We start from the raw sequence: 144,179 nt of genomic DNA on the forward strand, positions 1-144,179 counted from the left end.
TTTTTTTTCTTTTTTTTTCGTAGTTTTTACCGAAGCACCCCCACCAACTAGGTGGTATATATATATATATATATATATATATATATATATATATATATATATATATATATATATATATATATATATATATATATATATCTTATATATATAAAAATAAGTTGTCTGTCTGTGGATCTGTGGATCAGGTGACGTCATGTTTCTGTGTCGGCTGACGTCATGAAATTAGTTGTCGTCATTTTTGCTTTGACGGTGACGTCATTCAAGATATTTAAGACATATGTTCACGTAGAAATCTATTAATGTTTAAGTTTACAATGACTGATGAACTTACCATGGCAAAAGCCGATGAAGATGCTCAAAGAGTCTATGCCAAAAAACGTGCTGCTGATAGAGAAAGTCAGAAAAGAAAGCGTGCCGAGGAATCAAAAGAACAGCAAGGAAACAGGCTTGAGGCTAAAGAACGCAAAACCGCGCAGTTAGATGAAGATCCACCTGGACAGCGAGAGTCAAAACATATCAAAACTGAAATTTTTCATGATTGGGTTTGGGATTTTGACTTGGATAAGGTCATCAATGCCTACCGGATTTTAGTTAAAAAAACAAAGGTTCGGCGATATGTATTTCATAGTGAAGCTGAAAAATAAAGAAGAAAAAGAAAACTGAAAAAAGAAAAAATGTAAAAAACTAAAAAATACTAAAAAGAAAAAACACTCAAAGAGAAATTACAGACCGGGACACAAATGACGACCGGGACAGAGGGAATATAAATAACGACCGGGACACTCAAAGAGAAATTACAGACTGGGATACCGGGACACAAATGACGACCGGGACACAGGGAATATAAATGACGACCAGGACACAGGTCCTGGAAACAAACTCGAAACAAACGGAAATAAAAAATATGCTTTAAATTGAAGTAAGGAGTGAGATTAAACTCGAAACAAACAGAAATTATCGTGTTTGGTCTGGAAAACCAGTGCCTCCTAAAATTTTTTAAATGGTAGACTAAAAATTCTCTTTCGTGTGTCCCCTATTTAGTACAGGAGAGCCCTCTCAGCCCTCCATTCATTTTGTTAATGTTGGAATATTAATCATAAGCAATGTAATAGAAATCCCAGTTAGGTTTTTCAAAATCCCTCGAGAATGAAAGGGTTTATTTGCTTACATTCAGTTTAAGTAAAAAAAAGTTTTTAGTTTGATTATCAGTAACTGCCTTCATCTTTTGTTCTCTAGATTACTTTTAGTTAATTACTAGAGAAACTTTGTAATGCATGCTGCTTACCTTAGATGTATAATTTGCTACCGAAATATTTCTTCAAGTGATCGGCTATGTACTCAATATTCACTCATATACTAAGAAGAAAAATTCTTTGTTTCAGTATCTACAAGGCTTAGAACGAATAATAGATTTGGTATCGTTCTTTTTCTTTAGTACAAAAAAAACTCAAGTCTCAGTTAAAAATTTAAAAGATTAGAAAAAGGATAGAAAATCTGTTTATGTAAGGTAAATTTGACCTCAAAATGTCATATTTTCCAAAAGTTTATGAATACTTTATTAAGAAAAAAAGACTGGGATAAAACAACATACAGTTATTTTTCTTGAAAAATTGTTTAGGACAGCTGAAATACCCTGATTGCAGAGCAACCCTGGCTTAAATTGACATGCTTTCCTTATTGTACCGAGAAACTGAAAATACCAACGTATTTTACCCCAGGACACACCTTATGTTTATTTATACTGAAAAATGGAATTTGTTAAGGTTTTTCTTTTGCTTGTTTCAAAATTATAAAGTTGCCAGATCAGTAAATTAATTTTGTCAGTGCTACCACGCTGAACCGTGACAACAAACAAGCAGAACTAAGTAGCTTGATTTAATAGCGCCTTTTTGTTCTTAAAAATTTGAACATTAACAATACGCTGATTGGCAAAACAACTATACCGTCAAAGAAAGCATCACCTTCTTAAGCTGCTTGGGGATATATGTATTTGGCTTTTTTTTCTGACGACTTTGCTCCCATGTTTTGGTTTTTATGTCACTTGTTATTAACCAAGTGACATATAGCAATCGCAAATTCTGTCGGTCTGTCGGTCTGTCTGTCCTGGTTTTGCAACTTTAGGCATTTCCAGGTAAGCTAGGACATTGTCATTAGGGGGGGGGATTTCTTGGAAAGCGCTTAAAGCGGAGAGATCAGGATGAAACTTGGTGGAAAGAATAAGCCCAAGTCCAAGATAGGTGACTGACATAACTGGACCGGATCTGTTCTCTTTGGTAGAGTCGAGGGGGGATAATTCGGAAAAAATAGAAAAAAATGAGGTACTTATAAGTTGCGAACAGGTGATCAGATCTTAATGAAGTTTGATATCTAGAAGGGTCTTATGCTTTAGAACTCTCATTTTAAATCTTGACCAGATCCGGTGACATTGACGATGTCACCGGACGTGCTAGGACGATAAAAATTGGTAGGCGTGTCAGAGAGCTGCACAAATTGACTTGATAAGGTCGTTTTCCCTGATTCGATTATCTGAGGGCTGAAGACAGAGGAAAAGTTAGAAAAACTGAAGTATTTTCAAACCTTTGAGGTTTGAAAAATTGAGGTTTTACCTCAAAAATTTGAGGTAAAAATTTGAGTTGGGTGATTGGATCTTAATGAATTTCGATATTTAGAAGGACTTCGGGACTCTGGGCTCATATTCTAAATCCTGACCGGCATTAACCCTCTGATTTTCTTTTTAAAGCAATCTGTTGATTCTTAGAATTTTGCTAGAGCTCATACCATATGAGCTCTAGGCTCTTGGCTCTTTCGACCTCGTTACAAGTGCCATAAGAGCTCTTAGCTCTTGTTAAATTTGGCAGCCGCTATTATAAAAAACTTGGTAAAGAAGTTTAGTTCAAAGGAAAACTGATTTACCAATTTTCCCTAGCTTTTATAGATGTATAGAGTTTTGTAATTTTTCCCGTAACCGATTTAAACGATACATTTCATTTTCACTGTCCTTGGTAATTTGAGAAAACCCCTGTGTTGAGTAATTTAGAACTGGATTTGCCATAAGTTATAAAGAAATAAGTTTCTAAGATATTAAGTATGAAAAATATTTTGGTATTATAACTTCTAGTTAAATAAATATAGTTGAAATAAATTAAAATAAATTCATAATTTACTTAAAATAAATAAACTTAAAAGTGATAAAGTACTGAGGTATTAAAGATATTGAGATTCTAATAAATCTATCAGACTATTCTCTTGCTTTTTGTCTACTATATTTTTACTTCATTTTAGTTACAAATAGAAATATCTTTTGATCCGAAGAATAATTTACCATATATCTTCAACCACAACAAACTCAGTATTTATAAAACTGAACAGACTCTGTCAACCAGCACATGTACATCGAATGGGGCCTAGTCATGGTCTAGAAAACCAGTGCCTCCTAAAATTTTTAAAATGGTAGACTAAAAATTCTCTTTTGTGCGTTCCCCTCCTAAGGACAGGGTCCTATGTTTACTTACATGTTCTGTGCAATTCTTTTCTGTGACATGACGGCTTTAAATACCCACGAGGTGGCACACAATGTTTCTCACATAGACATTCTTCAAGAGCCGTCCTGGCTGAGTGGTTGGCGCTGGCGTGGGAATTCTTTGTCCAAGGGGCACGTAATCAAATCCGTTTGTGACCAGTTATTTAGTTTGGGAGGGGGGTCAGTGGCGTGACTCTGTAAGCTCAGCCAGAGTCGACCCAGCTCTAAATGGGTACCTGGAGAAATCTGGGGAAGGTGAGCAGGAAGGGTGTGTGAAAGCACAGAATGGCTGGCTCCTAACCCCCCATTGCATTTCCTGGCTGAAGGGCCATGAAAAGGGGATCAGCACCGCCAGTTTGGACCTCAAGGGTCTAATGTTAGTGCTTAAGGGTCTACTTACTTACTTTTACTTTTATTTACTTTAATTCTTCAAGAGATTTACCGCAACATAATTAAAATTTTTCACGTCACGTAAATCAAATGCTTTCTACCACTATTAACATTTAAATAGCGACAAGAATCAAAATTTCCAAGAAGATCTTCCTCGACATTTTGTTCTTAGGGTGGAAAAGGCCCAATGCGGTAATTAAGTGGCGTAGTGCTCAAAGTCTGTATAAAACAGAACCCTCTTTTATAAATACATAAATAAGAATAGAAAGTAGGACCGTCATTTAAGATAATCGAGTTGATTTTAGTCATCGTCCTGGGCCAAAGACACTTCCGAGCTTTTTGATTGGTCAAAGGTCGGGAAAACTAGTTGTTTTTCCTAGTGGAATCGAGACTTAAAAATTACCTCAAATGTTGAATTTACAGAATAATATTACTAATTACCAACAGGTAGAGTCACTAGGCAGGTCCTTAATTTGATATGAGGCAGGGGGAGCAACTGCCCCTGAAATCTCAGTTTGTCCTCTAGCTGAAATTTAGCCTCTTCAGAAATCTCGTCAAAACTACGATAAACCTTCATAATTAAAGTGTCCACAGAAACTTGTCAGTCCTGGGTCTAGCACGATGCTATAGCATACATCTAATGGTATAGTGTATTTGCGTAATAGGGAATGTTTTCTCCATGATGCAGGTGTCTGTTACATTATAGTTTCTTTGATTCTTCAAAAAACCATAAGGGGCACGTCAAATCATGATTCCTTTTAAGGTTACGTAATAGGTTTTGTGTAGATATACAATTGTTCAATAATAGAGAGTTTCTTTGTCTTCGGTTGGCACATAATAAGGACAGTTTATTTTTAATTGTTATGTAATAGGGAATATTTTTTCAAGACGCAGATGCTTGTTGAAGAACAGAGAGTGTTTTTTCTTAAAAACCCGAAAAGGGCCAGGGAAAAATCTTCAGGGCACGCTAGTGGGGGACCTTCAAGACACAGGACCCTACCGAGCAATCCGACAGGCCCCTAGCGACCAATTCAAATGGAGCCCTAGTGAGCAATTCCAACGGGGCCCTTGTTACCAATTTCACTGGAATCCCTAACCTAGCTACCAAGGCCCCAGCATTCAATTCCAACTATTCATCCCAGATTTTAATATCACCGAAACCCCTAGTAACCCTTACCCCCAGGGCCCCTAACAACCTTTTTTGTCGGAAGCTCCACCTACCCTAACCCAGCAAAATTTTCTACTGGGAGAACCTAGCAGTAAATTCCACTGATGGGGAACCCTAGGGAGCAATTCCAACGGGGACTCTTAGAAATCAATTCTAACGGGGCACCTAGCAAGTAATTCCATTGGAAATCCTAGCAAGTAATTCCAACAGGGCCCTTATAAAACCAATTCTAACGGTCCCTAGCAAGCAAGTCCAACGGAGCTCTAATATCCAGTTCCAACGGGAGGCCCCTAGCAACCAAATTCATCGAAAAGATGTCTTTCAAGACCTTTCAAAATTTCTTTGGATGTTATCTAATAAGGGAATGTTTACTGGTGTTAAGGATGACGCAATCAAGCCTGACATGCTAGACTTCAGGGGCCCTTGGGGGATCCTCGCTTGTACCTGAGGAGGGAGCAGACGTGGGCTGTTACGTAATGACAATGCAAACGCGGGTGGTTTTAAAATACTTTAAGAAATTGTCTTCTTCTTTCCTTGCGTTTTCTTTAAGAGAACCTTTATAACCTAAAGATTTTTTGTCCGCATTAAGATTTGAAAAGGATTGCCCCTCAATGGAATGGAGTGATAGAATAGTGGACTATGAAAGTCTTTCTAATATTATTATTCGAAGCAAACTTTTTACATGATAACCAATTGCTTGCAATGGGAAATTACCTGCCTGCCTTCTAGAACGGTTAAATGGTTCATATGTTTTCAGCCCTATCCACATGTGAGCACACAAGCATCCCAAAACTATTAGTTTTTATGGGATTTTTTATTACGATGTACCTGCATGGTACAGCGTTATTCATTTTTTAAAGTGACTTAGACAGGATAATTTAATTATTGAACCAGTGAGATGCTATATAGAATTGGTTTTAGATATTTCGTTGCGTAAATGACTACATATTGAAAATTCATCCTGGAACAAGAAATCTAAAGAATGAAGGCTTGCTATTGTACATACAACTTTTATTTATAAAACCAAATTTACAAGCATTTTTAAAACGAAGAAAAGAGCAATTGAAGCACAAGAAACAGAAAACTAAGGGTAAAAAAGACTATAAAGGATAAACTATAAGAAAAAGAACCATGAACTAAGAAACGGTGAGGACCCTAGTCACCATTTTCAGGAGAAAGTCGCTATCAGATATAAATTTAAACCATATTAAGAGTTATTTCTGAGAGTGTTTTATGAAAATGCCAAGTTTCTACTACTCCATTGGATTTACCTACCAGAAAAAAGAGACACATTTTTTTCTTCGGTTGTTTCTGAGAGGTTTTAATAGAAATGCAACGCTTCATTAAGCCAAGACTATGCATATTCCTATCACCGTTACAATATGTGGCAAACGCACCCTAGCAAGAAGCTCCAGGGGGGTGGCTTTTAAAGATAAATTTGAATTATATTAAGAATTGTTTTTGAGAGACCTTATTGAAAATGCCTTGTTTTTTTTACTGCGTGCTAGATTTCGATCTCCCTCCGCCAAAAGATTCTTTTAATACCTTCCATCTTAACTATAAGCGGTAGAACATATGATTCCAAAACATTCACACAACTATGGCCATATGTGGCTGGCCTGTGGCACCCCTGTAATACATTTTATCATTCTTAAGACATTTCATTGCTTGGTAATCCCCCTGGTCATTCACAATACCTTGGAAATATATGGCTCCCCTGTGACATCCTTATGATACATATTATCATTCTTAACACATTTTCCAAACATTTTCTTGATAAAATGAGGCTTAAAGTCCACTGATTCGTGTTTTTGCATGCACCTCGTCAATTTGATACCCGAACGCCAATTCATGCCACCATGGCAATATGTGGCTAACTCCTTGGCATCCCTGTAATACATATTATCTTTCAAAAGATATTTCTCATGTATTTTCTTGTTAAAAATCATGCTTAAGGTCAATTGATTTGTGTTTTTGCAAGCTATCCCTGAAAATGATGGTCCCTGCGACGATTCATGCCACAATGCCACACTATGACTGGCTGTATGACACCCATTATTATTCTTAAGACAGTTTTTAGATATTTACTTGATAAAATTATGATTAAAGCTCATTAATTCTTGTTTATAAAAGACCATCTTTTTGATAAACCATGTCATTTCATGCCACTGTGCCACACTTTTACTAGCCTTCTGGCCCTTCTAATCATTCATTAGACATTTGTCATATTTTTCTTTTTACAAATCATGCTTAAAGTCTATTGCTTCTTTCTTTTGCAAACCACCCTCGACTTGATATCTCCTGCGGCAATTCACTTAAATGACAATATGGCTGACCCTTATTATCACCATGATGCATATTATTTTCATATGATATTTCCAGGTATTTTAGTGTTAAAAATCAGTCTTAAAGTCAATTCATTCTTGATTGCAAGCCAACTCTCAGCATGATGCTTCAAAGATTCATACCATCATGCCACACTATGACTGGCTCTATGGCACCCCTTGTCCTTCCTAAAATATTTTTCAGATGTTTACTTGATAGAATTGTGCTTGAAGTCCATTGACTTGCGTTTCTAAAAGCCTCCCTTGTAATAAACAATGTCAATTCACGCCACCACTCCGAACAATTACTAGCTTCTTGCTTCCCTCATTATTCCTAACACCTTTTCTAGATATTTTCTTCTTAAAAAGCATGCTTAAAGTCCAGTAATTCGTATTTTTTTCAAGCTATCTAGTCCAGGACTTTTAGCTCAAAAAAGGGTCGAACCCGGACAAAATTGCAATATAAACGAAAATGGTACCAAAATGATCAGAAAAAATTCTGTACAACATACTAAAAGTCCCCATAAATCCGAGTGGGGCGAGTACCCGAAAAACAGGGGAAAAGGGGGAATTGCGGGGGAAAATGGGAAAAATGCCGAACATGCCCAGAAAATAGTTTAAAGTGAGTTTTCTGGGGTTTTCACATACGCTGATTACGAAATTGACATCTAAAATTCAGTATAGAAAAAGAGTACTACGGAAAACGGGGGAACAGGGGAAAGAGGGGAGAAAAGAGAAGAATACAGGGTAGGGGTAGAAAGCGGTTTGGAAGATATTTTCTGGGGTATTCCTATCTGGTGATTATGAAATTGAGATATAAAATGATATACAAAAATCGATTAACATAAAACGGGTAAATGGGGGGGGGGAGGGAGGGGAAAAAGGAAAATATACAGGGTAGGGGTAGAAAGCATGTGGAAATGTGTTTTCTAGGGTTTTTCTATCTGCTGATTATAAAATTGACATCTAAAACAAAGTTAGAGAACAAATACAGGAGATCTATAGAGGTTCGGCTACCCCATAGGTTCGGAAAAGGCAAAAAAAAATTCGAGAAAGAAATACGGAAAAATACTGAAATTACATTATTCCGTATTCCTCGCCGTTATCGACAAGCGCGTGGGTTCGTCAACATAATCCTGTTCTAATTCGACATCCAGTAAGAGAAGTAAGGTAGACTAGTCACCGCGGAGTTCCAGTGCCGACGACAAAACCTATCCTGACGGAATGATATCTAGCGGATCCAATAGTCCCCAGTCTGTTGGCTGCTTCAGCAAGTACCTTGGAAGATTGGTGATACTTATGATTCAATCTGTGACAGCTATGTTAGTTTCGTTACTCGACGCTGTACCTCCCCTACTGTTGTCTTCGATGGATACAGCGCTGGTCCAACCACGAAAGATGCTACGCACAACCGACGGTGTAAGGGAAGCCAGCATCAAGTGATCGATTTCAGTTTAGGGATGAAGCTCCAGAAAAAGAAGGAAGAGTTTTTGAGCAACTCTCAGAACAAACAGCGAATTATAAGCTACATCGGGGAAAAACTCAGAGCCAAAGGATTTGAAGTCGTCCATGCGAAGGACGATGCTGACTATCTAATCGTGAAGACTGCCGTAACGAAAGCAGAAAACTCTGAAACAATAGTTCTTGGCAACGACACTGACCTTCTGATTCTACTCTTGTATCACCTCCCGCCTAATGCAAAAACACTTTACTTCGAATCGTCAACGAACGCAAAAGAAGCGATAACAAGGTTCTGGTGCCTCAACGAAGTGCAAAAAAAATGGGAGAAGTATCCAGGCTGCTTCTGGTAGGGCACGCACTCTTGGGATGTGACACGACCTCACGAGTTTTCGGACTTGGAAAGCAAGCTGTGCTACCTCTTTTGAAGAAGAGCGAAGTGTTCAGAAAAAAATGCAAAGTGTTTCTGGATGAATCATCGTCCAAAGATGAAATTGTGAAAGCGGGTGAATATCTTCTCCTCAGCTTGTATAAAGCACGACCAAACGAAGATCTCACTAAGCTGCGACATCGAATTTTCTTGGAAAAAGTTTCTTCGTCTAATACTACGGCGTTTGTTAAGCCTGAAAGGCTTCCGCCAACCGAAGCTGCAGCTTCATTCCACTCCCAGCGAGTGCGCCTCCAGGTATCCCGTTGGAAAGGGGAACCAGCTGACCTCGACCCGGCTGACTGGGGTTGGGTCCTCAGAGACCATAAATACTCACCTGTGATGACCCATTTGTTGCCCGCACCTCAGACTCTTTTGAGTGTCGTGAGATGCAACTGTAAGACAGGCTGCGAGAACTCGCGATGCAGCTGCAAGAAAAATGGATTAGCGTGTACGTTCGCGTGCGGAGAATGTCAGGGTACCAACTGCTTGAACAGGGACAACGAGATTGTCGAAGACGAGGAGCTCGACTAGTGATATCAATGCTGTGTTTTTCAAGTCAACTACACTGCCTTCGAAAGTACAAATTTTACATATAATAGCCATTTTATATATAACTGCCAAGCGGTTGTTTTCTTTATGTTTAGTAATTCAAATGGTTGTAAGAAATGTCTGTGATTCAAGAAAGCACAAGTTTGATACTTAAGCGAGTTATTTTGTCCATAGGCCTACTTATTAGCCATTAGCAGCTGGCTCAGGAGTCAGGCCTCCCTTCCCCTTTTCCGTTCTTTCCTCCAGTTTTGTTCGGTTTTCATGGTTCTCGTTTTCTTTCCTTCATTTTAGGGGTCAGTTTCGTAATCAGCAGATAGAAAAACCCCAGAAAACACATTTCCACATGCTTTCTACCCCTACCCTGTATATTTCCCTTTTCCCCTCCCCCTCCCCATTTCCCCGTTTTATGTTAATCGATTTTTTTATATCATTTTATTTCTCAATTTCGTAATCACCAGATAGGAATACCCCAGAAAATATCTTTCAAACCGCTTTCTACCCCTACCCTGTATTCTTCTCTTTTCTCCCCTCTTTCCCCTGTTCCCCCGTTTTCCGTATTACTCTTTTTCTATACTGAATTTTAGATGTCAATTTTGTAATCAGCGTATGTGAAAACCCCAGAAAACTCACTTTAAACTATTTTCTGGGCATGTTCGGCATTTTTCCCATTTTCCCCCGCATTTCCCCCTTTTCCCCTGTTTTTCGGGTACTCGCCCCACTCGGATTTATGGGGACTTTTAGTATGTTGTACAGAATTTTTTTCTGATCATTTTGGTACCATTTTCGTTTATATTGCAATTTTGTCCGGGTCAAACCCTAAAAGTCCTGGACTAATCCCTCAACGTCAACGTCACTCTGCTACACTAAGACTGGCCCTCTGGCACCCCTCATCATTCCTAAGACGTTTTTTCAGAAGCTTCTGACTCCAATTTACAATTTCTGCTGGTTTTCCAACCTGGTTCAATTGATTCCCGTTCCCACTATACCTGCTCCAATCTCAAATCTAAATCTTGCTCTGGTTACGTCAGTTCCGGTTCCCCTGCTTCTATCCCCTATACCACAATTCAGACTCCACCAAATCCACTCCAAGTTTTGCGAATCCCAAGATGTCTTATGCAGCTGCCTCCGTGGTAGTCGATGGCTGGTCTTCGAAAATAGCTAGTTTAATATGAGTTTTTGATAACTGTCATCTTTACATTGGATTGCTCAGAGGCCGCAAATCCATCCCTCATAGAAATGCTCTAATAGCAATTCACGTCACTCTGTCACACTATGACTGGGCCTCTGGCACCCCTCATCTTTCCTATGACACTTTTTCAGATATTTTTTAATAAAGTGATATCCAATTCTGCTTCTCCCACTTCCGAGCCCAGGTTACAAGGGTATCACCCCCATATCTGCTGGCTTCGACCCTGGCTCAACGGATTCCCGTTCCTACTATAACTGCTACGATCCCAACTCCAAATCTTGCTCTGGCTGCTTCAGTTCTGGTTTCCCCACTTACACAATTGCACATTACAAATTAAACCCCCGATTACACAGTTCCAATTATTCCAATTCTGCTCCAAGTTTTGCTAATTCCTTGATTTTTTATGCCACTGCCACTGTGGTAATCGATGGCTTATCATCGATAATAGCTAGGTTTTTATACGTTTTCGATCACTATCATTTTTACATTGGAAGGTTAAAAACTCAAATGTAATTTTAAAAGCTGTAGATTAAATATTCAAAGAAAATGTGTGCAAATAATAAAGTTATCGTTGCGTCAAATGTTGACAATGAGAAATATTTGAAGTATGAAAGACATACTAATGGTGATGTTATTGGATATGTACGCGTGCGTTGTCATGACATTAAGGACTTAAATTCTTTTGGAAATACCGAAAAAATTCAACATTACTGATGGTGGATATGCGAGAGTACTATTTCCAGAGATTATAGTGCTAAAAGACAATGCAAGTCTAAGACTCACAGTTGATTACGAGGGGGAATTTCTTGCTAATTGTTCTGGTAAAACATTACCAGTTGATAGGTTCTATTGCAATCTTTCTGGTACTAGCATTCAAAAGAATACAAGAAGAAAGGCATACCTCTGTAGCAGTATAAGAAGCTATATCTTATCCAGGAGCCGAAGCTGCAACCTATGTAAAAATAATGTCGTAACAGACGGTGAAACCGCAATTGAAAACAAAAAGAGCACTAGCAGACATCATCAGCAAGGAGATTAAAGAAGGAATACCAACCCCAACCAAACTTTACTAGTAGCATCATGGAAACCGTGAAAACGACGAATTTCAGGAAAGTTTGTTCTCGTGGTAAAGTTATCGCAGTATTGAATGCTCGTAAAGAGAAATATTTATACTATGAAACAAGAATTCATGGGGATCGTATTGGAAATGTATGCTTGCGTTGTCATGACTGTGAGGGCTTAAGCTCCTTTAGATTAGCCAAGAATTTCTACCATCAAAATGGCGGATATGCGAGAGTAACATTTCCAGATATGACAGTGCTTAAAGAGTATGCAAATCTAAAACTTTTAGTTGAGGACAAAGCCCAACTTCTTGCTACTATTGTTAGCAACACATTACCCGTTGATAGATCCTATAACCATCTTTCTCGCATTACTATTCAAAATAAGACTAGCCAACCAACTACAGCATCAATGTCATAACGATAATCTTATCCAGGTGCCGAAACTGCAACCTAAGTGAAAATAATGTTACTGTAGACGATGAAGCCGCAAGTAAAATGAAAAGGGCATGGACAGGAAATATCACCGAGGAAATTAAAGATAAACTGATGCAACACAAAGCAAAGCAAACGTTACTAGTACTATCATGGGTTTACCAGAAGACACAGTCCAAGAACCCGATAATATCAGTGATGAATTGTATGTTGAGGTTGTGAAAAGTTGGCTATGACCCTAAAATGGAATATGTGACATATCAAGAAAAAACATAATGAAGTATTTTACGAGATGAATTCAAAGCATTCATTTTTTATGATCACATTACTATACCATTATTCTGATGAAAATATTTTTATTACATTACTTTGTTGTGTTCCCATTATTTGTAGGGTGCACTAACAACTCCAACGTTAGGAAAGTTTATTCAAAAGTCAGACACGCAAGGAAAGACAATTTCAGAGACATAGATACTGCCATCCGGCTCATAGGGGCTCTATTTGAGTCTGACAAAGGTTAGAAGTGTTTTTGCCAAAGTCAAAAGAGAGATGAGTTGGATATACAGAAACAAACAAGCACAGTCAAACAAACATAAAAAGACATAAACACACACACACACACACACGCAAACACATACATACACACACAAACACACACAAACAGACACACACACACAAACACACACACAAACGCACACACACACTCACACAAACACATACAGTCCACACACACACACATACAACATAATCACGCACACCTGTACACACGCAAACACACACACAAACAAACACAAACACATGTAAAAAACTCAGACAAACACACACACACTCACACAGACACATACAGTCCACACACACACACACATACAAACATAATCACGCACACTGTAAACACGCAAACACGCACACAAACACACAAACAAACACAAACACATCCAAAAAAACTCACACACACACACACAAACACACACAGATACATTTGGAAAAAATTTAGCCCATCTCTCTCTGATTTCTTAAAAGCCCTGCTAACGTATCTCAGTCTCTATTAGACACCCTATTTACTCTGTAGTAGTACGTATGTCTTGAAATTTTCTTTTCTTGCGTCTTTGACTTTTAAATAAACATTCTAAACGTTTGCGTTGTTAGCACACCCTAAAAATAAGGGGAGCATAACAAAGTAATGCCATAAAACTATTTTTATTGAAATAATAGTATGCGGGATATCATCATAAGAAATGATTGCTTTGAATACATCTCGTAAAATACTTTATTATGCGTTCTCTTGAAACGTCATATATTCAACTTTGGAGTCATACACAGCTTTTAGGAGCCTCAACATACATTTCATCACTGATATTATTAGGTTCATGAACTGTATCTTCTGATAAACCCATGATGGTACTAGTGACGTTTGCCGATGCCTTGTTTTCTTCAATTCATTTTTTGTGATATTTGTGTGCCAATGTTCCTTTTATTTTATTTTTGGCTTCATGTCTATTATGACAATATTTTTACATAGTTTGCAGTTTTGGTGCCTATACACGTGTTACGACGTTTGTGCTGTAGTAAGTTGTCTTCTTCTCGTCTTCTTCTGAGTGGAAATGCCAGAAACATGGTGATAGGATATATTAACGGGTAATGCGTTGCCAGCAACAGAATCAAGAAGCTGGGCTTCGTCATCACTTTCCAGTACACACTTTTCTAAAACCTTTCATCTTCATCTTTTCCAAGATATTAGCGCTTTCATGATGTTTGTGTTTCATGAATTCATCTTTAAAATCCTTGCTGATAATGCCTGATAGTTCTCTTTCTATTTTACTTGCGGTTTTTTGTCTTTTTTTAAGGCTAATACCAGAATTATGACAATAGAATCTACCAAAGGGTAATGTGTTACCAGAACTGTCAGCAAGAATCTGGCCCTTGTCGTCAACTATAATTTTATGCTTGCATTCTCTTTGAGCACTATCATCTCTGGAAATAATACACTCGTATATCCACCTTCAGTACTGTTAAATCGATATTTTCAATCAACTTTTCGATATTTCAAAGGAATTTAACTCCTTACTGTCAAGACGACGCAAGCTTACATTTCCCTAAGATCGCCGTTAGTACTTGTTTCAAAATTCAAATATTTCTCATTGTCAGCATTCAACAAGACGATAAATTTATCCTGTGCGCATAATTTCATGCAATATTTCATCCTCGCCTTATAAAATACGACGTGAGTGTTTATCCTTCGAATGTAAAAATGACAGTGATCAGAAACGTGTAATAAACTAACTATTTTGGATGACAAGCCTTCGACTAGCATAAAGACAGCTACATAAAACATCTTGGAATTTGTGAAACTTGGAGCAGAATTGGTGGAATCTAAATTATGGAATCGGGGACCGAAGTGGGTGAATCGGAGCTGACATAACTAGAGCAAGATTTGGAGTTAGGATCGAAGCTGGTATAGTTAGCAACAGAAATCAGTTGAACCGGGTGTTAAAGTCACCAGAATTGATGACCAGGGGCCAGAAGGGGGGAATCGGTACTGGATATCACTTTATTAACAGAATATCGAAAAAATATCTTAGGAATGATGAGGAGTGCCAGAGAGCCAGTCATAGTTTGGCAGAGTGATGTGAATCACTGTAGAGGGCATCACGTTAAGCGACAGCTTGCAAAAGCGCAAATAACCGGACTTTAAGTATGCTATTTAACGACAAAATATCTGGAAAATGTCTTAAGAACAATGAGGGAAGCCAGAGGGCTAGCAATAGTGTGGGGCAGTGGCTTGAATTGACGTTGCTTATTACAAGGGGGCTTGTAGAAACACGAGTCAATGGACTTTAAGCATAATTTTACCAGGGAAATATCCGAAAAATGTCTTAGGAATGATAAGGGGTTCAAAAAAGCCAGTAATAGTGTGGCATGATGGCATGAATTGCCCTTGGGAGCATCATGTTGAGAGTTGGCTTGCAAACACAAACGAATGGACTTCAAGTATAATTTTTAATGGTAAAATAACTGGAAAATGTCTTATCAAAATAATATTTATCATGGTGATACTACGGGCCCAGTCACATATTGCCATGGTGGTGTGAATTGCCATAGGATATATCACTTTGAGGGGTGGCTTACAAAAACACGAGTCAGTGGATTATAAGCATAATTTTATCAAGAAAGTTTCCGGAAATGTTTTATGAATGATAATATGCATCATGGGATGTTACAGCCCACCCAAATATTGCCATGATGGTTTGAACTGCCGGAAGGTTATACGTTGGTTGGTGTCTTGGAAAAACAAAAATCAATGGACTAAGCATAATTTCATCAAAAAACATCTGAAAAATATGTTAGGAAGGATAAAATGTATCACAGAGGTGCCAAGGGTCAGCCACGTATTGTCGTGGTTGTGTGAACTGCTCGGATTAGTATTTTTTTTCTACCAAAATTTAAGGAGGGAGGTTTTAAAAGAATTTTTTGTAGAGGGGGACTGATATCTTACACAAGGTTAAAGAAACGAGGTACTTTTGTACAGACCGCTCAGAGTAAAAACTTTTTATATAGTTTAGATTTATCTCTAATAACAACCCGAACCCTGAAAATGGCTGCTAGATTCACGCCTATCCTTAATGCATAGTTGTTTTTGCCTACATTTGTCCTTAATAAGGTTTTTTAACGTTTTTTCGTTTTTTTGTTTTAATTGCTTTTTCTATGTTTTAATAAGGCTTTGAAATATACTTATATTAATAATTGTTGTATTAGCAATAAAAAGCCTTCTTTCTTTAGATTTCTTGTTCCATGACCAATTTTCAATACATAATGATTTAAACAACGAATTATCTCAAGCCGATGCTATATAAGATCTCATTGATTCAATAGCTAATTTAACCTTTCTAGGTACTTTAGAAAATTTATAAAGTTGTAACATACAGATGCATCTAATAGAGCAAAATTCAATAGTATTTTTATGCTATTGGCTCTCATGTAGAAAGGGATGGAAACATGCAAGCCATTTAACAGTTCTTGAAGGTGGGCAGGGAATTCCTCCTTTTGTGTAATTGGTCATCATTTAAAAGATATTCCACAAATAATAATATAAGAAGGGCTTTCATTCAACTGTCTAGTGCTCCATTTCATTGAGGGGGCATCCTTTTTTAATCCTAATGCGGAAGAAAAATCTTTTAGATCCCAAAAAACCATTGAAAGAAAATGAAATCTCTCAAAGTATTATATAACAGCCCATGTGTGCATTGTCATTGCGTACCACCAACGCACTCGCTCTCCTCAGTTACAAGTGGGATCCCTCATAGGCCCCTGAAGTCTTGTATGTCAGGTATAATTGTGTCATCCTTAACATAAGTAAAAATTCCCTATTACATAACCTCCAAAGAAACCTTGAAAGATCTTTAAAAAGTCTTGTCGGGGAAATTGGTTGCTAGGGCCGCCTGATAGAATTCCATGCTAGGGCCCCGTTGGAATTGCTTGCTAGGGCTCCCTGGAGATGGTTGCTAGGGACCCTATTGAATTGCTTACTAGGGATCGAGCGCGACATTTCTTGCTAATGTCCTCGTTGGAAGTGACTGCTAGGCTCCCCTGTTGCACTTGGTTACTACAGCCCCCGCTGGGATTAGTTTCTTTGCCCCCCACTTGAATTAGTTGCTATGGGCCCCCCATTGGAATTGCTTGCAAGGGACCCTCCACGGATTTGACTGCAAGGTTATCCCCGTTAAATTAGTTTCAAATAGTTGCAGACGGAAAAGGCTGGTGGGTCAGGTTAGGTTTTGGGCCCTCATATGAAAAAGGCTGCTAGGGGCCTAGGTGGAAAAGGTTGCTACGAGCCCCAGTTATATTTGATGCTACGGCCTTGTTCAGATTTGGACGCTTCCTCCCCCAGTGACATCGGGTGCTAGGGCCCCGGTGGTTAGATTAGGCTTGGGGCCCTGTGAAATTGGTTGCTAGGGCCCCGTTGGAATTGTTCGTTAAGGTCCTGGTTAATTTGATTGCTGATTTAATTGCATGGTTGAATTGCTCGCTAGGGTCTGGCATCTTGAAGTTCCCCTACTAAATGTCGCTGAAGGTTTTTGCTTGACCCTTCAGCGGTTTTTAAGAAAAAAATCTATTATGTAACAAACTCCTGCATCTCGAAGAAAACATTCCCTATTACGTAACAATGAAAGGAAAGCACTCTCTGTTGCGTAGCCACCAAAAGTAAACAATCCCTATTAGGTGATAACCAAAGAAAAAACATTCTCTATTATGTAACATTTGCATAACTAAAAAAAATCTATTATGTAACATTCAAAGAAATAACGTAACATTCAACATTCAAGACGGGCCTCTGAAGGTTTTTTTAAGAATCAAATAATCTATTATGTAACAGGAACCTGCATCTCAAAGAAAACACTCCCTATTACGTAGGTGTTCTATACCATTACATGTGTACTATAGTATTGCACAAGACACAGGTGTGCGCAATAACGTCTTAAGGGGCTAGTAGCTCCAACAGTTCGCATCAGAGTTCCAAAGTTATTTTATTTATGCAATTTATTAGAATAGATTCAAATGAATGATCTGATCATATACAAATTACCCAATTCAAAGGGGAAAACACTGAATACTTTTGTTTCATATTTATAGTCACTCAAAATTTATAAATAACTAAATTATTAAAAATAAATTTTTCTCTTAGGCTAACTTATAATCTATGTTTTCATTTACAAGTTTATTGTTAATAATTTCAATATGTCATTGCATATATTACTTTGCAATAGCCCTTGCTATTTTGATGTTTAATATAGCCTGTGAAAATAGTTAGCCACTTATATAGTCTTTTTTCTAGTTCTTGATTGAATGATAGTTTAAGAACTACCCTCTATTGTATTTTGATTCTCTCTGGGCGACATTTGGTGTTTTGCACATTAAATTGAATAAAGCACTTCTTTGCTACGCATGATCTCTCTTGTCAGTTGAAAAGGCACTAGAAGTTTCAATTTCCTTTTAAATCAAACACCTTGACCAACACTATCACCCTTGGGTAAAAATAATAAACACTCATCTTTGACTTTTTGTTGTAATGCTCTAAATAGTACCTCAGATTTTAAGACTGTTTCATCGAACTTTCTTTGGGCTAAAATTTTCCATGAAAGTGAATTTCATCTTTTTCTGAATACTTTTTTTTTTATTTCGAAAATCTAAAGTCATGCTGTCTGAATTTATTTTAAATTAGATGGCTCTCTTTTTGTTTCATGAAATGTTCACTAAAATATCCTTCTTTTTACCATTTATTATTCTAGCCATGTGTTGATATAGGCCTAAGCTCTTTTAATCTTTAGATTAGATAAATTTTATTCTTTTTTTGTGAAGATACTGCATGTTTACTATGCCATTTTTCCTTGTTTTGTTTTTATTCTAGCCGTTTCATATAAACTCTTACAAGTCATGATTTTTGGGTATAATTAGGGTATACAATCACTTTCTGGAAACTTTCTTTTATATTGTAAAATCTAAGTAGTTGAGCAAGGTGAATCATAATACTGAATATTTCTTGGACGAATAAAACTAGATATAAGAGCATAATCCAAGTAAATTAATGTAATTAATGGTAATTAATGTAATTAATTAAAGTAGTTAATAATTAAGATAATTAATGTAATGGCAAGTAATTAATGGTAGAATTCAGGAACAAAGGAAATACTTAAAATCGAGTACATATCATCAGAAAATTTGCTAGAAGATAGAGACATTTATTTATCTATTAATCCATAATAGTAAGCGCCTGCCTGCTTGTATATTATCATAGAAATTATCAATTAATGTTGGCTGTATATTTTAAACTACTAAAATATAAACTACTTATATTTTAAACTGTACTAAACTTACTTAGGTGTACTGACACAATGCTCGCTGAGATTTGAATCTAGATTTACTGTCTAGTTAAATGAAATAATTCAACTAAAATATTTGCTAACAGAGCTATTAATGATTTAGTAAATTATATTGGTTTGAGAAAACTGTCAAAAAAAGCATTAATAAACTGAATGAATGTTTACTCTTTTCTAGTGATACTTTTTGTATGGGAGGGAAAGGGGTGGGGGATATGATTCGGTTTTGATAATAAATCTTTAATTTTTAACACTTGTGCCCTAGCCGTGTCCTCCGTCTCATTTCATTGTTTTTTTTTATTATTTCTTGAATGAGTTACGTATGTTAATTGATTCAAAAAAAATTTACCACAAAATATGTTTTTCATAGAATGGTTAGGAGCTCCATTAAGCCAAGAATGGCAGAAAAAAGCTCGAATAGTCTTCCAAGCGTAAAACTATCACAAATCACTATCAATAAATAAATAAAACTCAAGATGAACAGAAATTACAATCAATTGTTAAGTCAAACTCAAAACGAGCAAAAATTAACGTGAGTAGGGATATTAGCTCCAATGCCTTCTGACAGCCAGAACATAATTTGTTCTCAGAAGAAAAAAAATGAGTTTTATTGAACTGCATTGATATTTATTCCTTAAGTTTTGATAATTTTTTAATGATAAAAGTAAGAAGAGTTAAAAAACTTAAATGCATTTCGTTTTGAGTAAAGCACAAATTATGTTCTGGCTTCGAGAAGGCTTTGGGGTTATTAGCCCTACTCATGTTAATTTTTGCTCGTTTTGAGTTTCAGCCTATTACATACCATCAACCGTTTCTGAAGCATTTCTGATGTGTCCACTTGACAACAAGTGTGGGCATAGTGTGTTTCAAGTTGATCCATATAGTTTCTATATACCACAAATTTTTCGCCTTAATACCCTTAGTTGTTATAGCAGTAGTAGTAGTAGCAGTAAAATTAATTGTACTAGCCTGAGCTTTAATGGCAGCAGTAGTGATAGAAGTAGTAAAAATAGTAACAGTACGAGTGGCAAGAGTAGAATCTGCAGCATTAGGACACAGAAATTTTCTTTTGGGTAGTTTAACTTCTTTCACAACAAGCCCTGTTAGTTTCAACTTCATACACCAAATGGTTTCTAAGATATTGCTATTACTCCCTTTTGACAACTTTCATATGGAGGGCGTGTTCTGATTCCATGCATCTTTCCCCTTCACAGTTTTTTGAAAATTTCGCCTTTGTACCCTTAGGCACAGTTGTAATAGTAGTCACTGTAGTATTATTGGTATTACTAGTAATAGTATCCAATAGCGGTAGCACTATTAGCAGCAGTATTATATGCCTATTGGCTTCTGGTCAGTATTTCCCCTTATGAATATCTATTTCATAAAGCCCTGAAAGTTTCAACTTAATACAATTAGCCATTGCTGATATTGTCATTTGATAACCCGTATGTTCATATACTTCCTGATAGTTTCATCTCATTGCTCCTAGTCGTACAAGTAGCTGCAATATAAGTAATGGTAGTAGTGGTAGTATTAACGATTGTAGCAGTAACAGTAATATTAGCAGTAGTATGCACCTGTTGCCTTTTGGTGAGATATTTTCCCTTTAAGCATTCTCTAAAAATTCCAACTTAATACCCAAATCACTGCTTGAGATAGGCTATTTTGACAATGTGTATTTACATGCATCTTTTCATTTAATTCAAATTTCCCCATAATACTGTAGATGGAGTAGTGTGGTGGTAGTATTGGTGGTAGTCGTAGTACTATTGACAGCATGCTAATATTGCCTTTTTTGATCATCTCCCTTTATCATTTCCTGAATTTCCCAAATTATTGTAGGCCTACTCAGTTATTCCTAAGTTGTTCCCTTTCGACAATCCGTATACACATAACATATTTTGATTTATTTCAACACTCCCCTAAACATTCTCTGAAAAGCTCACTTGAGTACCGTTTGTCTTCTTGGAAAGCAAAGTTCAAACATGCATACCTTTCTCAATAACATACACTGTGTGTAAAAAAATGAACAATTTGCCTAACTTACATCCCTTGTCCTGGGACTTTAGGGAAGCTAACATCCCCAAAGACTTTGAGGGCTTTAGGGAAGCTAACATCCCCAAAGACATAATTACTGGACCCTTAAACAGGGCTGAACAAAGTAGCTCTCCAAAACTTTCGATCGGATATGTTTTGGGAAATGGTAGCCATTCACACTGGACTCTTAAAAAGAGCACTAAAACTTCTGACTTCCAATCAAATGAGATCCATCCAATCCAAAATTTATGCGACTACTAGTTCCATAGTGATTTCGTTTAAAACACAACTTAGGAGGGGGGGGGGGTTGGCTGGCCGGAACAAAGTTGACTCTAAAAAGGGGAACTAGAACGTCTTATTTCCAATTTAATAAGCCCTCCGGAGTTAAATGGCTATCCCAAAATTTTATCAGAAGCATTTCTGGAAAATACGAGGCGTTGGGGGTATCCACCTTCCGCTTATTTTGAATTTAGGGCACTGGAGCTTCTCATTATCAATCCAATGAGCTCTATCCAAAGATTATACGACCAGCCTTTCTATAAAAACCTTATATGGACCCAGGACATAACTTACAACCCTTGCCCTGACGGCTGTGGGGAGAGGGGGATGTCACCCTCAAATACATATATATTGGGCCTTTTAATTACGAGGAACAAAATAGCTATCTCATAATTTTTATTGGAAGGGTTTGGGGGAAAGGCGGAGGTGGGGTTAGGTGCCCTCCAATCTCTTTTCACTAGGTAAAAGGGAACTAGCCCCTTGAATTTTCGATCGAATGAGCCTTTTTCGAAGTTTCTACGACATCAAATGGTCATCTAAAAATTTCTATTATATACATTTCGAGAAAATACGATATGTAGGGGAGGCGTATCCACCCTCCGATCACTATAAATCTTAAAAAGGGCACTAAAACTTCTCATTGTCAATCCAAAGAGCCTTCTCCAAAGTTTATACGATCACCCTTTCTATATAAACCTTGTATGCCCCCAGGGGACAACTTTCAACCCCTACCCTAAGGGCTGTGGGGTTGTCATCCTCAAAGAAATAGTTTCCGGACCTTTCAATTACTTTGAACAAAATGGCTATCTCAAAATTTTGATTGCGTGTGTTTTAGGAAATTGTGGGAGTGGGAAGAGAGATTAGCTGCCCTTCAATCGCTTTCGACTATTAAAAAGGGCACTGGCCCTTTCAATTTCTAATCAAATGAGCTCTTTTCAAAGTTTCTACGACAAAAAAGACAATCTCAAAATTTCTATCAGATGCATTTTGGGAAAAAAGAGGTGTGTGCGTATCGGAGGGGTGGTGTACACCCTCCAATCACTCTTAATCTTAAAAAGGGCACTAAAAACTTTTGATAACCAATCCAATGAGCCTCCTCCGAAGTTTATCCGATCACCTTTTCTATATATAGCAGTCTATATATAGCAGTCTTTTTCCGTGGAGCCGACGATAAAGCAACTCGAACCTTTCCCGGAAACACAAATTATCGATGTCACTGATATGACTTTCTGTCTGACTAATAACAAGAGAGCTACTGGATCAGAAGACGGCACTTGAAGAAGCCACTGACCAAAGACCTTAAGACCTAACCTTAACCCTAAGAACCTAATTTTAGAGGGTCACTAACTAAAACACCTTTATTAATCATGGGACTTAAGTTTTGGGATTAAACTCAAATTAATATATTTTGAGTGACTAATAGTCATGCAGCTAAGATTAATTTTACTGAAATTTAGTTTACTAGCGAATAGACTTCTAAATGGAGATATTTAAAAATTATATATCCATGGTGTATTACCCGAGCGAAAGTGAACTCTGATTACTTCTGAACTTCTGAGTACCCTTGAAGGTAAACTCACGGGATTAACAATGGATCAATGGTTAGTGGTCCTTTTTTCTAAGTATCTTCTCCTGAGGAGTAACGTCTCGTATATACTGCACAAATAAGATGCTTAACAGGAGCCACTAGCCAACGAGCCATCGTTAATCTTAAGAATGAACTTTTTCAGTTCAAGTTAATATTACTATTCTTATTAATCATGTAAATCTTGAGAGAGCTCAAATTAATATATTTCTGAATCACTAATAGTCAAGCAGCTAAGGTGCAATCTACCTGAATTTGATTTAATGACCAAGAGACTTCCAAATGGTGATATTTTTGAAATTATATATCCGCAGTGTATTACCTGAAAGAAAAACACTAACAACTTTTATTTTTTCTTTTCCATTGGCTTCGTCATTCGAAAGAAAATGGTGAATTATTTTCTTGAAATTACTTGGAACATGAGAGATATCCCCTCACCAGTAATTATCTATTTGCAGCGTTTGCAGATAGGTATGTACTTTATTTATAGGAGGTAGGAGACACTGGTCAAAATTAGGTAAAAAAACGTCTCTATTCGTCTAGCTCAGAGATCAGCAGACTTGTACGAGCAGTCAGTAAGCGTTTGCAGAGGGGTGTGTACTTTATTCATAGGAGGTAGAAGAGACGGGTCAAGATTGGGTAAAAAATGTCCCTATTCCTCTAGCTCAGAGATCAGCAGACTTGTACGAGCAGTCTGTAAGCGTTTGCAGAGAGGTATTTACTTTATTTATAGGAAGTAGGAGAAACTGGCGGGTAAAACGTCTCTAATCGTCTAGCTCAGAAATCAGAAATGAATCCTTTGATCCAGAAATCCATATTATAAAATTTGGTTTCTTGAAGGTGATTCATCAGAATATTTCAGGTTTTGTATACACAAGGGTCCATAGTTTTTTTCTTTATTCTTCCTCTTCTTTTTGTACTTCTATAGTCGCTAATTCTTATGTTATATTGTTTACTGTTGTTAATAATGTCGCCGACGCTGATCCTTATGAATTAATGTGTTGACTGGCATCCATAGTTTTTTATTCCCAATCTGTTTTGGGAGTAAACTTGCAAAAAACTTTAGAGAGAAGGAGGGGGAAGATGATGTGAAGTATTATATTTCTTGAAGGGGCTTGTTGAAGGGGCTGAATCTCTCCACCCATAATTCACCGTATTCGTCTTTTTAATGAAAAGAATAGTATCGTTTACGTTAAACTCAGTAGAATAGCCCTACCATTACAGTTTTGACGAAAATTAAGCTATATATACTGAGAATATGAAAGTCAAGACAAAAGAAAAAAAAAATTAATTGGAAAAAAGACAAACCAAATTAAGTAGTTATGCCTACTATGTTTTTGACTAGATACATTAATAAACTTAGATTGTATTTCGGAATAAAAACAAAATAAAACTAATCATAGTATGAACAAGAAAAATCGTAAAATCTAATATGATTTATTCGAAAATTCATTAAAATATAATATTACCTTCTTATATACACAGCATAATATTCTTACTATTAAGATAAGAAAAAATTCAAGAAGCATTTTCCAATAGCCCTTGGCCCAAGTCTCTAAAAAACGGAGACTTTTCATGTCCTTGTCGCATTCGATATTATACAGTTACTCTTCAACCTGAAATATAACATAATTACGAATTATATTTACTTTTTTATGGCTGAAATCCTAAATAAAAGAAAATATAATTCTTCATCTTTTTTGTTTCCTGCTTGTTTTTCTCCGAATATTTGAAAGATAAACACAATCATGTTCCTTTTAAGATAAATTTTTTTCTAATTTTAAAGAACGACTTTTTAAAGGAATCAGCGACACACTGCTTTCTAGAAATCTAGGTGACAGACATTGTCTCTCTCCAACAAACATTGTCTCAGCATAAATTTCTGTTTTCAGACTATGTCCGAATTTTTGAGGTACCAGTTTTTAATGCTAGAATTCTTAAACAATATTTGGTAATTGGTAATTGATTATAATATATTGTGTGTAGCTTGTCTGTAGCATATAGAATAATAGTAAATAGTATAATAAGTAATTCGTCCCCTGAGAGCGGTTTTGTCGTATCTGCAACTTTTTCGGGAAGTGGAGTTAAGACTGCCATCTAATGTGAAATTTTTTGCTCTATCAGATTCTGTCGACCATTTTATTGTATCTTATATTACATATATATATATATATATATATATATATATATATATATATATATATATATATATATATATATATATATATATATATATATATATATACTACTACTACTACTACTACTAATAACTCACTGCAGCACCAAGCCGCCTGAGGCCAACACAGCTACGCACGCTCCTCCTCCAACCTAATCTATTTAAAGCCTCCCTCTTTACACCCTCCCAGGAAGTTCCCATTTCCTTTAAATCCTTATTTATGACATCCTCCCAACCCAGACAAGGACTACCTGCTTTCCGTGTAGCCCCAGACGGTTGGCCAAAAAGGACAATCTTCGGTAATCTGTCATCCTTCATCCGTAGAACGTGGCCTAGCCATCTCAACCTTTCTTTCATTTTAGCCCCAGAAAGCGGGATTGAACCACACTTTTCGTACAACCTACTGTTTGAAATACGGTCAGTCAGCCGGGTACCCAGAACAATCCGTAGGCAATTTCTCTGGAAAACATCTAGTAAATTTTCATCTGCTTTTCGGAGTGTCCATGCTTCAGAGCCATATTTGACCACTGTCATCACTGTAGCTTCCAATATTCTAATCTTGGTTTGTAGGCTTATCTTTCTATTCTTCCAAACTTTTTTTAACTGTGAAAAAACACCCTGAGCTTTAGCTATTCTACTTTTAACATCTTCACTGCTCCCACCATCTTTACTAATAATACTACCAAGGTAACTGAAGCTCCCAACCTGATCAATCTTTTCGTTACCTAAGGTCACCTGTTCATCTTCACTTATTCCTAACCTTAGTGACTTAGTCTTCTTAACATTAATTTTCAAGCCTATTTTAGCACCCTGAACTCGTAAAACCTCTAAAAATTCATTCATTTTGCTCACACTTTCATCTAATATGCTTAAATCATCAGCATAATCTAAGTCCAGGAATATATATATATATATATATATATATATATATATATATATATATATATATATATATATACATTATATTATATATTGCACATTATTAGAGTATAATTTAATATTATCAAATACCAGATTTGTTATGATTTTTGTTGCCTATCAGTGGTCAGAATAAATCTGGGCTATGATCGTATTTTGGTAGTGCTTCCTTGTAACGCAGCAGCCTGTCGGTAAATTTTTCCAGGTTCGTATTATTGACTTACAAATAAAGTAAACATACCACTCGATGCCTTTTTATGTTCTTAACGAATTTAATAATAACTTCTATTGCACATTCAAATTTAAGCACTTTTTGACCTCACCTAATTAACCCAACCTATCCTAACTATAAATAATTTTGGCGCTGGTTAAACGTAGTATTATTTTGTCAAGAACGACCGAAAACGCATACTTTAATTGAAAATTTGGCGTCAAGGAAGAAGAAAATGGCATAAACGGCAAGATTAAATTTATTTTATCCAACTTAATTGTTGAATCTTGGTGCTTGTAGATTATATAACATTAAGAAAATGGATTCATAATGAAACAGTAAGTTTCTCAAACAGTCTGAAACAGTAAGAAAATCAATGAGGCATACTGTTGCATTTGGTCCGAGTTTGAGGCTGGACGTGGAACAAACCAAATAGCTAGTGACCTATTGTGAACTATTGACCATACTAGAAAAACTTCTTGATGCTTACCCTGATATCTGTCAGTTAATTGCTTGGTCGGACTCCTGCCTGTCCCAGAACGGAAACTCAATTATAAGGTTCGCCATCCAAGATGTTCTAAGAACATTTCCACGCTTAGAAAAAGTGGTTATGAAGTGTTGTGAACCATGTCATTCGACTATACAGGAGGATAATGCTATACATAGCACTATTGAGTGGGGGCTAAAGCACCCTGATTTGTTTTCTCCGATAGATCTGGTGAGGAAGCTACTGAAAGTAAGAAAGACACACCCTTTGAATGTCCTGCAAGTGACCCAGTCAAAGTTCTTTGACTTTCAAAAGCCAGCAAAGCTGCACAAGTGCTCTCTGGTACCGTATTCAAAGGTAAAACAGCTTGAGTTCCGTCAGGATAACGCTAAGAGAGTTTGGTTCAAAACTTCCTTCTCTGGAGACTTGCAAATGGCTACTGTATCACAGGAATGTACTTCGGTTAAAAGTGTCCCAACACTTCGGCTGTCCGTACTGTTGAACGTCTTGTTTTGCCCAAACTTTGTGGCAAAAATATTGATCTACCTGATGCGAAAATCAAAGATGTCAAGTATCTCCTGAAGTTCTTCCCCAACAAAGACCAGAAGTATTTTGAAACCAAGAATGAACAGTACTACAAGGCCAAGGGGGATACTGAACGTTTGGAAGCCTCTCCATCTGCGCGAGACCATGTTCAGAGGAGGATTCCATTGAAACAAAACGGCGGCCAGCAAAGAAACTCAACAAAAAATGAACGTTTTTGAGGGTTTTTTTTTTATATTTACACTTTTTCAAATAGTATTGTTGCATCAGAACTCGTTTGTCGTATCTCCATGATGAAAAGAATAGGCAGTCCACAACATTTTGTCGTATCTAAGTTTACAAAAATTTCGGTAAGGTCGGATTGTCGTATCTGTATATCATTTCAAGTTTTGACATTGAAAACTTCACCTTTTCCATCTCATATTCAGGAGACCCTCCTAGTTATTTTTTCTCTTTTTTTTTGATGTATTTGCGAAGAAAATCGGTTGTACCTTCTAAGTTCCAGCAAAGGTGAAAATTTCAAAGTCGTTTTTCTCGGAATTTTGAAAACCTTAGTTACGACAAAACCGCTCTCAGGGGACGAATTGATGAATAGCATCTCATCCTGTAAAACGGTTACTGAAAGGAATTTTGGGGTCATGCCCAACCGATGCATTTATAAAATTTTGGTGCTCCTATCGTAATATTTAGATTTTGTTATTCAAAATTTTACCTGTATTCACCTGAAGGAAGCTTAAAGGGCCATTAGTGTGGTATATTTTATTGAGTCGTCTTCTAGGCATGCTTTCTATTAATGTAAAATATTGTCCAAATACTACTACAACTAGCAACACATTGCAGTATCAAGTCGCCTGAGGCCAATAAAGCAACACACGCTCCTCCTTCATCCCAAACTATTCAAAGCATTCCTCTTTATACCCTCCCAGGAAGTTCCCATATCCCTTAAATATTTTCTTATAGCATCCTCCCACCCCATTTGGGGACGAATTTTCATTTGATCCTAGACGGTTGGCCGTCAAGGACAATCTTTGGCATTCTGTAATCCTTCATCCGCAGAACGCCCTCCCAGGAAGTTCCCATATCCCTTAAATCTTTTCTTATAATATCCACCCACCCCATTTGGGGACGACATCTTATTTGACCCTAGACGGTTGGCCGTCAAGGACAATCTTTGGCATTCTGTCATCCTTCCTCCGCAGAACTTGCCCTAGGCATCTCAATCTTTCTCTCGTTATAGCCCTTGAAAGTGGGATTGAACCCCACTTTCCGTACGGCCTAGTGTTTGAGATATGGTCATTCAGTCGGGTTTCCAAAATAATCCGTCGGCAATTCTTCATTTTCAAGAAATATGTAGAAAATCTTCCTCTGTTTTTCGGAGCACCTATGTCTGAATACAACACAGCTTATAAACATGTGACGTAATTGCAATACTATCTTTATGGCTATATGTATTTTTATGATGCTATATGTATATGTATGACATATATACATATAGCTATATGTATGACATTATAATAATGTATCTTTATGGCTCTTTAAAGGAATATGAATGTGAAGTACTTTGCATTAAAAATGATTTGCTAAGAATTAAGGCTCTAAAGCATAGTCAGCCCTAGGGTGCACGTGCTACCCATGATCCACAAAAATATTGGCATACCCCAACCTTAAGACTTGCACCTCACGTTGGGAATCACAGTAGTAGAGTGACGGAAGATGTGATATCAAAAAATGATTTGTCATAGAATTAGGTGTGTTCTGTAATATAGACATGGATTTTAGTAGATATGAATGAGTCAGGACATCGTCCACATATTTTTCTGTTTTGGTATTTTTGTTTAGAAATGGACAGGGGAAAATAAAAAAACTTAGCGGGAAATCAAAGCTATTCATTTATTCTAGGATTTCAGCAATAAAGAATTCGTCCCCAAAAAATAGGGACAAAATTTTATCCCAAAGAATGTCTCAACATTCTAGCAAGAAATTTGTATAATATCCTATTGAAAAGAGACACACAGCATATATTAAGTAAAATTTATTTTAAAACTCCCCCAGTTAGGTTATTGGACCAGCAGTGAATAATGGACTTATTTAATAAACCCAATTAAACACAAACAAAACAGTTGAACTACATTGAAAGCATATGAAATTATTAGTAAAATAGAAAAACTTGTAAAAAAAAACACACTTTGTGCTTGTCAAAAAGGCCAGGAAAGTGGTTTTCCCTCAATATTGGTAAAAATATAAGCAGCAAAAAAATGAAGGACTTTATTCTTAATGAAGCTAAAGACATTGGACTGAAAAACGGTCAGCTAGAGGGGTGGTGATGGAAGAAAATAAAAGTGTGAGAGATATATTTTCCCTGGCTGTTTATCTGTTCTTACAGGCAGATAAAATTTTCTTGCCCATTTTTTAATGTGCCCTAAGGTACCTCTGATTGATGTTGGTGGTGTGAAAAAAAATCCTGTATGCTGCATGTGCTAGCTCATTCGTCTGCCTAGGAAAGTCTGGGAATTCATAGAGAAAAATTATATAAAGTAAGTTTACCTCGATTATAATTCAGGCAAATAAAAACACTTTCAGGATTTTTTTTATTCCTTTGAGAGGTTTTAGATTGCCTGCGCAATACAAAACTAAATAAGCTCTGACCTCTTATGACACTGGGCACTAAATTCAGCTGTTTCTTCCAATTATCGTTTTGATTTCCTTTTTGTGACATCGGACTGATAAGATTATGTTTGAAAAATAAAAAAAGAGTTAAAGGTAACATTTTTTGTCAGGGCTAAGTATTCGTTTTAAAGCTAATTCCATTTTCAGCAAGGTACTATTTCAGTCTTATTCTTTTAGCGGGGGGAGGGAAGAGCTCCCCCCCCCCCAGTGGAGCCTATAGTAAAAAGACCATTATTTTGTATCCCTAATTTTTGCCATATTTAAAATATTTTCATATTTTTTGTACTGCTTATAGAGCCTTTAAGTCGCTTATGCAGAAATCAGTTAATCTTATGCTGCCCTCTAATGACAAAGAGCAGCAAATTAATTCAGTATGTCGTCTAGTGATAAAAGCAGCAAATATAGCTTTAGCCCTCGTTATATGCCACTCATATGGCGACCGAAATTCGAAAATTATGGTCATGCTAGAGGTACTACTCCAGTTTCATTCTTTTACCGGGAGGAGGGGAGAACTCTCCTAGGGGAGCCTATAATACACAGCCTATTACTCAGGAGCCTGTTTATTTTACGCTGCCCTCTAACGACAGTGAGCATAAAATGTAATATGCTATCTAAATACGGCTTTAGTCCTCATTATATATCACTCATAAGGTTACCAAAATTCTAAAATTATGATCTTGCTAGAGGTGCTATTTCAGTTTCATTCTTTTAGTTAGTGGAGAAGAGAGAGCTCACCTAGGGGAGACTCTAGTAGAAAGCTTATTACTCAGAAGCTAGTTAATCTTATGCATCCCTCTAACAACAATGAGTAGCCAATTCAATATTTCTCCCTAAATGTGGATTTACTCCTCAGTGTATCCCATTCACACGGTGTTGGCAATGTGTACAAAGTGGTTCATAGCGTTTATAAAGTTTTGCTAAAAAAAACTTTTATCCAGTGCTTTGTGACACTTATCTAGAGTGCACACATTGGCCGGAGGTTTAATTGGGGCTCAAACGCAAAAATAAAATAATAAATAAATAAAGGCATCATCTCAGTTCCTCAAGGGGGAGGTAGGATCCTCCAAAATTTTATTTTTGACAGTAAAATTGCTCTTTGTGTTACATTTTTAATTGCTTTTTATTCGTAAAGGAATCATGGCCCTAGTGGAAATCCCTCAAATACCAGAAAAAAATAGGCTGGCCAAAACACAGATTGGTGAACAAAAAGTTTTATTGATTCATTTACCAATTAGCCAAACTTGGTGTCACGGAAGATTCAAACGAGAGGTTCAATGAATAATTAATAGCATACTACATGCCAATACCATAGGAGCGATCAGACATTCCCCAAAATTCTTGATGTGTCCGTGGTTCTCAAGAGTAATCGTATATCGTTGTAAAATTCAGCTAGGAAATACTTAGGAAATTCAAACAAAGCGCGGATTATATTCATATTTATCATAGTTCCGTAATGTGGATCACATTATTAAATTACAGACAGCCTAGTATTATTTCCAACTTTAAACCCTAAATTTAATACATTTTATCGAAACTGATTTTTCAAATATTTTTATTATTATATTCATTTGAGCGACTGAGCTTATTATTTAGGTCATCTAAATGACAAATTATTATTTTTTAATAATTAAATACCATTTAAATTATTTAAATATTACCATTAATCAAAACCAAGGCGTTTATCGTAAGAAGTGCCATCAAAAATATCATCTGCAAAGGTCTGTAAACCGCAAGGAAAATTTGTAACAATATTTAGAAGAAACAGATAAATTTGTTACATACTGCTTAAGGATGACCAAAAAATGGCTTTCTCTTGCAAAAAAATGCAATTAGATGTTGCTTTAAATTTTTTATACAGACAGGAATCCATCAGGCTTAAGGGCTGTAAGACTTGAGGTTTTCGAAGTTAAATCAACAGATTGAGTGCGTACGCGCATCAGGTTATGCTGTACTAGCCTTCAAATTAAGAATTTTTTCTTAAAGAATAATGCTTATTTTGAATTAATTTTACTATGACTATCCTTAGTTTAAGATTTTTATTAGATAAAATATACATGTTCAATTTTCTTTCCTACGCTGTAGTTTTGTTGAATGATACAAAATTTTTTTTTACTCCTAATATTGTAATTTTTTGTATTTTAATTTTTTCTTTATTTACTCTTTTTAACAGAAATTTTATGCTTTGTAAAGAGATTAGAAGTAAATTATTATTGTTGCTATTATTTCTAATGCTTGATTTAGAAGTCCCCTCGTTGTCAAACACTTTTGGTCCTCAGTTTTATTCATTATGAGCAAGCTTTCGGTTCTGTTGATAGAAGAGCGTTAGCAAAGGTCTTATCCTTATGCGGTATACCAAGGAAATTCTCAGTTCCTAGGGCTAAAATGCAAGAAAGGTTGAGATGGCTAGACCACGTTCAGAGGATGAAGGATGAAAGATTGTCGAAGATTGTCCCTTTTGGCCAACCGCCTGGGGCTACACGGAAAGCAGATCGCCCTCTTCTGGGTTGGGAAGATGTCATAAATAAAGATTTAAAGGAAATCGGAACTTCCTGGGAGGGTGTCAAGAGGGAGGCCTTGAATACATTAGGTTAGAGGTGGAGCTTGTGTCGCTGTGTTGGCCTCAGACGGCTGGGCGCTGCAGTGAGTTATTATTATTATTATTAGTAGTAGTAGATTGCTTGGCAAGACAGACTTAGTTCATTGTGAGTCCATGCTTTAAATATAAAAAACACAAAATTCAAGTGAATAATGTATTTTCCAAGGGGGGGGGGCAGTTTATTGTTGACATATATGTACTCTTAAAACGGTAGAAAACAATGTTCTGTCTTTCCAGTCAATTGTTTTTATAAGTAAAAAATATGCGATGCTTAGATTTAGAATTTTTCAAACAAGTCTTAAATAAAGCTATGAAGCACCAATAACAGAAGAAGAGACTTACTTATCACTCCAAGAAGTGCTTCCAATCATACTTTACAAACCTAAAATATATCAAAATGATAGCAAAATGGCAAACAACAAAACAAAGACAAAATGATATTCAACAAAAGTAGAAGATACAAAACTGAGACAAGGCAAATCAATTTGACACAGGACATAAATTTCCCATTTCTAACACAAAAGCTGCTTATAAAGACTGTTGATTACAAAAAGAAAATAGATAATATTTGCAAAAAAGGTTTCAACTATACAAACCATGCTACTGCTGATGGAAAGCTCCTTAAATTTCCTTTAAAAATCTTTACTTTTTAAGAAAATTGTCCACCAACTATTGAGGGATGGGGTAGTAACATACTAAATTATGAGGATTAGAAAATCCAATCAGTCTTCTCGGAATCGGTATCCTTCTTATGATATAACTGCGTCTAAAGATGTCAATCACAGGCCTAAGCAAGGCACAAATAAAGAGTAGTTCACACTTCACAAGGGGAAGCTGATCACAAAGCACAGCAGTTCCCATCAATCTTCACGTTCAGAAAAATGATATTTAAAAATTTATTTTTGTTGAAAGAATTTTTAAAGCTACGGGTTGTATTTTTTTAAAATCTATTTAGTTATATTGAAATATAACTAAATAAACTGAAATAAAACAGGTATATAACCTTAAATATAACTGAAATAAAACACGTAATATGAAATATTCTCAAGAATGCAAAAAGACGTCATGACAAAAGAGTCATGATCAAATCAGTTGAAAGATTAATTATAGCCCTTAAATAAAAATGTGTGTTTTGAGCAAAATCATGTTTGTGCAAACAAAGAATAAACAATAGCATAATATAATTTAATAACTGAAATGGATTAAGCAGTCCAGGACTCTGCCTTCAAATTGCAACAGGAAATGTGTTGTCAATGGTATATGGACCTGCAATATTCAAGACAGCGATTTGGCACCAGTGGCGTAAATTTTTCAAAGTCTTGGGAGGGGGAAGGGGGAAATTGGAGCCAGTTTTCCAAAATCAAGTAAAACTGCCAGGGAAAATGAAAAATGAGCCATATAGTACCTTAAAGGCCAAGATATACTAAAGAAAACTGATCTGTTTCTCTGGATGCTTGAATTACGCAGGGTTGTCTTAGTTTTGACAAGATTGTTGAAGAAACGAATTTCAGTCGGGGGAGGGAGGGACTGGGGCCTGGAGGGGTTATATGCCCTGTCCCATAGCAAATTACACCCCTGTTTGGCACCTGATCTAATTTTCCCAGGAAATCAGGTAAAAGGACGTTGTATACCACCAACTTATTTAGGGTATATTTTCTCCAGACGTAATCATTCTATAAAGCATTGTGTAATAGTTTCATCCTTCAGTAAAAATATAATCCAGCTCATAGCACTGGACCATCATCTCTTCATATTGCTATTAAATACAATTTTTTTTAACCGACATTAAGGAGCGAAATTAAAAATTAAAACGAATAGAAATTACTCCGTATATGAAAGAGGCTTTTCCTCCTCACACCCCGCTCTTTACACTAAAGTTTGACTCTTTTTCTTAACTCTACTTTTTTAAACAGTAAAAAACTTTAGTGTTAAGAGCGGAGTATTGATGATGTAAAGCTCCTTTCATATGCGGAGTACGTTTCAGTTTCGCTCCTTAATTTCAGTTAAAAAACTTGTTTTTTATGTATTTAATTTTTGAACGTTTTTGAATTAATGCATGTTTTGATTTTGGCTCTGCGCACATAAATAATTAAAACGAAATTTGCATATTATTTTTTTTTGCTAAATGGCTTTCTCATAGTTTTAATCGGAGTAAAGATTTAGAGAAAAAGAAGTGGGGGAGGAGGCCTAGTAACCCTCTAATTTTTGATTACTTAAAAAGGCAACTGGAACTTTTATTTTTTTACGACCGTTTTCATTAGTAAAAAATATACTTAACTTACGAATTAACTTAAGTAACGAACTTCTATATTCGTATGTTTATATTACGTATATGAGGGGGTTCACCCCCTCGTCGATACCTCGCACTTTATACTAAAGCTTGAATTTTTTCCCAATTCCTTAAGAATGACCCCTGATTCACAAAGGCTGTAGAATAAATAACTGAAATTACTAAAAATACTTTAGTGTAAAGATCGAGGTATTACGAGGAGGTGAACCCCTCATATGCATAATAATTTCTGTTTGTTCTAAGTTTTAATGCTGCTCCTTACTTTCGGTTGAAAAAACTTTCATATTTATTTTTTAGATAATGCTGCGAAATTCTGAGCCCATCATTAAAATTTTCTTCCCCCATGACGAATTCCTCCATGGCAAGATCAACCCATGTAATCCCCCTCTTCAACTTATCCCCCCCCAAAAAAAAAGAACAAAGAGATCCCCCTGAAAACGTCTGTACACTTCCCAATAGTCATTACTATATGTAAACACTGATCAAAGTTTTAACTTGCAGCCCCTCCCACGGGTACTGTGAGGGAGTGAGTCGTCCCCAAAGACATGGGCATTTTTATTAGGTTTTTCGACTATGGTGAATAAAATGGCTATCCCAAAATTTTGATCCGGTGATTTTTGGGAAAAAATATGCGTGGGAGGGGGTCTAGGTGCCCTCCAAGTTTCTGATCACTTAGAAAGGGTAATATGAGCCCTCTCGTGACATTACTCCTGGTAAAAAAAAAATAAAATAAAAAAAAACAAATAAAAACGCATCCGTGATCTGTTTTCTGGCAAAAATACAAAATTCCACATTTTTGTAGATGGGACTTGAAACTTCTACATTTAAAGTTTCTGATACGCTGGATGTGATGGTGTGATTTTCGTTAAGATTGTATAGCTTTTAGGGGGTGTTTCCCCCTATTTTCTAAAATAGGGCACATTTTTTCAGGCTCAAAACTTTTGATGGGTAAGACTAATCTTGATGAAATTCATATATTTAAATTTGCCATAAAATGCAGTTTTTTGATGTAACTATTAGTATCAAAATTAAATTTTTTAGAGTTTCGGTTACTATTAAGCCGGATCGCTTCTTGCTACTGCTCGTTGCCATGAACTGTTTAATTTCAGGGCTTGCCTTATGCGTGAGCTAAATTTCAAAGGACCCAAATCAAACAGTTCGTGGTAACGAACTGTTGTAAGGAGCGACCCGGCTCAATAGTAAACGAAACTCTTAAAAACGGTAAAATAAATAAAAAGAATTGAATTTTTATGCTGATTCTAAATATATTTGCCAAATATATGACAAATTTAATCTTTGTCATCAAAAGTTATGAGCCAGAGAAAATTTGCCTTTTTAAAAAAAATAGGGGTAAACACTCCCTAAAATTCAAAGAATCTTAACGATAATCACACCATCGCATTCGGCGTATCAGAGAACCCTATAGCTAAAATTTCAAGCTCCTATCTACAAAAATGTGGAATTTCGTATTTTTTGCCAGAAGACAAATCACGGGTGCGTGTTTATTTTTTATTTTTTCCAGGTCATCGTATCGACTAAGTGGTCCGAGTGGTCCTAAAATATTGCAAGGGGGCTCATTATAACGGAAATGAAAAGTTCTAGTGCCCTTTTTAAGTGACCGAAAAAATTGGAGGGCACCTAGGCCCCCTCCGACGCTGTTTTGAGATAGCCAATTTGTTCCACATAGTCAAAAACCATAATAACTATGTCTTTGGGAATGACTTACTCCCCAACAATCCCTGGGGGAGGGGGTGTAAGTTACAAACTTTGACCAGTGTTTACATATAGTAATGGTTATTGGGAAGTTTACAGACGTATTCAGGGAATTTTTTTAGTTTGGAGTGGGGTTGAGGGGAGGGGACTATGTGGGAGGATCTTTCCTTGGAGGAACATGTCATGGGGAAAAAAAATTCAATGAAAAGGGTGCAAGATTTTCTAGCATTACTATAAAAAATAATGAAAAAATAAACATGAAAACGTTTTTTCAATTGTAGGTGAGGAGTAGCATTGACACTTAAAACGAACAGGGATTATTACGCATATGAGGGGTTCTAAAAATACTTTACCATAAAAAGTGATGTATTTATGAGGAGATATATACTTCGCTCTTTATGCTAAAGTATTTTTAGTAATTCCAACTATTTATTCTACGGCCTATCTGATTCAGGGGTCATTCTTAAAGAATTGGGACAAAATATACGATCTAGTGTAAAGAGCAAGGTATTAACGAGGGTACAAACCCCCTCGTATACATAATAAAAATATAAGAATTTAAAAGTTTGTTAGGTAAGTTAATTCTTAAGTTGCGTATATTTTTACTAATAAAAACGTTCGTTAAAAGTTAAAAGTTCTAGTTGCGTTTTTAAATAACTGAAAAATTGGAGGGCAACTATGCTACCTTTCAACCCCTTATTTCTCAAAATCATTTGATAAAAACTAGGAGAAAGCCATTTAGCCAAAAAAAAAGAATTAATACACAAAGTTCGTTTTAGTAATTTGTGTTGAGAGCCAAAATCAAACATGCATTAATTCAAAAACGTTCAGAAATTAAATAAAAAAAAAACTAGTTTTTTTGACTGAAAGTAAGGAGCGACATTAAAAATAAAAACGAACAGAAATTACTCTGTATGTGAGATGGGTTGTCCCCTCCGCAAACCCTCGCTCTTTACGCTGAAGTTTTATTCTTTGCCACAATTCTACTATTTAAAAAAATTAAAAGCTTCAGTGTAAAGAGCGAGGGATTGGGGAGGAGACAACCCATTTCATATAATAAACAACAAAGAGAGAACAAAACTTCACAAAAAAAAACCTCAAACGAGATGACTGCCAGTCGAGATGAAAAACTAAAACAACGCGGATATTTCACCTGTATCCAAACAAGGCGTCCTCAGCACAAGATAAAAAGAAAACTAAACTAAAAACAAATAAAACCACCACCAATAATAATAAACACAATTGTCGCTAGTTATCCACTATTAGGTCAAAGAAGCTATTTGAGTTACTTCAATGAGAGCTTGACTCTGGCACAACTCTACTTTTAAAACAACAAAAAAAATTAGCGTAAAGAAGTTGGCGTTGCGGAGGGGACAACCCCTTTCATATGCGTAGTAATTTCTGTTCGTTTTAAGTTTTAATGTCGCTCCTTACTTGGAGTTAAAAAAACTTGTTTTTATTTATTTAATTTCTGAATATTTTTGAGTTAATGCATGTTTTGATTTTGGCTCACTGCACATTAATAATTAAAATAAAATTTGTATATTTGCTTTTGCTAAATGGCTTTCTCATAGTTGTGATCGGATGATTTTGGTAAAAAAAGGGGTTGGAGAGGAAGCCTAGTTGCTCTTCAATTTTTTTCTCAACTGGATTTTTTTTGTACGAAAGTTCTTGTCCGTAATAAACATACGTACCTTAATGAATTAACTTACGTAGCGATCTTCTATATTTGCGTATTTTCATTACGCATATGAGGGGGTTTCCCTCCTCTTCAAAACCTCGTTTTAAAGCTTGAATTTTATCCCGAATCTTTATTTATTTTCTCATTGTTTTCTTTTAATATTGCTAGAAAATCCTGCACCCCCTTCATGGGAATTCTCTTCCCTCATGATAAATTCCGGCATGGAAAGATGCTACAACGTAACCCCCTCCCCTCCACACTCCCATCCCAACTTGAAAAAGTCCCCCCTGGAAACATCTGTACACCTCGTAATAACCATTACTATATGTAAACAATGATCAAAGTTTGTAACTTACAGTCCCTCCCCTGGGGAATATGGAGGGATTAATTCATCCCCAATTTATTAGGTTTAAATTAGGTTTAACTTATCAGGTTTAAGTAATTAGGTTTTCGACTAAGTTGAACAGAATGGCTATCTCAAGATTTTTATCCGGTAACCTTGGGAGAATGTGCGTGGGAGGGGGCCTAGTTGTCCTCCAATTTTTTGGTCACTTAAAAAGGGCAAGGGAACTTTTATTTTCCGCTAGAATGAGCCCTCTCACAATATTTTATGTCAACTGTGTCGATACGATCACCCCTGGAAAAAGAAAAACAACAAACAAACAAATAAACACGCATCCGTGATCTGTCTTGTGGCAAAAAATACAAAATTCCACATTTTTGTAGATAAGCGCTTGAAACTTTTACAGTAGGGTTCTCTGATACGCTGAAACTGATGGTGTGATTTTCGTTAAGATGCTATGAGAATTAAGGGGTGTTTTCCCCTATTTTCTAGGAGGAATCATAACGATTTTCGTTGTGATTCTATTACTTTTAGAGGGTGTTTCCCCCTTTTTTTTTAAATAAGATAACTTTTCTCAGGCTCGTGACTTTTGATAGGTAAGACTCAACTTGATGAAACTTATATATTTAAAATCAGCAGTAAAATATGATTATTTTGATGTAACTATTGGTATCAAAATTCCGTTTTTATAATTTCGTTTCTACTGAGCCGGGTCGCTCCTTACTACAGTTCGTTACCAAGAACTGTTTGAACACTGGTCAAATTTTGTAGCTTGCAGCCCCTCTCACAGGGACTGTGGAGGAGTAAGTCGTCCCCAAACACATAGTTATTAGGTATTTCGACTATGTTGAATACATCAGGTATATCAGAATCTTGATCCACTGACGTAGGGAAAAATGAGTGTGGGAGGGGGCCTAGGTGCCCTCTAATATTTATTGTCGCTGAAAAAGGCACTAGAACTTTTTATTTCCATTAGAGTGAGACCTCTCGCGACATTCTAGGACCACTGGGTTGTTACTATTACCCCTAGGAAAAAGCATCCGTGATCTGTCTTGTGGCAAAAATACAAAAGTCCACATTTTTGAAGTTATGAGCTTAAAACTTCTACTGTAGGGTTCTCTGATACGCTGAATCTGATGGTGTGATTTTGTTAAGATTCTATGACTTTTAAGGGCCCTCTGTTCTATAAATCCTAATCCTAATATAAATAAGGTATAATTCTACCACTAATCCTCCACTGCTACTACTGCTACTGCTACTACTACCACCATTACTAGTTAGTTACCGACGCTGCTGTGATCAACTCAGAAATCTGTTTTTTGATGAGTTACTAGTAGTCTGTTAGTTGTTAATTAGTTGATGGGTTGCAGTTGTTAGTATCAGAAAAGTCTTGTCTTCAGCGGAGAAATTCTAAAACTTAAGCACAACAAAAATACGTTTTTCTGGAACAGGTAATGCAATACACCCTCCTAAATAGGTTTTATGTACAACCCAACACAACACATTCAACTGGCTTTTCAAACAGAGGTTTAATTTTCGAAGAAGTAGGGGGAGGAGTTAAATGCCCTCTCTAGACCCAATTCTGCTCGTCTCATCTGGAATTTAGCTTCTGCAAAAAAAATCTCGTCAAAACTAAGATAGGCCAGCATAATTTAAGTATACGAAAAAACAGGTCAGTTTTCTTTAGTTTATCTTTGCCTTTATGGTAATATATGGATCATTTTATAGTTTTCACTGTCATTTTCATTTGATTTTGCCCACCCACCCCCACCCCCAGGATTTTGACGAAATTATGCCATTGCTTTCAATAACTAATTTGTTCATGCATATCTTATCGCTACTTTAAAATTCACACTGAATGACTTGAGCTCATTAAAGACTCAGAAATTATTTAACTTACTATCAATGTCAATAGTTTTATCTTTCACTTTGGATTTGGCTAATGACTCATTTTTGTCATCTTCGGGCCAATGCACTTCTATACAAAGGATGTAGATAAAAACACCAAGAATGGCGCCAACGTGAGGACCAACAATAGGCACCCAGAACCAATAGTCGTTCACCCTAGAATGAAAACCGTAACGTTTGTAGCTTTTTGGGGAAGTATTTAAAGAAATATCATTTATACAACGAAAAGTGTGTGCTTTGTGGGGGGGGGGGTGAAGGTATGAAGTTCATCAGGTGATTTACTCGTTGCAAAAAAAAAAATCTGAAACACAGTTTGGTATTTTGCAGCTTGTTGAAACAAATTGCTAAAAACCGAACATTTGTTACTTTTTGATGCTATTTCCTGCAATCACTGCGATTAGTAAAAAAATGGGCAAAATCCCTCCAGGAGGAAATTGTTGATTTGTGGCCCCATTCTCTAACAAAAAGTTATGAGTAGTTGCATGCATAGGAATATGTTTTTCATTTTATTCATTACAACTGTAACGGTTCAATTGAGATTGTCAACTTGTTTAAAGATATATAGCTGCCAAAGCAAAATCTCCCCCCCTCCTTGAAGAGCTTTAATGGATTATCTACCGTTGAAAAAAAATTATAAAGGCTTTCTGAGTGATCAATTTTTAAATCAAAATTCTGATATTTGAGGGGATATTTAGAAGTTGTGTAAAATCATTTTAATATCCCGTCATTTCTCAAAATTATGAATAAACAAATACATTTTCAAATGGGGATAAATCCAGTTATTTAGACAGTGAAAAAAAACAGGCACAATAGTCCAGATATTTCGATCACATATACAGCGATTCTCATCAGAAGAATGACTGATGAGGATCTCTGTATATGTAATCGAAATATCTGGACTATTGTACCTGTTGTTTCTTCATTGTCTAAATAGATGGATTTACTCCCGTTTGAAAATTTATTTTTCTCGTCATAGAACGGCAGTGTGGTCCAAAAACGAATACCCAATTTAAGGTGTTACGTCGAAAAATTCAAAATATTTAGAAAACATAGTTGAGAACCCGACTCAAAAAATGGCAGAAACTTCTTTACGCAAAAATAACATTCTTATTTCTCACCAGGATAAGGTTTGTTTATAATAGTTGTTTGATAATTCCGAGAAACGGGACTCCCGGGCATTTTGACCATTTTTGTTGAGCCTGGAGTTCCTGAATTAAAACCTCACTGTCTTTGGGATTAATTTTAAAAATATTCTGTATTTTCAAGTGTAAATACCTCAAAGATCTACCAATTTAAAATCTGAACATTTTACCACAATAGAATTTAAACTTGATTTGATTTCTTGACCTTGCTTGGAAGATTTAACCGTATAGATTAAAATTTATAGATGGCATTGTAACAGCATTAAAAGATGCATTGCATATCGGTGGTAGTCAAAGCTTTTCATTTTGAGTAAATACACGCAAGATTAACACATAATATAAATCAACAGAAACAAAGAGAATATTTTTTCCAAATTACATCATCAGAAAAAGAGAGTGGAATCTATTGAATGTGTTTAATGCAAAAAAGCTATTATTTGATACTTCCTACGTCCATTCACACTTGCGGTTTCTTGAACCTGATTTTCATTCCTTTTAATTCCTGTCTAATGGCAGCAAGGCTGTATTTAGGGCTGGGTACCGAGTTTGAACCTTCCCCCTCCAAAATGTTTGTCCTAAAAAGTATCAAAAATAGATATAAAAATTTGATGCATTTTAAATTTTTTTTGCAAAAAAAAACCGAACCCTGAAAAGATTCTGGATATGCCATTGAATACCGACATAACTTTTTTTATTTGTATTATATAAGTGTATAACAGTATAAAATTAAAATACACTAAACTTTATACATAAGTATACATTAAACTGCTGAGTATGGATTAAAATTTTTTGAATCGTCAATTTCTTAATAGTTTAGTGTTGACGTTATAATTAAAGTCGTTTCTTCTATACCCAGGTCGAACCACTTCATTGCCTGGGTCGATCTAAAGTCGAGACAGCAGCTCAATGCCGCTACCCAAGCAATTTAAAAGTTATAAAAGTGGGAAACTGATCCCTAATTTCGATATTGAAGAAAATCAATAGACAACATAGACGCCTTGATACCGGTTCAATACAAACACTACGTATATGAAAAGGGGCTGTTCTTTTTGATTTCTGTTCTTTTTAAGTTTAAATGTCGCACCTTACTTTTAGTTAAAACACTTTTTTTTATTTAATTTCCGAACGTTTTTGAATTAATGCATGTTTTGATTTTGGCTGATTTGGCACATGAATAATTAAAAAGAAATTTGTATAATAATATTTTTGACTAAATAGTTTTCTCATAGTTGTGATCGGACGATTTGGTAAGAAAAGGAGCTGGGGAGGAGGCCTAGTTGCCGTCCAATTTTTCGGTTACTTAAAAAGGCAACTAAAACTTTTAATGTATTACAAATGTTTTTATTAGTACAAAATATGCGTAACATACAAATTAACTTACGTAACGAACTTCTATATTCGTATATATTTATTACAAAAAAGAGGGGTTTTGCCCCCCTCGACAATACCTCACTCTTTACATTTTTTAATGTAAATTTTGCTTAAATTTTGAATCAAGCCTAAATTTTGTCCCAATTCCTTAAGAATGCTTCCTTAATCACAAAGGCTTTAGAATAAATAGTTGAAATTATTAAGAATACTTTAGCGTAATTGCGAGGTATTAGGATGAGGTGAGCTCCTCATATGCGTAATAATTTCTGATCGTTTTAAGTTTTAATACTATTTTTTACTCTCAGTCCAAAAAACCTTTTTCATGTGTAATTTTTCATTGTTTTTTTTTTTTTAAATAATGCTAAAAAATCCTGCACCCCCTTCATGGAGATTTTATTCCCCCAAGAAAATTCCTCCAGGGAAAGATCCTCCCATGTAACCCTCTCCCCTTCCCTCCCTCCCCCTCCCACCGAAAAATCCCGCTGAAAACGTATGTACACTTCAAAATACCCATTACAATATGTAAACACTGGTCAAAGTTTATAACCTGCAGCCCCTCCACGGGGACTGTGGGGGAGTAAGTTGTCCCCAAAGACATGTTGATTATATTTTGACTATGCTGAATAAAATGCCTATCTCAGAATTTTGATCTGGTGACTTTAGTTAAAAAAAATGAGTGTAGGTGAGGGCCTAGGTGCTCTCCAATATTTTGGTCACTTAAAAAGGGTACTGGAACATTTTATTTCCATTGGAATCAGCCCTCTCGTGACAATCTAGGACCACTGGTTTGGTTCAATCTCCCCTGGAAAAAAAACAACAACAAAAAAACAAATAAACACGCAACCGTAATCGTCTTCTACCAAAAAATACAAAATTCAACATTTTTGTAGATAGGAGCTTGAAACTTTTACGGTAGGATTCTCTGATATCCTAAATCAGATGGTGAAATTTTTGTTAAGATTCTATGACTTTTTGGGAGTATTTACCCTATTTTCTAAAATAAGGCAAATTTCCTCAGGCTCGCAACTTTTGACGGGTATGAATAAACTTGATTAAAATCAACGTTAAAATGCGATTCTTTCGATATAACTATTGGTATCAAATTTCTGTTTTGTAGAGTTTTAGTTACTATTGAGCCGGGCCGCTCCTCATGACAGTTCGTTACCACGAACTGTATGATCATATAACTTAGCATAAAAGAACACAAAAAGGTTTTTTTTTTCTTTGGCGGCCAAAAGAAAAACATAAAAGAAATTGATGCTGGATGATCGCATATAAAACAAACACTTAACCAACTAAACTCATAACAAACGAACTAAACAAACAAAAAAGGAAATAAATAATAATAAATAAACACCCAAATTATGACCAATCTCTAATCTTGAAAACGAAAATAAAAATAAGAAAAGAAATGAAAAAGGAAAAAAATTATCTATGAACAAGGCCCAAAAGAAAATTTTTCATTTTTCTCTTCAATAAGCCATGGTGCTCCTCCACCCGAATGCTCTCTGAAAGGGAATCTGAAACCTTAGAGCCTAGATATCTAACAGGGAAACTTGCTCGAATTCCACTTCTGTATTCAGTAGCTAGATTATCAGCATTGCGGGTACTATAACCATGAAGTGATTTATTTTCTCTGTAAAAACCCTGAAATATATCAAGACTAATACAATTCCAAAACTGACACGAGGATGTTCCTGCTTAGTGGTCACGAAGTTGCCCGACTTTAAGCACTTAAAGTTTATTATAAAATGCCCATCTATAGATGGGCATATACATTTAGATATATATGCCCATCTAGTGTTCCAGAGAGTTTCCTGTGTGGCACTACAAGTTCTAGTGTTCCAGCGAGTTTTCTGTGTGGCACTACAAGTTCAATATTAAAATGGGAAAAATCTCCTGCTGATTGTTCTTCATACCCATTGCTGTTTCTTGTAATGTAAATGAATTACTCGAATATATAATTCTTCTCCATCTAATTAATAGGACTAATGAAGGAGAGAACTAGTTTGGTTTTCGGCCTGGAGGAGGTTGTCAGCATTCTCATCGTATTTTAGCATCTCTTCTTCTGGATAATAATTCTAAGAGTAAAGGAATTTATATTTGTGCTTTAGATCTTTCCAAAGTATTTGACAGTGTAATCTATTCCCAGCATTTTTATTTCTTTTATATTTCAGGCGTTAATTTTTCAGTTATTCTGCTTCTGCAGTATAGGTATTCTAACTCTTTCCTTAGTTTGAAATCTTCTCCAACTACTGCTATTAAAGTTGGCGTTTTGTCACCTAAACTTTTTAAAATTTGTATTGTTGGCGTGCTCGGAAAAATATTCTCTACACATTTTTTTTTTTTTGATTTTTTGATTTCTAATTTTTTTTTCTGATTTCTGATTTCTAAATTTTTTTGATTTTTCTGATTTTTCAGATGTTTTTTATCTGCATTATGCTGATGATTTGCTCCTAATTAGTTGGACTATGGAAGATTCTTTCTAAAGATTCTGACTATACGAAGATTCTTTCCAAAATGGCATCTTCGATTTCCAATGTTTTCCAATCTGTCCTTTATACGGCAGGAAATTTCCTCATCCTAAGAAAAATTTATTTAAAAAGAATCCGGAGTAGTTATTTCAGGTACTGTAAGTTTTTCCTTTTTATTCCTCCTTGGACACGTAACCAGGCTCTAATTGGTAAATATAGTGTACCTGATATAACATTGAAGTTGGAAAAGCTACACAGGAAGCTCTCAGGTGCTGCTCTTGATGGACTTTTTCCACATAGACATCTTGTAAAAAATTTTCTATAGTTATTTTTCGTTGGTTGACTTGTTTTTTCTTTTTTATGAAATCAATTTCTTGTTTGTATTTAATGTTTTTCTTTATTTCTCTATTGTTCGTTTTCTTTTATGTATGTGTTCATATGTTTTTTTTGTATTTATTTTATGTAAAAAAATTTCCATAGTCATTATTTTTCATTTTGGTATGTTTTCCATTTTTTGTGTGTAGTTCACTGTTTTTACTCCACATTTTAATACTTTTATAGTGTTTTTGTGGGTAAGAAATAGATTATTATTATTATCATTTTCGTTTACTTTTTCCAAGTATCCACCAATAAGTCGTATGCCTTTGTTTTGAAGAATTTTTACTCGTTTAAAATTTGAGTAAAATTTCCTTGGCCTCAACCCATCCATATAAAATATATGAGTGGATTATAGCATTATATAAAAGTAATACAATTTGTATTAGTAAAACATTCTTAAAAAGTCGTGCTCCAACTCCTTGTACGACTTTCGTTGCAACAACATTACTATGTCATTTCCATGAAAGTTTGTAATCAAACAGCTCGTGGTAAAGAACTGAAGTAAGGTGTGACCCGGCTCAATAGTAAACAAAACTCTAAAAAATTGATTTTTGATACCAATAGTTACATCAAAGGAATCGCATTTTAGTGCTGATTTTAAATATATAAGTTTCATCAAGTTTAGTCTTACCCACTAAAAATTACGATATTATTTTCGAAAACAGGGTAAACATCCCCTAAAAGTCATAGAATATTAACAAAAATTACACCATCAGATTCAGCGTATCAGAGAACCCTACTGTAAAAGTTTCAAGCTTCTATCAACAAAAATGTGGAATTTTGTATTTCTTGCCAGAAGATAAATCATGGATGCGTGTTTATTTGTTTGTTTTTTTTCCCAGGGGTGATCGTATCGACCCAGTTGTCCTAGAATGTCGCAAGAGGATAAATTCTGACGGAAATTGAAACTTGTAGTGCCCTTTTCAAGTGTCGAAAATATTGGAGGGCACCTAGTCCCCCTCCCATGCACGTTTTTCCCAAATTCACTGGATAAAAATTTTTAGATAGCCATTCTGTTCACCTTAGTCGAAAACCTAATAAATATGCCTTTGGGGAAGACTAATCCCCCTTAGTCCCCGGTGTAGGGGCTACAAGTTACAAACTTTGACCATTGTTTACATATAGCAATTGTTAATTATGAAGTGCACAGACGTTTTCAGGGGGACTTTCTTGCGTTGGGATGTGGGTGGGTTGTGGGGAGGAGGTTACATGGGATTATATTTCCATGGAGGAATTTTGCATAAGGGAAGAGAATTTCCATGAAGGGGGTGTAGGATTTTCTAGCATTATTTAAGAAAAATGATGAGAAAATAAATAATTTTTTTCAACTGGAAGTAACGAGCAGCATTAAAACTTAAAACGAACATAAAATACTACTGATATAAGGGGGTTCGTCTCCCCCTTATATTTTTTAAGTTTTTTATTGTTTTAAAACGTAAAGTTGAGAGAAAGAGTCAAACTTTAGCGTAAAGACCCAGGTGTTGAGGAGGGGTCAACCTCTTCTATATACTGAATAGTTTTTGTTCGTTTTAAGTCTTTATGTTACTCCTTACTTGCTGTTTAAAAAACTTGTTTTTTTTTTATTTAATCTAGGTAAAAACCAAGGTATCCCGTTCCGTGCACTTGTTTCACTGGCTCCTTTGCAAAGAAATATTTCCCATTAATGTCCTGGGGTTCACCTACTCTTGAATATAGAATAAAACTAGTTTTCGCAATATTAGCAGAGAGTAAGCTTAAACTAATAAAAATAAACTTTTTAAAGCAAGATTAGCCTTCAAAATCAAACTATGTAAACACCAACTAGAAAATCTTAATACCTTGTCATCAGCAAACGAGGTGAGACAAGAACGTGGCAGGTAAAACCTCATTTCTGTGTCTTTGATGATTTTTGAGTTTTGATAATCTTCGTGACTTTTGGTGTTTTTTTTTCTTTTTCTTTACTCTGCCTTTGTAAAATAGTGGCTAACAAAACAATTATTATCAGTATTCTTTTGTGACTGGCCATGACCTTAAAAATTAAAGTTTCATGCAGATAAGTTTTACTTAAAACGGATAAATAATCAGAAAAGTATTCGAATAAAGGTTAGACAGAGGAGTTCAAAGACAAAAGTGTTTTTTTTATCACTTATTTTATATCTATTATTTTTTCTCACTATTTTTATTAATAGCATCACTTTATGTGATTTTAACATGGGATTTCTGAATCTCAGTTGCAAGAACCCTTGGCAGGTGTGAAATGGTATATTACGAAAACTTTACTAAGTGTTTCCTTCCACGTAACTATATGTTATGCATTTTATTTTGAGCCACAGAGCACCAACGTCTGAAATTTTCTTAACGGTAAAAAAATATAAGAAATGCTAAGTAAAACCTAATCCGCCATAATCATCTGTTTCTACTGAATTTCAGATGCGGTGCAATAAACTGATGGACTACTTAGTAAAATATAATTTTGTCTATTTTGTCTATCTTTTTAAAAGATTCCTCATCATATTAAAAAGAAAGTACATAGTTATTTTTAGCACAGATAATTTTAAATAGACGATAAGAAATCTGACCAATTTGATTTCACAAATAATCTGTAAAGAAATCATTTATTTTCAATTTAAACAAAATTTTTTATGATTGTTTCAGACACATCGTTAATCAGAAAATTTTTAGCCTCGAATTTTATAATTTTTTTAGAGCACTCCTTAAATTATGCATACAAAGTTATTTTACATCATTTTCATGAATTTTAAAATACTTAAAGCTATCCAGAGTCACAATGGCACATATGAATCATATAGATTGCACTTTTTACTATTAGTATTATGTCGGCTAAAATAAAAACCTAACTGCTTGCAGTTACTACCATTGGAGGGGGGATTATATTTACCAGAATTTGTTTGACGCTCCTCATTTTCGGCCGGCATGCAACAAGCCATTAGTTTTAAGTTCGTTACATGGGAAGCTTTTTTTTGCAACTTATTTACTAATCGAACAGTTCATGGTATTGAACTGTAGTAAGGAGCGACGCGGCTCAATAGTAACCGAAGCTGTAAAAACTAAAATTTTTATGCCAATAGTTAGATCAAAGAATTAGATTTTAATGCTGATTTTAAATAGCGCAAGAGGAATCATTCTAACGGAGATTAAAATTTTTAATGCCCTCTTTAAGTGAACAAAAAAATTGGAGGACACCTAGCCCCCTCCCAAGCTCATTTCCCCCCTAAGTCAGTGGATCAAAATTCTGAGATGTCTGTTTTACTCACCATAGTCGAAAAAACTAATAACCATGTCTTTGGGGACGACTTATTGCCCCACAGTCCCCGTGGGAGGGGCTGCAAGTTACATACTTTGACCAGTGTTTACATATAGTAATGATAATTGGGAAATGTACAGATGCTTTCAGGGCGATTTTTTGGTTTGGGAGAGGGAGGAGTTGACGGGGAAGGATCTTCCCATAGCTGACGCTGCAAGTTACATACTGAGGGGCTGACGGGCTGCAAGTTACATACTTTGACCAGTGTTTACATATAGTAATGATAATTGGGAAGTGTCGAAAAAACTAATAACCATGTCTTTGGGAACCACTTATTGCCCCACAGTCCCCGTGGGAGGGGCAGTAAGTTACATAGTTTGACCAGTGTTTACATATAGTAATGATTATTGGGAAGTGTACAGAGACTTTCAGGGCAATTTTTTGGTTTGGGAGAGGGAGGAGTTGAGGAGGGGCTTACGAGGAAGAATCTTTCCATAGAGGAATTTGTCATTGGAGAAGACAATTTCAAAAAAGGGGACGCAGGATTTTCTAGTATTATTTAAACAAAAAAAATGAAAAAATAAATATGAAAAAAATTCCAACTGAAAGTAAGGAGCAGCATTGCAACTTAAAACGAACAGAAATTAATACACATATGAGGGGGCTCACCACCTCATAATAATACCTCTCTCTTTACGCTAAACTAGTTTTAGTAAATTCAACTATTTATTCTACGGCCTTTCTGATTCAGGGATCGTAGAACATTCTTAAGGAATTGGGACAAAATTTAAACTTTAGTGTAAACAGCAAAGTATTGACGAGGGGGTGAACCCACTCATATACGTAATAAAAAAGTACAAATATAGAAGTCCGTTACGTAAGTTAATTCGTAAGTTACGAATATCTTTTACTAATGAAAATGTTCGCAAAAAATTAAAAGTTCTAGTTGTCTTTTTAAGTAACCAAAAACAATGAAAAAACAAACATGAATTTTTTCAACTGAAAGTAAGGAGCAGCATCAAAAATAAAAAAAAACGAAATTATTACGCATATGAGGGTTTCACCTCTTCCTAATACCTCGCTCTTTATGCTAAAGTAATTTTATTAATTTAAAGTTTTTATTCTACGGCCTTTGTGATTCGGTTGTCATTCGAAGTATTGACAAGGGGGTGAACCCCTGAATATATGTAATAAAAACATATGAACATAGAAGATCGTTACGTTTATTAATTTGTAAGCTACGTATATTTTTTACTAATGAAAACGTTCGTAAAAAAATCTAAAGCTCTAGTCGACTTTTTAAGTAATTAAGAATCGGAGGGCAGCTAGGCCTCTTCCCGCGCTCCTTTTTTGCTCAAAATCTTCTGATTAAAAAAGCCACTTATCCAAAAAAATATGAAAAATTTTGTCTTCAATTATTTATGTGCGGAAAGCCAAAATAAAAACATGCATTAATTCAAAAACATTCAAAAATTAAATAAAAAAAACAAGTTTTTTTAACTGAAAGTAAGAAGCGACATTAAAACTTAAAACGAACAGAAATTACTCTGTATATGAAAGGGGCTTTTCACTTCTCAACGCCTCCCTCTTCGTGCTAGTGTTGTAAGGGCAGCTACACCTCCTCCCCCGCTCATGTTTTTCAAAATCTTCCAGTTAAAACTATGAGAAAAATATCGAAAAAATGAAAATAATTAATGTTCACATTTTTTTTCTAATTATTCATGTGCGGTGAGCCAAAATCAAAGCATGCATTAATGCAAAAACGTTCAGAAATAAAATTACAAAAATGTGTTTCTTTAACTGAAAGTAAGAAGCAACATTAAAACTTCAAACGAACGGAAATTAATCTGTGTATGAAAGGGGCTTTTCCCTCCTCAACGCCTCGCTCTTTACGCTAAAGTTTGACTCTTTCGCACAACTCTACTTTTTAAAACAGTAAAAACCGTTAGTGTAAAGAGGATGGCACTGAGGAGGGATCCGCTTCTTTCATATACAGAGTAACTTCTATTCGTTTTAAGTTTTAACTTTGCTCCTTACATTCTGCTAAAAAAAACTTCTTTGTTTTTTTTGAAATTTAATCCTTAACAAAATCAACAATATTTACGTGAATGTGCCAGTGCCCCATCCTGCGATCAGAGTAATAATACGTGGGGACAAATCTCTTGCTGGGTTGATGGCACAGCCGGAATTTACTCCAAAGCAAACGCCAATTGCCAAAAAGGTGAAGCCAACATATAGAGGGATCAGAGGTTTAGAGATCTGCATGTTCTTTTCATCTGTTATAGCACAAATAACAATAAGAAGAACCATGGTTCCAACAATCTGTAAAATAGAGAGAAAATAAATACGAATAGCGAAATCAGTTCAGAAAAATAGTATTAACGTGTTGTTATAAATAATGAAGTGGATGTTTAATATATAGGAACTTAATTCAATAAGAGTTTATTTTTAAGGGGTTAAAAATATAAGTTTAACTTATTGTGTTGCGAAAGCAACACTTTGGTTTATGTCGTGTATTTTCCCCTAGCTTATTCCTAGAAAGTGGTAAAGGTCTAACCTCTACGGTTTTTACGGAAAGTGTGACCCTTAGGGCGGATTGATGAATATGACTTTGAATTTCGGAAAGCTTCGTTGAACTTTTGCCTGGGGCCAAAAATCTGTTGTTTCTACCCATTTCTGTTCGTGATTTCAGCTGAGTTTATCATTTGGTTTTCACACTTAGGACTGCAGTAGAGAAATGGTATCAGATGTGCCTTTTAAACTTTACTTTCATTGCTAAAGAAATTAGAGTTTATCCTTTATTCCTTTCTAAGTGATGACGTTAGAAACTTGACCTACGGCAAAAAAGGTCAACTTTTCGGCGGCAGTCGATAGCTCTTAATGAGCTGATCGAAGTATATGTCATCCATATTTTAGTAGAAAAATTCTTTCATGAGATATATCAGAGATATATCATATATCAGTTTAGAGAGGTTGACAACTTCAGTAGTAAGGTACACACTGAAACCAAAAATAGGCCGATACAGAAATGGTATCAGATGTGTCTCTTAAACTTTAAAAGTTCTCTGATTGCTAGAACAAATTAGAGTTTATCCTTTGCTTCTTTCTAACTGATGCGTTAGAAACTTGGCCTGGGGCAAAAAAGTCAACTTTTGAACTAAGACAGACAGATTTTTTTTTTTTCGACGGCAGTCGATAGCTCTTGATGAGCTGATCCAAGTATATGCCATCCAATTTTGGTTAAAAAAAATTCTTGATGAGATATACCAGTTTAGAAGTTTAAAGGGGTTGGCAACTTCAGCAGTAAGGTACATACTGAAACCAAAAATAGGCCGATACCAATTGTGAGACACATAGGGGAGTTTTAAGCAATAGTTGGCTGTTAGCTCATAATCATTTTTGGCAATGAGAGCTTCACCACTTTTGCTAGTTGGTATACCTATTATTTGTGTCCGGTGTATTTGATGAAAAGACCAATTTGGTTCCAGTGGTAAGACATTTAGAGACCTTGTAAGTAATAATCGTCTGTTAGGCTAAAATCGTCTTCAGCAATGAGGGGTTTGCAACGTTTTCTAGTTGCAATGAGGGTTTGCAACTTTTGCGAGTTGGTGTACCTAGTATTTATTTTATGATCCTTACAGATTAACAATTTCAGCGTTTGATCGGAGCGAGGAAACTAAACCTAAGTGTTGCTCTCGCAACACTTTACTCGGCGAAGCCGAACAAAGGTTGCCGCAACACCTCATGCTGCCCATGCAACGTAGACCTAGTTGTATTTAATATAAAGAATGTTAAAAATATACGCTCTTTTCTTTTCTTTAATGTTCCGAGGCGTCTTCTATAATTCTTTTTCTTGTTTTTAGGTTGCAATAAACCAATTTAAAACTATTTTTTTTGGAAATCAAGGTAAAACATTTACGATAATAAAATAGCACATCATTGTATCCCCCCACCCCAAAAAAATGTCATTTACTGACAACTTGGGCTGCAAAAAATGGTTAGCATCATTTGCCCATATAATGCAATGTGACCTATCTCATTCAAACTTTATACTCTCCATTTCCGCTTAAAATACATTCCTTACAGCAAAAGAATGAATTAACCAAAAGTAATTCAATTGACAAATTTCTAACAATATTGGAAGTGGAAACATCGGGATAAAAAGATAACTACTAGCCCGTTCATATTTGATACTATTTTTAAGCTATGAATGTTTTTTAAAATAGCGTTAAAAGTTTTTCTTTAATAATAACACATAATATTATTATAATATATAATATAACTATATAATCTATGTGATATATATTATAATATATAATATAACTTTAATAATAAAAATAATAAGGCCCAAGGTGCTGATAGTATGATTAATGAGTTTCTTAAATATGGTGGCTAGGAGGTTAGGAATAAGCTACTGAAGATTATGAACATGATTTTTGAAAAAGGGGAAGTACCCAATTATTTTAGGAAAACCTTAACTAAACCACTGTATAAGAAAGGTGACAAGAGTGAGTGTCATAATTATCGAGGCCTTAGTCTGGTCTCTGTAGGTAGCAAATTGCTGAGTAATATGATGTTTTTTGGACCGAGAGATGCTGTAGACAAAGTTTTAAGGGAAGAAGAATGTGGTTTTAGAAAAGGCAGAGGATGTGTCGAACAAGCTTTCACTCTTAGCTTAATAATTTAGATGTCCTCCCGTTGTCAAACACCTTTGGTCCTCAGTTTTATCGATTATGAGCAAGTTTTCAATTCTGTTGAGAGCGTTAACAAAGGTCTTATCGTGATATGGCATACCAGAAAAATACATTAAAGTGATTCGTGCCATGTACGAGAATAATACTGCTGCGGTTAAGGTAGGAAATGAGGTTAGCAACTGGTTTTGTATTAAATAAGAAGTTAAGCAGGGTTGTGTTCTATCCCCCTTTATATGGATTATTTTGATGGACTTCGTCTTATTGAGCACAGGGAAGGCAATTGGAGACCATGGAATCAAATGGGGAGGAAAAACACTCCTGGACTTAGATTATGCTGATGATTTAAGCATATTAGATGAAACTGTGAGCAAAATGAATGAATTTTTAGAGGTTTTGCGAGTTCAGGGTGCTAAAATAGGCTGGAAAATTAATGTTAAGATGACTAAGTCACTAAGGCTAGGAATAAATGAAGATGAACAGATGACATTAGGTAACGAAAAGATTGATCAGGTGGGAAGCTTCAGCTACCATGGTAGCATTATTAGTAAAGACGGTGAGAGCAGTGAAGATGCTAAAAGTAGAATAGCTAAAGCTGAGAGTGTTTTTTTCACATTAAAAAATGTTTAGAAGAATAGAAAGATAAGTCTGCAAACCAAGATTAGAATATTGGAAGCTACAGTGATGACAGTGGTAAAATATGGCTCTGAAGCACGGGCACTCCAAAAAGCAGATGAAAATTTACTAGATGTTTTCCAAAGAAATTGCCTACAAATTGTTCTGGGTACCCGGCTGACTGACCGTATTTCAAACAGTAGGTTGTACAAAAAATGTGGTTCAATCTTTCTTGGGGTATAATGAAAGAAAGGTTGAGATGGCTAGGCCACGTTCTACGGATGAAAGATGACAGATTACCGAAGATTGTCCTTTTTGGCCAACCGTCTGGGACTACTAGGAAAGTAGGTCGTCCTTATCTGGGTTGGGAGGATGTCATAAATAAAGATTTAAAGTAAATAGGAACTTCCTGGGAGGGTGTAAAGAGGAAGGCTTTAAATAGATCAGGTCGGAGGAAGAGTGAGCGTAGCTCTGTTGGCCTCAGGTGGCTTGGCGCTGCAGTGAGTTGTTAGTAGTAGCAGTGGTAGTTTAATGAGAATGAATAGCTCTTTTGAAAGCATTAAAACTACTTTGGCGTAAAGAGTAAGGTATTGACGAGGGGGCGAAGCACCTCACAAACGTAATAATTTTTGTTCGTTTTAAGTTTTAATGTTGCCCCTTACTTTCAGCTGAAATAATTTTTTTTTATTTAATTGTACATGGGTCCTTACTTCCTTACGGGGAACGTTTTTGTATGTCCATGTGAGTATTCAAACAATTTAAATTGTACTTTTTGGCAGTTTTAGCCATTGCTTAAATGAAAAGCGTATGTTTTTACATAAGTCTTCATATTTCATGTGGAATAGTTCTTTGAATCCCCCCTCCCACTAAACATATATACATTCCCACACACATGCTTTGATACACATATGGTAACAATGAATGGCATACGAAACAATGGCAAAATTCTTAAATTTGTCACAACGGGGTTACAGGAACATACCAATAAATTTTAAGAAGCAGAAAAGAGTTCGGAAGACGAAACCTTATAAACATCTCAAACTGACCAAAACTCAAATTTAAGAACCTAGCAGAAACGTCTTTGATCTTAGAAACAATGTGATACTATATTTAGAATTATTTAGCCAAAGTTAGAGAGGAGCAGAATAAAAAAAAATAAAATCTAAATACACCCACACAAAGTTTAGAATTCATGCCCCCCCCCAAAAAAAAATATCGGCAAAATGAAAATTCAGCAAATATTATGTAAGACTAGGCAATAGTATTCAGATGAATACTACAGGGGTGCTTAGTCCTTCAACAATTTTTGCCCGTTTTCTCTTATCAACTGTGCCACAGTTCAATCAAAACTTACTGCGTCAGCAAGGCCTCCTAATGTTGTTGTCCACTTATAAGGGTACGTTGCAAAAATACCCGCCGTATTGCCAATGTTTAAGGTACCGTTGCCAACTTCATCTTCGTAATAATATATTCCCTCTGAAATAATCATTATAAATACAAGTAGTATGTTACTCTGGATTAACTTACAGGAAATATGGTATAAATACATAATTTTAAGCGTTTCAATATTCTTTAGCTTTGCGAAATAAGCATGAAAATAATGTTTTTTCGAAGATCCAGATTCTTTTTTTTTTACTGATTCTTTGTTAGTGGTGCTCATATTGTTTAATCTCTCAAGATTCATGCTGAATCCCTATACTTGCGTATTCTCAACAGGGTTGCAAACTTGCACTCTTTTCTATCTCAGAAAGAATGCGGAAGAGTGAAAATCTCTTTTTCTGGGTGTCAATTTTCATTCGTTTTAAACGTCAGTGGTTTACAACTTTGTCAGAAGCACTTTTAACCCAAGGAACAGAGTTGCCAACTTGCACAATTTTGTGTTAAATGGATTTCTTGAAGTTGTGTCCCTGTGTCCCGGTCGTCATTTATATTCCCTGTGTCCCGGTCGTGATTTGTGTCCGGGTGTCCCAGTCTGTAATTTCTCTTTGAGGCTCCCGGTCGTCATTTATATTCCCTGTGTCCCGGTCGTCATTGTTGTCCCGGTGTCCCGGTATGTAATTTCATCATTTGACAAACATGACGTCAGACGACAAACAACTTCATGACGCAGACAGCTCAATCCTTATAAAGACGTCAGTCGACACACAAACATGACGTCACTCGACACACACACACGCACACACAGACAACTTATTTATATATATATATATATATATATATATATATATATATATATATATATATATATATATATATATATATATATATATATATATATATATATATATATATATATATATAGATAAGGCTATATAAATATCAACGCTCTTTTTGATGTATGATCAGTTGGGGATTAAACCCCTACCAGACGGTTTTCCAAGACCATCTCTCACCAGAGTAACCTATGGATGAAGCTGACTCAGAAATAGCGGCATTATAACTGTAAATGATTCACCAAGGACAGAAGGCCCTACACTTCTACCACCTGATCACCTTACTTAAGATGGCTATCAGATAGTCCCACAACTAAAGAGAAATAAGCGAGAGAGATCAGAAGATTCCCCCCTTCCCCGCTAGCTAGACAACCCCAAACAAGATCTTCAACCCCAAGACAACCATCAAGAAACCTCTCTCCTTACTTACTAGGTGAAATTTCAGCTATCCGGCTTTCAAGGGTAGATAAGGACATTCACTTCTCAATAAAAGATATTGAAAAAATTTGTAAGAGCATCTTTGGCAAATTGAAGTCTAACTTCAAAGTAAATGTCCTCAGATCAGGTGACATAGACATTTATTTGCAGAATAGGCAACATACAAAACAAGCCCTGCAGATTAAAGAAATCCTTAACTTTGTAGTAAAGGCAGAAGAAATAAAACTCAAAGAGAAGCAATCCTGTAAGGTGGTAGTATACAATATCATATCTGATTATTCAACAGAAAAAATCAAAATCAGCTGTTTTGATGAGAGAGGAAATCGGCTTGAAATCCTAGAGGTGACAAGACTAAAACGGAAAGTAGAAAACCAGATGCTTCAAACCAAGTCAGTTGTATTAATCCTTAAGCCACAGACCCCTCCACAAAAAGTTTGTGATTGAAAATCAGAAGCCAATAAAGATATACAATATAACACTAGTAGCAGCAATGATGAAAGAACTCCCCCTTCTTGGCACTACAGCAGCTCTGAAAACGCCAACCTGTTTGCCCCCCATTCCAGCCACAATTTTGTGGCCCCTTTTACCTGGTCCTACAGGGCCAATTCAAAAACAAACCAAAAACATATGCTAACACCTCGAAACCACTAACAGACCCACACCTAAACCTACAACCTTAATGCGAAAAGCATCACAATCCTGCAGGATTGGAAGTTGAGCCACAGAAATCCAAATTCAAACTTTTTATGGCTCAGTAGCATCAACCCCAAATTCAACCTCAGTTACTGAAAAATCCAGTCCAACAACTCTACCAGGAATTTTTACTTGTTACTCATCATCAAAATTACTCTTAGAATGTTAGATTAGGTGTCTTGGTGAGAGACAAAAGAAAGATTAGAAGGAATGATGACAGCAATTGCTTTAATGGAACTTGTCAACAGCAGCAACTTTCAGGAGTCAGTGAAAGCCCTCCTGAAATGGAAGTATTTAAATGTTCTTTGGCCTGACATTTCCACCTCTGCAAATTATATATTTCAAGAGATGACCTCAAAAGCAAGGAACTTGGAATCAAACCCATCCATAAGCAGTAAAAAAAAGTTTCAGTGACTCCACAAGCCAAATGGCTCAGAATAATGACCAATTAAGCAATATCTAGAGTGAATAAAAATTTTTACAACAAAGTACTTCACGAAGATCCAAGCTTTCGGCCCTAAGCACATTGTCACTTCCACACTTCTCAAAGACCTAAGAAAGCATATCCCAAAACTTCCATCTAGAGTTAGGCTGCTCAAAGAAACTATTTTGAATTGGAGAAGTGAGATTGTATCTAATTCTTTACATATACCAGATTCCTCCCCCCCCCTTGGAGAAGGATTGCCCAGATGAAAAAGTAAATGAAAATAAGCTAACTTATAATATTGATCTGCTGTGAGCGAGAGTGAGTACGAAGAGCCGTATTGGTACCAGCCAGCTTCTAGGACTAAAACTGCTGGGGACAGGCAGCTCAAGTACTCGCACTTCCCACTGACCAATCAGAAGGTAGGTTGCTAAAAATCAATTATCTATTTTTGTTAGCTTCTGAACGACAGATTAGTAAACTGAAAACATGTTTTATTTTAAAACAATCAAGTTGTTGATTTATTTATTGTGCTTTTGTATAAGTTTTACTGTTTAGACTTTTTTTTTATAGTATTCTATACATGTACAGCGAAAAAAAGTAGCAAAAAGCGTAGGATCTGGTAGCAAGCAAAAGCTTGATTTAAAAGTTACTTCTTATGATTATTTTATTCTAAGCAGATATGAATTACATGGTTAACTGCATTATTATGGTTAGATACTTTATATGGATAAGGTTATTATAATCTACTAAAACTAAATTCTCGTCCGATAAGTCAAGAATAATAAAAATTTCAAGATGTGAAGACCATAGCAAAACCTTTGCTCAATTTACAAATCGCAAATTTTGTAATTTGTGTAATATTTTATGTTTATGAAGTGTAAATTGACGTTTGGCTTGATGTCACAGAATCCTTTATATATATATATATATATATATATATATATATATATATATATATATATATATATATATATATATATATATATATATATATATATATATATATATATATATATATATATATATATATATATATATATGTGGGCCATACAGTCCCTTCCACGCGCGTAAGTCGTTACGTGCCATATTAGTTACACACCATTGTAGTTGTGTTCCTGTGTCCCACCCGTGAATATAGATAGATATATATATGTTTTTAACTACGTAAAATTTGCGAATATACAACATTCTTTGCTGTCCCATTGTCTCTGCATATAAATAGATTGTCAGGTTTACCGACTCTTGAACATGCAATATATAATTGTCCTTGGGAAAAACAATCCGTATTCAGATCTATACCTCATTATTCTAATGATTGCCCTTGAGCTTTGTTGATGGTGGTTGCTAATTGTACATTCCCTGTGTCACCGTCGTCATTTATATATCCCCCTATGACCCCCGGCGTCCCCGTTGTAGTTGCGTCCCTGTGTCCCGGTCTTTATTTATATTCCCTGTGTCCCGGTCGTCATTTCTGTTCCGGTGTTTTTTTCTTTTTAGTTTTTTGCTTTTTTTTTCCTTTTTTAAGTTTTTTTCTTTTTAGGTCCCGGTGTCCCGGTCTGTAATTTCTCTTTGAGTGTACCGGTAGTCGTTTATATTCCCTGTGTCCCGGTCGTCATTTTTGTCCCGGTGTTTTTACTTTTTAGTTTTTTACCTTTTTTTTCCTTTTTTAAGTTTTTTTCTTTTTAGGTTCTTTCTTTTTTTAGTTTTTTTTTCGCCATATTAGTTACGCGCCATTGCAGTTGTGTCCCTGTTTCCTATCTGTGAATATAGATAGATACATATATATGTTTTTAACTACGTAAAATTTGCGAATATACAACATTCTTCACTGTCCTATTGTCTATGCATATAAATAGATTGTCAGGTTTACCGACTATTGAACATGCAACATATAATTGTCCATGGGAAAAACAATCCGTATTCAGATCTATACTTCATTATTTTAATGATTGCCCTTGAGCTTTGTTGATGGTGATTGCTAATCAAACATTCCCTGTGTCCAGGTCGTAATTTTTATATCCCCCTGTGCCCCCCAGCATCCCCGTTGTAGTTGTGTACCTGTGTTCCGGTCGTCATTTATTATCCCTGTGTCCCGGTCGTTATCTGTGTCCCGGTGTCCCAGTCTTTAATTTCTCTGTGAGTGTCCCGGTCGTCATTTATAATCCCTCTGTCCCAGTGTCGTGGTCGGCATTTGTGTCCCAGTCTGTAATTTCGTCAGTCGACAAACATAACGTCAGTCGACAAACAACTTCATGACGACATACAGCTCAATCCTTATAATGACTTCAGTCGACAAACACGACGTCAGTCGACACACGAACATGACGTTAATCAACAGACACACACAAATAAACAACTTATTTTTGTATATATAGAAGATGTATATATATATCACAATCTACTTGTCAAACTGGGTAAAAGACTTATTCAAAGAAGAGCAGGGGGCGAAAAATACTGACAAAGCACTTATAAGCACTAATCCAACGAAATTTATTTGTTCATCCAAGCTATTTCCCAAAATAATACCTCAACTATTGTCTTATGTCACAAAATATGGATCCTAAAACATTTACATGAATCATGAGATCCATGAATTACATGAATACATGAAACATTTACATTTTAAAACATTATAAACTTGGTAATCAGTATTATCGTCAGTAAATATGAAGTTGAGATCAATGAATCTATAAGATTTAATTGCCAAATATTGCAACACATATACGTCACAGAGGCAGTTTGTGAACAAATAAAAAAAAAGGCAATATGAAAAAGTTTTTGCAACTGAAAGAAAGGAGCAACATTAAAACTTAAAAAGAAGAGAAATTATTACGTATGTGAAAAGAATTGCCTCCTCATCATCATCCCACTCTTAACACTAGAGTTTTTTAGTACGTTAAAAAAAGCCTCTTATTGTTCTAATTTAACTACCTTTGTGTTTCAAGAGTTGTTCTTACGAAAGTGGGACGAAATTCAAACTTTAGCGTAGAGATCAAGGTGTTGAAAAGGGTTTAAGATATGTAATAATTTCTGTTTGTTTAAAATTTTCAGGTTGCTCCTTGCTTTCAGTTGAAAGAAATTTTTTTTTTTTAATTTAATTTTTGATCATTTTCTAAATGATGCCATGAAATATGGCTCCACCTCCAAGGAAAAATTGCTCCTCCCCATGGAAATATCATGTAGAGAATTTAATTTGGGAGAAGATTTACCCCAAACAATTACCCTTAACATCTCCACGCTTAAAGAGTCGGCAAAGTAAAAGCAAAATATACAAAAATATTTCGGATAAAGATTCTGGGAAAGTCCGCCGACGTAAAATTTTTCCTAAAAAGTTCACTCCCTCGCAACCTCCTTCTCTTTAGAAATTTTTCCCCGTGGAAAATCCTCCAAGCAGGAAATTTCTCTGCCTCACCCAAAAAATTTATGCATACTTCTGAATAACAAATACTGAGCGTAAACAAAAGACAAATTTTATAATTTAAATGCCTTTCCTCGTGAGCTCAGGGGGGTTTTGTTATCTCCAAAGGCAAAGTTATTGCGCCCTTTTAGTATTACTAAAAAAATAGCTATCTCAAATTTTTGATAAGATGATTTTGGAAAAAATGGGCTTGGAAGTGAGCAAAATTTTAGATGGTAAATTGTTATTGCGAAATTTAATTCGATTGGCAAATACTCTTTTTTTTTCTAGCTCATAAGCATAAATTTTTAGACTGGTGCAACAGAAGGAGTTTCACCCCTTGTTTTTCGCTATTCCATCTTTTCGCTGTTCCGGAATTTTCCAAAACTTTTTGGAAAATTGCCCTATGGATTGTTTTACTTTCGAGAGTGTTCAAAGTGATTAAGAAAGGAGGTGGCACGGAACTGTAATTCCTTAACTTATAGCCTTTGTATAACTTATAATTGACTGTACAAGCTAAGAAGTAAAAAAGAAAAATCCTAGGGTAAAAAAAAATACGTAATAGAAATAGGAAAATAAATTTTACTGAGTAGTAAACACAAATAAAAGCTGCGGAGATGCTGCGACATTGCTTACATTAAGATCCGTATACAGGGAGGGGGATTATCAGGCTTGAACCCCCCCCCCCCAAACAAAAAATACGGCTCGTAAAAAAGTCAACAAAACACACATGAAATTTTTTCAGCCCCAAAACACAATACTCCCTCCTCCCTCCCCCTGAAAAAAGGCATTAATTGCTTCACCAAGAAGATTCTATTTAAATAGATTACACATTATATTATATCCTATCTTTTTTCACTTATTTATTTTTCCAAAATCACCAAGGCTTGCGAACGCAAAAAAATGAACTTGTGATATGGATCAACGTAAGCATTGTTGCACTTGAAACTCTACTTCAAGTTCCTCTTGTTTTCAAAATAGCATATTTTATATTTCAATTTAAGCTAAGCAATTACTTTATAGATATTATTTGTTTGGAATGTTAAAAAATATATGTCCAAATAACTTTTCATTAATTTCCAAAGGAAATAAAATTTCAGGAAACCTGAATATTAACTCGTAATCTCAGTTCACCGATCTCAACATATTGCTTTATATATTAAATGAAAATCCCACGAAAGTGATTGTTTACCATGATTTTATTCTAGAACCTAATTTAAACATTCAAATCATTTTTATGTGATGCTTAAGCTATGTTTGTGTGCTTTACTTACCACTGTATACGCCTAAAACAACTGCAGCAGCTATGTGATTCTTATGGTGTGATTCTATGTGATTCCAAATGTGATTCTTATGCTTGTGTGCTTTACTTACCACTGTATACGCCTAAAACAACTGCAGCAGCTATAAGTCCTCCCAGGTATTGGCCTGCCATATAATGCAACACTTTTTTCCATGGATGTTTACCAACTATGGCCATGGCAAAAGTAAGAGCTGGGTTCAAATGAGCCCCTAGAAATTAATTGATCAATGATTAAATAATCAATTGGTAATTAATCAAACTATTTTTGAGCAGTCAGTACAGGGCAGAGAAAAATATTAGAAAATACTTATTTTTCACAATAAAATTCGCAAAGGGTTGGGAGCTTGTCTGCTAAATAGTCACCTTCTTCGAATCAGCATTTAAAATACACAATACCAAACATTTTTCAGGGTTCCCAGGCAATGCATTGAACCATGACACCAGAATCCGTTACATTGTAACCACGTGTGTGAATTATTTCAGCTTTGATGGTTTTTGTAGTTTTTCAAGAGGGGGGGGGGGTCAAATCAGACAGAAATAGCATAAGTACACTCAACTTACCATTTTCCTGATATTGTATCAATATTAAGGAGGGGTCCTATTGCTTATGTGTGTAAATAATTATGTGTCTATGCCAAAAGTCATAGTTTTAATCAATTAAAAAAAATTTTTTGGTTTAAAAACTGGACCAAAAAATATGCAGTGATTCAGAATCAAAACAATTTTCGCTCTAGGTCTTTCACAAATTTTTTTAGGTTGAATTTGAGGTTGAGGCAAAAAATGTTGATTCAGTAAATACCAGCCAATGTGATTAGATAAGTCATCTCTGCACTCTTTTTTGCTGATGAATATGAAACTAAATGTTTAAAGTCAAAAGAATTTCTTGAGGCTCAAAGTTTTGAGAGGGAGAGAGGTTGGGGGAGAGGTTCAGCATGCAGGTGTATATTAAACTTGGCCTATGGCAAAAAATATGCAGCCTCACGCCTTGGTAACAACCCAGACAGGGTCCAGGTATTGTCCAGTATGTCTGGAACCTCAGTTTTGTGAAAGTGAGTAAGAATAAGGAGGATGAGCGAAGCGCAAAGTTGGCAATAACAAAAAATATTCCGTCAAAAAGCTTCCCTTAGCTGAGACAAAACACTAGTTCTAAAAAAGAGATCAATATACTCATATATCATGCAACACAGACGTTTGGTTTTCTTCTTCGCTACCATCTTCTTCAAGGTTTGCGGCACAAACTGTTTCACACTTAGAACACTTTGTTCTTTTACAATTGCCACAAGCCCAGGTAAATTTTAAGCCATTTTTTTGCAAGAATATCGCAGCGTCGCACTTGCAATTACAGTGAAACACTGAGAGAAGGGAAGGTGGTGTCGGGGATCCATCTGAATGTAAAGATCTTAATTTTCCTTTCCGCTCAATCCAACCATACTAAAAAGGAGTTGACACTCAACTTTTTTCCAATCATGCTTGCAAACATCACTTGTTGGTATGAGCATTTTTTCCTCTACATACTTCCTTGAACTTTCAACTTTTTCAAACAATTTCCAGTGGCTGTCCTGGTATAGACTTGTCTCATTTCTGCAGCTTTAAGTAAGATAAGCATGGCCCTCTCGTCAGATTTTCTAATGTTGTCTTTTCTAGAAGCTTTAAGGGCTCATTTATAGCTTATTTTTATACTTAATCGCTTTTTTTTAAATTTGGCTTCATAACATATTCCCATACAGTGCACTTTCGGTTGTTCCCCTCATTTTTTCAAGTGAAAAAAGTGCCTTTCTAACGAACTGAACAAAAAAGGTGTTTTCAAACAGTTCGTGGTAACGAACTGTAGTAAGGAGCGACCCGGGTCAATAGTAAACGAAACTGTAAAATTCGGGATTTTGATGCTAAAAGATACATCAAAAGAATTGGATTTTCATGCTGATTTTAAATATATAAGTTTCATCAGATTTAATCTTTTTCATCAAAAGTTACGAGCCAAAGAAAATTTGCCTTATTTTGGAAAATAGGGGAAAACACCCCCTAAAATTTATAACATCTTAATGAAAATCACAGAATCGCATTCAGTGTACAAGAGAACCCTATAGCATACATTTCAAGCTCCTATCAACAAAAATGTGGAATTTCGTATTTTTTGCCAGAATACAGATCACGGATGCCTGTTTATTTGTTTGTTTGTTTTTTCTTTTTCCCAGAGGTCATCGTATCGAACAAGTGGTCCTATAATGTCATAAGAGGGCTCAATCTAATGGAAATGAAAAGTTCTAGTGCCCTTTTTAAGTGACCAAAACATTAGAGGGAACCTAGGCCCCATCCCATGCTCATTTTTTCCCAAAACTTAACGGATCAAAATTTTGAGATAGCCATTTTGTTCCACATAGTCAAAAACCATAATAACTATGATGATGATTTACGATGATTTACTCCCCCACAGTCCCTGGGTGAGGGGCTGCAAGTTGCAAACATTGACCAGTGTTTACATACAGTAATGGCTATTGGGAAGTGTAGAGACGTTTTCAGGGGGATTCTTTTGGTTTTGGGGGTTGGGTTGAGGGAAGGGCGCTATGTGAGAGTATCTTTCCTTGGAGGAATATGTCATGGAGGAAGAGAAACTCCATGAAAAGGGCACAGTATTTTCTAGCATTACTATAAAAAAAAACAATGAAAAAGTAAACATGAAAGAGTTTTTTCAGTTGAAAGTAAGGAGTAGCATTAAAACTTAAAACGAACAGAAATTATTAAGCATATGAGAGGTTCTAAAAATACTTTAGAATGAAGAGCAAGGTATTTAGGAGGATATAAACACATCGCTCTTGATGCCAAATTGTTTTTAGTAACTTCAACTACTTATTCTACGGCCTTTCTGATTCAGGGGTCATTCTTAAAGAATTGCAAAAAAACTTAAGATTTAGTAGAAAGAACGAGGTATTAATGAGGGGACACACCCCTCTATACTTTAGAATATTTTAGAACAAACCCCTATATTTATAAAAATATAAGAATATAAAAGTTTTTTACGTAAGTTAATTCTTAGGTTAAGTATATTTTTTACTAATAAAAACGTTCGTTCAAAATTAAGAGTTCTAATTGCCTTTTTAAGTAACCAAAAAATTTATTTTCGCAAAAAAATTTTACTTTTAATAGTAACCGAAATGATAGTTACCATTCCTGAGTCAGCGTCGGATGGAAATTTTTTTTCAGTAGGCAGTTTTTTTTTCAAAACTCGTTTCTTAACTTTTAACTACTATGGGCTGGGGCTCTCTCTTTACTCCTTTAGTTTTAGATACTGCTTCCACCATGAATCGGACCTCTATGCAAGAGGCTATTAAAAATACCTACGTCCTTGGGACAAAAGGAAGGGAAGTAAAATAAAGTGACAAGATCGGTATTAACGGCATCAAGAGTAGAATTTATCTGCGCAAACAGTTGGTGTTCCAGGATCAGGGTTGGCTCAATGGAGAGGGTAGGGAAAGGGTGATTCGCTCCTTCTTTTTTGATGTCGTGTAAGTCATTAATTTTGGCCTTATTCTGGTCCCGGATGCTCAAATCAGTCAGAGACAGCATAGGTCGTAATAAATGGAGAATCTCACCCCCTCCAACCAGGGTGACTTGACCACCCCTGTCCAGGATGTGGGCGGATCCTAAAATGATGTATATTTTGTATCTGACAGAAGTACAAGCGGCTTGTGCTACTAATTAGCAACACATTATCAACAGAGAAATCCAAACACTATTTTGGCAACGTTTCTAATGTGTTCCAAGTGCAAAATTGACCATTAAACTTTATTGAACAACATTTTAAATGAGGACAAACTAGAATTCTATGGAAAGAACCAATATTTCGCCACCTTTTACAATTGTAGATAGGAAAAACAATCTTCTATACAAACAATGGATTTCCATCTTATCAGATTAGCTTAAAAATCTTTTAACAAATATGTCAACAATAAATATAATTAAAAGAAGCATTTTGAGGACATTATCTAAGCAAAAAAAACAAACAAAAGATAGGAAGTATGAACATAAGCTAAGAGCTCATATGGCACTTGTGACGAGACAAGAAGAGCTAAGAGCCAAGAGCTCATATGGTATGAGCTCTAACAAAATTCTAAGAATCAATAGATTGATTTAAAATGAAAATCAGAGGCTTAATGCTGGTCAGGATTTAAAATTTTTATCTCCCTTTAGCCCTCCAGATGGTCGAATCTGGGAAAACAACTTTATCAAGTCAATTTGTGCAGCTCCCTGAAACTCCTACCAATTTTTATCGTCCTAGCACGCCCAGAAGCACCCAACTTGCCAAATCACTGAACCCCTCCCCCCAGCTCCCCCAAAGAGAGCGAATCCTGTACGGTTACGTCAATCACGTATCAAGGTCATTTGCTTATTCTATCCACCAAGTTTCATCCCGATTCCTCCACTCCAAGTGTTTTCCAAGATTTCCTCCTCCAACTCCCCCCAATGTCAAAAGACCTGGTCGGGATTTGAAATAAAGAGCTCTGAGACATGATTTCCTTCTAAATATCGAATTTCATTAAGATCCTATCACCTATTCGTAAGATAAAAATACCCCAATTTTCACGTTTTTAATAATTCCGGTTTCCCCTCCAGCTCCCCCCAATGTCATTGGATCTGGTCGGAATTTATTCCGACCAGATCAAATTAGAGCTTTAAAGCACAAGATCCTTCTAAATTTCAAATCTCATTAAGATCTGGTCACCTTTTCGTAAGTTACAAATACTCAATTTTCAAAATTACCCCCTCCCCCTCACAACTCCACCAAAGAGAGCAGATCCGGTCTGGTTATGTCAGTCACGTATCTTAGACAAGTTTTTATCCTTCCCGTCCAGTTTCATCCTGATCTCTTCGCTTTATGTATTTTCTAAGATTTCCAACCAAATGACGCTGGATCTGGTTGAGTTTTAAAGTAAGAGCTTTGAGACACGATATCCTTCTAAATATCAAGTTTCATTGAGATCTGATCATCCGTTCGTAAGTTAAAAATACGTCATTTTTCAAATTTTTCAGAATTAACCCCCCCCCCCCCAACTACCCCAAAGAGAGTGGATCTGTTTCGGTTATGTCAATCATGTATCTAGGACTTGTGCTTATTTTTCCCACAAAGTTTCATCCTGATCCCTCCACTCTAAGTGTTTTCTGAGATTTTAGGTTTCCCCCTCCCAACACCCCCCCCCCCCCAATGTCACCAGGTCCGGTCGGGATTAAAATAACAGCTCTGAGGCACGATATACTTCCAAATATCAAATTTCATTGAGATCCGATCACCCGTATTGGGTTAGTCTCCGGGGTTAACCCATGAGGCCTCTAGATGTCTTATGACTCACTTGGTTTTAAGTTGTAAATTTAATTATGTCTCAAGATGGTGCGCAGAGGATGGAAATGGTATCGTACGGCATGGGATTTGTTTTTTATTTATTTCTGTCAAGATTGGTTAAGAGAACTATTTATTTTTAATTTTTGTGCGTATTTAAGTGTTGCTTAAAGGTAGCTCAATTGCATTCGAGCTATACTCTTAGTCTGAGTTACCTAATATTTTGTATGTATTGGTTATATTAAAAGAACCTTGAAAAAAGTTAAAAATACCTCATTTTTTCTTATTTTTCAGAATTAGCCCCCCCTCCCCAACTACCCCAAAGAGAGTGGATCCGTTCTGGTTATGTTAATCATGTATCTAGGACTTGCGCTTATATTTCCCACCAAGTTTCAAGTTTCCCACCAAGTTTCATCCCAATCCCTCCACTCCGGAAGTGTTTTCCAAGATTTTAGGTTTTCCCCTGCCAAATCCCCCCCCAATGTCACCAGATTCGGTCGGGATTAAAATAACAGCTCTGAGACACGATATCCATCCAAATATCAAATTTCATTAAGATCTGATCAACCGTTCGTAAGTTAAAAATATTTCAATTTTTCTATTTTTTTCGAATTAACGGGCTCCTCAATCCCCCCCCCCAGAGGGTCAAATCAGAAAAACGTCTATTTCTAATTTAATCTGGTCAGGTCCCTGATACGCCTGCTAAATTTCATCGTCCTACCTTACTTGGAAGTGCCTAAAGTAGCAAAACCAGGACCGACAGACAGACAGAATTTGCGACTGCTATATGTCATTTGATTAATACCAAGTGCCATAAAAAATACATCTAATGGTGAAAATAGGAATTTGCTAAGAAAAAACTATATAAATACCATCTTATCAAATTAATCGGAAAGTCTTTTAATCTTTTTTCCATAACTGATAAAATCTTTTTATGATATTCCTAAATAAGTCCCCTGTAAATATGAACCAACAACCTTCTATACCAACAATGAAATTTTGTCTTATTTCATTAGCTTCGAAATCTTTTATCATATATGTCGGTAATTTTAACTGGAAGTAGGGAGCGACATTAAAACATAAAACGACCAAAAATTATTCCGTGTATGAAAAGGGGTTGTCCCCTTCCCAACGTCCCACTCTTTACGCTAAGGTTTGACTCTTTGTTACACCTATACTTTTTAAAACAATATAAAAATCTTTGGCGTAAAGAGCGAGGCGTCGAGACGAGACAAGCCTTTTCATATATGGAATAATTTTTGTTCGTTTAAGTTTTAATGTCACTCCTTACTTGCAGTTAAAAAAACTTGTTTTTTTATATTTAATTTTTGAACGTTTTTGAATTAAGGCATGTTTTGATTTTGCCTCACCGCACATGAATAAATACAAATAAATACTTACTACTGTTCATTACCACGAACTGTTTGAAAAGGACAACGAAATAACACAGTTTTGCTCCTGGACCAATCCTTTGCCTATTGCTTGAAACCCAACTTTACCTGAAACCCAAGCTTTTCTAAGATTTGTTTTTTACTTTTTCAAAACTATGAAGTTCACACAACAGCACCTCATTTTTACAGTCGTTGCCACGTTGAACAGCGAAAATAGATAAACGAAACTAATTAGGTAAATTTGACAATGCTTCTCGTCTGTATACTCAAACATTTACAATATTTTGATTCCCAACGACATCTACACCTTCAAAAGTAAGCTAAATCTTCTTAAGTTGTTGGTGTTATATGTTTTAACTTACTCACGCTGAGTTTCACTCATGTTTTTTTTTCTTAATTCGACATCTGCTATAACAAAAACTCCATACCTGCGTATGGAAGTCATCCTTATTAAAAACTGAATTCCTGATTTTTCCTGATTAATTAAAATATATGTGTCCTTGTAAGTTATTACTTTATCAGTTCTGACGATCAAATTTCATTTTCGATATCCTTGGTGCTCTAAGACTTCTTACAAAATTACTTGAAATAATTTGAACTACAAACTCAATTGTAACGAGGCAAATCTTAAAATTATATGTATGACGTAAAAGGCTGCTCGTTCCGTCTTTTCTCTAACTTTAGTCGATAAAAGATCAATATCAATATTATTATTGGATTTATCTTCTATTTGTAAAACTACCCTTATAATTTTACCGCTTTATTCCACGGGATGGACCAACGAGAAATATAAATTACTTAAAAGTAGAACTCTTTGCTTCAAAGATTCTAACTCTAGATAACTGTAGATGGTATTTGACTAGAAATGAATTGCGTTTGGATTCCTAACAAGTGTCTCCAGATGAACATAAAATTTGTTACTATGCATTATAAGGGGGCACAATACAACACAAGTAACGATATCCATAAATTTGAAGATTTCCGAATAAACTTATACTAATATTTAAAAAAAAACTTATACTAATATAGACTTAAATATAGTAATATAATTAAATAAATAAAATTATTTATAATTATTATAAAAAATTATTATAATTATAATAATTATAATATATATTATAATAATATTATAATAATTATATATTATACATTATATATTATATAATATATATTTTATAATTGTATTATATTATATTATATAAAATTATTTTATTACATTATATTATATTATATTATATTATATTATTATTATATTATGTAATTATATTATATAATATATATTATATAATTATATATTATATAGCCATAAAAATTGTTAAGGCATTTAAATGTCATTCGAGTAAGCTATTAGTGACGGTGCATCGTTTCTGTAACTTATTGTTAGGTACATATTTGCTCCAAGAAAACATGGGCCTGTCTCATTCTATTTTCTAAACATGGGCCTATCTAGGGCCTATCAAGGGCCTAAACATGGGCCTTTTTCTAAATCTAAAAATAAGCCTATCCTATCATATTCCCACTAATCTGTGCACTAAAACGGATTTGCTTTAATATTTTTATTAAAACTATTTAAAACAGCAAGTTAACAATTTTGTTAAATTTCAATGACAAATTGTTTCAGCTGTTCACAGTTCACAATATATCTACATAACACTACATAGCAATATGTCTGCATGTCTACACATAAATTGTACTAATTTCATTACAATGACAATTTGGCTGCAAGGGATGACATTTTTCTTAAAACCGTGTTTTGTTTAATTGTGTTATTAACATGAAATATATACCTGTTGAATAAGCAAAAATCATGAAACAGGGCAACAACCCTTTAATTTGAAACTTGGGCAACATTTGGAATGTTTATTTTAGTTTATAAGAACCCTTAATAGTTTGTAATGGCACAGATTTATTAATCAATTTCTTAAAATATGGAAGTTTAAGTATTACTACAAAATATATTACTAGTAAATTAATTACTTTTTATTTTTTTAGCCCTATCTTAGGTTTGACCTTAGAAATCAAATTACTATTTGTAAGGTACAAAAGGGAGCGTAAATAAGTGTTATAATTCACCTGATACTCCACCACAGATAAGTACAGCAAGCATGCCACCTAGGCCCCAGCCCCAATTTGTGGAGAAGAAATCTCCCTTTTCCCCTTTTGACAGGACTGACTGTGCAACACCTGCATCTCCAAACACCTAGAAAAGAAATGAGAATTATTAGCCCTCTAAAAACTTTACAATAGAAGTTCTAGATCAGTTTCTTTCATTATAAAAACCTAATCTATTTCAAGCCTCCCTCTTTACACCCTCCCAGAAAGTGGCCATTTCCTTTAAATATTTATTTATGACATCCTCCCAACCCAGACAAGGACAACTTGCTTTCCTTGTAGCCCCAGACGGTTGGCCAAAAAGGACAATCTTCGGTAATCTGTCATCCTTCATCCATAGAACGTGGCCTAGCCATCTCATCCTTTCTTTCATTATAGCCCTAGAAAGCGGGATTGAACCACATTTTTCGTACTACTGTTTGAAATACGGTCAGTCAGCCGGGAACCCAGAACAATCCGTAGGCTATTTCTCTGGAAAACATCTATTAAATTTTCATCTGCTTTTTGGAGCGCCCATGCTTCAGAACCATATTTGACCACTGTCATCACTGTAGCTAACAATATTCAAATTTTGGTTTGCAGACTTATCTTTCTATTCTTTCAAAAAATTTTCAACTGTGAAAAAACACCCTGAGCCTTAGCTACTCCACTTATAACATCTTCACTGATCCCACCATCTTTACTAATAATACTACCAAGGTAACTGAAGCTCCAAACCTGATCAATCTTTTCGTTACCTAATGTCACCTGTTTATCTTCGCTTATTCCAAACCTTAGTGACTTTGTCTTTTTAACATTAACTTCCAAGCCAATTCTATCACCCTGACCTCGTAAAATCTCTAAAAATTCATTTTTTTTGCTCAGACTTTCACCTAATATGCTTAAATCATCAGCATAATCTAAGTCCAGGAGCTTTTTCCTCCCCATTTTAATTCCGTGGTCTCCAATTACTTTTCCTGTGCTCCTTATAAAGAAGTCCATCCAGATGATCCATATAAAAGGGGATAGAACACAACCCTGCTTAACTCCCGATTTAATACAAAAGCAGTTGCTAATCTCATTTCCTACCTTAACCACAGCAGTATTTTTCTCGTACATAGCACAAATCACTTTAATGTGTTTTTCTGGTATACCATATAACGATAAGACCTTTGTTAACACTCTTCTATCAACAGAATCGAAAGCTTATATTACATTAAAGGTATTTGACAACGAAGGGAATTCTCAATTATTAACCTAATAATACATGAATATACCATGAATACATGGTCGACACATCCTCTACCTTTTCTAAAACCGCATCTTTCCTCCCTTAAAACTTTGTCTACAGCATCTCTCAGTCCAAAAAGTATCATATTACTCAGTAAATTGCTACCTACAGAGACCAGACTAATGCCTCAATAATTACGACACTCACTCTTGTCACCTTTCTTATACAGTGGTTTAATTAAGGTTTTCCTAAAATTATTGGGTACTTCCCCTTTTTCAAAAATCATGTTCATAATCTTTAGTATCTTATTCTTAATCTCAGAGCCACCATATTTAAGAAACTCATTAATCATACTATCAGCACCTGGAGCCTTATCATCTTTTAATCCTTTTAGTACTGTCGCCAATTCTTCCTCACTAAACAGACCTTCTTTGACATCCAAGGTATCACAAACTTTTCATTTTCCTCTAAATCTTTTCCTGCAGCTGTATCTCGGTTTAGCACATTCTCAAAATGTTCCACCCATCTTTCTTTAATTTTTTCCTCATCACTAATTGTGGCCCCATTTCTATCTTTGACTGGGAGTAGTCCGGATTGGCTACTCCCTTTCAATTTATTAACATACCAGTATAATATTTTACTGATATGCCATCTAGCCGCATCTTCCAGATCCTCAGCAATTTTATCCATGGCCTCCACTTCACATCTCCTTAGTTCATATTTTATTGCTTTCTCCACTTTCTTTACATTCCATTTGTTTTCATACGACCTATCACTCTGATAATTCTTATACAAACCCCTTCTACTCTATATTAAACCTAAAGCTTTTGCAATAACATTCCTAGTTTCAGTCTTAGCACTCTTCCCTAAGACACCATCAGCAATTTCACAAATTGTTTTTCTAAAATTATTCCATCCATCTTCCACATTGTCAAATTTTAAACTCTCAAGTTTAGTATTCAACTATTCCTAGAAGTTCTTTCTCAAATTCTTATCCTGGAGTCTTCCCATTGTCTGTGCATATACAAAGCCTTATGTACTAATAATGACGTCATATGCAAACGCTCTTTTTACAAACAAACAAACATGCATACACACAACTCGTTTTTATATAGATAGATATATAGATAGATACAATACAAATTAACTGCGTAAAACTTGCGAATATACAACATTCTTCGCTGTCCAATTGTCGCTGCATATAAATAGATTGTCAGGTTTACCGACCCTCGAACATGCAACGTACAATTGTCCATGGGAAAAACAATCAGTATTAAGATCTATACCACATTTTTCCAATGATTGCCCTTGAGCTTTGTTAATGGTGATTGCAAATGCTAATCGAATTGGGAATTGCAATCTTTTAAATTGAAAAGGCAGATCCGTTGGAATCGTGGGAATGCGAGGAATAAGAACAGCCTCACCCTCAAAAGGCCCTGTCAAGATTGTGGCCTCTATTAGGTTTTCCATTGTTTTTTTACGGCAAGTCGCGTGCCATTGAAAAGCTTTGGTGGGTTTTAAAAGTATTATTGGTACGCCTATTTTTAGTTGTAGCACGTGTGGTGGAAACCCCGAAAGATCCACGGAATTTAAAAATTCAGATGGATAATTAACCGCTTCATTTGGTTCCAATTTGTGTCAACTGACTTGTAAAGGACTGCCTGGTCTCAAATCTTGGTCAAAACAATATTGTTGATTTCGTGGACGTCTATATTTTTGGGTGCCAGAATCGCTCTTTCACTTAGCCATTTATAATTTTTATAATTGTTTAGAATATTCGGAAATACTTTTTCAATCAATTCATTTTTTGACGTCACTAAATTACAGAAATCAGCAGGTAGTTGTATACGTCCTGAAATTGAGTCTACTGGGAGCTTTCCACTTCCAATTGCCAGCAATTGATCTGAAAATGTTTGACCAGAGTCATCGTTTTGCAATCGGACACGCATATTTGTAGTTAATTTTAATGTTTTTACGTGTGCCCATAAATTAGAATTTTTCAGGCAAGTATTCATTTCGTCTGCAGGGGTTGATCTAGGTATTATAGGTAATGTTTGCCTGAAATCTCCCGCAAGCAATATTAATGTGCTGCCAAAGGGTTTCGACTTCCCTCGCAAATCTTTCAAGCATTGATCCAGAGCCTCGAGCGATTTTTTGTGTGCCATTGTGCACTCATCCCAAATAATAAGTTTGCATTGCTACAATACTTTACCCATCCCAGATGATTTGGAAATATTGCACGTGGGAGTTTCTGTAGAATACAAATTCAGAGGCAATTTCAAAGCGGAATGAGCAGTTCTTCCACCAGGCAGCAATGTTGCGGCTATTCCGGACGACGCAATTGCCAACGCTATATCATTTTTTGATCGAATTGATGCCAGAATCAGTTTTATCACAAACGTTTTACCAGTACCTCCTGGCGCATCCAAAAAGAAAATTTCTCCAACGTTGTTATCGACACAATGCATTATCGAATCATAAATGTCTTTTTGTTCCGACGTTAACTTGGAAATGTTATTTTGTACATACGACAATAGATCACTCGTACTGTAACTTTGTTCACGATCCAATTCTACACATGTCGAAACAGCACCGATACGGTTAGGTGAAGGCATTCCCAAATCCTGAAGAGGTTTGTTTGCCATACGTACGCACAAATCTTCTATAATAACTAAAGTGTAGTTATAAATTTCTGATGTAAAATCAAAAGTCATATCTGACGTCTCTAACTGTTTTCGATGGAGTATATCTTCGGATATTTTTGACTTATATTTTTCCCATAATTCTGTAGGAGCTGATGGAGAGCAAGTTGTTAAAATGATGCCAAACAATTTGACTTGGAGTTGACGTTTCGCACGCGTCATTGATGCAGTTATCCCAGTGTTGGTCATTCTCCAATAAATTCAGAGCTTGGCATGCACTACGGTAAGTGTCATGTATAGTACCGTTTACAGTTCTCAAATACTCAAAGGATGTCGGACCAGGTACATTCACCAAAAGCAGGCGTAGAAAGAAGCACTCATGTTGATTGGGGTGAACGGTGTAGAGTCTTCCTATCGTGGTATCTTTGAAGATGGTAGGTTGGCCGTCGACTGACTTACCCTGTTTTCGACGTTCAAATACTTTATTTTTAGTATTCCACGTGTAATACGAAGGCACTTCAGTATAAAGCAGTTTTTTTGCAAAAGAATCATTTTTGCAAAGCGAAAAGAAAGCGGTTAACTTTGTATTCGGTGGATTCAGGGCTCTTTGTTGCACGTTGGTTTCCGAGAAATAAACACGTTGACCATTCTGTAAATGTACCGCTAAGTGAACAACAGCTGGACTACGTTCATGTATCGGAAATGAAAGAATTCACCAAACAGCTTCATTACTGCTTATGTATCTTCCTGCCTGATATTGTACGATTTCGTCGATATCTTTGATTTCGGGCTGCAAGCCAAAAACTGCCATGTCACTGCCTTTGTTGACGTATTTACATATGTGTTTGATTGCCTTTACGGAGTTACAGTATTCAACGTTTATGTGTGCATTAAATGTTTTTGATAATAATGGGGAATATGGAACAACCCACTGGTTATCTACTTCGATGGTGGTACCGTTACGCTTCTTTATTATTGCTGTTTTACCGCCATCTTCAGTGGATCTTCTTCAATATTGTGGGTAACCATCATTGCCAGTAATTGTGGTGGATACTAAAAGTCGAGGATATTGCTTTGTGCACCTTCCTTTGGCCATGCATGGTAAATTTTCGTTCAGTGCACCGCAAGGTCCATGTATCATATTTTTTACAATAATATCATGTAACCCCTTATCGACATTTTCATCAGGTATTTCAGCGGAAATCAATTTCGTTCGAAGTAATTTTTTTATGTAGCCAGATTAGTATATGTGCGTGTGGCAAACCTCGTTTTTGCCATTCCACTGAGTACATCCAGCATCGCACTGACCCAAACACTTCAAGTTTTACTATGTAGTTTATCAGTGATTTCAACTTTTACCGGAAGACATGGGCCGTAATGTCATGTCTATGAACCGCCGATTGTCCTTGAAGTAAAAGCTGCTGTATCTCGTCCCAAGATTGATTACATGTAATTGTAATAAATAAATCTGGACGACCATAGAGTCGAACATACGCAATAGCATCTTGAGCATATTCATGCATATGACGGGGACTGCCAGCATATGACGAAGGTAAAATTTTTAATCTTCCAACGTTTGTGGTATTACCGTCATTTACAACTGCATCTCGCAAATGAATGTATTGTTCAGAGCGGAGCTTGGTCTGATTCAGACCGATATATAGCAAACGTTCTGATTCAATTTTAGCATACATATCAACGACGTATTGGTGAAACAATTGACGGCATTTTAAAATATAGTTCTCTTCATCCTGCCGAATCATTAGTCTATAGGAATAATAATGCATTGCATTGCATTTCTTATTCATTTCTTTGTTAGTGGCTGGATTCATCAATTTAATATTAAAGTGATAGCCGTCGGCTCCATCCCAAAAAATGATAGGATTAGGGCATCGTAGCATCGATGAGTTTCAGCAATTTTTAACAACTGAGCGTATTCGCTTATGAAGAATAATATCTCGAGGTAAAAACTGATCACCGACCATAACGATTGCCACTTCGTCGATAGTTGGAGCATTGTATCTACGCACATGTTGGCCAGGAGGCATTTTGTCAGCGGAAATAACAATTTTATGCGTATCAGTAGGCATCAAATCGATGGCTGTTTTGAACAGACGCACTAAATTATTATTTTCGTGGAAAAGATGTTGCAATTGGGAAACGATTGTCCTTTCAACGTTGGGAGAAATTTTGCAACGTGCATTCAATTCAGAATTTCTATCACTGATGAAGTACAATTGTAAAAATTTATGATTCTTGCTTGAGAATGGTAGAAGGGACCCTGCTCTATGATACATTTGCCCTTTTACTTTGAAAGTAGACATAAATTGATCTGGATTTTCGATTTGGGCTCCAAACGACGTCATTTGGAAACATGAGTTATATTTTCTGATTTGTGATAAAAAACGCTTAGATTCTGACGTAGTTCCAGTAAGGAAAGTCTTCAATGGCTCTGGTGGTGCAGTCAATAGAGGAAGTTTAACTTTTCCTGAGGCGCAACACATTCCTATTGTTTCACCATTGAATTTCAAGGCCTTGCAATAGGGACAAATTTTAGACATAGTCCCGTATTGAACACATCTACTCAAGCTATAATCATCGACTGGGCTGTACCTGAATGCCAGGCGATAACTTTCAGGTTGTTACTTTCACATTTATTATTCTTCTAGTTAAATATAACCACTTCTGATTTCTGAACATTTAACTGCAGGCACTTTTCTGCTTTAGATAATCATCTCTTAAATCCAGGAGCTTCTGTAAATCATGCGCCACATTTGCCACTAGAGCAATGTCATCCTTAAACAACAATACTGAGTAGTTTTTATTACCTAATCTCACTTTTGGAGCCCAATGTTTTGCTAAAAATTCAACAATATCATTAATAAAAAGACCAGAAGGTCAAGGTGACAAGGGGCTTCCCTGCTTTACTCCCTCCTTAACTTTAAAAAGCTTCGAAATACCCGACCCACGTACTCTTACTATTGCACTAGTTTCAAAATACATATTTACAACCAAACGAATGAAACAATAAGGTAGCCCCATATCATGTAGGCTTTTTTAAACCAGAACTGTATTGACATTACAAAACACTCTTTTTAAGTCCAAAAATACAATATACAACTCATTTTATCCTAATCCTTACTTTTCAATTAATCCACTTAGAACAAACACTCTATCCGTAGTACTATAGCCTTTTATAAAACCTCCCTGTTCTTCTTTCATAGCTCCAATACCCTCTAGCCAATCATTTAACTGGCTATCTAAAATTTTATTTAAGATTTTGCTAGGGATAGGAGCTAAGGCTATCAGCCTATAACTCTCATGATCCCTGGCGCTCCCTTCTTTAAATATAGGTACCAATATCGATGTCCTCAATGTAGAAGGCCATACTCCATCACTAATAATTCAATAAAATATGTAAACTAACACAGGTACTATCACATTAAGTGACCTCTTTATCAAAATTACTGGTATTCCATCTGTTCCGGGTCTATACCTTTCTTTCATATTCCTGACAACTTTCCAAACTTCTTCTGATGAAACTTCTCTTAGCAAATCATAATCCTTTTCTCTCATAGGAAACAACACGAAATCACTCCAATTTTCCTTACTTAATTCTATATATCCCGCTTCTATACTTTCTAAATAACTTGACCAAGTTTCGGTAGCTGGGATATCTGATAGGGCCTTTCTTTTATTATCATCATTTTTTACCACAAATCTTTTGTATTACCTAGATTAAAAGCTTGCTCAAGCTTCTTTTGTTCTTCTCTAAGCTTCTGTTCTTCTTTTTTCTTTTATCAATATTTTATATTCTCTTCTTTTTTCTTTAAATCTCAACAATAATTCATGATTTTTCTCAGATGAAAAGTAATTTTTAACTACCTCTGGTAAATCTTCGAAATAATTTTTCATAGCTTTACACTCATTGTCAAACACATTTACAATTATTTTCTTATTTAACCTTTCAGACTTTTGAGGACAATTATAAATAACTGAACCCAATTCACTCAGAGTCGTATCAACATCCATTCATGATTTGTATATAATGTCAAACCTTTCAATTGCTTCGTGCCTTAAAAGTTCATTTCCCAACAACTCCAGCTCCTCGCCAATCCACTCGGTCTTTAAAGGCCTCTTATACTAAACATTTTTTTTTTCAAAATCATCATTGAAAATCAAAATCTTCACTAAATTTGCTTTTCCAATTATTGCCGTTATAAGACTTAGTTTAACGTCCACTGGAAAATAATCTGGCCCTATGATACTTAGAGCCTCAACACACATTGTGTATTTAACAGATGAATGATCGTGATAGATATATGAATGATTCAGCTGCGAAATTGTAGAACTCTGAAAAATAGAAAACGAGACAGGCAGACAGCCAGATTGAATAATAATCAGATAGTGGTGGTTAAGGATCGACATTAAAACTAAAAACGAACAGAAATTACACCGTATATGAAAGGGGATTCTCCTCCTCAATGTCCCGCTCTTTACGCTAAAGTTTCTTACTGCTTTAAAAATATAGTTGAGAGAAAGAGTCAAACTTCAGCGTAAAGAACGAGGCGTTGAGGAGGAGAATCCCCTTTCATATACGAAGTAACTTCTGTTCGTTTTAAGTTTTAATGCTGCTCCTTACTTTCATTTAAAAAAACTTGTTTTTTTATATTTAATGTATGTATAGACTGATGGTGACTCACTTATTAAATCAAGTAGTTTATATTAATTGGCAATCTCAGGAAGTTGATATCTCAAACTTAGTCTTGATCCCTCATTTTTAATAAAACGAAAAAGAAACTTATTCCTTGCTCTTGATAAATGGCTATGTATATTTTCAACCAAGAGTTCCATGTTATTGAAAAAATTATCCCTAAGTTGGATTTTTAATCACCATATGCCTATATTAAGGTGAAAAATGTGTTGTAAATAAAGAATATCAAGAAATAAAAAAGATGTTTTAGTTTCAGATAATTCTTTTTTCTTCCTAGGGTGTGTTAAAAAAAAAGGTCCAGGATTCTTATTGCCTTGTTTTAGGTAATTTCGAGTCTTCGTAAATGTGAAGGGAATGTCGACATCAAAACGGTCGGGCAATATTGAAAATAGCATTCCACTAATGAAAAATATAATTTTCTCATTATTTGTTAAGGAAACAGAAACTTTACTCTATGCAAACAGTCGTGATTCCTGGACATTGTTGCCTCGAGTTTATTAATATGCGCCTTAAAAGACAGAAATGAGTCAATGTAGATACTTAAATATCTAAATACATCCACTCTTTTTATGGAGGAATTTCCAATACTAATAGTTTCAAATGACATACGCTTCACTGTTTTCAAACTTCTCCCAAAAACCACGAATTTTGACTTCTCTAGGTTAGATATTAGTCAATTAGCATGAAACCAAGAATTTACATTAAAAGCAACAGTTTCGAGGGCCATTCCTAGGCCCTCCTTGTTGCCAGCCTTCAAACTAATTGCTCTGTCATCTGCAAACAATATTAGTAATTAATCGTCCGAAGGCATGCATTTTGGAAGGTCTTTATGAATATCAAAAAAAGTAAAAGCCCCAATACAGACCCTTGTGGAAGCTCTATATTTTCTAAAGGAAAAATATGAGATGATTCCTCACCGACTTTGACAGTAAAATTTCTTTCTAATAAATAAGATCTCACTAACTCAAGAGCTATTCCATGAATTCCTACATTTTCCATTTTATCAAAAAGAATTGTATGTTCTGTTGTATCAAAAGCTTTTTTAATGTCAAAAAATATAGTTGCCGCCAAATAACTATCCTCCATAGTATCCGATAAGAAATTCTGTAAAGCAGCTACTGCTTGCTCTGTTGATTGGAGAAGAAAAAAATTATTCTTTACCAGAAATGAAGTAAATGTACTTCAGAATTCAAAAACTTTAGATATAGGTGATAAAATAGCAATAGGCCTGTAATTATCTGTATTATCTTTATCGTCTTTTCTTAACAAAAGTAAAACCTTGGCTACTTTAAGACAAACTGGAAAAAAACCATTTTTCATGCAAGAATTATAAATAAATAAAAGCAGCTGACTAAGTACTTCAGCCAATTCTTGAAACAGAGAAGTCGCCATACCTTCGTATCCTACTGAAAATACATTTTTCAAACTAGTAACAGCTTGTTGAAATTCCAAGAACTGGATACGGTACATAAAAATAGTCTTATCTAACAGATAAGTTTTATAGTTAGAAATTGGCAAGCAAGTCTGATTGGCCGTCCGATTAGCTTGAAACTTTCCGAAATCATTCCCAGGGCCAAAGGAATCACGCATTTTGATAGGAGGGGGAGGATGTTAGAGGACTGAAAAATGGGTTACAAAACTGTTGATCTCTTGTCAATTTAAAACTTAAAGCTGTAAGTGACTGGGCCAAGGGGAAGCTAATGACCCTCAAAAACAAATTAGTTTGTGGGCACAGGCGTCTCAAAACTAGGGCCCACAAAATGACTAAAGCCTTCTTGCCTTGAACTATTTTGAAACTTTTTTTTAAGTCCACTGGCCAAGGGAATATCACTGCAAAAGAGGAATTTGTTCCTAAGAACGGGGCCCAAAAGAGCCAAAGGAGAGCTAAGAAAACTTTTTTCCTGAATGATACTTCGATTAGCTTCCCACTTACCACTAGGATAAGCGTTCCAAGACATTCTGCAGCAAACTCCCTGAAGATAGGACTAGATACTCTTAATTTGTTCTTAATTCCTTTGTCCATTTGGAATATATCTGTGTTTGTACTGTAAGCATTAAAGCTTGATGGATACTTATCTGTGCCGTCGGCTTTGCCGTCGGGGTCTGTCGATCTAGAAAGATACCTTAATATAATTAAAAACATATTATTTAAAAAATAAAACTGCGCATAAAATACTTTAAAGAAGAAAATTAAGAGAAGGATTGCGGTTGAAATAAAGAAAATATCAGGGATATTCCAAATTAACGAAAATTAATAAGCAACATGACATGGGTTTAGCGTTGCTCGGCCAATGGCTGCCATATAATGCAATGGATACGGCAGGACCGTATCCGTTTTTTCAGTGGGGGAGCAGTATTATGAGGAACCTAACAACTTGTTTGCTTTCATATTTTTGTTTCCACATGTTTTGTTTTCACATTCATGGCATTTTTGTTTTCACAAAACTTAGAGCAAATGTAATAAATATCGGCTTCTTAATAATAATACATACTTTCATTGCTAGACCCACCCTCCTAAAATTTAAAGAAGTTGAACTCTATCCAAAATGGAATCCTTGCTTCGCACCGAAAGATGGAAATCAAATTTCTGTGCTCAGATGGATGCACCATTGAGTTGCGTTGCAACACTACAACTTCTTTTTTTGTATCATTGTCCGATGTTATGGTAATGAGATTTAGCCTGTCCCTAACCCCTATCATATAACATCAATCGCTTGGTCATGGATTCCTCCAAAGGCAAAACCTCTATATACCAGCAATGCAAAGTAAACAAACATACCCGACATGACCTTGAAAGTGTCAGGGATGAGTAATGATGCTTGATCAAATCAAGATCTTAAGATATTCGGGAGATATTTTCAAGAAATTTATGGACAAGAAGAAAGGGAAAAGACAAGATAATGGAAGGGTTTAAGATACCTCCAAACCAACCAAGGTCACATGTCAAATGTGATTTATGCAGTAATGAAAGCGATATGACAAAACTAGGATAAATCGCTTTATGGAGTTAACCGTATCAACCAGCAAAATATAAGTAGCAAACTGGATCAGTTCTTTTCGATCCGTATTTATGGGATAGCCATGTCGTGATGGTGAATTGAGCTTGATCGATCAATTTCGATCATCAATTTCCATGATCGATTTCGACTAAAGTAGAACACGAAGCACATATGCAGTTTGAGGGTTGTGCAGTAGAAAGAAAGTAGCATAAAAAGAAGAATATATGACACACTTGTTTGGGTATTCTTTATGAAAAATAACTTTTTGGTCTTTTCATTGAAAAAAAAAATATCCCCAGCTTGTAGAAAATACCCTCCCAGCCTACATTTTTGTAAATTGAATTCACTAAGTACGTACCTGAATGACGTCCCTTTAATTTGACACTTTTACTAGATAGCCTTCATGATTTTTTAGCTTGGGGGTATTGAAACATTTTTTGTCCCCTTCAAGGATGTATCCCCTATAAAAAGAATACACCTTTGAAAAAGTGACCAGTGGTAACCACTCACTAGGGTGATCCCTCAAATTTTATTATGTATTTACAAAAAAAAAAATAATAATAAAGAGTGCTTTTTCGTTTTCAAGGAGTTTTTTTTTGGCTTTTTCGTTCGTTTCTTGGAGTTTTCAAAGAGGAGATGTCTTTTTTTACCAAATCTACTGAGAGGAAGATTTTGCACAACTATTTTGTTTAAATTCAATCTACCAAGTTGTCATTTTGATTAGTGTTATAAATTTATATTTGTTGTCCTTCGGTTTTGTGTCATCGTTGATATCGAAAGTCAATGCAATCTTTGCAATCAAATATTGAGTTTTAGGGAATAGAAACTTCTGCATTCCTCCCTCTAAAACCATCCGAAAAATGTGATTTTTTTCCAAATGAAAAAGGTAAAGCTTGCAAAAACTTGAATATTTAAAAATTAAAAAAAACTAAAAGTCACCGAATATTAAATTCACAAAACTAAATTGTCGCCCTCTGTTACAGATTAAATAAAAAGAAAGTTCTTCAATGAAAGCAAGGAGCAACATTAAAACTTACAACAAGGAGAAATTATTCCGTATATGAAAGGGCCCCTCCTCAACACATCACTCTATACGCTAAAGTTTGCAACTTTGCTTTTCAAAACAATTAAGACTTTAGCGTAAAGAGCGCTGCGTTGAGAAGAGGACAACCCCTTTCATAGACGGAATAATTTCTGTTCGTATTAAGTTTAATGTTGCTCCTTACTTTCTGTTAAAAATAATCGTTTTTAATTTAATTTTTGAACGTTTTTCAGCTAATGCACATCTGAATTTGGCACACCGTACATGAAAAAAAATGTATGTCAATTTCGACAGAGTTATTCGGTATATGAAGTATCACCTTCTCCTCAGTACTTTGCTCTTTACGCTAAAGCTGTTAGCACTTAAAAAAGCTTCATATTCTAATTAAATGCCCCCCGTCTTAAAAAATATGGGACAAAATGACAAACTTTAACGTAAACAGCAAGGTGGTATGGAGAGGGCACCCCTTCACAAATGAAATAATTTCTGCTTGTTTTTAAGTAATGCCGGTAAATCTTGTTCCCCCTTTATGTAATATACCCCCGCCCCCATCACGGTAAGGTCCTCTGTTCTTCAAACGTAAAGTACAACCTTCCCCCGTCAAAATTCCTTCCAGGCAATTCAATCCTCGCTGAGAATCCCCCTCCAAGTAAAATTGCTTGCGGAAGACTCAACCTGAAAATTATCCTAAGCATTCTTTCATCATAGACGGCACAATAGCTCTGCCTAAGTAACCAGCGATTAGCCAGCGATTAAGTAACCATGGGCAAAATGTTTTTTTTTTAGACCAGGGCACTTCGTAACGAAGGAGTTGTCATAGAAACTTCGAAATGGCTTATTCGATTGGAAATTGAAACCACTAATGCCCATTTTAATAAGCAAAAGTGATTGGAGGGCAAGAAATCCTCAACCCGCATCCACCATTTCCCTAAGCGCATTCAATCAAAATTTTGAGATAGCCGTTCTGTCCAACGTAGTTAAAAGATTTTGAAAATATGTCTTTGGGGATGACACCCGCCCACAGCCCTCAGGGAAAGGATTATACGTTATACTATGGAGGCATTTAAGGTTTACATAGAAAATGTGATCGTGTAATTTTGGAGGCGGCTCATTGGATTGCTGATCAGACGTTTTAGTGCCCTTTTTGAGATTTGGAGTTATCGGAGGGTAATTACCCCCTCCGTACACCTCGTATTCTCTCGAGATGCATCCGATATAAATTTTGAGATGGTCATTTGTAGTTATAAAAACTTCAAAAGTACTCATTTGATCGGAAATTGAAAGATCCTGAGCAACGTCCTTGAATTGGGATGGGGGAAGTCATAAGAGAGAATTTAAAGGTTGCAAGAACTCCATAGAAGGGAGTAAGGATTTAAGCCCTGAACAAATTAGGAAGAAGAAGGATTGCTAATCAGAAGTTCTAGTGCCCTTTTTGAGATTCAAAGTTATTGGAGGGTAGATATCTCCTTCAGACACCTCGTATTTTCCCGAGACGCATCTGATAGAAATTTTGAGATGGTCATTTGTTGTCGTAAAAACTTTGAAAAACTGATTCGATTGGAAATTGAAACGACTAGTGCCCTTTCTAGTAGGTAGGTAGGTAGGTTTTATTTTTATCCACAACATAAACATAAATAAAAATGACACCACTAATAAATTATTACAGCAAAAAGAAATTACTAAGGACTTGTGCTGCAAACTCATGTTATGATTTATATCTTACAAATTAATATCTAAACATAACAACTCATAATTATCCACCTAGCCTATCTTATATATAAAAAACAACAACACATACACATGAACACAAAACAGCAAAATAATCGTATTAAATATTATTGACCGGTTTCAGCCCACACCCCACCCCAAAAAACTGTGAAAAAATATAAAAAAACCTCCTGCCACTCAAAATCCATTTGTTAAAAAAATTGTTTTCAATTTATTTTTAAACCCGTATAAAGTGACAGACTCCCTGATGCTAGCCAGCAGATTATTCCAAACAGGACGCCCCAGATTATGAGCCGCATATGATGATCTGAGTATTTTTCTTTAACCATGGCTTAAAAGTTGTGAATTTCTTGTATCATAATTATGGTGCCCCTGATTCTTGGAAAAATAATCATGAAAATACTCAGGTCATATATGTTTCATGCTCTGGAACACAAAAATTGATGCCTGGTAGTTAAGAATCTGACCAACATTTAAAACAATACACCGGGAAAAGCTAGTAATAGTTTTGGATTCAACCTACTCTTTTATGTTCGCAATCAATCGAATACTTTTATTTTGCAAAATCTGGATCCTTTTATAATTAAAAAAAAAATTGCTGGTCCAATGAACGCAACCGTAATTTATATAAGGATGAACAAGGGAAACCAAAATGATTTTTAAAATCTTAAATGGAAATGTTTTATTGGTAAGTCTCAGCATCCCTAGATCCATAGCCATTCTCACACCCATAAAACTGCAATGCTTTTCCAACTAATATTATTGTCTAAATAAAATTCCAAGTACCTAATTTCAAAAACTTGTTTGATGGGTAAACGTCCAAAAAATCTTTATTATTATCATTAAGTAACCTACCTGTTCTACTAAAGATAATGTAATTTGTTTAAGATGCGTTAACTGCTAGGGAACAACCAATTGTAAGACTGCGCAAACGTTCAAGTGCTAAATTAGCCTTGTATAAAACCTGCACCAAACAACTACCAATTACTGTTATCGCAGCGTCATCCGCCAAAGAGGTCAGCACCTCCTCTCCAACATGTGAAGCCAACGAATTAATATAAACAAGATAAAGTAGAGGTCCCAGCAGGGAACCTTGAGGCACTCCACACTTAACACCGACCTCTCTGCTTAATATATCTGATAAAGCAAATTTGATAGTGCGGCCATGCAAGTACGATGAAAACCACTTTACACAAGTACTACCTAACCCCAGCCCGCTTAGTCTACTTAGAAGAGTATTAAAATCAACAGTGTCAAAAGCCTTACAGAAATCTACAAAAACAGTTAAAGGAATCATATTATTTTCAAGCGCATTATCAACAAAACTTATAAGATGGTGCACTGCATGACTAGTAGAATGTTTACTTATGAAACCAAACTATCCATCTTACAATATTTTCTTGGAATCCAAAAAATCATACCATCGCTTATAAATAGATTTTTCATAAATTTTACTAAATAAAGGTAAAATGGAAATCGGTCGCCAGTTACAGGGATCCGAAGGGTCCCCACCTTTCTGTAAAGGTATTATTTTAGAGCGTTTCAGTTCCGACGGGAAATGTCCTTTAACAATTGACAGATTAATTAAATAAACCAGTACCTACAAAAGATACACCGACACAAAATTAAAAGCCTTTAGGTTCAATCAATCTACACCAGAAGAATTTGGTTTAAGGCCACAAACAATTTTTCAACTGCTTCAACAGTACATGGTACAAATCCAAACCGATCCGGCATGATTAAAGTATGTGTGTTAATATTGTCGGCACCACCACCTCTAGACACTTCATTCTGTATATCACTACGAATCTTCGAAAAACAATCAGCCGTCTAATTTGATATTTTCAATTTATCATCAATAATTCTATTATTAGTTTTTAATTCGGTTATACTCGTAATTTTTTTTTACATCCTGTTACTTCACGGACAATTCCTCAAGTATCTTTTATATTACCTTCCTTACTCTTCAAACGGTTTCAATAATACTCATTCTTTGCATTTCTTTTCAATTTATTTACATAATTTCTCAACTCTTTAAACTCATTTAAAATCACTTCAGATGGGTTATCAAGATATTGACAATACAATTTATTTCTTTAGCTTATTTCAAAGCTATTTCTTTAGCTCAAAATTTCATCATTATTCCACGGCTTTCTCGGTTTGGCTTTCTTACGATTAATTTCTTTCAATGGGCAATTTTTCTCAAACACAGGGTAAAGGATTTCTGAAAAAATATTAAAAGCTTTTGAAGTATCATCCTTTTCACTGTAAAGCACCTCAAAATCCCAACTAACTTTATTTTTAAATTTAGCCAGATTAACTTCTTTTATGCCACGTCGAAGAATTTTACTTTTTTCCTTTAATTATACAATCTGATAACTTCTGCAACGAACAAAGAAGCGGTAAGTGTTCCGAACCAGAATGGGCTAATACGTCAAACATGCTATCTTCCACCAAAACTTCACTGACGAAATCATTATCAATCAAAGCTGCAAAATAAACCAACTAATCATATTTCCCTATGTTTTTAGGATTATGAAAAACTACCTCTTTACTGAAAACACAAAAATTAAATATGAAAAAACAAGAATATCGATTTGGTGAGGTGACGATTCAGTCAGTCCATGACAGAAGACACTTTGGATAATCTCGCTTGCAGCTCGGGGAGAAGCAAGCCATTTGAAGAAATTATAGAGCCCAGGTAGGTGAATTCTTGAACATCCTCGATGCCAGTGGTGTTGTCCCGGCTAACTGGAGAGTTAACAGTAGGAGAAGACGAATCTATGGCCATTATTTTAGTTTTGTTCCAGTTTATATGCAGTCCTACCTTGGAAGCCTCTTCTCGTAGGATTCGGAGCGCTTCCAGCAGCTACTCCATGGAGTCTGCCAGAATGGCCAAGTCACCGGCGAAATCAACATCCGTGATGGCACTATCTCCAAATTTGAACCCAAAGATGAGAAGTGAAGTGGTTTTTGTCACAACGTAGTCTACGATTACATTGAAGAGCTCTGGGGCCGCTGTACATTCTTGGCGCACCGCTGTCGTGATTTGAAAGAACGGGCTGTGCCGACCATTTACTTGTACACAGCTCTCCGTCCTATGGTGCAGCGCCTTGCGAAGTCTGCAATATTTCTTGGGTAGGCCAGTCAACTGTAGAATCTGCCAAAAAGCTTTTCGATTGATTGAGTCAAATGCAGCACTGAAGTCAACAAAGGCAATAAATGCTTTCTGTCGGAACTCTGTAGTCTTCTCTACTATTTGTCGAATCGTGAAAATCTGTTCGATGGTTGAATGGTCCGACATAAAACCAGCTTGCTGTGGTCACCAGATTTTTCTAATGATATTCCAACATCGATCCAGCAGGATCATTGTAAACAGTTTGACGGGGACTGACAGTAGGGTTATTCCCTGGTAGTTGAAGCAGTCGCTTCTTGAGTCTTTCCTCTTCCATAAGGAGATGATGACACCCTTCCAACAATCCTCGGGAATTATCTCTGTTTGCCAGATTGTAGAGAACAGGGTGTGGAGAAACAAGAGCATTGCAGGACCTCCATATTTTAACAACTCTGTGCTTAGACCCCAGATGCCAGCAGGTTTATTTTACTTGAGCCTTTTTACTGCATATCCGATTTCTGAGGGGCTTGAAGGCTCGCTGGAGGAGCAGCTGTTTCAGGTCTTTGACTGCAAGGTTGGCTGGGACTATCATTAGGAGGCGGAGACGGGCTAGTATTGTTGAAGAGCCAACAAAAGTGATCCTTCCACCGCTCAAGACAAGAACCTTCGTCAGAAAGAAGTGCCCCATCCCTAGACAGGACGGGATCCAAGGCGAGAGTTTAATTTCTGTGAGGTCTCGGAAATGCTTGAATAGGCTACCCATGTAAAAGGGAATCCGGGTCCGAGGCTATGTTGTCACTTTTTGTAGCGCTTAATTTTCGAGGGTAGGGTCGCTAGCCCAACCGACACTAGGCCTGGAATCTGATTAAAGCTAGGTTAAACCTTGGTACTGAGATTCCCGGGTAGTCCACCTACCGCAAGAAGTTGGGGCCGTCCTGATGTGATTGTGTTTGGTTAGGGGAGAAACCCTATATCCAGAAGCACGTGGTGAGCAGACAGAGTCTGCCTCATTCTGGATGAACTCCATTCACCTCCAGAGAGCAGACATCTATTTTTAAAAACACGTTTAGGCTTGTATTTTTTAATTTCAGGGGGGAGAAACTCCTTTTCCCCTTTTAGGATATTCCACACCCTTCAGACTCCTGGATATGAGCCCGTTCTTGCTCTCCCCCGTTGAAACGCTGAAATACGCCCATGATAGTCAATATATACCGTCTTATATCAAACAGTTCGTGGTAACGAACTGTAGTAAGGAGCGATCCGGCTCAATAGTAACCAAAACTCTAAGAAATTGAATTTTGATATCAATAGCTACATCAAAAGAATCGCATTTTAGTGCTGATTTTAAATATATAACTTTCATCAAGTTTAGTCTTAGCCATCAAAAGTTACGAGCCTGAGAATATTTGCCTTATTTAGGAAAATAGGGGGGGGAACCCCCTAAAAGTCGTAGGATCTTAACGAAAATGACACCATCAGATTCAGCGTATCAGAGAACCCTACTGTAGAAGTTTCAAGCTCCTATCTACAAAAATGTGGAATTTTGCATTTTTTGCCAGAAGACAAATCACGGGTGCGTGTTTATTTGTTTGTTTTTTTTTTTGTTTTTTTTTTTTTTTTCCCAGGGGTCATCGTATCGACTAAGTGGTCCTAGAATGTCGCAAGAGGGCTCATTCTAACGGAAATGAAAAGTTCTAGTGCCCTTTTTAAGTGACCAAAAAAATTGGAGGGCATCTAGGCCCCCTCCCACGCTCATTTTTTTCCCAAAGTCGACGGATCAAAATTTTGAGATAGCCATTTTGTTTAGCATAGTCGAAAATCATAATAACTATGTTTTTGGGGTTGACTTACTCCCCCACAGTCCCTGGGGGAGGGGTTGCAAGTTACAAACTTCAGCCAGTGTTTACATATAATAATGGTTATTGGGAAGTGTACAGACGTTTTCAGGGGGATTTTTTTGGTTTTGGGGATAGGGTTGAGGGAGGGGGCTATGTGGGAGGATCTTTCCTTGGAGAAATATGCCATGGGGGAAAAAATTCAATGAAAAGGGCGCAGGACGAATCTGGTCACGTTAGAAAAAAACGTCAAATTAAGAGCTTAATATACAATGCTGGGTGTTCGGAGCCTCTCTATTATGGAGTATAATTTGAAAATAACACAACTATACGAGCGATAAAACATATATACCACAACCATAACTCAACTAACGAAAGAACTGCTAAGAGATAACACAACTATAAAGCGAAAACAGGTGAAAACTAACGGAAAAATAAACGGACTAAGAGGTGGAAGGGGCCCAGAGAAAAAATATAATCCTTTTTCAATTTTGAGCCTAACTTCCGCAAAGGAGTAATAATGTCAGAAGCCCCGAAATACCGAATTATTTTCTTTTCAAACAGTTCGTGGTAAGGAACTGTAGTAAGGGGCGACCCGGCTCAATAGTAAACGAAACTCTAAAAAACGGATGCTAATTTTGATGCTAAAAGATATATCAAAAGAATCGAATTTTTACGCTGATTCTAAATATATAAGTTTCAGTTAATTTAGTCTCTGTCATCAAAAGTTACGAGCCTGAGAAAATTTGCCCTATTTTGGAAAAAAGGGGGAAACAACCCCTAAAAGTCAAAGAATCTTAACGAAAATCACACTATCGCATTCGGTATATCAGAGAACTCTATAGCAAAAATTTCAAGCTCCTATCTAAAAAATGTGGAATTTTGTATTTTTTGCCAGAAGACAAATCACGGGTGCGTGTTTATTTGTTTGTTTGTTTTTTTTTGTTTTTTTTTCCCAGGGGTCATCTTATCGACCAAGTGGTCCTAGAATGGCGTGAGAGGGCTCATTCTAACGGAAATGAAAAGTTCTAGTGCCCTTTTCAAGTGACCAAAAAAATTGGAGGGCAAATAGGCCCCCTCCCATGCTCATTTTTTTCCAAAAGTCAACAGATTAAAATTTTAAGATAGCCATTTTGTTCAGCATAGTCGAAAACCATAATAACTATGTCTTTGGGAATGACTTACTCCCCAACAATCCCTGAGGGAGGGGCTGCAATTTACAAACTTTGACCAGTGTTTACATATAGTAATGGTTATTGGGAAGTGTACAGACGTTTTCATGGGGATTTTTTGGTTTGGGGGGTGGGGTTGATGGGAGAGGGCTTTGTGGGAGGATCTTTCCTTTGAGGAGTATGTCATGGGGGAAGAAAAATTCAATGAAAAGGGTGCAGGATTTTCTAGCATTACTATAAAACAAAAACAATGAAAAAATAAACATGAAAACGTTTTTTCAAATGAAAGTAAGGAATAGCATTGAAATTTAAAACGAACAGAGATTAGTATGCATATGAGGGGTTCTAAAAATACTTTAGCATAAAGAGCGAGGTATTTAGGAGGAGATAAATACCTCGCTCTTTATGCTAAAATATTTTTAGTGATTTCAACTATTTATTCTACGGCCTTTTTGATTCAGGGGTCATTCTTAAAGAATTGGGACAAAACTTACGATTTAGTGTTAAGAGCGAGGTATTAACGAGGGTACAAACCCCCTCGTACACATAATAAAAATATAAGAATATAAAAGTTTGTTACGTAAGTTAATTCTTAAGTTACGGATATTTTTTACTAATAAAAACGTTCGTTGAATATTAAAAGTTCTAGTAGCCTTTTTAAGTAACTGAAAAATTGGAGGGCAGCTAGGCCTCCTTCCCCACCCCTTATTTCTCAAAATCGTCTGATCAAAACTAAGAGAAAGTCATTTAGCCAAAAAAAATTAATATACTAATTTCATTTCAATAATTTATGTGCGGAGAGCCAAAATCAAACATGCATTAATTCAAAAACGTTCAGAAATTAAATAAAAAAAACTAGTTTTTTAACTGAAAGTAAGGAGCGATATTAAAACTTAAAACGAACAGAAATTACTCCGTATATGAAATGGGTTGTCCCCTCCGCAGTCCCTCGCTCTTTACGCTAAAGTTTGACTCTTTGCCACAATTCTACTTTTTAAAACAATTAAAAACTTTAGCGTAAAGAGCGTGGGACTGCGGAGGGGACAACCCATTTCATATACGGAGTAATTTCTGTTCGTTTTAAGTTTTAATGTCGCTCCTTACTTTCAGTTAAAAAACTAGTTTTTTTTATTTAATTATACAATAATATTGGTATGAAAAGTATCCAATTGTATCCGTATACCGTGTATATTAATGACTCTGCCAGTCTGTCTGCTGGAAACTTAAATTGCCAAATAATGCTGATCTAACTTGTTAAGCCTGGATGCTAGCCTGTATTGGTTCGGTAAATATTTTATCCTTATTTGAAAGGATATACGTGTAATTAGAAGTGAAAGGCTCATATCCTCCTCCACGGACCTAATACAGCTACATATCTAATAATTAATATTCAGTCTTGTATATATATATATATATATATATATATATATATATATATATATATATATATATATATATATATATATATATATGTATATATATATATATATATATATATATATATATATATATATATATATATATATATATATATATATATATATATATATATATATATATATATATATATATATATATATATATATATATATCCCATATTTTCAATTATAATGTGCATGTGATTGTATGATAACTAAAACATTAAAATACAAAACTAATTCTTGCCAAATCCCTCTATGCTGAATAAAATTACGCTAATTATCCCCCACGCCATAGATTAGTCCAGATGAATGCTTATGGTTGAACAGATATCAGTTAAACTGTACAGTGTATTGAGCTAAAGTAAAGAAACAATGTCTTCAACCCTGACCAAAAGTAATAAGTGGAGTGTTATGAACGGATTACGAAGGGGGGGGGGGTCCAAAAAGTGACACAATCATAATTACAAAATAAGGTGCTGTTTACGTCACATTTGGGCCAAGACAGGGCAAAAAGTTTATTCACCATAGATTTTGAGGCTTCCAATCAGTTTAAAACTACCAAAAACCTTTTTATAAGCCCTAATAGTCTCTAAGGCAGGCTTAAGATTTATAAACTATGAGAACAACATAACACGCATACAGGAATTAAAGGTTTTGAGGAAAATCTCTGAAACACTCTGAATACGATATTAGAACAAACAGAAACAAAAAAGATACTTCAAGTGGAAGTAAAGAGTGAGATACCCTCTCAGCCCCTTTGCTGCCTCTTACCTCCCCTCATTTCTTTAATGTTGGAGTTTCGTTCAAAAGCAATGTGGTAGGAATTCCAGTTAGTTTTTCAAAATCCCTCGAGAATGAAAGGGTTTAACTGCTTAAATTCGGTTTAAGCAAAAAACGTTTATCCCTTGTATAACGTTTATTCAACTTGATAACGTTTGATAACGTTGATAACGTCCAAATCCAGATAGTGATATTAAGTCAACTCCTAACAAGGTAAATTCGAACCACAAAGCTGTTTGGAGACCGTACTGAAATTTGTTGCATATTGTGTTGTATAAACGTTGACAATTATCTACTGTTGTATAAACATATATTGTGGAGATTTAGTTTGTCTATCAGCAACTGGCTCATCTTTTTTCCTCCAAAATACTTTCAGCTAATTACTAGAGAAACTTTATAATGTGTGCTGCTTACCTTAGATGTATAATTTGCTACCGAAATATTTTTTCAAGTGATCGTTTACTCAATATTCACTCATATACTAAGAATAAAAATTCTTTGTTTTAGTATCATCATAGCTTAGAACAAATAATAGATTCGGTCTCGTTTTTCTTTTTTTAGTATAAAAAAAAAGTCTTGTGTCAATTAAAGATTTAAAAGATTAGAGAAACGATAAATAAACTAATTTTCTAAAGTAAATTTGCCCTCAAAATGTCATATTTTCCAAAAGTTTATGAATACTTTAGTAAAAAAAAAAAGAGTGGGATAAAACAACATACAGTTACTTTTCTTGAAAAATTGTTTAGGCTTAAACAATTTTAAGCCTGGCTTAAAGTGACATATTTTCCTTATTGTACCGAGAAACTGAAAATAACGACGTCTTTTGCCCCCAAGACACACCATATGTTTATTTATACTAGAAAACTGGAATTTTTTAAGGTATTTATTTTATTTGTTTCGAACTTACAAAGTTTTCAGATCAGTGAATAATTTCGTCATTGTTATCACGCTGAACAGTGACAACAAACAAGCAGAACTAAGTAGCTTAATTTGATAACACCTTTTTGTTCGTAAAAATTTGAACATTAACAATATGTTGATTGGCAAAACAACTACACTGTCAAAGAAAGCATCACCTTCTTAAGCTGCTTGGGGACATGTTTTTTTTGTTTGTTTTTTTCTGCCGACTTTTCACCCACGTTTTGGTTTTTATGGCACTTGGTATTAACCAAGTGACATATAGCAGTCGCCAATTCTGTCGGTCTGTCTGTCGGTCTGTCGGTCTGTCTGTCGGTCTGTCTGTCGGTCTGTCGGTCCCGGTTTTGCTACTTTAGGCACTTCCAGGTAAGCTAGGACGATGAAATTTGGCAAGCGTATCAGGGACCGGACCAGATTAAATTAGAAATAGTCGTTTTCCCGATTTGACCATCTGGGGGGGAGTGGGGGCCCGGTTAATTCGCAAAAAATAGAAAAAATGAAGTATTTTTAACTTATCAGCGGGTATTTGGATCTTAATGAAATTTGATGTTTGGAATGATATTGTGTCTTAGAGCTCTTATTTTTAATCCCGACCGGATCTGATGACATTGGGGGGAGTTGGAGGGGGAAAACCTAAAGTCCCGGTTTTGCTACTTTAGGCACTTCCAGGTAAGCTAGGACGATGAAATTTGGCAAGCGTATCAGGGACCGGACCAGATTAAATTAGAAATAGTCGTTTTCCCGACTTGACCATCTGGGGGGGGGGAGAAGGGGCCGGTTAATTCGGAAAAATAGAAAAAAAGAAGTATTTTTAACTTATGAGCGGGTGATTGGATCTTAATGAAATTTGATGTTTGGAATGATATTGTGTCTCAGAGCTCTTATTTTAAATCCCGACTGGGTCTGATGACATTGGGGGGAGTTGGAGGGGGGAAACCTAAAATCTTGGAGAACACTTAGAGTAGAGGGATCGGGATGAAACTTGATGGGAAAAATAAGCGCAAGTCCCAGATACATGATTGACATAATCGGAACTTATTTGCTCTCTTTGGGGTAGTTGGGAGGGGGGGAATAAGTCTTAAAAATTAGAAAAATGAGGTATTTTCAACTTACGAACGGGTGATCGGATCTCAATGAAATTTGATGTTTAGAAGGATATCGTGTCTTAGAGCTCTTATTTTAAATCCCGACCGGATCTGGTGATGGGGGCGGGGAGTTGGGAGGGGGAAACCTAAAACTTGGAAAACACTTAGAGTGGAGGGATCGGGATGAAACATGGTGGGAAAAATAAACACAAGTCCTAGATAGATGATTGACATAAACGGAACGGATCCGCTCTCTTTTGGGTAGTTGGGGGGGGGGTTAATTCTGAAAAATTAGAAAAAATGAGGTATTTTTAACTTACGAATGGGTGATTGGATCTCCATGAAATTTGATTTTTAGAAGGATATCGTGGCTCAAAGCTCTTATTTTAAATCCTGACCGGATCTGGTGACATTGGGGGAAGTTTGGGGTGGGGAGACCTAAAATGATGGGAAACCCTTAGATTGGAAGGATTGGGATGAAACTTGGTTGGAAAAATAAGCAAAAGTCTTGCATACGTAATTTACATAATTGGAACGGATCCGCTCAATTGCGGGGGGGGGGGGGTAATTCTGAAAAATAAGAAAAATAACGTATTTTTAACTTACGAAGGAGTGATCGGATCTTCATGAAACTTCATATTTAGAAGGACCTCGTAACTCTGATATCTTATTTTAAATCTCAACCGGATCAAACGTAATTGGGGGGGGGGCAGTTGGGGGGACCGGAAATCTTAGAAAATACTTAAAGCGGTGAGATCAGGATGAAACTGGATGGGAAGAATAGAAACCTGTCTAAGATACGTGACTGACATAACTGGACCGGATCTGCTCTCTTTGGTGGAATTGGGAGGGGGAGGTAATTTTGAAAATTGAGGTATTTGTAACTTACGAAAGGGTGACCAGATCTTAATGAAATTTGATATTTAGAAGGATCTTGTGCTATAAAGTTTAACTTTAGGTTCTGACCTTCTCACAAGTGCCAAATGAGCTCTTGGCTCTTGGCTCTTCCGACCTCGTCCAAATGAGCTCTTGGCTCTTCCGACCTCGTACCATATGAGCTCTCGGCTCTTCCGACCTCGTCACAAGTGCCATATGAGCTCTTAGCTCTTGTTAAATTTGGCCGCTGCTATTAAAAAAACTTTGTACAGAGGTTTAGTTCCAACGGAGACTGATTTATCAAATTTTCTTAATTTTTATAGATGTATACGGTTTTGTAATTTTTCACGTAACCGATTTAAAAAGATAAATTTCATTTTCACTGTCCTTGTTAATTTGAGAAAACTCTTGTTTTGAGTAGTTTAGAGCTGGTTTTACCGTAAAATATAAGAGAATAAGTTTCTAAGATATTAAGTATAAACGATATTTTGTTATTATAGCCTCTAATTATATAAATATAGTAGAAATAAATAAAAATAAATTTATAATTTACTTCAAACAAATAAACTTAAAAGTGATAAAGTACTGAGATATTAAAGATATTGAGATTCTAATAAATCTATTAGACTATTCTCTTTCTTTTTTGCTGGTCTAATATATTTTTACTTCATTTTAGTTACAAACAGAAATATCTTTTGATCCGAGGAATACGTTACCATGTATCTTCAACCATTAAAATTTTTCACGTCACATAAATCAAATGCTTTCTACCGCTATTAACATTTAAATAGCGACAAGAATCAAAATTTCCAAGAAGATCTTCCTCGACATTTTGTTCTTAAGGTGGAAAAGGCCCAATGCGGTAATTAAGTGGCGTAGTGCTCAAAGTCTGGATAAAACAGAACCCTCTTTTATAAATACATAAATAACAATAGAAAGCAGGACCGTCATTAAAGATAATCGAGTTGATTTTAGTCATCGTCCTGGGTCAAAGACACTTCCGATCTTTTTGATTGGTCAAAGGTCGGGAAAACTAGTTGTTTTTCCTAGTGGAATCGAGACTTGAAATTAACTCAAATGTTGAATGGACAGAATAATATTACAAAGTACCAATAGGTAGAGTCACTAGGCAGGTCCTTAATTTGATATGAGGCAGGGGGAGCAACTGCCCCCCAAATCTCAGTTTGTCCTCTAGCTGAAGTTTAGCGTCTTCAGAAATCTCGTCAAAACTACGATAAACTTTCATAATTAAAGTGTCCACAGAAACTTGTCAGTTTTCTTTCGTAGACCTTTTCCTTTACCATACTGTATGGTTTATTTTTCACTGTAATTTTCACTTGGCTTAGGAAAATCTGATCCAACTTTGTCTCCCCAAGGATTTTAAAGAAATTTAACAACCGTCACTAAGTCTATAACCACCTACTCAAAATACTAGGGTTAAGAAAAGACAGAGTTAGAATTCTTTTTTTGACAACATAGGATCTCAGTCTTTACATATTCTATCGAGTTTAAAGTGGTCAATAAAAATGATATGTCTCGTGAGTACTGAGGGGTAAATCTGTTTCAAGGCAGGCAGCCACGGGTGTATACTATTGGAGCTACTAGCCCCTCAAGACGTTTGCACACCTGGGTCTAGCACGAGTTTATAGCATACATGTAATGGTATAGTGTATCTACGTAATAGGGAGTGTTTTCTCCAAGATACAGGTGTCTTTTGCATAGTAGTTTCTTTGATTCTTTAAAAACCTTAAGGGGCACGCCAAATCGAGATTTCTTTGGAGGTTACGTAATAGGTTTTGTGTAGATATGCAATGGTTCAATAATAGAGAGTTTTTGTCTTCGGTTGGCACGTAATAAGGACTGTTTACTTTTGATCGTTATGTAATAGTGAATATTTTTTCAAGATGCAGATGCTTGTTACAGAATAAAGAGTGTTTTTTCTTAAAAACCCAAAAAGGGCCAGAGAAAAATCTTCAGGGCACGCTAGTGGGGGACCTTCAAGAAGCAGGACCCTAGCGAGCAATCCGCCAGGCCCCTACCGACCAATTCAAATGGAGCCCTAGTGAGCAATTCCAACGGGGCCCTTGTTACCAATTTCACCGGAATCCGTAACCTAGCTACCAAGGCCCTAGTATCCAATTTAACAGAGGCCCTAACATCAAATTCCAGCTATTCATCCCAGCTTCCAGTTTCAACGAGACCCCTAGTAACCCTTACCCCCAGGACCCCTGGCAATCTTTTTTGTCGGAGGCTCCGCCTACCCTAACCCAGCAAAGTTTTCTACTGGGAGAACCAAGAAGTGAATTCCACTGATGGGGGGACCCTAGGGTGCAATTCCAACGGGGACTCTTAGAAATCAATTCTAACAGGGCCCCTAGCAAGTAATACCATTGGGGATCCTAGCAAGTAATTCCAACAGGGTCCTTAGAAACCATTTCTAACGGTCCCTAGCAAGCAATTCCAACGGAGCTCTAGCATCCAGTTCCATCGGGAGACCCTAGCAACCGATTTCACCGAAAAGATGTATTTCCATACCTTTCAAAATTTCTTTGGATGTTATCTAATAGGGGAATGTTTACTTGTGTTAAGGATGACGCAATCAAGCCTGACAGGCTAGACTTCAGGGGCTCTTGGGGGACCTCCGCTTGTAGCTGAGGAGGGAGCAGGCGTGGGTTGTTACTTAATGACAATGCTAGCGTGGGTGGTTATTTAATACTTTAAGAAATTCTCTTCTTCTTTCAATGCGTTTTCTTTCAGAGAACCTTTATAACCTAAAGATTTTTTGTTCACATTACTATTTGAAAAGGATTCCCCCTCAATGGAATGGAGTGATAGAATGATAGAATGATAGAATGAATATGGAGTGATAGGAAAGTCTTTATAATATTATTATTCGAAGCCTATTTTTTACATGATAACCAATTGCTCACAATGGGAAATTCCCTGCCTGCCTTCTAGAACGGTTAAATGGTTCTTATGTTTCCAACACTATCCACATGCGAGCACACAAGCATCCCAAAACTGTTGATTTTCACTAAATTAGATGTACCTGCATGATACAGCGTTATTCATTTTTTAAAGTGACCTAGACAGGATAATTTAGTTGTTGAATCAGTGAGATGCTACATAGAATTTGCTTTTAGATATTTCGTTGCGTAAATGATTACATATTGAACATTGATCCTGGAACAACAAAATCTAAAGAATGAAGGCTTGTTATTGTACATACAACTTTTATTTATAAAACCAAATTTAAAAGCATTATTAAAATGCAGAAAAGAGCAACTAAAACACAACAAATAGAAAACCAAGGGTAAAAAAGACTATAAAGGATAAACTATAAGAAAAAAGAACCATGAATTTAAAAAAAGGTGAGGACCCTAGCAACCATTTTCAGGGAGAGAGTTGCTATCAGAGATAACTGTAAACCATATTAAGAGTTATTTCTGAGAGTTCTTTATGAAATTCCCAAGTTTCTACTACTTCATTGGACATACCTACGAGAAAAAAGAGACACATTTTTTCGTTCGGTTATTTCTGAGAGGTTTTAATACAAATGCAACGATTCATTGAGCCAAAACTATGCAAGTTCACATCACCGTTACAATATGTGGCATGCACACCCTAGAAAGAAGTTCCAGGGGATGGCTTATAGAGATAAATTTGAACTATATTAAGAATTATTTTTGAGAGACCTTATTGAAAATGCCTCGTTTCTTTGACCGGTTGTTAGATTTCGATCCCCCTCTACCGAAAGATTCTTTAATACCTTCCGTCTTAACTATAAGCGGTAGAACATATGAGTTGAAACAATTCACGCAACCATGACCATATGTGGCTGGCCCGTGGCACCCCTGTGATACATTTTATCATTCTTGAGATATTTCATTGCCTGGTACTCCCCCTGGCCATTCACATAGCCTAGGCAATATATGGCTGGCCCGTGACATCCCTATGATACATATTATCATTCTTAACACATTTTCCAGACATTTTCTTGATAAAATTATGCTTAAAGTCCACTGATTTGTGTTTTTGCAAGCACCTTGCCAATGTGATACCCGAATGGCAATTCATGCCACCATGGTAATATGTGGCTAACTCCTTGGCATCCCTGTAATGCATATTATCTTTCCAAAGATATTTTCCAAGTATTTTCCAGTTAAAAATCATGCTTAAGGTCAATTGATTTGTGTTTTTGCAAGCCATCCCTGAAAATGATGGTCCCCTCGACAATTCATGCCACAATGCCACACTAAAACTGACTGTCTGACACTCTTTATCATTCTTACGACAGTTTTTAGATATTTACTTGATAAAATTATGATTAAAGCTCATTATTTCTTATTTGTAAAGGCCATCATTTTTATGAACCATGTCATTTCATGCTACTGTGCCACAAGTTAAAAGCCTTCTGGCACCCCAAATCATTCATTAGACATATTAGCTAGGTTCTTATACGTTTTCGATCACTATCATTTTTACATTGGAAAGCTCAAACGTTTTTTTTAAAGCTGAAGGTTAAATATTCCAAGAAAATGCGTGCACATAATAAAGTTATCGTTGCGTCGAATGCTGAGAATGGAAAATATTTGAATTATGAAAGACATACTAATGGTGATGTTATTGGATGTGTACGCGTGCGTTGTCATGACATTAAGGAGTTAAATTCCTTTGGAAATACTGAAAAAATTCAACATTACTGATGGTGGATATGCGAGATAACATTTCCAGAGATTATAGTGCTGAAAGACAATGCAAGTCTAAAACTTACAGTGAATGACAAGGGGGAGTTTCTTGCTAATTGTTCTGGTAAAACATTACCAGTTGATAGGTCCTATCGCAATCTTTCAGGTACTAGCATTCAAAAGAATACAAGAAGATGACAGGCATACCACTGTAGCAGTATCAGAAGCCATATCTTATCCAGGTGCCGAAGCTGCAACCTATGTAAAAATATTGTCGTAACAGACGGTGAAACCGCTAGTGAAAACAAAAAGAGCACTAGCAGACATCATCAGCAAGGAGATTAAAAATGAATTGATGAAATACCAACCCTAACCAAAAGTTAATAGTAGCATTATGGAAAAGGTGAATACGATTAATTTAAGGAAAGTTTGTTCTAATGGTAAAGTTATCGCAGCATTAAATGCTCGCAACGAGAAATATTTATACTATGTAGCAAGAATTAATGGGGATCTTATTGGAAATGTATGCTTGCGTCTTCATGACTGTGAGGGCTTAAGCTCCTTTAGATTAGCCAAGAATTTCTACCATCGAAATGACGGATATGCGAGAGTAACATTTCCAGAAATGAGAGTGCTTAAAGAGTATGCAAATCTAAAACTTTTATTTGAGGACAAAGCCCAACTTCTTGCTACTATTGTTAGCAACACATTACCCGTTGATAGATCCTATAACCATCTTTCTGGCATTACCATTAAAAACAAGAAGAGAAGAAGACTAGCCAACTACAGCATCAATGTCATAATGCCAATCTTATCCAGGTCCCGAAACTGCAACCTAAGTGAAAATAATGTTACTGTAGACGATGAAGCCGCAAGTAAAATAAAAGGGGCATGGACAGAAAAAATCACCGAGGAAATTAAAGATGAATTGATGAAAAACAAAGCAACAGCAAACGTTACTAGTACCATCATGGGTTTACCAGAAGACACAGTCCAAGAACCCTATAATATCAGTGATGAATTGTATGTTGAAGTTGTGAAAAATTGGTTATGACCCTAAAATGGAATATGTGACATATCAAAAAAAACATAATGAAGTATTTTACGAGATGAATTCAAAGCATTTATTTTTTATGATGACATTCCATATACAATTATTCCGATAAAACTATTTTTTTTGCATTACTTTGTTGTTTTCCCATTATTTGTAGAATGCGCTAACAACTGCAATGTTAGGAAAGTTTATTCAAAAGTCAGCCACGCAAGGAAAAGCAATTGCAGAGACATAAGTACTACTACCCGGCTCATAGGGGCTCTATTTGAGTCTGACAAAGGTTAGCAGTGTTTTTGCCAAAGTCAAAAGAGAGATGAGCTGGATATACAGAAACACACGCACACAATCACACACACACACACACACACACAAAGACATAAACACACACACACACACGCAAACACAAACACACACTCACACACACAAACATATACACACAAATACACACACACACTCACACAGACACATAAAGTCCACACACACATACAAACATATTCACGCACACCCGTACCCACGCAAATACACCCACAGACACACAAACAAACACAGACACATGCAAAAAAAGTCAGACACAAACACAGTCTACACACACACACACACAAACACACACACACACACGCGCGCACACGCACGCAAACACACAGTCACACACACACGAACACGCTCACACACACAAACACACAGACATACATTTCGGAAAAATTTAGCTCATCTCTCTCTGATTTTTTAAAAATCCTGCTAACCTATCTCAGTGTCTAATAGACACCCTATTTACCCTGTAGTAGTACGTATGTCTTGAAATTTTCTTTTCTTGCGTCTTTGACTTTTAAATAAACATTCTAAACGTTTGCGTTGTTAGCACACCCTAAAAATAAGAGGAGCATAACAAAGTAATGACATAAAACTATTCTTATTGAAATAATATTATGCGGAATATCATCATAAGAAATGACTGCTTTGAATCCATCTCGTAAAAAACTTTATTATGTGTTCTCTTGAAACGCCATATATTCAACTTTGGGGTCATACACAGCTTTTAGGAACCTCACCATACATTTCATCACTGATATTACTGGGTTCTTGAACTGCATCTTCTGATAGACCCAAGATGGTACTAATGACGTTTGCCGGTGCTTTGTTTTTCTTCAATAAATTTTTTGTGATATTTGCGTGCCAATGTTTGTGGCTTCATTGTCTATTATGACAATATTTTTAAATAGGTTGCAGTTTCGGCACCTATATATGTGTTACGACGTTTGTGCTGTAGTAAGTTGTCTTCTTCTCGTCTTCTTCTGAATGGAAATACCAGAAACATGGTGATAGGATCTATTAACGGGTAATGTGTTGCCAGCAACAGAAGCAAGAAGTCGGCCTTCGTCATCACTTTCCAGTACATACTTTTCTGAAATATTTAATCTTCATCTTTTCTAAGATGACCCTATTAGCGTTTTCATGGGGTTTGTTTTTCATAAATTCATCTTTAATATCCTAGCTGATAATGTCTGATAGTTCTATTTCTATTTTACTTGCGGTGTGTTGTCTTTTTTTAAGGCTAATACTAGAATTATGACAATAGAATCTACAAACGGGTAATGTGTTACCAGAATTGTCAGAATGAATCTGGCCCTCGTCGTCAACTAAAATTTTATGCTTGCATTCTCTTTGAGTACTATCATCTCTGAAAATGATACTCCCGCATATCCACCTTCAATACTGTTGAATCGATAATGTCAAAGATATTTTGAACATATTTTTCGATATTTCAAAGGAATTTAACTCCAAACTGTCATGACGACGCAAGCTTACATTTCTATAAGATCGCCATTAGTACTTGTTTCATAATTCAAATATTTCTCATTGTTAGCATTCAACAAAACGATAAATTTATCCTGTGCAAATAATTTCTTGGAATATTTCATCCTCGCCTTTTAAAATATGATATGAGTATTTATCCTTCCAATGTAAAAATGACAGTGATCAAAAACGTATAATAAACTAGCTACTTTGGATGACCAGCCATCGAGTAGCATGGAGACAGCTGCATAAAACACTTTGGAATTCGTTAAACATGGAGTGGAATTGGTGGAATCTGAATTTTGGAATCGGCAACAGAAGTGGGTGAGTCGGAGCTGACATAACCAGAGCAAGATTTGGAGATAGGATCAGAGAAGGTATAGTAGGAACAGGAATCAGTTGGGCAGGGTGTGAAAGTCAGCAGAATTGATGACGGGGGGCCAGAAGGGGGGAAGGGGAACTAGATATCACTCTATTAAAAGAATATCTGAAAAATGACGTGTGACGTGATGACGAGTGACGTGAAATTCTGTAGAGGGCATCACATTGAGCGATGGCTTGCAAAATCACAAATAACTTGACTTTAAGCATGCTATTTAACGAAAAAATTTCTGAAAAATGTCTTAGGAATAATGAGGGAAGCCAGAGGGCTAGCAATAGTGTGGGGCAGCGGCTTGAGTTGACGTTGCTTATTACAAGGGGGCTTGTAGAAACACGAGTCAATGGATTTTAAGCACAATTTTACCAAGGAAATATCCGAAAATTATCTTAGGAATGATAAAGGGTTCAATAGAGCCAGTCATAGTGTGGCATGATGACATGAATTGCCCTGGGGAGCATCACTGTGAGGGTTGGCTTGCAAACACGAATGAATGGACTTCAAGCATAATTTTTAACGAGAAAATACCTGGAAAATGTCTTATCAAAAATAATATTTATCAAGGTGATGCTACAGGCCCAGCCACATATTGCCATGGTGGTGTGAATTGCCGTAGGAGATATCACGTTGAGGGGTGGCTTACAAAAACACGAGTCAGTGGATTATAAGCATAATTTTATCCAGAAAGTTTCCGGAAAGTGTCTTATAAATGATAATGTGCATCATAGGGATGTTAAGGCCCAGCCAAATATTGCCATGATGGTTTGAACTGCAGGGAGGTTACACGTTGGTTGGTGTCTTGAAAAACAAAAATCATTGGACTTTAAGTATAATTTCATCAAAAAACATCTGAAAAATATCTTAGGAAGGATAAAATGTATCATATGAGTGCCAAGGGTCAGCAAAGTATTGTCGTGGCTGTGTGAACAGCTCAGATTAGCATTTTTTTCAACTAAAATTTAAGGTGGGAGATGTTAAAAGAATTTTTTATTGGAGGGGGACTGATATCTTACACACGGTTAAAGAAGCAAGATACTTTTGTACAGACCGCTCAGAGTAAAAACTCTTCATATAGTTTAGATTTATCTCTAATAAAAACCCTACCCCTGACAATAGTTGCTAGATTCACACCTTTCCTGAATGCATGGTTGTTTTTGCTTATATTTTCCTTTATAAGCTTTTTTCACCTTTTTTCGTTTTTTTGTTTTAATTGCTTTTTCTGTGTTTTAATAAGGCTTTGAGATATGCTTATATTAATAATTGTTGTATTAACAATAAAGAGGCTTCGTTCTTTAGATTTCTTATTCCAGTACGAATTTTCAATACGTAATGATTTACACAACGAATTATCTCAAGCCAATACTATATAAGATTTCACTTATTCAAAAGTTAACTTAACCTTTCTAGGTCACTTTAGAAAATTTCTAAAGCTGTAACATGCAGATGCATCTAATAGAGCGAAATTCAATAGTATTTTTATGCTATTTACTCTCATGTAGAAAGGGTTGGAAACATGCAAGCCATTTAACCTTTTTTGAAGGTGGGCGGGGAATTCCTCCTTGTATGCAATTGGTCGTCATTTAAAAGGCATTCCATAAATAATAATATAAGAGGGGCTTTCATTCATCTGTATAGTCCTCCATTTCATTGAGGGGGCATCCTTTGTGAATACTAATGCGGAATGAAAATCTTTTAGATCCCAAAAAACCATTGAAAGAAAATGAAATCTCTCAAAGTATTATATAACAGCCCCCATGTGCATTTTCATTGCGTAGCATCCACGTGCACGCTCTCCTCAGTTACAAGTGGGATCCCCCACGGGTCCCTGAAGTCTTGCATGTCAGGTATTATTGTGCCATCCTTAACATAAGTAAACACTCCCTATTACATAACCTCCAAAGAAACCTTGAAAGGTCTTAAAAAAGTCTTGTCTGGGAAATTGGTTGCTAGGGCCCCTGATGGAATTGGATGCTAGGGCCCCGTTGGAATTGCTTGCTAGGGCTCCCTGGAGATGGTTGCTAGGGACCCTATTGAAATTGCTTACTAGGGATCCAGAGCGAAATTTCTTGCTAGTGGCCTCGTTAGAAGTGACTGCTAGGCTTCCCTGTTGCACTTGTTCACTAGAGCCCCGCTGGGATTAGTTTCTTTGCCCCGACGGAATTAGGACCGGAATTAGTTGCACTGGAATTAGTTGCTATAGGCCCTCCAATTGGAATTGCCTGCAAAGGACCCCCACGGATTTGACTGCTAGGTTCTCCCCGTTAAATTAGTTGCAATTAGTTGCAGGCGGAAAAGGCTGGTGGGTCAAGTTAGATTTCGGGCCCCCGGATGAAAAAGGCTGCTAGGGGCCCAGGTGAAAAGGTTGCTACGAGCCCCAGTTATATTTGATGCTATTGCCTTATTCAGATTTGGATGCTCCAGTGATATCGGATGCTAGGGCCCCGGTAGTTTGACTAGGCTAGGGAGTCCAGTGAAATTGGTTGCTGGGGCCCCGTTGGAATTGCTCGTTAGGGTCCTGGTTGATTCGATTTCTGATTTGATTGCCTCCTGGAATTAATCGCTTGGGTCCGGCACCTTGAATTAGTCGCTTGGTTCCCCTACTAGATGGTGCTGAAGGTTGTTGCCTGACCCTTCAGTGGTTTTTAAGAAAAAACTCTCTATTATGTCACAAGCTCCTGCATCTCGAAGAAAACATTCCCTATTACGTAACAATGAAAGAAAAGCACTCTCTGTTGTGTAGTAACCAAAAGTAAACAATCCCTATTAGGTGATTACCAAAGAAAAAACATTCTCTATTATGTAACATTTGCCTAATTAAAAAAAAAACCTATTACGTAACATCCGAAGAAATCATGATTTGACGGGCCTCTGAGGGTTTTTTTAAGAATCAAATAAACTATTATGTTACAGAAACCTGCATCTAAAATAAAACACTCCCTATTACGTAAGTGTTCTATACCATTACATGTGTACTATAGTATTGCACAAGACACAGGTGTGTGCAATAACGTCTTGAGGGGCTAGTAGCTCCAATAGTTCGACCCCTATTGCTGCCTTTCAATAGATTGACCCCTCACTACTCTCATGAAATGGTGCCCTGAGCAAGCTGCCCCCTTGTCCCCTAAATCTATCCCTGAGTCATTTGTCTTGTGAAACTTACAAACAAAATCGCATCGGAGTTCCAAAGTCATTTTATTTATGCAATTTATTAGAATAGATTCAAATGAATGACCCGATCATATACAAATTGGACAACCCAATTCAAAGGGGAAAACACTGAATACTTTTGTTTTATATTTATAGTCACTCAAAACTTATAAATAACTAAATTATTAAAAATAAATTTTTCTCTTAAGCTAACTTATAATCTATGTTTTCATTTACAAATTTATTGTTAATAATTTCGATATGTCATTGCATATATTACTTTGTAATAGCCCTTGCTATTTTGATGTTAAATATAGCCTCTGAAAATAGTAAGCCACTTAAATAGTCTTTTTTATAGTTCTTGATTGAATGACAGTTTAAGAACTACCCTCTATTGTATTTTGATTCTCTCTGGGCGACATTTGGTGTTTTACACATCAAATTGAATAAAGCACTTCTTTGCTACGCATGATCTCTTTTGTCAGTTGAAAAGCCGCTAGAAATTTCAATTTCCTTTTAAATCAAACACCTTGATCATCACCACCACCCCTGGGTAAAAATAATAAAAACACATCTTTGACTTTTTTTCTCGCTTTTTTTCTGTTTATTTTCAAAATGATGACGATCTGAAGAAAAGTGCTTTTTATTATATGTGCAAAGAAATCCTGCTAGCAGGAGCGGAATAACTTTCTTGACTTCAATATTAATATCGGCAATATTTTTTTGCAGTATTTTTGTTGTAATGCTCTAAATAATACCTCAGATTTTAAGACTGTTTCATCGAACTTTCTTTGGGCTGAAATTTTCTATGAAAGTGAATTTCATCTGTTTCTGAATACTTTTTTTTTTATTTCGAAAATCTAAGGTCATGCTATCTGAATTTTTTTTCAATTAGATGGCTCTTTTTTTGTTTCATGAAATGTTCACTAAATTATCCTTCCTTTTACCATTTATTATTCTAGTCATGTGTTGATATAGGCCTACGCTCTTTTAATCTTTAGATTAGATAGCTTTTATTCTTTTTTTTGTGATAATACTGCATGTTTACTATGCCATTTTTCCTTTTTTTGTTTTTTTTTTCTAGCCGTGTGTTCATAAAAACTCTTACAAGTCATGATTTTTGGGTATAATTAGGGTATACAATCGCTTTCTGGAAACTTTCTTTTATATTGTAAAATCTAAGTAGTTGAGCTAGGTGAATCATAATACTGAATATTTCTTGGACTAATAAAACTAGATATAAGAGTATAATCGAAGTAAAGGAAATTTTATGAGAAAAGGAATATTTTTAAACCGGAGCTAAGGAAAGAGTATTTGAAATACACTTTCAAAAAAAAAAAAAATAGTAAAATCTCCACCTCTTAGCAAAGAAAACAGAAAAGTTCTGACAATTACAACTCTGAGAATAAGCAGTGTAGAATTCGTCTTCTGACACCCGGGACGAAATTGCAATAGGTCACCCCTTCGTTTTTTTTGGAATTGTTTTTCTAACTGCTAAACATTCAAATAACAAAACTCATCTGAAGTATTTAAATTATGGAAACAAAGAAGTGAAAGGAAAAACAAATAATGTGTTTTAAAGAATTTGTATGCAAATATTTTAATGTGAATAATAATTTAAGACTTAAAAAAGTATAAACATAGTGCAGTATTTTCAAACATAGCAGTCCTATTAATTTGGTTGTAAGATTAATTATATAATACCAACGATTGTCATATGTGGTATAGTGATCATTGAGATATCAAAAGATGTGTGTTAAAAATAAATAGCTAACTCAAATAACTTTTGCTGGGATCCATTTTAATACGAAGAGGAAATGAAACTATTTTGAAATTTAACGTTTTGTGAAGGTAACAGACTTATTAGTAAACATGAAAAGCGAAAAACACAATCTATTTGGACCAATTCTTGTCACCGAATAAGAATGGTACCTGGGGTGGTCCGCTTCTCCGCATTCGCCCCTTCGTCCTACTCTAAGATGAGAATCTGAAAAATGATATGAGTTAAGATTACTGTTTCGGAAACAGAATTACTGGTTCCAAATTTTTAGTAGTTTAAAACTGGATACAGTGTAAAAATATATCTATCATCAGAAAATTAATGGGCTTATAAGACTTTTGAGATTGGAGGATAATCTGATACATATAGATATAAGTGGATAGTATGAAGTAAAATGGAGAAAACCTGTATGTTCATATACTTCTTGATAGTGTCATCTCATTGCTCCTAGTAGTAGTGGTAGTATTAACGATTGTAGCAGTAACAGTAATATTAGCAGTAGTATGCACCTGTTGCCTTTTGGTGAGACATCTTCCCTTTAAGTATTCTCTAAAAATTCCAACTTAATACCCAAATCACTGCTTGAGATAGGCTACTTTGACAATGTGCATTTACATGAATCTTTTGATTTAATTCAAACTTCCCATAATACTGTAGATGGAGTAGTGTGGTGGTAGTTGTAGTACTATTGACAGCATGCAAATATTGCCTTTTTTGATCATCTCCCTTATCATTTCCTGAATTTTCCAAATTATTGTACCCTTTTGACAATCCGTATACACATAACATGTTTTGATTTATTTCAACACTCCCCTAAACAATCTCTGAGAAGCTTACTTGAATACCATTCGTCTTCTTGGAAAGCAAAGTTCAAAAATGCGTACCTTTCTCAATAACATACTGTGTGTAAAAAAATGAACGATTTGCCTAACTTACATCCCTTGTCCTGAGGACTTTAGGGAAGCTAACATCCCCAAAGACATAATTACTGGACCCTTCAACAGGGCTGAACAAAGTAGCTCTCCAAAACTTTCGATCGGATATGTTTTGGGAAATGATAGCCATTCACACTTGACTCTTAAAAAGAGCACTAAAACTTCGGACTTCCAATCAAATGAGCTCCATCCAATCCAAAATTTATACGACAACTAGTTCCATAATGATTTCGTTGAAAACACAACATAGGAGAGGGGGGGGGGGTCTGGCTGGCCGGAAATACTTTGACTCTAAAAAAGGGAACTAGAACGTCTTATTTCCAATTCAAAACGCCCCCTCCGGAGTTAAATGCTATCTCAAAATTTTTATCGGATGCATTTCTGGAAAATACGAGGCGTGAGGGCTATGCACCTTCCACTTATTTTGAATTTAGGGTACTGGAGCTTCTCATTATCAATCCAATGAGCCTTCTCCGAAGATTATACGACCAGCCTTTCTATAAAAACCTTATATGGGCCCAGGACATAGCTTAAAACCCTTGCCCTGACAGCTGTGGGGAGAGAGGGATGTCACCCTCAAATACATATTTATCGGGCCTTTTAATTACGAGGAACAAAATAGCTATCTCATAATTTTATTGCACGGGTTTGGGGGAAAGGCAGGGGTGGGGTTAAGTGCCCTCCAATCTCTTTTCACTAGGGAAAAGGGAACTAGCCTTTTGAATTATCGATCGAATGAGCCTTTTTTGAAGTTTCTACGACATCAAATGGCCATCTCAAAATTTCTATTAGATACATTTCGAGAAAATACGATACGTGGGGGAGGCGTATCCACCCTCCGAGCACTCTAAATCTTAAAAAGAGCATTAGAACTTCTCATTGTCAATCCAAAGAGCTATCTCCAAAGTGTATAAGATCAGCTTTTCTATATAAACCTTGTATGCCCCCAGGGCACAACTTACAACCCTTACCCTAAGGGATGTGGGGTTGTCATCCTCAAAGACAGTTTACGGACCTTTCAATTACGTTGAACAAAATGGCTATCTCAAAATTTTGATTGGATGTGTTATAGGAAATTGTGGGAGTGGGAAGAGGGATTAGCAGCCCTTCAATCGCTTTCGACTATTAAAAAGGGCACTGGCCCTTTCAATTTCTAATCAAATGAGCTCTTTTCAAAGTTTCTACAACAAAAAATGACAATCTCAAAATTTCTATCAGATACATTTTGGGAAAAAAGTGGTGTGTTCGTATCGGGGGGGGGGGGTTGTCCACCCTCCAATCACTCTTAATCTTAAAAAGGGCATTAACAACTTTTGATAACCAATCCAATGAGCCTCCTCCGAAGTTTATCCGATCACCTTTTTTATATATAGCTTATCTGCTCCCAGGGCATAACTTACAACCCTTGACCTGGGGGTTCTGGGGGGGATGTCATACTCAAAGGCATACTTTCCGGACCTTTCATTTACGCTGAACAAAATGATTGCCTCAAAATTTAGATTCGATGTGTTTGGGAAATTTGTAAGCGTGGGAGGGGGGGTTAGTTCCCCACAAATCACTACTGACTATTAAAAGAGAAAGAGCCCTTTCAATGTCCAATCGAATGAGCCTTTTACGAAATTACCACGACAACAAAAAGCCATCTTAAAATTTCTATCAGATGTATTTCGAGACAATACGAGGTTGAAGGGGGGGACAATCTAAAAAAATGACACTATAACATTTGATAGCAACTCAATAAGCCCCCTCCAAAATTTATACGACCATTCTTTCTATATATAAACCTTATTTGACCCAGGACATAACTTACAACCCTTGCCCTAAGTTCTGCAGGGGGGAGGGTGTCATCCTGAAATACATAATTTCCTGACCTATCAATTACGTTGAACAAAATGACTGTCTCAAAAATCTGATTGGGTATGTTTGGGGAAGTGGTGGGCGTGGGAGGCGGGGTTAATTTGCTTCCGATCTCTTTCGACTATTAAAAGGGGCACTAGCGCCTTTAATGTCCAATGAAATTTGCCTTTTTCGAAATTTTGCGACAAGAAATGGCCATCTTAAAATTTTATCAGAGGCTTTTCGGGGAAATATTTTTTGTGGGTGGGGTATCCACCTACCAATCATTCTGCTCTGATTCTTAAAAAACGCACTAGAAATTCTCATTACCGATCCAAAGAGACCCCTCCGAAGTTTAAACGATCACCCTTTCTATATAAAACACAAATGCCTCCAGGTCATAACCTTTCAACTATTTTAAATAGAATGGCTATCTCAAAATTTTGATTGAATTTGTTTGGGAAATGGTCGTCATGAAAGGGGTATTAGCTGGCCTCTAATCACTTTTGACTATTAAAAAGGGCATTATCCCTTTCAATTTCTAATCGAATGAGCCCTTTTCCAAGTTTCTACGATAACTCCTTCCATACGAAGTGCCATGGTCTAAAACAAACCAAAAAAAAAACATTGTTTCCACATCGCTCTTTACTTATGCAGCGCTTTTGCGCTACCTATCATTAATGTCTCAAACAATTTAGTTTGTAGCGAAAAATTCAGAAAAACCAGTATCATTTCAGGTTTATATTAATTTTTCAGAAAAACCTAATTACTTAATTAATGTTTTCATTTTTTAATTCCATAGTTTTTTTACATTTTCTTTAAAAAAAAGAGTTATTAACAGGGCGTGCTGTAAAATTTCTTTAAAAAAAATACAAAATCGTATTGCCAAAAAAAGGTGAAAAAAAGAGTTAAATGGAATTAAAGACGGGTATATAAATATGAGCATTTAACATCATCAAGGGAATCTTCTCTAATTATAATTTTCGTCAACAAAAGATTTTCATAAAACGTTAAAAACTGTACCCACGGTTCCTTTTTCGAAGGCAACAGTCTTTTTCCGTGGAGCCGACGATAAAGCAACTCGAACCTTTCTTGGAAACACAAATTAGCGATGTCACTGATATGACTTTCTGTCTGACTAATAAGAAGAGAGCTACATGAGACTTAAGTTTTGGGATTAAACCCAAATTAATATATTTTGAGTGACTAATAGTCATGCAACTAAGATTAATTTTACTGAAATCTAATTTACTAGTGAACAGACTTCTAAATTGAGATACTTAAAAATTATATATCCATGGTGTACTACCCGAGCGAAAGTGAACTCTGATTACTTCTGAACTTCTGAGTCCCCTTGAGGGTAAACTCACAGGATTAACAATGGATAGTGGTCCTTTTTTCTAAGTATTCTCCTGAGGTGTAACGTCTTGTATATACCGCACAAATACGATGCTTAGAAACAGGAGCCACTAACCAAAGAGCCATCGTTAATCTTAAGAATTAACTTTTTCAGTTCAAGTTAATATTACTATTCTTCTTAATCATGTAAATCTTGAGAGAGCTCAAATTAATATATTTTTGAATCACTAATAGTCAAGCAGCTAAGATGCAATTGAACGGATTTTGATTTAATGACCAAGAGACTTCCAAATGGGGATATCTTTGAAATTATATATCCGTGGTATATTACCTGAAAAAAAACACATACAGCTTTCAATTTTTCTTTTCGATTGGCATCGTCATTCGAAAAAAAGGGTGAATCATTCTATTGAAATTACTTGGAACATGAGATATTCCCTCACCAGTAACTATCCATTTGCAGCGTTTGCAGAGAGGTATGTACTTTATTCATAGGAGGTAGGAGAGACTGGTCAAGATTGGGTAAAAACGTCTCTATTCGTTTAGCTCAGAGATCAGCATACCTGTACGAGCAGTTTGTACTCGTATGCAGTACATACCGAATCGAAGCTATATTGTTTAGCAAGACTGAATCCTTTGATCCAGAAATCCATGTTATAAAATTTGGTTTCTTGAAGGTGATTCATCAGAGTATTTCAGGTTTTGTACGCACAAGGGTCCATAGTTTTTTCTTTATTCTTCATCTTCTTTTTGCACTGCTCTATAGTCACTAGTTTTTATGTTATACTGTTTACTGTTGTTATTAATATCACTAATGCTCTTTTGGTATTCCATGACAAATAATTTTTGCACATAGCAAGAAAGCTGCTTATGAATTAATGTATTCAAGGGCATCTGTTTTAGGAGTAAACTGGTAAAAAACTTTAGAGGGAGGGAGGGGGCAGATGATGTGAAGTATTTTATTTCAAAGAAATCGTTATATCTCCTTCGAATACTACAGCGTTTCGCTGTTATGTATATTTTTGATCTTCCAGGTAAGGGGCTGAATCTGTCCACCCATAACTCACCGTATTCGTCTTTCTGATGAAAAAATCATATCGTTTACATTAAACTCAGTACAATAGCCCTACCATTACAGTTTTTAAGATAATTAAGATATATAAACTGAGAATGTGAAAGTCAAGACAAAATAAACAAAAGAAACAAATAAATTGGAAAAAAGACAAAACAAGTTAAATAGTTATGCCTACTTTATTTCTGATTAAATTTCGGAATAAAAACAAAATAAAACTAATCATAGTATGAACAAGAAAAATTGTAAAATCTAATATAATTTATTCAAAAATTCATTAAAATATAATATTTCCTTCTTATATACACAGTATAATATTCTTATTATTAAGATAAGAAAAAATTCAAGAAGCATTTTCCAATAGCCCTTGGCCCAAGTCTCTAAAAAACGGAGACTTTCCATGTCCTTGTCGCATTCGATATTATATAGGTACTCTTCAACCTGAAATATAACATAATTACAAATTACATTTTAATTTTTATGGCTGAAATCTTAAATAAAAGAAAATATAATTCTTCGTCTTTTTGTTTCCTGCTTGTTTTTCTCCGAATATTTGAGAGACAAACACAATCATGCTGCTTTTAAAGATATTTTTTTCTAATTTTAAAGAATCACTTTTGAAAGGAATCAGCGACACGCTGCTTTTCAGAAACCTAGGTGGCAAACATTGTCTCTCTCCAACAAAAAGTGTCAGCATAAATTTCTGTTTTCAGACTATGTCTGATTTTTTGAGGTACCAATTTTTAATGCTAGAATTCTTAAACAATATTTGGTAATTGGTAATTTATTATAATATATTGTGCGTAGCTTGTCTGTAGGATATAGAATAATAGTAGATAGTATAATAAGTAATTGGCGAATAGCATCTCAGCCTGTAAAAATGATTACTGAAAGCCTATTATTCTGGGGTCATGCCCCACCTATGCATTTATAAAATATCGATGCTCCTATCGTAATATTTAAATTTTGTTATTCAAAATTTTACCTGTATTCTCCTGAAGGAAGCTTAAAGGGCCATTAGCGTGGTATATTTTATTGAGTCGTCTTCTAGGCATCCTTTCTATTAACGTAAAATATTGTCTAAATACTACTACTACTAACAAAACATTGCAGCACCAAGTCGTCTAAGGCCAAGAAAGCTACACACGCTCCTCCTCCATCCCAAACTATTCAAAGCATTCCTCTTTACACCCTCCCAGATAGTTCCCATATCCCTTAAATCTTTTCTTATAACATCCTCCCGCCCCATTTGGGGACGACTTTTCATTTGACCCTAGACGGTTGTCCGCCAAGGACAATCTTTGGCAATCTGTCATCCTTCATCCGCAGAAAATGCCCTAGGCATCTCAATCTTTCTCTCGTTATAGCCCCTGAAAGTGGGATTGAACCCCACTTTTCCTACAGCCTAGTGTTTGAGATATGGTCATTCAGTCGGGTATCCAAAACAATCCGTCAGCAATTTTTCTGGAAATATCTAGCAAATCTTCCTCTGTTTTTCAGAGCAGCCATTGTCTGAATACAACACTGTTTGTAAACATATGACGTAGTTGCAATGATATCATGTATCTTTATGGCTCTTTAAAGGAATATGAATGTGAAGTAATTTACATTAAAAAGGATTTTCTTAAAATTAAGGCTCTAAAGTATAGTCGGCCAAAGGATGCACGTACCAACCATGACCCACCAAAATATTGTCATACCCCACCGGTGGGACCTGCACCTCACGTTGGGAATCACAGTAGTAGAGTGATGGGAGATGTGATATCAAAAAATGATTTGTCATAGAATTAGGTGTGTTCTGTAATATATATATATATATATATATATATATATATATATATATATATATATATATATATATATATATATATATATATATATATATATATATATATATATATATATATATATATATATATATATATATGGATTTTAGTACATACGGATGAATCACAACATCGTCCACATATTTTTCTGTTTTGGTATTTTTTTTGCTTAGAAATGGACAGGGAAAAAAAACTTAGCGATAAATCAACACTACTCATTTATTCTAGGATTTCAGCAATAAAAAATGTGTTCCAAAAAAATAGGGACAAAATTTTATCTCAAAGAATGTCCCAACATTCTAGCAAGAAATTTGTATAATTTCTGTTGAAAAGAGACACACAGCATATATTAAGTAAAATTTATTTTAACAACTCCTCCACTTAAGTTTTTGGACCAGCAGTGAATAATGGAATTCTTTAATAAACCCAATTATAAACAAACAAAACAGTTGAATTACATTGAAAGCATATGAAATTTTTAGTAAAATGGCAAAACTTGTAAAAAGAAACACACTTTCTACCTGTCAAAAGGCCATGGCAGTGGTTTTCCCTCAATATTAGGAAAAAGATAAGCAGAAAGAAAAATGAAGGATTTTATTCTTAATGAAGCTAAAGACATTGGAAGGAAAAACAGTGAGCTAGGGGGAGGGGGGCGGTGGAAGAACATAAAAATGTGAGAGAAATATTTTTTCTAGCTGAGTATCTGTTCTTACAGGCAGATCAAATTTTCATTGCCGTTTTTTAATGTACCCTAAGTGACTTATGATTGATGTTGGTGATGTAAAAAAAAAAAAAATCCTGTAGAAAATGTTGTAAAATATTGCTGCATGTGCTAGCTCATTCGTCTGTCTAGGAAGGGCTGGGAATATCCCACAGAGAAAAATTATGTAAAGAAAATTTACCTGGATTATAATTTAGGCAAATGAAAACACTTTCACGATTTTTTTTTTATTGCTTTGAGAGGTTTTAGATTGCCTGCACAAAACAAAACTAAATATGCTCTGAACTCTTATATTATACTAAATTCAGCTGTTTCTTCCAATTACTGTTTTTATTTCCCTTCTGTGACATCGGACTGATAGAATTCTGTTCAGCAGAGCTTCTTAACTTATCATAAGGGAATTTTCATTTACGTTTGGGATATAATTTTTTTTTCTTTTAATTATTGAAAATCCACAATTTTCTTATGAGCAATGATGTAATCGAACTTGTTTTGGATTACCAAAATTCCAAACTTATAATCATTCTAAAGGTGCTATTTCAGTCTCATTCTTTTAGCAGGGGTAGGGGAGAGCTCTCCTAGGGGAGCCTATAATACACAGCCTATTACTCAGGAGCCAGTTTATTTTACGCTGCCCTCTAACGACAGTGAGCATAAAATGTAATATTTAATCTAAATATGGCTTAAATCATCATTATCACTCAAAACTCATAACTCATAAGGTGACCAAAATTCTAAAATTATGATCTTGCTGGAGGTGCTATTTTAGTTTCATTCTTTTAGTGAGTGGAGGAGAAACCTCTCTTAGGAGACTCTAGTAGAAAGCTTATTACTCAGGAGCCATTTAATCTTATGTTGCCCTCTAACGACAGTGAGCAGCAAATTAAATATTTCTTCTAAATGTGGCTTTACTCCTCATTGTATCCCATTCACAGGTCGTTGGCAATGTGCATAAAGTGGTTCATAGCGTTTATAAAGTTTTGGTATAAACTTTTATCCAGTGCTTTGTGACACTTATCTAGAATGCACACATTGGCAGGAGGTTTAGTTGGGGCTTAAACGCAAAAAAATAAAAAATAAATAAAGACATCATCCTAGCTCCTTAAGGGAGAGTTAGGATCATCCAATATTTTATTCTTGACAGTAAAAATGCTCTTTGTGCTACATTTCTAATTGCTTTTTAGTCGTAAAGGAATCATGAATCTAGTGGAAATCCCTCCAATACCAAAAAAAATAGGCCAGCAAAAACACAAGATTGGCGAATAATAAATTTTATTGATTTATTTCCCAATTACCCGAGCTTGGTGTCAGGGAAGATTCAAACAAGAGGTTCAATGAATAATTAATACCGTATAGGAGGGATCAGACATTTCCCAAAATTCCTGTATTCCAAAATTCTAATTCTAGTATTATTTCCAACTTTAAACCCTAAATTTAATACATTTTATCGAAACTAATTTTTCAAATAGCTCTATTATTATATTTATTTGAACGACTGATCTTATTATTTAGATCATTTAAATGTTAAATTATTATTTTTAGTTAATTAAATCTTAATAAAACTGTTTAAATATTACTATTAATTAAAAACAAGGCGTTTGTCGAAAGAAGTGCCAGCAAAAATGCTATCTGTAAAGGTTCATGTACCTTAAAGAAAATTTGTAACAATATTTAGAAGAAACAGATAAATTTGTTACGCATTGCTGAAGGATGACCAAAAAAAATGGCTTACTCTTGCAAAACAATACAATTAGACATTGTTTTAAATTTTTTATACAGACAGATATCCATCAGGCTTGATGGCTGTAAGACTTGACGTTTTTGAAGTTAAATCAACAAATTAAGTGCGTAGGCACATAAAATGCGAGGTTATGATGTGCCAGCTTTCAAATTAAGAATATTTTTAAAAATAACGCTTATTTTGAACGGGTTTTACTCTGAATTTCTCTAGTTTAAGATTTTTATTAGACAAAATATACATTTTCAATTTTGTATTTCTACGCTGTAGTTTTGTTGAATGATACATAATTTTTTTTTTACTCCTAATATTGTAATTTTTGTATTTTCTTTTCTTCTTCATTTACTCTTCTGTAACAGTATTTTTATGTTTTGTAAAGAGGTTAGAAGTAATTTATTATTGTTGCTATTATTTCTAATGCTTGATTTAAGGGAATTCTTACTTATTAGATTTAAGCTCATCCAACTGCAATTATTACACTAATTGATTGCTTGGCAAGGCAGACTTACTTCATTGTGCATCCATGCTTTAAATATAAAAAAAAACACAAAATTCAAGTGAATACTATATTTTCTAAGGGGGAGGGGCAGTGTACAGTTGACATGTATGTACTCTTAAAACGGTAGAAAACAACGCTCTGTCTGTCCAGTCAATTACTATTATAAATAAAAAAAAATACGACGGTTAGATTTAGAAGTTTTTAAACAAATCTTAAATAAAGCTATTAAGCCCCAATAACAGAAGAACAGACTTACTTATAACTCCCAGAAGCGCTTCCAATTATCCTTTACAAACCTGAAATATATCAAAACAATAGCAAAATAGCAAACAACAAAACAAAGGCAAAATGATAAATATGCAACAGAAGTAGAAGATACGAAATTGAGGCAAGGCAAATCAATTTGACACAGGACATAAAATCAATTTCAGAAAATTAAAATTTGAAATATGTTAATTTCCTATTTCATAGCTGCTTATGCAGACTGTTGATTACAGAAAGAGCATAGATAATATTTTACAAAAAAAGGTTTTAGCTATACAAACAATGCTACTGCTGATGAAAAGCTCCTTAAATTTCCTTTAAAAATTTTTACTCTTTAAGAAAATTGTCGATGGCCTATCTTGGGCTATGCGGTTAAAAGAAAAATCTCAACAATAATACCCCAAAGCACTATGCATATGCCGTTACATATTACCAACGGAAATTCTTATCCGAAAGCTCTTTGCGTAGATTTATGTTACTAAAAATAAGGGTTCGAACAATTTACGCCTCGTCCCTCCCACATTATAAAAATCATTATGTTTTTTGCATCTATTTATGTGCAAATTCTTTGAAAGTCAAGTATTTATTACTACGGGAGTCACCATCTTAAACTATTGGGGGATGGGGTAGCAATATACTAAATTATGAAGATTAGAAAATCCACTCAGTTTTCTCGGAATCGGTATCCTTCTTATGATATAAGTGCGTCTAAGGATGTCAATTGCAGGCCTATTCATGGCACAAATGAAGAGTAGTTCACAGTTCACAAAGGGCAGCTGATCACAAGGCACAACAGTTCCCATCGATCTTCACGTTCAGAGAAATGAAATTTAAAAACTTGTTTTTGTTGAAAGAATTTTTAATGCAACAGGTTGTATTTTTTTAATCTATTTAGTTAGGTATTATGAAATATTTTGACGAATGCAAAAGGATGTCATGACAAAGAATCAAGATCAAATCAGTTGAAAGATTAATTATAGCCCTTAACTAAAAAATGCGTGTTCTCAGCAAAATCATGTTTGTGTAAACAAAGAATTAACAATAGCATATTATAATTTAATAACTGAATGGAATAAAGCAGTCTAGGACTCGGCCTTCAAAACGCTACAGGAAACGTGTTGTCAGTGGTATGTTGACCTGCAATATTCAAGACAGCGATAGTGCACCATTGGTGTAAATTCGTCAAAGTCCTGGGGGGAGGGGGGGGGGCAAAATTGGAGCCAATTTTCCCAAATCAAGAAAAACTGACATGGAAAAATGAGTCATGTAGTACCATAAAGGCAAAGATATACTAAAGGAAATTGATCCGTTTCTCAGTATGCTTGAATTATATAGGCTTATCTTAGTTTTCACAAGATTTTTGAAGAAACTGAATTTCAGTCGGGGGTTACCGGGGTCTGCAGGGTTTATATGCCCCCCTGCCCCATAGCAAATTACACCCCTGTTTGGTACCTGAACTACTTTTCCTAGGAGGTAGGACGTCGTATGCCACCAATTTATTTAGGGTACATTTTCTACAGGTGTAATCATTTTATAAAGTATTGTATAATAGTTTCATCCTTCAGTAAAAATATAATCCAGTTCACAGCACTGGACCATCATCTTTTCATACTACTATTTCAGGACTTACACTATGCGTGAGCCAAATTTCAAAGGCCGTAAATAACTCTGAAGCCTTAAAATGCAGCCTTAAAAATTACTGTGAGGATTTGGCCTCATTTACTTATACGCCATAGTATCAAGACTAAGTAAAGACGTTTCTGCATGTTTTCCAGAGGTGGCACGTTTGATCCTTGATAGCTGTATGTTTTATTGAAGGATTCACATCAGATACAAAGATTAATTCTATTTCAGAAGATTTATAGTATGAGTGTTATAATTAAACTTAATTATTCCTCTTTTAAGGTACAAAAGTCTGTTTGCAGATAGTCAAAAATGAGGTTTGTCTAAGGCAATTAGAATTGTCGAAGATATAACAAGGGAAGTGATATTGTATAGCCTGTATTTCATCGAATGTAAATCAAGTGGAAACATATACTAATCTAAGATTTCATAAATAAATAAGGTGCCCTAAATCCTAATATAAATAAGGTACAATTCTACCACTAATCCTGCTACTACTACTCCTGCTATTACTGCTACCATTACTAGTTACCTACGCTAATGTGATCAACTCATACATCTTTTTCTTTGATGAGTTACTACTAGTCTGTTAGTTGTTACTTAGTTGATGGGTTGGGAGTTGTTAGCATCAGAAAGGTCTTATATTCAGCGGAGGAACGACAAAAATAATTTTTTCTGATACAGGTAATGCAATACACCCGCCCTCCTAAATAGGTTTTAGGTACAACCCAACACGACACATTTAAATGGCCTTTCAATCAGGGATTTAATTTTCTATTTGCCCTCCCCCCCAGCTGAAATTTAGTTTCTGCAAAAAATCTCGTCAAAACTAAGATAAGCCTGCCTAATTCAAGTACCCAGAGAAACAGGTCAGTTTTTTTTTTAGTATATCTTTGCGTTTATGGCAAATTTTCCCTGTCATTTTCACTTGTTTTGGGAAAATTTTCTCTAACTTTGCTCCCCACCCCCTTAGGATTTTGACGAAAATACGCCACTGCTTTCAATAGCTATAACAAAAACTAATTTGTTCATACATATTTTATCGCTAGTTTAAAATTCACAGCGAGTGACTCGAGCTAATTAAAGACTCAGAAACTATTTAACTTACTATCAATGTCAATGGTTTGTTCTTTCACTTTGGATTTCGTTAATGACTCATTTTTGTCATCTTCTGGCCAATGCACTTCTATACAAAGGATGTAGATAAAAACACCAAGAATGGCGCCAACGTGAGGACCAACAATAGGCACCCAGAACCAATAGTCGTTCACCCTAGAATGAAACCCGTAATGTTTATAGCTGTTTGGGAAAGTATTTAAAGAAATATCATTTATACGATAAAAAGTGTATGCTTTGTACGGGGAAACGGAATGAAAACCGTAATTAATGAATGAAACCCTAGAATGAAAACCGTAATGTTTATAGCTGTTTGGGAAAGTATTTAAAGAAATATCATTTATACGATCAAAAGTGTTTGCTTTGTACGGGGAAAAAGAATGAAAACCGTAATGCTTATAGCTGTTTGGGAAAGTATTTAAAGAAATATCATTTATACGATCATAAGTGTTTGCTTTGTACGGGGAAACAGAATGAAAACCTTAATGCTTATAGCTGTTTGGGAAAGTATTTAAAGAAATATCATTTATACGATCAAAAGTGTATGCTTTGTACGGGGAAACGGAATGAAAACCGTAATGAATGAATGAAAACCTAGAATGAAAACCGTAATGTTTATAGCTGTGTGGGGAAATGGAAACATATTTCAGATTTTAATTGACTTGTTAAATGATTTAAATTTATATGACTATTAGATTTTCGTTTTAGGACGTATTAAGTAAGTTATGGGTTTTTCTTATTTATTTATGACGTTTTTTTTACATAGATTAAAGTTTTTTCTCTTTTTTGTTTTCGTTTTTGTTTTCATTTAAAGAATATCATTTACACGATCAAAAGTGTATGCTTTTTTTGGAGGGGGGATGGAGGTATGAAGTTCGTCAGGCGATCACTCCTTGCGAAAAAGATCTGAAACACGATAGAGCAGTTTGGTATTTTGCAGCTTATTTTTCCTTTCTACGAAACGGAAAAAATGCTAAAAACCAAACATTTATTACTTTTTGATGCAATTTCATGCAATCACTGTGATTAGTAAAAAAATGGGCAAATTCCCTCCAGAAGGAAATTGTTTATTTGTGGCCCTATTCCCTAAACTAAAATTACTAGTAGTTGCATGTATAGGAAAATATTTTTCACTTTACTTATTACAACTGTAACGGTTAAACTGAGATTGTCAGCTTGTTTAAAGTTATATAGCTGCCAAATCCCCCCCCCTCCTTCTTTGAAGAACTTTACTGGATTGTCTACCGTTGAGAAAAAAAAATTATGAAGGCTTTCTCAGCGATTAATTCTTTAGATCAAAATCCTAATGTTTGCGGGGATATTTAGAAGTTGTGTAAAATCATTTTGACATCCCGTCATTTCCCAAAATTAAGAATAAACAAATAAATTTCCAAATGGGGACAAATCCATTTATTTAGACAGTGGAACAAACAGGTATAATAGCCCAGATATTTCGATCACATATACAGCGATCCTCATCAGTAGAACTACTGATGAGGATCGTTGTATATGTGACCCGAATATCTGGACTATTGTGCCTGTTTTTTTTTTTTCACTGTCTAAATAAATGGATTTATCCTTATTTGAAAATTTATTTGTTCGTCATAGAACGACAGTATCGTCTAAAAACGAATACCTAATTTAAGGTGTTACGTCGAAAAAATTGAGAATACCTGAGAAAACATAGTTGAGAACCCGATAGTAAAAATGGCAGAAACTTCTTTACGCAAAAATAACATTCTTATTTCTCACCAGGATAAGGTTTGTTTCTAATAGTTGTAATACCTCAAAGATCTACCAATTTAGAATCTGAACATTTTGCCACAATAGAATTTAAACTTGATTTGATTTCTTGACCTTGCTTGGAAGAATTAACCGCATAGATTAAAATTTATAGATGGCCCTATAACAGCATTGAAAGATGCATTGCATATCAATGGTGCTCAAAAGCTTTTCATTTTGAGTAAATACACGCAAGATTAGCACATAATTTAAAGCAACAGAGATAAAGAGGATATTTTTTCCAAATTATATCATCAGAATAAGAGAGAATGGAATCTATTAAAACTATTTGATACAAAAAAGCTATTATTTGATACTTCCTACGTCCATTCACACTTGCGGTTTCTTGAACCTGATTTTCAATCCTTTTTATTCCTGTCTAATGGCAACAAGGCCGTATTTAGGGATGGGTACCTAGTTTAAACTCACCCCTTTCAAAATATTTGTCCTAAATGTATCAAATATGCATATAAAAAAATTTGATAAATTTTTAAAAGTATTTTTTTTTGTAAAAAAAAACCCGAACCCTGAAAAGATTCTGGATGTGCCTTTTAATATCGACATAACTTTTTTTATTTGTATTATATAACTGTATAACAGTCTTAAATTAAGTATGCACTAAACTTTAAACTTAACTATGCATTAAACTGCTGAGTATAGATTAAACTTTTTTGAATTGTCAATTTTTTGATAGTTTAGTGTTGACGTTATAATTAAAGTCGTTTCTTCTATACCCGTGTCGAACCGCTTTAATGCCTGGGTCGATCTAAAGTCGGGACAGCAGCTCAATGCCACTACCCAAGCAATTTAAAAGTTATAAAAGTGTGAAACTGATGCCTAATTTCGATGCAGAAATAAAATCAATAGACATCGTAGACGCCTTGATACTGCTTCAATACAAACACTGCATCAGTGGGATCGCTACATATTAGAACAGTTATGCTACAAAAACACATGTCAATTGTATACATAGTGACATAGTGTATTTATTTTTGCTAGAAAGTATTGACAGTAGTCCCACCTTATAAGCAGAGAGATAATAGTACGTCATTAATTATCTTTATTAGTCTTAAAAGGGGACCAAGATTGGAAAGATGCCATCCTGAATTAATTTGGATTTGGGTTCCGATATTAGCAAGTTACTGCTTCAAGCTTATTTCCAAAGAAGCGCCTAACCGGCCAAGGCCTTCCATGACAGCCTGTTGTAAGATATACTGTTTGAAAATAAAATTAAATTTAAAGCTTTCAAAAATTTTAATTTTTTTGTCTCCGTAGCCTATGCGAAGCCATGGAAATCCGTCACATTTCAAAAACGTGGGTCCACAAAATCACACTCTACGATGAAAATAAAAACCATAGATACATTCTTAGACTTAGGATACCCTCATTTCTAATTCTTCTGACAAAAGCTAACACAAGTAGGCCACAATCTGTTATTTATCCAGCCTTGTCCTACTTGTGACTATTTCAATATGCTTTAAAAAGTAAATGTAGCAAAATTGATTTTTTCCTTGTTCCGTTTATGGATTTATTGAGAGATCGAATGTTTTATCCTTTACCCTACTTGTGGTTCAATCTGTAGCAAGTTTCATTTTTTAAAGTGAAATTTTATTTTTTCCTAATTATTTTTATCTGTTTTATGGATAAATTGCTTCGTCGTACAACATTGCGTTTTGATTTTTTTTTTTCCTGGCAGAGAATTTATCGTTAGTTTATTCAGAGTGTAGGCTAATTTGCGTATGGGAGGATAACCGACCAGCTTAGAGGTTTCGGGGGGGGGGTCAATTTACCATCTTCTTTCAGAACAAAGCTTTACACCCGTTTATCTGTATTTTTTTTCGAAGTGGTACTACTCCTGATTACGCCCATGGTAACCACAGAAATTGTTTGTCCGACCCGTAAAACATACTTGATGCGTTTCTTTTAGTAAACCCTCTTCCCCCTCGAAAAAATACTTCCCCCCTAGAAAAATCCCGGATACGGCCTTGCACATAGCTACAATCCTTGGACGAAAGACCAAATATTTGCATGAAATTTCATAGGTTGTTTTTCGTTGTCTTCAATAAATTGTAGCGTCAAATTTCATCCATTTAGTTCTTTGAAATCCAAGATGTCAACTATTACACAACAGCGTTTATCTTGTTGAGTCATAAATGAATTGTGTTATTTTAAAGTCAGATAATAAATAAAGCGTATAGAATAGAAGAATGAATAGACAGAAAAGAAAGATAGGAACAGAAAAATGAATAGAACAGAATATAATAGAAGGAAAAACAAAATAAAACAAGCAATGATTTTGCAAATTACTTAAACAGCGTTTCCTGGAAGTATAGTTTGAGGGGCCAGTGAGCCAAGGATTTTAAAGGCTAAATTAATGTGAAATGAATCAAATAAAAATATACCTTGAAAATTGAGTAAATTTACGCTGTAACCCTTTCAGACCCTCATCCTCCCCTCCCTGATTGCCCTTTACTGTTGGTACCTCTAAAAAAAAAAAGATTCCGGAATGTCTCTGGACATCGTTTACTATGAAAGTTAGAGTCAACTTTGGCTATATGGGGGAGGGGGAAAATTTGCCGTCTTATTTTTAAACTTAGCTTTCGAGCCCCGTTCAATGAGGAAAACACGTCTAATAATCATTTTTGAAAGGACAGAATATATTATACTTTAATTTTTTATGTTAGCGTCAAATTTCACGAGACGTTTCTACTTAATAAATTACCAGTTTGAGCAGAGGGGGAGGGGCTCCTTAACTCATGTTTCAGGGTTTCTTAACCGTTTATCCATCTCAGATTAAACGAGTTTCACTATAATTTCCAGTTACATAAAGAAATCACGTAAATGCCGCGGGATCAAGAAGGCAAGCAGATCAATAGTAACGACATAATTTTTGTTCGGCTTAAACTTTTAGTGTCGCTCTTTACTGTTATTTGAAAGACTTTTTTCTAATTTTATTGAAACAAAGGCTGGTATATATAGTCCCTGTTTATTTTCAAAAAAAAAATATTCCATTGAAACAAAGGCTGGTGAATATAGTCCGTATTTATTTTCGAGAAAGAATGTTAAACTACTGTCGCTCGATCGATTGGCTCAATCGGCTTTCTTTTGTCTTACCTGGGTCTCTAGATAACATGGCGTTTCTGATTTTTCTAAAATACGCTCTATCGCATTTAGTAAAATGTAGGAGTATTTGGAACAACGAATTTCTGACATTAAAATCGTGTCTTAACTTGAAGGCTTCTTAGTACAAACAGGTATTCCTGTATTAAAAATCTAAAATTAAATAAATCTCTTTTGTAAAATTTGTGAGCATTGGATACCGGCTGTCGAAACTACCACAGCCCTCATAACTCTTTTTAGTATTTTGACTTTATAGCCTTTAAAATAAGGCTTCTGAAAGTATTCCAGCGTTTTTATGGCGGTGTATTTCCAGTATTACCATTTCCAGATTTTTGAATAATACTGGCGACTGACTGTTACCAGCATCTTAAGTCTTTGCTTTGCCTCTTCGATTTCTCCGTAATAAAAAAAAAAAAAACAAACAAAAAAACTGAAAGTAAGAAGCGACATTAAAACTTACAGCGAACAGAAATTGTTGTGAATATGAAGGGGAATGCCACTTCCTCAGCCCTCATTCTTTATACTTAAGTCTTAATAGTTCTTTAGAAATACATCACATTCAGATTCAACAGCCCTTGAGTATTCTTTCTTAAAGAATTGAGACAAAAACCAGATATTAGCATTAAGAACGAGGAGAGAAGAAGGAGTTATTCCCTTCGTATACACAACAATTTCTGTTTGTTTTGAGTTTTGATGTCTTTACTTTCAGTTAAAAAACTTGTTTCTTGAAATTTAATTTCCAAGTTTTTTTTCCCATCTTGCTAGGAAATCCCCATTCCCCCATGTACAATTTCCCCAAGAAAAAACCCAGGAAATTTTCCTCTCCATGAAAAATTACTCCCTTAGAAAATTTTTCCCCGCATAAAATCGTCTCCCCCCCCAAAAAAAAACTGTGTATCTCCCAATAGTGAATAAACAATGGACAAACTGTACAACTTATAGCGATTTTCCCACGGGCTGTGGGGGTTCATGTCACCCCAGAGGTATATTTACTGGACCGTTCAACTACGCTGGATCAAATGGCTAGCTCAAAATTTTGATCACTTGTGTTTGGGGGAAAATTAGGCGTAGGAGGGGGGCAAGTCACCCTCCAATTTTTTCGTCACTTAAAAGGCGCACTGGAGCTTTTGATTTCCAATTAAATGAGCCCTCTCCCGATCTTCTAAGGCCATTTGTTCAATACGGTAGACCCTGGAAAAAAACAGAAGCAAAAAAAAAGAAAAAAATGAACTCGTGATCTTGATGCCAATAAAAATTCCACATTTTCGCAGATAGGAGCTTCAAACCTCTGCAGTAGGATTCTCTGATATGCTGAATCTGGTGGTGTATTTTCGTTCATATCAATCGACTTTTTGGGATATTCTCCTATTCCCAGAAATTGGGTAAATTTTTACAGGGTCTTACTTTTGGATGGATAAGATTAAAACTAATAAATTTTATATGTTTGAAATGAGCCAAAAAATCCAATTCTATTGATGCGCAAGTTGTTATCCAAATTCTTTTCTTTTTTTAAGTCCTGCTTGCTATTGGGCTGAGTCACTCCTTACTTATAGTTCGTTACAACGAACTGATTGAAAGTAGATTAATCAATTTATATTCAGTAACAGATATCTTTCAAGTTTTTTCTTGTAATTATTTTTATATTCTCTTATCTGCCTTTTCTTGTAATTATTTTATATTCTCTTATCTACCTTTTCTTGTAATTATTTTTATTTTCTCGTGTTTCCGTGTCGATTAATGGTTTCACCAATTCAATTCAATTTATTTGATTACAAAATCATATAACACATAATATAAGTGGCTGCCAAAAGAAAAACCTAGAAGCACTTGATACTGGATGACCTCATATAAAACAAACACTTAACAAACAAAACTCTTAACAAACAAACTAAACAAACAAAAAGGAAATAAATAATAATAAATGAGCAACCAAATAATGACCAATCTCGAATCATGAAAATGAAAATAAAAATAAGAAAGAGAAAAGAAAAGGAGAAAAAAAAATCTTCTATGAACCAAGACCAAAGAGAAAATGTTTCATTTTTCTCTTAAATAAACCAATGCTCTCTGAAAGAGAATTCCAAACCTTAGAGCTTAGGAAAACCTGCTCTAATTCCATTTTTGTATTCAGTAACTAGATTATCAGCATTGCGGGTACTATAACTATGAAGTGATTTATTTTCTCTGTAAAAACCATGAAATACATCAGGACTGATACAACTCCAATACTGATACGAGAATATTCTTGCTTGGTAGTCACGAAGTTGCCCGACATTAAGCACTTTAAGTTTATTACAACATGCCTTAGTATCATTGACTTTTTCTAACTATCCACCAATAAGTCGTATATAGCTTTGTTTTGAAGAATGTTTACTCATTTAAAATTTGAGTAAAAGTTGCTTGACCTTAACACACATCTATAAAAAATATATGGGTGGACTAAAGCATTATATAAAAGTAATAAAATTTGTGGCGGTAAAAAATTCTTAAAATGTCAAATTGTTCCAACTCCTTGTGTGAGTTTAGTTGCAACGACATCACTATGTCGTTTCCATGAAAGATTATAATCTTTCATGGTTATAATCTTGGTATAATCTTGGTAGAAACCAAGGTATCGCTTTCCGTGAACTTGTTTCACTGGCTCCTTCGTAAAGAAAATTTTTCCATTAATGTCCTGGGGCTCACCTACTCTTGAATATAAAATGAAGCTAGTTTTCGCAACAGTAACAGAGAGTAAGCTTAAACTAGTAAAAATATGATAACTTTTTAAAACGCGATTAGCCTTCAAAATCAAACTATGTAAACACTAACTAGAAAATGTTAATGTCCTGTCATTAGCAAACGAGGTGAGGCACATGGCAGGGAAAACCTCATTTTTTTTTTGTCTTTGATGATTCTTGGGTTTTGATGTTCTTTAGGTCTTTTGATGATTTTTTTTCCTCTGTTTCTTTACTCTGCTTCTGTAAAATAGTGGGTAACAAATAAATTATTATCAGTATTCTTTTGTGACTGGCTATGAACTTAAAAATGAGAATTCATACAATAAAGTTTTACTTAAAACGGACAAATAATCAGAAAAGTATTGGAGTAAAGGTTAGATAGAGGAGTCCAAAAACAAAAACATTTTTTTCTCACCGGATTTTCGCGCTATTTTTATCAAGTATTGTCACTTACAAACCTCAGTTGCAAGAACCCTTGGCGGCGCGAAACGGTAGGTAACGAAACGTTACTAAGCGTTACCTTCCACGTAACTATATTTTATACATTTTGTTTTGAGGCATAGAGCACCAACGTCTAAAATTTTCTTGACGTAAAAAAATATTAAAAATGGTAAGTAAAACGTGATTCACCTCAATCATCTTTTTTCTGGTGCGTTAAGTTGACGGACTACTTTGTAAAATAGAATGTTGTCTAGCTTTGTCTATTTTGTCTATCTTTAAAAAAAATGCCTCATCATAATTAAAAGAAAATACACACTTATTTTTAACACAGATAAATTTAAGTAGATGATCAGAAATCTGACAACTTGATATCAGAAATATTCTATAATGAAATTAATTGTTTTCACTGTAAACAATATTGTTTTTATTGTTGTTTCAGACACAGCCTTAATAAGAAAATTTATATCTCACAATTATAATTTTTTTTTTCAAAATACTCCTTAAATTATGTATATAAACAGTTATTTTACATCATTTTTACGAATTTTAAGATACTGAAAGCTACCCAGAGTCACCATTGCATAAGTGAATCATTTTAATTGTGCCGTTTACTGTCGAGATTATGTAGGCTATAATAAAAACTGAACTGCTTGCAATTTCTACGATTGGGCGGGAGGGGAGCCAAAAAATTATTTTGCCTAAATTTTCTCGAAGTTCCTCATTTTCGCCCGGCATGCAGCAAGGTATTAATTTTATATTCGTTGCATGGGAAGCATGGGAACTCTTTTTTACTAATCCTTACAAAATCAAAAATATTTACGTGAATGTGCCAGTGCCCCATCCTGCGATCAGAGTAATAATACGTGGGGACAAATCTCTTGCTGGGTTGATGGCATAGCCGCAATTTGCTCCAAAGCAAACGCCAATTGCCAAAATGGTGAAGCCAACATATAGAGGGATCAGAGGCTTGGAGATCTGCATGTTCTTTTCATCTGTTATAGCACAAACAGCTATAAGAAGAGTCATGGTTCCGAAGATCTGTAAAATAGAGAGAAAATAAATACGAATAGCGAAATCGGTCCAGAAAAATAGTATTGACGCATTATTATGAATAAAAAAGTGGATGTTTAATATATAGGAACTTAATTTAATAAGAGTTTAATTTTAAGGGGGGTTTAAAATGGGAGTTTATTTTTAAGGAGTTAAAAATAGAAGTTTAACTTATTATACTTAATATAATGTAGGCCTATGTTAAAAATATACTAACGAGAGCAATTATTTTTCTTCCCTCGTTTCTTTTTTTTTAATGTTCTGAGGCATCTTCTATAATTTTTTTTCTCTTTTTTTTAGGTTACAATAAACCATTTTAGAAGCAAATTTATGAGGAAATAAAAAAAAAGTTGACACTATTGTTCAGACCAGCCAGGTGGGCGGAGCATCTCCTTCTAGAAACCTAAGAGTTTTTTTATATATCCCCAAAATTCATCAAATAAATTCCTTCATCCATGCTTATTATTGTGGAAGTCTTTTGGTTCCGGGATGCGGCGATGTGGTTTAGTTCCATAGCACTTGAGAGTAAGTAGAGTTGTATAATATACTGTATGCTTTAATCTTTATCATATAATAGCCTTTTTAGGAAGATTAAGACTATTGGTCTTTCTGGCTTGTTATGTTAAGGAACCCAGACAAAATACTGTCGGGAAGGATATTGGTTCAATATAGTGAAATATTATCAACTAGATGTATAGCTTTGTCAAGCTAGAGGTTTCTATACTTTTGAAGTATTAAATCAGTGGATCAGTCCTCTGATCTAATTGCCTCTCTTTACAAAATAAAGAATGTGTTTGATTCATCTTTAAAAAAAAAAGAAAATGGTGGTTCTGGTAGAAAATTGTTTTGGCCACCTTTGGTATGATCCGTATTTTTTCCTCAAATAAAAACAGCTGAAAATTTATTTGTGCTCCAATTATAAGTTTAAATGAGCAGACCAGTCAAAAGAAAATTTAATTGCAAATATTTCATTATCCATAGTTTTATGCATAACATTTTTCAGAATATATTTTTCGTATTTGGAACATAATTTTGAACTCAAATTTCTTTTTTTTAGTCGATAGAGTTATATTTCTAATAGTATTTCTTCAAGTACCTAATATCGGCTTGCTTATACGCTTTTACTTGCTAGTACGATGTCAGAACATTTTTGAATTGTTAATGCGCATTAAAAGGTAAATTGAATAATGCAAATGATCAAACACTTCGTGATAACGAACTGTAGGTAAGGAGCAACCCGGCTCAATAGTAACCGAAAATCTAAAAAGCGGAATTTGGATACCAATAGATACATCAAAAGAATTTAAAATATATCTTAGAATTTATTTTAAATATATATACGTTTCATCAAGTTTAGTCTTACCCATCAAAAGTTACGAGTCTGAGAATATTTGCCTTTTTCTGAAAAAAGAGGGAAACACCCCCAAAAGTTATATAGTCTTAATGAAAATCACGCGACCAGTTTCAGTGTATTAGAGAACCCAGCAGTAGAGGGTTTAACCTCCTATCTTCAAAAATACGGAATTTTGTATTTTTTGCCAGAAGAAACATCACGGATGCGTATTTATTTGTGTTCCCCCCCCCAGGGTGATCGTATCAACCCAGTGATCATAGAACAACAGGAGAGGGCTCATTCAAACGGAATTTAAAAGGTTCTAGTGATCTTTTTAAGTGACAAAAAAATTGGAGGGCAACAAGGCTCCCTCCCATGCTAATCTTTTTCTTAAAATCACTGGATCAAAATTTTGAGATTGACATTTCGTTCAGCATAGTCGAAAAATCTAATAGCTATGTGTCTTAGGAAGACTTAATCCCCAACAGTCCCCGGGGGAAGGCATGGAAGTTATGAACTTTGCCCATTGTTTACATATAGTATTGGTTATTAGAAAGTTTACAGGCGTTTTTAGGAGGGATTTTTTCTGGTGGGGGGTTTGGAGGAGTGGGTTACGTGGAAGGAATTCGATTGAGGGATTTCTCATGTGGGAAGAGAATTTTCCATGAAGGGGATGCCGGTTTTCCCAGCATTATTTGAAAAACGGTCAGAAACTATATAAAAAACAAGTTTTTTTCAACTGGAAGTTAGGAGCAAAATTTAAATTTAAAACGAACAGAAATTATTACATACATGAGGGTTCACCCCCTCGCCAATATCTCGCTGTTTACGCTAAAGTTCGAATTGTTTCCAATTCTTTAAGAATGACGTCTGAATCACAGAGGCCGCTTAACTAGAAGGAATAGCTCTTTTGAAGTACTAAAAATACTTAAGCGTAAAGAGCGAGGTATTCACGGAGGGGGTGAACCCCCTCATAGACGTAATAATTTCTGTTCGTTTTAGGTTTTAATGTTGCTCCTTACTTTCAGCTAAAAAACTTGTTTTTTTATTTAATTGTACATGGGTCCGTACTTCCTTACGGGGCACGTTTTTGTATGTCCATGTGAGTATTTAAACAATAGAAATTATACTTTTTGCCAGTTTTAGCCATTGCTTAAATGAAAAGCGTATTTTTTTTTACATGATTCTTCCTACTTCAGGTGGAATAGTTCTTTGAACTCCCCACTCAATGTAAACAGATTCCCACACACATGCTTTGATACATATATGGTAACAATGAATGGCAGATGAAACAACGACAAAATTCTTAAATTTGTTAAAACGGGGTAACAGCAAACTACTTCAGGTGGAATAGTTCTTTGAACTCCCCACTCAATGTAAACAGATTCCCACACACATGCTTTGATACATATATGGTAACAATGAATGGCAGATGAAACAACGACAAAATTCTTAAATTTGTTAAAACGGGGTAACAGCAACATATCCTTGAATTTTAAGAAGCAGAAAAGAGTTCAAAGATGAAACCTTATAAACATCTCAAACTTACCGAAACTGAAATTTTCAGAACCTAGTAGAAACGTCTTTGATCTTAGAAACAATATGATAATATGTTTAAAATTATTTAACTAAAGTTAGAGAGGATAGAAATAACAATTAATTCTAAATACAGCCACAGAATGTTTGGAATCCATCCCTAACCCCCCCCCCCCCCCCAAGAAAAAAAAACTTCGGCAAAATGAAAGATTCAGAAAATATTATGTAAGACTTAAGGCAATAGAAGATATTTTTGAATCCAGCATACACAGCTCTTTAAGGTAAGTGCTTATTTTTCACTGCTACATGCAAGACTAAAAATTCAATATACCCCCCCCTGGATTTTTTTCGAGGCATATTCAGATGAATACTACAGGAGTGCTTATTCTGTCAACAATTTGTGCCCCTTTTCTCTTAGCAACTGTCCCACAGTTCAATCAAAACTTACCTGGTCAGCTAAGCCTCCTAATGTTGTTGTCCACATATAAGGGTACGTTGCAAAAATACCTGCCGTATTGCCAATGTTTAGGGTACCGTTGCCAACTTGATCTTCGTAATAATATATTCCCTCTGAAATAATGATTATAAATACAAGTAGTATGTTGCTCGGATTAAGTTGCAGGAAATTGTTGCTCGGATTAATTTGCAGGAAATATGGTATAAATACATAATTTTATATAAAATAAATACATAATTTTTTTGTCTCTCTGAAATAAGTGTGAAAATAAGGTTTTTTCGAAGTTTTTTTTTTTTTTTTTTTTTTTTTTTTTTTTTTTTTTTTTTTTTTTTTTTTTTTTTTTTTTTTTTTAATGATACTTTGTTGGTTGTGCACATATTGTTTAATATCTCACAGTTCACGCTGAATCATTACACTTGTGCATGCTCAGTAGGGTTGCGAACTTGCACTCTTTTCTATCTCAGAGTAGTTTGGGGAAGAGGGAAAATCACTCTTTTTGGGTGTCAGTTTTCATTCGTTTTAAACGCCAGTGGTTTACAACTTTTGTCAGAATCACCTTTAACCCAAGGAACAGGGTTGCCAACTTGCACAATTTTGTGTTAAATGCACTCTTTTTTTTAACTCAGAGAGAATGCGGAAGAGGGGATGCTCACAGATTTTTTTACTTGCACGCTTTTTTTTTTTTAGCAAAAACCACTCTTTTCTGGCCTTGATTTGCATTCTTTTTATACATTAGCAGTTGACAACCTGTTAATAAAACATACACACCTTAAATAAAACCACAAACCTTTTATACATTTACGGAAAGTAAGGAGCGACATTAAAACTTAATACGAACAGAAATTACTTCGTATATGAAAGGGGCTGATTCCTCGTCAACGCCCCGCTCTTTACGCTAAAGTTTGACTCTTTCTCTTAACTCTAATTTTTAAAACAGTAAGAAACTTTAGCGTAAAGAGCGGGGCGTTGATGAGGAAGCATCCCCTTTCATATACGAAGTAATTTTTGTTCGTTTTAAGTTTTAATATCGCTCCTAATTTTCCGTTAAAAAAAACTTTTTTTTTATTTAATTTCTGAATGTTTTTGAATCAATGCATGTTTTGATTTTGGCTCTCCGCAGATGAATATTTAAAACGAAATTTGCATTACTTATTTTTTGGCTAAATGGCTTTCTCATAGTTTTGATCGAATTATTTTGAGAAAAAAGGAGCGGGGGAGGAGGCCTAGTTGCCCTCGATTTTTTGGTTACTTAAAAAGGCAACTAGAACTTTTAATTTTTTTACGAATGTTTTTATTAGTAAAAGATATACGTAACTTACAAATTAGCTTACGTAACGAACTTCTGTATTCTCATGATTTTATTACGTATATGAAGGGGTTCACCCCTTCGTCGGTATCTCGCTCTTTACACCAAAGCTTAAATTTTGTCCCAATTTCTTAAGAATGACCCCTGAATCACAAAAGACGTAGAATAAATAGTTGAAATTACTAAAAATACTTTAGCGTAAAGAGCGAGGTATTAGAAGGAAGTGAGCCCATAACATGCGAAATAATTTCTGTTAGTTTTAAGTTTTAATGTTTCTTCTTACTTTCAGTTGAAAAAAAATTTTATATTTATTTTTTCATTGTTTTTTTTTTTTAATAATGCTAGAAAATCCTGCGCTCCCTTCATGAAAATTTTCTTCCCCCATAAAAAATTCCTCCAAGATAAAGTTCCCCAACATATCCCCCTCTTATCAAGCCCTCCCCCCCACCACAACCTAAAAATCCCCCTGAAAACGTCTGTACACTTCTAAATAACCATTACTATATGTAAGCACTGGTCAAAGTTTGTAACTTGTGGCCCCTTCCACGGGGACTGTGCGGGAGTAAGTCGTGCCCAAAGACATAATTATAAGGTTTTTTGAATACGCTGAATAAAATGGCTATCTCAGAATTTTGATTTGGTGACTTTGGGTAAATAATTAGCGTGGGAGGGGGCCTAGGTGCCCTCCAATTTTTTTGGTCACTTAAAAAGGGCACTATAACTTTCCATTTCCGTTACAATGAGCCCTCTTGCAAGATTCTAGGACCACAGGGTCGATACGATCACCCCTGGGGAAAAAAATAAATAAAAACAAACAAACAAATAAACACGCATCGGTGATCTGCCTTCTGGCAAAAAATACAAAATTCCACATTTTTGTATATAGGAGCTTGAAACTTTTACAATAGGGTTCTCTGATACCTTGAATCTGATGGTGTGATTTTCGTTAAGATTCTATGACTTTTAGGGGTTGTTTCCCCCTATTTTCTAAAATAAGGCAAATTTTCTCAGGCTCGTAACATTTGATGGGTGGGACTAAACTTGATTAAACTTATATATTTAAAATCAGCATTAAAATTTGATTCTTTTGATGTAGCTATTGATATCAAAATTCTATGTTTTAGAGTTTTGGTTACTATTGAGCCGGGTCGCTCCTTACTACAGTTCGTTACACACGAACTGTTTGATAATGACTCCTTTTGATACTGAATTATATAATACTATACTGGAGTCGGTTACTATTAAGCAAATTTTACAAAACTTATATTGCCTACCTGTACAGTATTGATTTTTAAGACCCCCTCCCTCTAAGACTTTCTCTCCCCGCCTCCTGGAAGGTCGCATCCCAAACTTTAAGAGCCTCTGCCCTAGGAAAATGTTCAACAAATATAACACAACCTGCTTGTCAAACTGGATAAAGGACTTATTCAAAGAAGAACGGGGGACGAAGAATACTGACAAAGCCCATGTCAGCACCAATCCAATGAAATTTATTTGTTCAGTCCAAGCTATTTTCTCAAAATAATATCTCAACTATTTTCTTATGTAACAAAATATGGATCCTAAAACATTTACATGAATCATTATTAATTATTTCTCCACAGTTCTATAATGAAAAAAGTAATCTATAGAACTCCTAAGACTTAGGATAGCAATTATTTCTAATATCTTAACTTTGTAATTACTTTTATAGTAAGCAAATATATAGGATACTTAGGAAAAATAACAATTTTTCTTCTAGATTAACTTGGTAATCCATGTTATCGTCAACAAATATGAAATTGAGATCAATGAATCTATAAGATTTAATTTTCAAATATTGCAACGCATATACGTCACAGAGGAAGTTTATGAACAAATTAAAAAACAGAATATGAAAAGGTTTTTGCAACTGAAAGTAAGGAGCAACATCAAAACTTAAAACGAAGAGAAATTATTACGTATAGAAGAGGATTGCCCCCTCATCAACACCCCACTCTTAACACTAGAGTTTTTTAGTACTTTAAAAAAAAAAGCTTCTTATTGTTCTAATTAAACGACCCTTGTATTTCAAGAGTCGTTCTTAAAAAGTTTGGACAAAATTCAAACTTTAGCATAGAGATCGAGGTGCTGAGGAGGGGTTAATTTATGTAAATTTCTGTTCGTTTTAAGTTTTAATGTTGCTCCTTCCTTTCATTTGAAAAAAATTTTGAATTTAATTTTCGATCGTTTTTTAAATAATGCCCTGAAATGTGACTCCACCTCCAAGGAAAAGTTCCTCCTCCTTACGGAAATATCTTCTAGAGAATTTAAGCTTGTTGAAAATTTACTCTGAACAATAACCCTTAACATATTCACGCGTAAAATTGAGTCGGCAAAGCGAAAGCAAGATACATAAAAATATTTCGGATAGAAGTTCTGGCAAAGCTCCCCAGTGTGAAATTTCTCCTAAAAAGTTCATCCCCTAGAAACTTCCCTCCCTATAGGAAATTTTCCCCGTGGAAAATCCTCCAATTAAAAAATTCGTCCCCCCTCACCTAAAAAATGTATGCATACTTCCAAATAACAAAAACTGAGCGTAAACAATAGACAAATTTTATAACTTAAAGACCTTTCCTCGTGAGCTGTGGGGGGTTTTGTTATCTCCATGGCAAAGTTATTGCGCCCTTCAAGTACTACTACTAAAAAAATGGCAACCTCAAATTTCCGATCGGATGGTTTTGGAAAAAAGGGGCTTGGGAGTGAGCGAAATGTTGGGCGGTAAAATGCTATGAAGAAATTTAATTCAATGGGCAAATACACCTTATTTTTGTAGCTCATATTTTACCCGTGTAAATTTTAAATTTGCCCGTGTAAATTTAGCCGTGTAAATTCTAAACGGGTGCAACAAAAAGTGTTTCATCCCCTGTTTTTCGCTGTTCCATCAGTGTCTTCCGGCATTTTCCAAAGCTTTTTGACTTGCCCTGTACATTGTTTTACTTGCAAGAGCGTCCAAAGTGATTAAGAAAGGAGGTGCCATGGAACTTTAATTCCTCAACTTATAGCCTTTAGATAACTTACAATTGACTGAAAAACTAAAAAGTACATAAAAAAAATCTCAGGGTACAAAAAAAAATATGTAATAGAAATAGGAAAGTAAATTTTACTAAGTAGTAAAGAAAAATAAAAGCTGCCAAGATGCTGCGACATTGCTCACAGTAAGGGCCGTAGACAGTGAGGGAGATTATCTGGCTTGAACGTTCCCCACCCCAAAAAAATTTTGGCTGATATAAAATTTTTGGATGCAGTTTGTAAAGTTCTTTTGTAACATCCACCCCACCCATCCCTAAAAACAAAATACCCCCCCTCCCCCAAAAATACAGTAGTTACTTCGCCGAGAAGATTCTATTAAAGTAGATTACAAACTATGTTGCATCGTTGTTTCTTTCACTTCTTGATTTTTGCAAAATTATCAAGGCTTTCAAACGCAAAAAAATCAGCTTGTGATATTGATCAGCGTAAGCATATTTTGCACTTGAAACTCCACTTCAAGCTCCTCTTGCTTTAAAAACAGATTATTTTATATTTCAATTTAAGCTAGGCAATTACTTTATAGACATTATTTTTTTGAAATTTTAGAAAATATATGTCAAAACAACTTTTCATTAATTACCCAAGGAAATAAAATCTCAGGAAAACTGAATATGAACTCCTAAAAACTTCTGGTATCTTCATTAACCAAGCTGAACATATTTTTTCGTATATTGAATGATATCGTCGTATATTTAATGAGATCTTCGTATATCGTCTAAGTGAATGAAAATCCCCTGAAAGTGATCGTTTACCATGATTTTATTATAGAACCTAATTCAAACATTCAAAATATTTTTATGTGATTCTTATGCTTGTGTGCTTAACTTACCACTGTATACGCCTAAAACAACTGCAGCAGCTATAAGTCCTCCCAGGTATTGACCCGCCATATAATGCAACACTTTTTTCCATGGATGTTTACCAACTATGGCCATGGCAAGAGTAACAGCTGGGTTCAAATGAGCCCCTAGAAATTAATTGATCAATAATTAAAACTATATCAATAATCAAATGAGAAATGATAAAAAAAAATTTAACAGTCAGTATAGGGCAGCAGAAAATACCAGAAAATTATTATTTTTCACAATAAAATTCTCATCGGGTAGGGAGCTTGTCTGCTAAATAGTCACCTTGTTTGGATCGACATTTAAAATACACAATACCCAACATTTTTCAGGGTTCCCAGGCAGTTCATTGAATCATGACACCTGAATCCGTTACATTGTAACCACGTATGTGAATTATTTCAGCCTTGATGGTTTTGGTAGTTTTTCAGGAGAAATGAAGGGGGGTTAAATCTGACAGATATAGCATAAGTAGGCTCAATTTATCATTTTCCTGATGTTACATCAACATTTAAGAGGGGTCCCATTGCTTATGTGTGTGAACAATAATGTGTCTATGCCAAAAGTCATAGTGTTAATCAATTTAACAAGAATTTTTTTGAGTCTCCAGTCTGCAAAAGTTTACGTAAACCTTCAAAACCCAACCCCCATATTCCCTTACTGACTAATCGTCACAACGGTCAGAGCACATAAGTCGTTCCTTGAAATATAAAGAGTGGACACAAAATCAATTAAGGTTATGAGGCGTAAGAGGCAGCTAGCGCTTTAGGTATCTTGAAATAAAAAAAAACTAATTTTTTTAGCTGAAAGTAAGGAGCGACATTAAAACTTAAAACGAACAGAAATTAATCCCTATATGAAATGAGTTGTCCCCTCCGCAATCCCTCGCTCTTTACGCTAAAGCTTTTAATTGTTTTAAAAAGTAGAATTGTGGCAAAGAGTCAAACTTTAGCGTAAAGAGCGAGGGATTGCGGAGGGGACAACTCATTTCATATACGGATTAATTTCTGTTCGTTTTAAGTTTTAATGTCGCTCCTTACTTTCAGCTAAAAAAATTAGTTTTTTTTTTATTTAATTTCTGAACGTTTTTTAATTAATGCATGTTTGGTTTTGGCTCTCCGCACATAAATTATTAAAATGAAATTTGTATATTAATTCTTTTTTTGGCTAAATGGCTTTCTCTTAGTTTTGATCAGATGATATTGAGAAATAAGGGGTGGAGAAGGAGGCCTAGTTGCCCTCCAATTTTTCGGTTACTTAAAAAGGCAACTAGAACTTTTAATTTTTAACGAACGTTTTTATTAGTAAAAAATATACGTAACTTAAGAATTAACTTACGTAACAAACTTTCATAACCTTGTATTTTTATTATGTATACGAGGGGGTTTGTACCCTCGTTAATACCTCGCTCTTTACACTAAATCCTAAGTTTTGTCCCAATTCTTTAAGAATGACCCCTGAATCAGAAATGCCGTAGAATAAATAGTTGAAATTACTAAAAATACTTTAGCATAAAGAGCAAGGTATTTATCTCCTCCTAAATACCTCGCTCTTTATGCTAAAGTATTTTTAGAACCCCTCATATGCGTAATAATCTCTGTTCGTTTTAAGTTTCAATGCTACTTCTTCCTTTCATTTGAAAAAACGTTTTCATGTTTATTTTTCATTGTTTTCTTATAGTAATGCTAGAGAATCCTGCGCCCTTGTCATTGAATTTTTCTTCCCCCATGACAGATTCCTCCAAGGAAAGATCCTCCAACATAGCCCCCTCTCCTCAGCCCCACCCCCAAACAAAATAAAATCCCCTTGAAAACGTCTGTACGCTTCCCAATAACCATTGCTATATGTAAACACTGGTCGAAGTTTGTAACTTGCAGCCCCTCCCCCAGGGATTGTGGGGGAATAAGTCATCCCCAAAGACATAGTTATTATGGTTTTCGACTATGCTGAACAAAATGGCTATCTCAAAATTTTGATCCGTTGACTTTGGGAAAAAAATGAGCGTGGGAGGGGGCCTAGATGGCCTCCAATTTTTTGGTCACCTAAAAAGGGCACTAGAACTTTTCATTTCCGTTAGAATGAGCTCTCTTGCGACATTCTAGGACCACTTGGTCGATACGATGACCCCTGGGGAAAAGAAAAAAAAACAAACAAACAAACAAATAAACACGCACCCGTGATTTGTCTTCTGGCAAAAAAATACAAAATTCCACATTTTTGTAGATAGGAGGTTGAACCTTCTACAGTAGGGTTCTCTGATACGCTGAATCTGATGGTGTCATTTTCGTTAAGATCCTACGACTTTTAGGGGATTTTTCCCCCTATTTTTCTAAATAAAGCAAATTTTCTCAGGCTCGTAACTTTTGATGGGTAAGACTAAACTTGATGAAACTTATATATTTAAAATCAGCATTAAAATGCAATTCTTTTGATGTAGCTATTGATATCAAAATTCTCTTTTTTAGAGTTTTGGTTACTATTGAGCCGGGTCGCTCCTTACTACAGTTCGTTACCACGAACTGTTTGATTGGGAGCCTCTCTAAAAATAACCGCCCTCAAAGATATGCCATCAGAGTTATCAAATATACATGGATTTTGTTTGTTATTAATTTAAAAACGAATTTTTTTACAACTAACTTGAAACATTAATTTAAAAAGCGCTAAACAATTAAACAATGAATTTAAAAGCGCTAGTGTTCTATAATCGTAGAAACATAGGGAAACAATTAATTGGTTTATTTTTACTAGTTTTGTTTATATATATTAGATAGACTGTGAGGTAATAATTTTTGTCCGTTTTAAGTTTCAACTTCGTGCTTTACTTCCCTTGGAAAAACTTTGCTTTTTTAAATTAATCTTTGCTCATCTCTGAATAAAAGGGGTCAACCTCAAACGAATTCTTATGCAACTGATTCTTTCACTACCCGACCAAAAAATATGTAGTGATTCACAATCCGAAAAGTTTGTCGCTCTAGCTCTTTCATAAATCTGAGTTTTTTCAGGTTGAATTTGAGGTTGAGGCAAAAAATATTGATTGAGTAAATACCGGCAAATGTGATTAGATTAATCATTTCTGCACTCTTTTTGCTGATAAACCATAAATTAAATGTTTAAAGTCA

The 144,179-nt window shown here is 35.3% G+C and overlaps 3 protein-coding genes across 6 annotated transcripts in view; all 3 read right to left on the reverse strand.

Annotated features, from left to right (window-relative positions):
* LOC136031379 (aquaporin-7-like) overlaps positions 1–18,623 on the reverse strand; it is an 85,348-nt gene extending 66,725 nt beyond the window's left edge. The window contains exon 1 of the mRNA XM_065710893.1: positions 18,605–18,623. The gene's annotated coding sequence lies outside the window, so the exon portion shown is untranslated. The remainder of the gene's footprint in view (positions 1–18,604) is intronic.
* Positions 18,624–24,717: 6,094 nt separating this feature from the next.
* Positions 24,718–95,238, reverse strand: LOC136031381 (aquaporin-7-like). Its single transcript, XM_065710899.1, has 9 exons — positions 95,124–95,238; positions 82,551–82,728; positions 72,013–72,139; positions 63,288–63,425; positions 56,100–56,221; positions 51,544–51,761; positions 40,823–40,986; positions 33,238–33,277; positions 24,718–24,913 (listed from the first exon to the last, which is right to left on the reverse strand). The coding sequence occupies exons 2-8, from the start codon at positions 82,638–82,640 to the stop codon at positions 33,270–33,272; spliced, it is 867 nt and encodes a 288-aa protein (XP_065566971.1). The 5' UTR covers positions 82,641–82,728; positions 95,124–95,238; the 3' UTR covers positions 24,718–24,913; positions 33,238–33,269.
* Positions 95,239–115,875: 20,637 nt separating this feature from the next.
* LOC136031380 (aquaporin-7-like) overlaps positions 115,876–144,179 on the reverse strand; it is a 104,843-nt gene continuing 76,539 nt past the window's right edge. For all 4 annotated transcript variants that reach the window (XM_065710895.1, XM_065710897.1, XM_065710896.1 and 1 more), the window contains 6 exons: positions 141,045–141,182; positions 135,850–135,971; positions 132,303–132,520; positions 123,412–123,575; positions 120,673–120,712; positions 115,876–116,073 (listed from right to left, as the gene is read on the reverse strand). In XM_065710895.1, the coding sequence (XP_065566967.1) occupies positions 120,705–120,712; positions 123,412–123,575; positions 132,303–132,520; positions 135,850–135,971; positions 141,045–141,182 (650 nt within the window). In that variant the 3' untranslated portion in view covers positions 115,876–116,073; positions 120,673–120,704. The remainder of the gene's footprint in view (positions 116,074–120,672; positions 120,713–123,411; positions 123,576–132,302; positions 132,521–135,849; positions 135,972–141,044; positions 141,183–144,179) is intronic.

This window comes from Artemia franciscana, chromosome 9 (genome assembly GCF_032884065.1).
Source record: "Artemia franciscana chromosome 9, ASM3288406v1, whole genome shotgun sequence".
Taxonomy (NCBI): Eukaryota; Metazoa; Arthropoda; class Branchiopoda; order Anostraca; family Artemiidae; genus Artemia; species Artemia franciscana.

What these genes read in the sequence shown, in the direction of transcription:
- LOC136031381 (XM_065710899.1), bottom strand. Translation starts at nt 82,640, where the DNA reads ATGGACAAAGGAATTAAGAACAAATTAAGAGTATCTAGTCCTATCTTC. An exon ending in TTGGAACGCTTATCCTAGTG is followed by an intron (nt 72,140 to 82,550) that starts GTAAGTGGGAAG and finishes TTTCTTTTCTAG; the next exon opens with GTGTTTGGAGATGCAGGTGT. An exon ending in TGGGGCACTGGCACATTCAC is followed by an intron (nt 40,987 to 51,543) that starts GTAAATATTGTT and finishes TTTTCATTCTAG; the next exon opens with GGTGAACGACTATTGGTTCT.